At 37.4% G+C, this 144,179-nt stretch overlaps 8 protein-coding genes, 1 long non-coding RNA gene and 1 pseudogene across 27 annotated transcripts in view; 5 read left to right on the top strand and 5 right to left on the bottom strand.

Moving 5' to 3' along the window:
• The window catches only part of LOC147538713 (uncharacterized), a 7,770-nt gene extending 5,202 nt beyond the window's left edge, over positions 1-2,568 (top strand). For 4 of the 12 annotated variants that reach the window (XM_086640692.1, XM_086640689.1, XM_086640691.1 and 1 more), the window contains 6 exons: positions 4-109; positions 667-855; positions 1,226-1,364; positions 1,456-1,733; positions 2,058-2,138; positions 2,230-2,568. In XM_086640692.1, the coding sequence (XP_086496818.1) occupies positions 4-109; positions 667-855; positions 1,226-1,364; positions 1,456-1,733; positions 2,058-2,138; positions 2,230-2,297 (861 nt within the window). In that variant the 3' untranslated portion in view covers positions 2,298-2,568. Of the gene's footprint in view, positions 1-3; positions 110-666; positions 856-1,198; positions 1,365-1,455; positions 1,734-2,048; positions 2,139-2,229 lie in introns of all 12 variants that reach the window. The other 8 variants (XM_086640685.1, XM_086640681.1, XM_086640683.1 and 5 more) reach the window with 4 other exon arrangements.
• A 7,484-nt stretch (positions 2,569-10,052) lies between these two features.
• LOC147538712 (uncharacterized) lies at positions 10,053-12,229 on the bottom strand. The gene is made up of 3 exons (XR_015226420.1): positions 12,098-12,229; positions 11,389-11,455; positions 10,053-10,322 (listed from the first exon to the last, which is right to left on the bottom strand). It is a non-coding gene; the product is annotated as an uncharacterized LOC147538712 (long non-coding RNA).
• Positions 12,230-40,027: 27,798 nt separating this feature from the next.
• Positions 40,028-41,468, top strand: LOC147538711 (protein FD-like). Of its 2 annotated transcripts, XM_086640403.1 has the most exons (3): positions 40,028-40,895; positions 40,988-41,065; positions 41,166-41,468. In XM_086640403.1, the coding sequence occupies exons 1-3, from the start codon at positions 40,248-40,250 to the stop codon at positions 41,238-41,240; spliced, it is 801 nt and encodes a 266-aa protein (XP_086496529.1). In that variant the 5' UTR covers positions 40,028-40,247; the 3' UTR covers positions 41,241-41,468. The 2 variants fall into 2 exon arrangements, with proteins under 2 accessions (XP_086496529.1, XP_086496528.1); XM_086640402.1 differs by having other exon boundaries at positions 40,181-40,895; positions 40,988-41,468.
• LOC147538710 (uncharacterized) lies at positions 41,462-58,716 on the bottom strand. Of its 5 annotated transcripts, none has more exons than XM_086640400.1 (14): positions 57,674-58,168; positions 57,027-57,164; positions 56,772-56,853; positions 56,183-56,259; positions 55,389-55,486; positions 54,976-55,096; positions 48,197-48,313; positions 48,034-48,113; positions 47,398-47,464; positions 47,187-47,265; positions 46,991-47,082; positions 46,053-46,196; positions 45,381-45,439; positions 41,462-41,815 (listed from the first exon to the last, which is right to left on the bottom strand). In XM_086640400.1, the coding sequence occupies exons 1-13, from the start codon at positions 57,812-57,814 to the stop codon at positions 45,404-45,406; spliced, it is 1,272 nt and encodes a 423-aa protein (XP_086496526.1). In that variant the 5' UTR covers positions 57,815-58,168; the 3' UTR covers positions 41,462-41,815; positions 45,381-45,403. The 5 variants fall into 5 exon arrangements, with proteins under 5 accessions (XP_086496526.1, XP_086496527.1, XP_086496525.1 ...); XM_086640401.1 differs by having other exon boundaries at positions 41,462-41,811; XM_086640399.1 differs by lacking the exon at positions 41,462-41,815 and adding an exon at positions 43,477-43,698.
• Positions 58,717-62,480: 3,764 nt separating this feature from the next.
• LOC147538709 (uncharacterized) lies at positions 62,481-67,714 on the bottom strand. The gene is made up of 2 exons (XM_086643536.1): positions 66,973-67,714; positions 62,481-63,110 (listed from the first exon to the last, which is right to left on the bottom strand). Exon 2 carries the CDS (start codon positions 63,068-63,070, stop codon positions 62,687-62,689), a length of 384 nt encoding a protein of 127 aa, XP_086499662.1. The 5' UTR covers positions 63,071-63,110; positions 66,973-67,714; the 3' UTR covers positions 62,481-62,686.
• A 10,014-nt stretch (positions 67,715-77,728) lies between these two features.
• On the top strand, positions 77,729-133,795 carry LOC147538704 (uncharacterized). The gene is made up of 2 exons (XM_086640025.1): positions 77,729-77,790; positions 130,898-133,795. Exon 2 carries the CDS (start codon positions 131,840-131,842, stop codon positions 132,980-132,982), a length of 1,143 nt encoding a protein of 380 aa, XP_086496151.1. The 5' UTR covers positions 77,729-77,790; positions 130,898-131,839; the 3' UTR covers positions 132,983-133,795.
• Positions 79,141-83,185, top strand: LOC147538708 (mechanosensitive ion channel protein 6-like). Of its 2 annotated transcripts, none has more exons than XM_086644034.1 (5): positions 79,141-81,155; positions 81,435-81,558; positions 81,718-82,011; positions 82,114-82,316; positions 82,572-83,185. In XM_086644034.1, the coding sequence occupies exons 1-5, from the start codon at positions 79,474-79,476 to the stop codon at positions 82,861-82,863; spliced, it is 2,595 nt and encodes an 864-aa protein (XP_086500160.1). In that variant the 5' UTR covers positions 79,141-79,473; the 3' UTR covers positions 82,864-83,185. The 2 variants fall into 2 exon arrangements, with proteins under 2 accessions (XP_086500160.1, XP_086500161.1); XM_086644035.1 differs by having other exon boundaries at positions 79,364-81,155; positions 82,114-82,481.
• Positions 84,076-87,343, bottom strand: LOC147538707 (SKP1-like protein 1A). Of its 2 annotated transcripts, none has more exons than XM_086640028.1 (3): positions 86,325-87,343; positions 85,743-86,237; positions 84,076-84,430 (listed from the first exon to the last, which is right to left on the bottom strand). In XM_086640028.1, the coding sequence occupies exons 2-3, from the start codon at positions 86,079-86,081 to the stop codon at positions 84,260-84,262; spliced, it is 510 nt and encodes a 169-aa protein (XP_086496154.1). In that variant the 5' UTR covers positions 86,082-86,237; positions 86,325-87,343; the 3' UTR covers positions 84,076-84,259. The 2 variants fall into 2 exon arrangements, with proteins under 2 accessions (XP_086496154.1, XP_086496153.1); XM_086640027.1 differs by having other exon boundaries at positions 85,743-86,434; positions 86,992-87,343.
• LOC147538706 (F-box protein At1g55000 pseudogene) lies at positions 96,879-97,480 on the bottom strand (annotated as a pseudogene).
• On the top strand, positions 117,126-117,800 carry LOC147538705 (uncharacterized). The gene has a single exon (XM_086642993.1). The coding sequence runs from the start codon at positions 117,126-117,128 to the stop codon at positions 117,798-117,800; it is 675 nt and encodes a 224-aa protein (XP_086499119.1).
• Positions 133,796-144,179: the final 10,384 nt, after the last annotated feature.

Below are 144,179 nucleotides of genomic sequence, written 5' to 3'. Positions count from 1 at the left end.
TAGGTCCGTACACTGGTAGAACGTTGTCTAAAGTTATATATGAACATGGATGAAGCGGTAAAGACACTACATAATCGTAGTGAAATAGATCCTGAAATTACTTTTATAGGTATGCGAACTCTGTTTCTGATGAGTTATGACACCTTTGCGTTGCCTTTATTATTTCGCTAGTTTATTTTTGGGCAAAGAGCAAAAATTGGAAACTTTTCTTTTTAGAGATTTCACTCGTAATCGGTAAGCTATTTTTACCATTGTGTAGGTACCCGTAGTCTTTATTTGTATATGATATCTTTTTGTAACTTCCTTCAATCAATATTTTTGTCTTTCTCCAAAAAAAGAAAGTGTGTGTGTCCGTCTGTATTTAGTTGTATACTTCAGTTCAGGTCCTCTGGATGTATGTAATCGTTGAAGCTCTTCGAATGAATTCAAGAACCTAAGTCTGTAGCTTGCGTATGAAGTTTCATTGTTGATTACTTACAATTGGAAGTCTCCATCTATTTATGACTAATAAATTGCGGATTTGGTAACAGTGAAATTCCGATCGAATAGTTGATAGTTTAACCAATTGAGAGATAAGGATAATGCTCAATTCTACTCTTTATAAAGAACATTTAAAGTGCCAATATCGTTGTCTGACAATCCTCTTTTTGTCTTTGTTTGAGTAAGTGTGGAAGGGAATGGAACAGGATAATGCTGAGTTTTTCAGGGCGTATTACGCAAGGCTAAACCTTAAGAAACAGATCCTCTTGTTCAATAGTGTGCTTGAGCGTCAACACCGACTCATGATGTATCCAGAGCCAGAACTACCTAACTTTCCATTACCTTCATTGCAGAATGGGATTCAACCTATGCATGGTGATCTCTCTCTTCCAAAATTTTACTGTTTTTAAATTTTTATTTGAGAAAAAGCACATAATCGAGCCATTGTTAGGCTACAATAGTTAGAATACGACCAAATTCCCTCAATTCTTCCAAAAAGTTCCATATCTGGGAATCAATTTTTTTCCTTTAGCTTGCAGTTTTCATTGAATTAGAGCTATGCCCCATAGAAGCTATGCTGAACCCAAAGTTTCTTGTCTCTTTTATAATCAAAAGCCAGGTGTTGTTTCGTCATTTGGTGTAGTTCAGGTTTTATACATGTAAAGCTATTTCTGTTCTTATTATCCTATATCAGCTCTACCACTCTTATTCAATGCAGTTAACAACTTACCTATGGTGTTCCCAGTACTGCAGCCGGCTTCATTCCCGCCAAGCAGAAATTGCCATTTTGATTACATGAATGACATGCCTTCAAGCTATCATATGGTCAATGGAATCCCTACACCTGACAATTTCTATCCAGATAGGATGAATTCTTGGAGCAAGTAAGAATGCTGTTATCTCTTAAGCCCTCACCTTTTTCGCACTAGGGGAATGGAAATTTCTCAACTACAACTTCTTTTGTGTCCTTCACAGTATGGAAATGGACAGTATGTCAGAGATGGTCATGGGTCCTCCTGCATCAGTAGCACCCAACGGACAGCTTCCGATCACTCGATCAGATACATCAGAAATGAATATGGGTGTATCGGTATTTGACACAGCATTTACATCCAATGTAACAAATCCCGTAGAGATGCAGTTGGGATCAGATTATGGGGGCATAAATGGTAGTGATTCCTTTCGACATTTTGCCCATAACCCTTTGAATTTCCGTACCCCAGTTCTACCAGCAGATTTATCAAACTTTCCAGGTAAATTTCTCTTACTTTGTGTTTTGAACTGGCACCAATTGAAGTTTAGTTTCTTGATCCTCGACATTCTTTCAGCTAATGACTTCACGAGAATGTTTACTTCTTTCAATGATCATGTTCTCATTTCTTCAGTAACCAAATTGGTAAACCCTTAGAACGGGCTCTCTTCTTATTAACTCTAGTTTCCATAGGAAGTTAGCAGTAATAAGGCATACCTAAGAATAAAAAATGATACTGCTTATACTTCATACATTAACATTGATTGGAAAATTAAGGGGTACTTTTGTTTATAATTCTAACTATGGCTGATTTCATATGTCCCAGAAGCATTGGGCAATTATCCTCCTCCCTATTTCCCTTTCACTTCAGATTTTATGTTGGATTCTCTATCGCTTGAGGATATAGGTAAACTGAATTGTTCCTCTGTTTTTTTATTTGTGTTTTATTGTCGTACGATATGGCCGCGTTAACAATGGCTTCATCTTTCATCTATCAGGTACGGAAAACTATCTTGATGTTGTCCCCGAGCGGGGCTCTCGACCCGTTGCGGAGAATGGGAGATGACAGTGAAAGGCAAATTCCAAAAGCGAAGATCTTAAAGAAGCAAACAAAAGAAACAACAGTATAGAAGTTTAGTTGCCTGGTTTTCTGCAACTTCAGTTTTGCTAGTCCTCTCTCTGTTTCATGGTAATGGTGATGATGATATGTTCACTGAAGTTTTTTAAGAACTCTGTTTTGAAGTAGGTTTATGTTGCAGATAAAAACTGAAAGTAGTGGAAATTTTGAAGGTGGCGTGATTTTTTTTTTAATTCAAAACCTAAATTTAGTTTTTAAATTGTTTCTACGTAGATTATTGAACATATAATATAGTTGTTTGTTTACTTTTGGGAGCTTGAGAGTTTATTTCTTGATGTTAGGGCAACTCCAATGTGGGGGCTCGGGCTTCCAATTTTGGGAGCCCCTGAATTTTGGGAGCCTCGGGACTTTGCTCAATTCCAACGTTGGGTTCCCAGCAGGGGCTCCCGAATCAAAATAATATACGTGTAAAGTACGTGTGCGAAATTTTGATTTTAAATTTCGAATATGAATTATTAGATTTCGACTATGAATTAAAATGTGATATTATTTCAAGAAAGATAATTTCAAAAAGATAAACACAAAAAAAACAAAAAAATTAAAAATTAGAGAAAAATACTTAAAAATGAATTATTTAAAATAATAAGAAGATTAAAAAAAAATTATTTCATGTCACTGATTCGTCACAATAGATAAACTCCGAGTCTTAAACATGGTAGAAGAAAAATTTATGCCTCTCACAAGTCATTTTTTATGCTTTATCATTCATGTGCAGCTTATTTCAATTTTCTATGGATTAATTGGGCACCCCTAAAGTAAATATCAAAAGATCATTTTTTTTGTTTTAATTTAAGATTAGAAGAAGATGATAACTCAAAAAAAAAGAGCCAGCTTGGCCATTAATTTCATTAAAATTATATCATCAAGATCAAATTATCTGTTTTCCCAAATTATATATTTGTTAACTCCCACAATATGTGGTAATATATGAAAACGATGAAATCTTACTACATGATATGAGGAAGGGAAAAGATCACACGATCCCCCCACTAAGTTGTGCCTTACTTTACCATGCTTGTGTCCTTTATAAGTCTATCAACTTGACCTAATCTTTTTTTTTTGTTAAACGAGACCTAATTTTCTTTTGATCCTATGAGTTTGAATTGAATTTTAAAGTAGATATTGTCGAGAACCCGAGAACCCTATGCACGTGCCCTTACATATGATTATATGAGGGGATATATATACGCATTGGTAAAAAAAAATCTTAAACTTTTTAAAACAATATGAAAACAAAAAATGTGGTCATGCTTGTTACTTGCAAATGTGACATTGACAATCTCACTCTTAACGCGGATGTATGTTACTCGTCGACCGAGTAAGATCGAATAAATATATTTTTCGTGTTATTCTACATCTTTATAACTATTTTCTAATCTCATACCTTTAAATTTTTTAAACCGAATTACGACTCTATTTCAAACATTATCAAGATAGTAAAACAACATTTGATGATGTTTGTCCTCATCAGAAATGTTGTTGACCCGCTGAATAGTAGTTCAAGACACACTTACAAACTTTTAACTACTTTGAGCACACAAACATTTTCTCCTAACGGGAGGTTATGTCAACTACTATTAAGAGGAGATCCTACTATTAAGAGGAGATCCATTTATAGATGGCAAAAATATATTATGTTTTTTTTATATATAATTTTCTTACATATCTGATAACGTTATTTACGCATATAAAGTGCACTAATCTCCCTTCTAAAATAACAATTCTATTTTTCTTGATCTTTTTCTTCTCCAGAAATTGACTATGATCTACCGTAGTCATTACAATGACGTTAATACACTAAAGATGTGATAAACACAATAACTGTCAAATTTAAACTCTTACAAGAACGGGTATAAGAATCTAATTAGATTGTGGCCTAAAACTAAACTATGTTATTTATATCGTTAACCCAAATTCAATAAACCATGAAATCACTTCTTCTAAAAATCAATTCTGAGACCTCCGGAATTTTAGAATTTATGTCAAAATTATCGATCAATTAGGCCACAATAGTTGACCAAATAACATACATTTATACTGAAGTATTGATATAACAAATTTTAGAGTATTTTAACAAAAAAAAAAAAAAATTTCACATATAATTTAAGTATAAAATAAATTCCACTACTCATTTTCAAAGCTTTTGGTGGCCAATACGTGGACAACTGTTTTTTATATGGACAACTATTTTCAGGCCCGTTACGAGTCAATTATGCTTGACTTAGTTGACTTTGATTTAATAAGGGTACAACTCCATAAAGTCTTAAATACTAACAGTCACTAACTTGTGGACCATTAACAAAACAATAGTTCAAAATTGAAACCCTAAGTTGTCTTCTTCTTCATCATCTTCTTCTTCTTCCTTCTTCTTATTCTTGTACTGCTACTAAAAGTAAACTATAGTTATTACCACTTCTTTTTGTTTTTTATCAAACCCTTGATGAATGAAGAAGATAAAACTCATCAATCTCCACTTCCCTTATTTTTTAGTAAACTATAGTTTCTATCACTTCTCTTTGTTTTCAAGTGAACTATAGTTTCTACTACTTCCCTTTGTTATTTTATCAAATCCTAGATAGATTTTAATCAAACCCTGCATTGATGAGATAAAACTCTAACTTTTTTAATTTTATTTTATATTTTCGCTTGGGTAGCTTGAAAGAATAGTAAACGATTTCAAGGCAAAAAAGCTAAGTGAAGAAGAAATTCCCAGAATTTCGTGGGAAATCTACGAAAATATGCTAGATTTTCGTGGCAAGTTTCCTTCTGTCTTGCCAAATTTTCGTAGGAAATCTACGAATAAATTGGCAAGTCAGAATTTTTTTTTTTTTTTTACGAAGCACGAGCAACTCTACTTGTTTGTAAAAAAATCTGGGGTTTTGAAATTTTTGATTTATAAGTTTTAAAAGTTAAACGGTTTTTAGGGTTTTTAGATCTGATCTTTCTGGTTAGGAATATCCTTCAACAATTCCCTTCCCTTTGTTTGATGTCATAATCTTCTCCAAAAAATTCTCTCTCTAGAATTTTGGGTTGATGATGAAGATGAAGTAGTAGAAGACCAAACTTACTTAGGGTTTATTAGAAAAGAAGGAGGTGTTAAAATAATACATCTAATTCTAAGAGGACTTGAGTGAAAATAATACAGAGTTGTCCCCTTAGAAACTGGTGTCCATATAAAAAAATTAATTATTTTGGTTGTCCACATAAGATAGTTGTCCATATAAGAAAAACGGTTGTCCACGGGTTACCTTACTCTTTACCGTTCTTTCAATCAATTGAGCTAAAGTAGCCTTCCTGTGAGGCTCCTTGGCCCTGGCGGTCGGAAGCAAGCCTTTGCGCGCTTGCCCACAGGGCCGACCCTGGGCTTGGAGACTAAAAGGTGAAATAGTGGTTCTTAAGGTGTAATACGTGAGGCTTACATAGGTGAGTGGGGGTCAAATTAATGGGTATTTGATAGGTTAGTGGTGGTCAAATGGGCCTTCGATTTAAGTTGGGTTAGAAAGACTTGGATTAAAAAAGACATCGTATGGAATGTTTTCTTTGGGCATGTGGTGCCCTTGGGTAGATCCCCCTGCCTCTACCTACTTCATGTCCACCACTTGAGAGAAAAAAAAAATTTAAGATTAAATTTAAGATTATTGCAAAATAGATTTAAACTATTAGGATTAATTTTACAAAAGATATTCAGATTAAGAGTTTTTACCATACTAATTAGGATTAATTCATCTTAGCAGCTCTCCAAAATTATAAAAAGGAGTCGCAGTGAATCCTACACCTTGTGGATCATAATGTAAACTTTCATGACACTAAAAAAATAGACCAGTTTTTGCTACAGCCGCGAACCATAACAAATGTGTAAAAACCCGTAGTTGAAAGTCTCGTAACAAATAGTATTTGTGACGAATTATTTGCTACGCCTCTGGATTCCATAACTAATGACAAACTTTTTGTTACACCTACCCCATAACAAAAGATGAAATTATTTTGAAACAATATGACCATTGGTACTTTTTACTTACAACAAGTCGTAGCAAAATGACCTAAGCTAATATTTTTTGTTACATCATTTTTATATGAAAATACCCATATCAATTTTCTCTTTATTACAGTTCAGGTGTAACAAAAATTCTATATCGATTTCAATCGCAGAGCGGGCGTAGCAAGAAGTCTATATCAATTGTTTTTGAACTACAATATAGACGAAGCAACATCTCGGAATAAATTTGTTCCTTATTACAAATATTACTGAACAGTAATCAGTAGCCTAAAATTCATTAAATATTTGAATTGTACATTGAGACTAATAAATAAAAATATTCATCATACTGGTCATTTTTAATACTTCACCGTAATCCTTCCATAGTAAAAGTCACTATACACGAAATAACAAAACATCGTATGGAAATTAAACAGGCCCCAAAGTTGTAAAGTTGTTGAGACGCTCTTTGTTTTTCCTGCTCCATTTAGCCAACGAATCCGCCATCTTGTTATTTTGTCTCGGTGTGTAAGAGAAGATAATGTTGGAGAAGTTGTCTTTGAGTTTAAGGATTTCTTCAATCTGCTTGTTTGATTGCTAATGGATCGATCCCCATTGGTTATGATTAGAAAAAGCTTTACCAATCTTTTTTTTGAATTGTCAGCGTGTGCCTTGAACCCCCGACCTCACAAATTTACCAATCTTTCCTCGAACTGGTAAGCTATTTGTGCAACATTTTCATAGAAAAAGCTTTATTCTAAGAGTCGTGTTCATATTCCAGATGAAATTCCAGTTGAGCCTATGGTTATGATTAGTATTTCCTGTAATTCGGAGGTTATGCTACATAGAACTTATCGTGTGTTTACCTGATTTCGTTAATGGTCATCTGACTGTATCATCTTTTTTTCCCTGCAGGTGAATGCTAAGAGTGGCATTAGCAATATCGTTAGTAAAACACTGATTAATTAAATTTATGTTGCACGTATTATTATTGATTATGAATGGGAGGGGGATGATCAGGAATCCAATAACCATGCCAGATACCAATGTGCGTGCCTTGATTAACATCCCAGAAGATTAATCCTTACACCTGATTATAGTGTTTGTAGATAGATTTCCAGATCTAGGAGTGATGATCTTTGGGGGGTGCGGGTTTAGGTTCTTTCAGGAAGTATTTAGCTTTAAGAATTTTCACCCAAAGAGCCTGAGGCTAATTATGAGCCAAACCAACTTTCCCAGAAAAGCTTGGTTATCGAGATGACGTAGTCATGCAGATACCTAATCCTCCCGATTTGTGCGGAATACAAATGGAGGACCAGTTAATAGTATGGATGGTTTTCGATTTTCCCCATTAGAAGGACCTTTGGAGGGACTCAATGCTGTTGCTGAGGCCTTTAAGAAGGGCGAAACATTGCATTTGGTATCGGGGAACGGTTGTTGCAATAGTGGAGATAATGATGCACCCGGAAAGGTTGCACACCCAAGCGGAGGTATCAAGTAGTAACCGGTAAAACCGGAGTCGATCCAAGGATAGGAAGGTAGTTTGGATATCGAAGGGTCTTATCCCTCGGTCTAGATATTAAAGGCTTACTTAGACAAAAGCGAAAATAAAAGAAGGTAATATGAGGTTTATAATCGAATAAGCAATAAGAAGAGAATAAAGTAAGTAAAACAAACTAAAATATCAATGTAAGAGGGCGAGAGAGATTTGAGAGAAGAGTTCGGAGGAACAAGAGTCGGGGAACAACAAGTAAGAGAGGTGTCGAAGTCCGAGAATCCGATGTGGTGGACTAACAACTATGTACGGTCCAATCGAATGGATTGATGTAAATCTAGTCTCGATTCCTAAGGTGGACGTTCATAAGCACTACGTATGTCCGGAGATAATACTTAGTCAAACAAACTTCCTAAACGATTAAAACCGAATCATCGAAAATGTCGTCTAGTCGCCTAACTATGTGAAGTGCATGACAAGACACATGAAATTTGAATCTAGACTACGGTCGATATCGATCACCTTGCCTAATCAATTAACTATGCGAAATACTTGATAAGACACATGAAAAACGATTGAAACAAGTAATCAAAATAAGAGAACATCAATTTATTATCAAAACATTAAATCATCACATAGATAATCACAAATTCATCACATTTCATCTCATCAACGACACACGAGAGTTAGCTAAAATGTTGAATAAATAACAAATGAAAAGAAGATGAAGAGAAAATCCCCCTTTTTTCGATGTGGTTCGAGGCTAGGTTCGTCGGAAAATTTGAGTAGTTGAGGTTCAGCCGATCTCCCCTTAGCAAATTCTGGGTTCCCCATAGCGACCATCATCATCTTCTCCATTTAGAACTTAACCTCCATTAAAGCTAAACCCTAGCTTTCTCTCTCTACAATTTCTAGCCCAAAACCAAATCAAACACAAGAGAAACAAGGCAAATGACATGGGGAGTAGAAACCCTAACTTTTCCAACCAAGACGGCTTGAAGAATCCGGCCAAATGAAAGAGTTAGGTCCGGCCAACTCAAACAAACATGGAAATCCGGGTAAACACTAGTCCTCTCGGCCTTAATGCTGCTGTTCCGAGCATGTTCCAAGCCGTCCCGAGCTATGAAGGTAAGAACCCGAGCTGCTTTTGCGATTTGAGACCATCCCGTGAAGAGTATCAGCAAATCCCGAGCTGCTGTTGTTCGGGTTGCTTCCACGCTTGTCCCTTGTGCTCTATGCTGTTGCTGCCGTACGCGCGTCCCTTGCCGTGAATCCCGAGCTGCTGCTGGCCGGAACCTTGCTAGCAGCTCCCGTGCTTGCTCCTGCCTCGATTTTTGCCCCACCCGAGCTGCTCCAATGCCGGCCAAGCTTGGCCGGATCTCCCCTCTCTAGCTTCTCTAAACCAAACCTAGCTTTTGATGATGAACACCAAAACCCTAGCCCTTCTCTCTAAAACTTGTGTAATGAAGAAGATGAATAGTGATGACCCCCTCCTTTTTGACTCAAACCCTGGGTCAAGACTTGACTTTGACTCAAACCTGAGTCCATAAAGAGAGGGTGCTCATATAATATTTCCTTGCCATTCTTCTTTGGGCTCTTGGGCTTGGTTGTGGGCTTCTCAACTAGAAATCCAAGGAGTGCCTTTATGGAATCCTTGTTTTAAAACCGAACCTTGACTTCTTTCTTTCACAACTTCCCCGTCCGAACTCGGAATTGACTTCCGTTTTCACCGTTGGACTCGTCTTTGACTCCTCTTCTCATTTGATTTGCTTGAAGTCTTTTTCTCTCGTTTTGGGCACATGAAATGATATTGATAATTCGCTCCCTTTATTCCGAATTAAGTTCTTTATTCCAAATATGGTACCTAAACAAGAAAAACACATAAAAAGTTATTGATAACACTCGAAAAGGACTAATTAGTCTAAGTTAGGCTCCTTAAATGTGACATTTTCGTGTCACATCAGATAACTCCCGAGCGACCAGCTTGGGATAAGAGATTAGTTTGCCATTTAGAAAGCTTATTCTGGATCTGAGACAAAAGGGAGGAGAAAGCTTGTGACGCCCCGTGCCCCAAAATAGACACGACCACGCCCCGACAATTCACAGACGAGACAGAAATCCGACAGAATCTCCTCTGTAAATCGAACCGGTCGCACCTGTAAAACCTGTTATGCAAACCATACATTCGCATACACAAAGAAATAAACTATCGAGCGGAAGCTAAACAAACTCAACTCAGTTTCGGGTCGAAACCCGAACCACAAACATACAAACGCCTCATACAACACCGATACAACTTATGAACAACTCTAAGTTTTACGTATATACATATTAGAGTTTGGTTTCTGCGTTAAATACATAACTTGAAAATAACGAAAAATCATATAAAACGACATAACCCTGCTAGCCTCGTCAGACAAGATCACCGGCTGGAATACACACTCCGCCTCGAGGCTACAATCAAGAACCTGCACACTGACAACTGGTAGGGGGTCAGAATACTCACTGACACGAGTTATTCTGGTAGAAGACCAATCCAAAACCCATCACGTTTTCAAAAGTTCCTTTAATAAGTTGTAAACATCATGACAAAACGAGTTATCAAACCAGTTACAGTATATACTACATACAAAACCATTTTCCTTAATCTAGCAAGCAATAGCAGTGATTAGCTGCCCACCCATGGTGCGCTCCCAATAAGAGGAGAGTACCTCAGGAGAACCTAGAGTGCGCTAGATAGTACCAGCCCATTTATGGCACTAGCTAATGCACTACGTCTCCTCGAGAAAGAGACTTACCCCTAGCCGGTAAGTCCCTCTCCCACTAAGGGACTCCGCAATCATTGAAGAGTTTACCTCATGATACATATATAGCTTAAGTATCTAAATACGTTTTTCTGATCACCGAGTTCGAATAAGAGAGCCGTCCACCAATTACAATGGAAGGGCCTGAACCTCATTCTCTTCGGTACCCTGTCATGCATCTAATGCGATCTTTTAAAATCAGTTTCATTCGTATATCAAAACCACATTCTCATTCGATTCATTATCTTATCAAACACGGAAGTGGAACAACCAAGAGTCATATCGCCACAAAGCAGAGGGATTCCCAATCAATGTCACCTCCCAGACGAGCGGTCAGGAGTACGTCCCTGAGCCTCGAACTGGAGGCACGAGCACCAATGGCCAGCAAGTGAAGCACTCTACTCCCACAGGTCTCATGATTAGTGTCGCCCACCTCACCGGTCTCACACGGGTCACAACCGTGTCCACATGTCATCCTACCCTCAATGGCTACGTGCCCGTAGGTTGACATAATCCGCAGTCGGGTACATACAAGAAAATCCCCAGTAGTTCACAATCATCGTAAAATCAGTTCGAAAACATTTCTCATATCGCATCAAAACATTTCAAGCATATTTCAGTTCATCACATAAATCGAGTTTCATGCTACCTGAACTCTAGTTATAATGGCGCATATATAACTATGGAATCTAGCATATTCATTATCTATAAAACCATGCTGGATAAAGGATTCAGAACCCCTACCTCAGTCCTTGCATCACCAAAGACCTCCCACCTACCAGACGACCTTAATCCTCCTCATTCACATACTCTGGGATAAGGAAGAATAACCAAAACCGAAAAGAAACATTAGGTTCTTATACTAAGAACCTTCGTAAATAAAAAGAATCATTAAAACAAAACCATGAAAACTTAAAAGCAAATTCGCTAAATTCGGAAGACTTCAAGTATCTGTCGAATCGATCTCTAACTTTCATAACCAAGTCCATTGAATACTTGAAATGCATAGAAACCAACTAACCAATTTTCCAAAAACTCTATTTTTCATTTTAGAGTCTTCATAAGCTGACAAATCATATAATGAATTTTATAATATAAATCTATAACCGAAATTGTCCATTTATATGAATACGACAAAATTCTGGTAATCATCTCTATTCCAATTCATTCCAAAAACTAGTCCAAATATGAAATTCGAGCCGTAAAATAATTCGGGAGCACCCCGTCTATATATGGTCACCCCAAAATAGTCCATAACATTCTAAACATGATCCTGAACATAAACCATTAGAAGAAGTCGAATAATAATCGTCTAAATAGCTCCAAATTTCGATCCCAAATGAAATTAGTACAACGATACAGTATACGAAATAGCTATCACAAAACCACCAAATTCGGACGAAATTCAAAATTCTGAACGGATAAATATGTAGAACAAGTCGAATGGAATTACCTGGAACAAGTTTCGTTGAATTCCGACGAACCACCGCGAAAGAATCGACCAAAGAAGTCAGAACCACTAAATTCTCTAAACACCTCACGGCCAATTTATTTTAGTCTCATCCTTCTCTGGTTTTGGTGGGTTAAAAAAGGGGCAAAGGAATGCTTTCAAGTGGGGTTTAAAATGGGGATAAGGAAAGGCTTTTCAAAGTGGGGTCAGGTGCTAGGGACGTGGGGGTGTAAATGGGTTTGGTGAACATGTGTCAAAATTTTAAGTGGCCATGTGACACAATTTACGTTTCAGTCCCTGACTTGTATATAGATCATAAGAAAGGCCCCCCATAACTATACCTTAATAATTCAACCTTCATCAATTACCATTTAACTCCCAATTTGACCTTTTCTAATTGCCAAATAGCCCCTCTTCTAACCGTAGTCATTTATTTGTTTTTCCGAAAACACGGGATGTTACAAAGCTTGCTTTTTGTTGGCACCAATTAAGATATTGATGCCTAGATACTTGTCAAGAGAGGAGGATTGTCTGACTTTGAGATTACGAATGATCATTCTTTTGAATTTTGGGTGGGAGTTCTTGGAGAAGAAGATTGTTGATTTAGCATAGTCAATCATTTGGCCAAAAGCCTCACTAAAGGTTTGTAGGATCTTTTTGAAATTATGAATGGTATCCAGTGTGTTCTGACCAAAGATGATGCAGTCATCTGCAAAGAGAATGTGTTTGATGGTGATATTGGAGTTGGGAATGGGAAAACCTACGAACTAATCGGAGGGTTCATTATTCTCTAGGAGTCTGCTCAGACCTTCCATGGCTAACGTGAATAAGAAAGGGGAAAGGGGACCTCCTTGTCTTATGCCTCTGCTAACATTGAAAGTGAGACCCAGACGACCATTAATCAGGATCGCCATCGATGAGGAAGATAGGCAAGAGTGAATGAGTCTGAGCCAATAATTAAAGAAGCCCGTCTTGATGGACCTACATTGTATCACTCCAAATATATTTACCACCTTATTACAAAATTACGAATCTGAATTTAACACGCGACCATATAAATAACTTAAACACTAAAACCCAAAAGAAAACAATGGAAAATATAAAAGATTTGATCAAACAAGAATTAAGATAACATACCCGAATTTCGAACTTCCTAAATATCTATAAAATTTACAAAGTTAAAGTTCTTCGATATTCTCTAAAGGAATCAGACTAGTGCCAACTAAAATGCACAGTCGGAGCACCATGAAATGCTAAAACTGAATGTCCATGTTAGATATCTAAGTATTAAGAAACTGTAGAGCTATTTGGGAACATGATACTACAACCTAATTTCAGCAAATGAGACTTCGAATAACATGTTCTCAACCAAAAAGAACCAGGATACTACAGCCTAATTCACCTAGGTATGATATTTATACTATGTACTTACATCTTTATATCTAATGTCTTATATGTAATCAAACACAATAAATTTTAAATCATTGGGTTTTTTCTCCAACTGTACATTGAACGAGAACTTCAAAATAGTTCATCAATTTAGTAAAAGAAAGAAATTTACTAGATAAGTAGTGTTTACGTTTATGTTATTTCATCAACAGGTATATATAGCACATTCAAATGCGTCTAAACATGTAATGCACAACTTTGTTTCTTTTCTAGGACCCAGTGTACTTTTTAGTAGCAATATCATTAATAAGAATGTGAAACGTGACAAACGTACAATGTTTTTCGAGTATCTTAGTATATAGCCAGACTATGTTCGACTTCACGGAAAGAGCCATACAAAAAAAAATCCATATTCTATAACAAAAATTTATAGGATTGTATTGCTTACCAGATTCAGCTGTAACTAATATTGTTTCACTTCTTCAAATAACTAAAACGGCACACAAGACTGCAACAATAACGAGGTGTGTTAGCTTGTAAAAGGGTTCACAATGATAACAATGTAGTGCCCGAATATAAAAAGACTAAATAGGGACTGGAAAACAGTCAAATTTAATGTAACCAACAGTAGAAACCTTAGTGGCTGTTGCGTACCTGACCACATCAGGTTTGATTCCAACATAACGCATAGATTTTACATTAGCCCCTCTGAAATAAAAAGAAATTTCAGGTTGTATAAATATCTTACCATGTTGTCAACCAAAAGGAAACATGATCCAACTAAAGAAAACCTATAATACAGTGCAAGGAATGACTTATAGATGGCCGAAATATTTGGCTAATTTACTGACTAACATTGACCCATTGTGGATGACAATGTGGCACCAAAGTACCATAAAGTTTTTAAGTATTCAGCAGAAGCTATAATGTGTCTCGAGATAAACAATACTATTTTTTCTTAGTCTCTTAAGGATATTTGAAAGCTAACCCGACAAATGAAAAGAGCGTTCGAGTTTAAATATATTTAGGAACATAAAATTCAAACGTACTCACACCAGTGCATCTTAAGTTAGGGATTACTGCAGTAGGCTTGAGACTAAATTGACAGCTTCTTGTGGCATGCGATTATGGAATATCTAAAACAAACATTGATGTTATACATTGATTCGAGAAGTTTGTTAGGAGAGAAAAAGAAAAAAAAAAGCATACCAAATTGATCCCCATTTTTTAGTACTTTGTGCCATGGGTGAGCTTTAATCTACGGGAACTTGAACTCTGTGTAGTTGGCATGCATGAACTTGATTTCCTCTCTAGGCGTACCCAAAATCTGTTAGGAAAAAATAACCTAATTAACTTGTTCAGGAATATGAAGATAAACGATGCGAAAGTAAAAAATAACCTAATTAACTTGTTCAGGAATATGGATTTTCTCGATCTTCAACACTTTGTCTTCAAGAACATCTTGGATCCATTGGTATCTCACATTTATGTGCTTGGACTTTGAATGGAAACTAGAATTCTTACTGAGGTGGATGGCACTTTGACTGTCACAATGAATAACATAATTATCCTGTTTCATACCAAGTTCTTCTAACAGCCTCTTCATCCATAACATCTCCTTGCAACATTCTGTAATGGCAATATATTCTGCCTCTATAGTAGATAAAGCTACACACTTTTGTAATTTAGATTGCCATGACTCTGCTCCCCCTGAAAATGTAAATAGGTAGCCTGATGTAGACCTTTTGGAGTCTACATCTCCTGCCATGTCTGCATCTGTGTAACCGACTAATACTGGCTTATCATTACCAAAACATATACGAGCTTTAGACGTACCTCTAAGATACTTCAGAATCCACTTCACTGCTAACCAATGCTCTTTGCCTGAATTGGCAAGAAATCTGCTTACTACTCCAACTGCAAATGCAATGTCCGGTCTCGTACACACCATTGCATACATCAAGCTTCCTACAGCTGAAGCATAAGGAATTTTTTCCATTTCTTATTTCTCACTTCTAGTTGATGGACACTGATCACGAGTCAACTTGAAGTGACTGGCTAATGGACAACTCACTGGTTTTGTCTTGTCCATATTGAACCTTTCTAGAACCTTCTCAATGTATCTTTCTTGTGATAGCCAAAGTTTTCCAGCTTTCCTATCACGAGAGATATGCATGCCAAGAATTTGTTTTGCTGGACCCAAGTCTTTCATATCGAAAGAACTACTTCAGAAATCTCTCTTTCTCTGACTTCTCTTTGTTCTGGAAGTTGTTGTGTATAATCTCTTCCCTTTCATTCCCTTTTATAATGATAAAAATGGAGGTTTACCAATAGAAATAGGAATTCCTTTTTAGGCTTGAAAAAATAGAAACTTCTATTTTTTCCCCAAACAAGTCCAACTAGGAGTCCTTTTATTATAAGGAGGGACCCCAACAAAACCTTCAAATCCCGAGTATCAAATATTACGTAAAAACTGTGGAAGACCGCTTCCATTAGAACAGGAGATAGAAGGCGGTAAGAAACTTCAAAATCATCATAATAAGGGCCACTATGACAAAATGAGATTTAGGAAAATGTTCACCTTGATGAGTTCAACTAGCTGAGCCACGCCGTGTTTGCTAGGAAATAAATGTTGAAAGGAAAAATACGTACATATTAAGCATATTGTAAAGTAGGAGGTGGAGGTCATATAAATTTATTCATATTTTCATTGACAGTTCCTGTACGAAAAGGAATACCTGTCCAAGTAGTAGCTCTGCACGAACACAACCAGCAGACCAGATGTCAATGGCTGTTGTATACTCGGCGCCGCTCGAGTGCTCTATAATACCTTGAACAATTAATATGTCTGTGAAAGTGAAAGATACAAATAAATTACTTCAAGGATTAAAGAACAATTCATCATGAAAATGACCACAGGTAAACAGGGACGGATCCAGAATTTTCACTTAGGGGGTGCAGCTTTATATACTACAATATTTTTTTTTTTGCAAACACGATAATTAACAAAATGTTTATATTCATTAATTATATTAATACAAACAAACGCAATTGACCTCTACGAGAGTTCATTTCTGAAATGTTCGCATAATCGACTCATTATCGATTTCGCAAAGAACTTATTTTCAATAAAGACAATAAACTATCATTCGACCTCGGATCGCTCATCTTGTGTCTTAAACGTGTTTTAACTAGCTTCATAGCTAAAAAACTCTTTTAACGGAGGCAGTTGCAACCGACAAAGTTAGTGCTAAAGTGATAAACAAATAACCTAAATGATATATTTTATCTCTGTAAGTTTCCATCAATGTTTTAGCAAGAGATCCAATCTCATCTAAATTTGAGAAATCATCATTCTGTCTCATATCAGATTCATAACTTGAAATTGGTATTTTAAGTCCCGGATCAATTGGCAAAGATGATATATTAAATCCGGGAGGACTTACTAATGTCGGGAGTCGGTTCCGGTATTGGAATGGAAAATAACGTTTGAGTCGAGTATTTCTTCTTGTGTTTAACTTGATCAACACGAAAAAGATTTCTTCTAAAATGTATTACCCTTGTTGCGAGTTGAGCTTGAATACTTGATTAGATGAAGAAGAAGAAAAAGAAGAAGAAGAAGAAGTAGTAGTACTAGTAAAGGAGACGTGATTTTGGTATAGTTTGAGATGAAGAAGTAGAGGAAGAGAATTGAGTTGAGTTATAGTAGAGGAATTGAAGTTTATAGGAATTCAAGATAGCTGAAATATTAAAAGTTACAAATTCTTCAAATTGCTTATTATAGTGGGACTCAAACCCACTACCTCGCCCTCCCACTCACCTAAAAACAACACCTTAACCATTGGGTCAAATTCTACTTGTTGTCATTTGTACACACGATTCGGTATATATAGATTTAGATACGTAAATGTAAAATAAATAATGAAAATGCTTCTAGACTGACTCGATCTCATGTTCTCGAAACCCCCCTCCAACACTCCAACTGACAATCTAAACACTCGGCTAAAGGCTTCTGTGTGTTATCTCATTATATCAGAAAATATATATTTAGATATACCCATGTATATATTAAAATGAAAAATTACCACTACTATATATATTTTTCGGGTGGATTCAGGGGGTGCGCCCGCACCCCCTCGCACCCCCATGGATCCGCCCCTGCAGGTAAACCTTCTTGCCACCCCCCAGCACTTCTTTCCCACTTAATAATAGACTCTTCTTCACTAAGATTAGTCTTTAAATTTTTATATATTAACGATTCCATTTGGGTTTTTGTTTATTTTCAAGGGTTTTTTTGTTTTTGTGATTTACAGGCTTCTCTGATCAAGTAAATATGGTGGCTTTTCAAAATTATGATGTTGGTTCTGATAATGAGAAGTTGAGAATATCAAATAATGATAAGTTCAATCTATAAATTTCCAAGTGAGATGATGATGGTTATGGATTTGGTTATGGCTCAATCTGTTATTTCTGATTCAAATTTTAAGGTTTCAGTTTCTGAATCAGCCAATTTACCCTAGAAGATGATTTTGTCCTGCAAATTCTACGATTATAAGAAACAACCTCACTAATGAAATCAAACCAAACACTAGAAAGAAAAAACCCTAGAAAAATTCTGAATAAAACCTAATAATCTTTAACCCAATTTTAGGTCAGATTACCCTACAAGAACACTGGATTTATCCAGCAAATTCTAGGGTTACAAGGAGCTTCAATAATGAAATCAAACAAGAAACGAAACAAGAAACCCAACAGACACTAGTAATCCAATTAAAGATTTGATTCCCATACATTTATTAGAGAGAAACAAGAGTTCAGAGAGAGCAAGAGACCTGCAAGTATGGTCGTTCTTATTGGAGCTTTAGATTATAGAACTCTAGTTCTAATCAAAACCTTTTATTGAGCGCAAGTATGGTGTTGGTTCGGATTATTTGAAAAAGACGGGCAAGTGAAATAATGAACACCTAAGTAGTTTGAAGAAGAGGCAGTGATGGGAAGAAGAAGAAAAAATCGAGTGACCTAATTTTGTGTAGATGAAGAAGAAGACTACTCTATTTGCACGAAGATGTCGGCGGGAAGAAGAAGAAATTGAGTAGTTGAAGAAGTTTCCCATACCTAATTTTGAGTTATTAAGGAAAAGATACAGGTTAGAGCAAAAAAATAATTTAGCGCCTCAAATTAATATATTGCGCCAAAATTTGGACGTAATATTTTTGAATTTGGGACTATTTTTGGCCTTTTTGGTATGATAGTGCAAAAGGGTTACGGCTAGATGGTAGCAAATATTGGGCAGTCGTTATGACCAACAAGTTGTAATAAAAACATGACTCGTGATTAAGAAAAAACAACAACGTGAAAAACAAATACTACGGATACGTGTAACAAATTTGCGAAAATCCGTAATTACTAGTAGGCATTTGCTACAACATGCCTAGTCCATAGCAAAAAATGTGTAACAAAAGCATGTTTGTTTTGTAGTGTGAGTGACATTGAATTCTACATCTTGCGGATCATAATGATGACTTTCTTGAGTGGCATGGAGTCCTACATCTTGTAAATCTTTCTTAAAATAGAATAAGCCTTTAATTAATATACTACATGTTAAAAATACATAACTAAAAATCAATTATGCACAATAACAAACCTTATATTTCCTCTTGCACATAGTTATTTGATTTGGTGTAAAGTGTAGACTCTAACCGTTTTGTATGAGGTAGTCCCTTACGCCTGACACATTGGGATTAAGCAAAGTTGCTTCCTTAACATTAGCACTTGAATTACTACCTACATTACCTCTTGACATTGAAGCCGGATTAACACTCCCTTTCAACAGAAGTATAGTTTTTTTCTCATTATCAACCCACTCAATGTATTGTTCGCAGCGTCGATCATCGGCAAATTTAGTAAATGCACGACATAATCGGTCATAAACGAAAATTTTCACTTAAACCCCAATCATCATATCCAATTGACACCTTTTTATGTGTTCTTGTAACGTCATTTCTCCACCTACGAGGAGTGTATTGTCCTAGAATAAAGTTAACACCAAGATCCTGCAACACCAATATAGAATGCCTACACAGTATATTTGAACACTCAAACATAAAACAAGTACAGTGTATACCGCCACTTATCTAATTGCAATACCTTCTCAGCGATTCTTTTCTTTTTACCTTCTCTAATGACCATATCTGAAGGTATGTCATGTAAGGTAAAATGTCATCTCGATAACTATCTATTTCTTTGCAATATTCAATCAACTCATTCAAAAATACTTTGAAATTTTCAGTAGTGTTCACATGTTTGGCTTGTTTCTCAATATTAAATCTAGCCGCACATGGTATATTGTGTGCATATGACCTCAAGTTTGGATTTGCTTCCTTTGGAGCTTTATCTATAAATGCACGACCATATTGTTCAACAAATTGTGATACAGTTGTTTTAGCATGAACATAACCATCAAAAAAGATATTTATACTTTCATTTCATTGTGTGGTTGACATGTCTGCCCAAAAATAATTTTAAGATAAATTGGAACCTAAAGGTGTCTTTCTCCGTATAATTTATTCAACCATTTATGTTGATGTAAACCTACTTGTCAATCATTTTTATCCACCCTTCTTCAGATTCTCTAGGTCTTGTGAATGATCCACCAAACACTACAGTGTTGAATTAATTTGATCTTTTTATTTATTGATACCAAATTTTATAGACAACTTCTTCAAAATATGCCACAAACAATATCTATGTCTAATGTTGGGAAAGACTTTCACAGTGGCATTTTGCATTGCCTTGCATTGGTCTGTAATTGTTCCTTGAGAGTTACAACCATCCATGCAAGCGAGTCATGTCTGAAACAACCAAGCAAAGGTGTTTGTGTCTTCATTTGAATTGGGACTACGTCCTAATAAGATTGTATGCCCTTGATGATTTACCTCGACAAATGGAGCAAAGAGCACTTCATACTTGTTAGTCAGGTAAGTCGTGTCAAATGCGACCACATATCTAAATTCTTGATAAGTTTTTATACTCTTTCCATCTGCACAAACACAGTTTTCAACCTAACTTGTTCATCATAATCCATACAATAGAAGGAGTCTGCATTTGGTGCTTGAATTTTCAAGAAATAACATTGACCTGCAACTACATCTCCTATACCAAGTAGTCGTCTAACTTTAGTTAGGTAATTTTGACAATTTTTCCTCATTGCTGTTAAGTTGTCATAGCCACGGGCCTCTTCAACTATCGTGTTAAAGTTCTTACATGGTTGAATACCCGCTCTATCTCCTAATCTTACAGCTCTTTATACGGATGGTTTGATGTTTTTATTGCATTTATAAAATCAAGATTTACTAAGACTGAGAGGGTGGTTGTGGTCAAGAAAGACGACGTTATTTTCCATTTCTCATCTCCTTTAAGCATTATTCTAATCTTGACTTTACAACCTGTCTTGGATGAGGGTTATGATTTTACGCAATTGGAAGAAATACTTCTAGGTATTCCTTCTCCATGAAAAGTAACCCATCAAAGAACACCATTACAATTGGCATACTTCTTCGCTTCCACAATCATCTTCTTCAAAATCATTCCCAGAATCAATATCCTTTGTAAATCTAAGTTATAGTTTATAGGTATTCCCTCCATATAGTCCTTGAGCAAAACAATAAAAAAAATTAAAATATAGACTAACCTTTAAAGATAGACACAAGTATGTATTTTCCTAAGAGCTTGGTTGAGCAACAAATCAATTTGTTTAATGAGTTTTTCTTGAAGGGAGCAACAACAAGAATTGTAGAATTTTTCTCACTAAGGTCTCATCTTGGTTAGTGATAGGCCCAAGAAGGGTATACCCGCAAGTGCAGGAGCATCAAGTAATAAACCCGGTAAGACCGGGTCGATCCACGGAGATAGAAAGGTAATTCGGATATCGAGAGGGTCTAGTCCACCAGTCTAGATATTACTAACTATCTTAGACTAAAACGAAAAGATAACAATACGGATTTTTATTTGGACTTATAATAAATAAAGAAACAAATAAAATTAAACTAAACTATCTAAATAAGAGGTGAGAGAGATTCGAGAGAAGAGTTGCAAGAAGAGTCGGACGATATCGAGTAAGAGGGCTACTCTGACCACAAGATTGATATAGTTAAATACCAATTATCTATTAGCATGAAAGGTTAGTTTACTTCACCCACAAACATTGACAATCCTAAGTATAATGTGTCAAAATAAGTATAATCGATAAAAAATTACTAAGCATCGATTATCAAACTAAGTACCCACTATTAAATGATGTGTCAATAAACGAATAAAATCAAGGCTTCTAATTCGTAAAATTAGACGAAGTTAATTGAACTAACATTCAACAATTAATAACTAATTCATCATGTGTAACACCCTGATTTTAGAGTGCTACTAGTAATAGTGGTGGGCCCATATAGCAAACCTATTAGTAATACCCCTAAACCTACCTCATCCTTTTCTTTTCTTTTCCTTCCTTTACCTGCAGCCGTGAATTGAAGAAGGGAACGTGACCTAGAGAGAGAGAGTGATTTCTAGAGAGAAGAAGTGTTGGAAACAAAAGGAGCTTCAAAGGGTTACTAAAGGGTTTGGATTTCTTCTTCTTTGTGCTCCATATCAGGTAGGTTTCTTCTTCCCAAGGGTTTACATAGCCTTCTTTAATTTCAAACCTAGATTTGAATGGTTAAGACTATAATAACTGTAAACCATGGATTTTTGCTAGGTAATCATCAACTTGGTACCAATTAGTAATACAATACACATATACTATGATTACAGACTAATTACAACAACAGTATAGTAACCCTACACCATTATAGTTATATAAATATAGTATAAATAGACCTGGACAACAACCTAGGCTATTAAGGTTATATATATATATATATATATATATATATATATATAGTATAAATAGACCCCGACATCAGCCTAGATGTTAAGAATTATTTGCATTTATGTTATTGCTATTGATAATTGATTGTATGAGACGATATGTATGATATTGGAGCATAAGTGTTATCAATAGTTGTGTGTGATATATTGCTATAGATTGTTAACCTAGAAAGCATAGGCTAGTCGGAACCAAGAACGGTTGGCTCGACATGTGGGTCGATTGCAAACACTAGTTACCGATGTGATATTAGATAACTTGGTGGACCATGATCTTGAGTCCCGTTAATGGATTGAACTAAGACTGGTTGGCTCGACATGTTGGTCGATTGCAAACACGGGTTTGTCAATGTGATACTGGACAACCCTGTGGACCAGGGGCTTGAGTTCTAATATGGATTGACGGTTGTAATTCATAAGTAATCGGTGGTTGGCTCGACAGGATGATCGATGCAAACACAAATTCATTCTTGTGGACCACATACTTCTAGTTTGAGAAGTAATTTACCAACCAGAGGTTGGCTCGCCTCCTGCTCATATGTGAAGTGCTCGTGTTGCACGGATCCCCTTTGTGTGTGGTATCCCTTGTCTATTGAGAGCAGGTTTAAGTCGATGCAAACACGGATGACAAGTGAAGCTATCTTGTGGACCTCAAAATTGGTTGTACCCCTTCAAAAGGGAAGTTGTATTGTTTGAATCTCTTCAACTGTGTAACAGGTTAACTTTAGTGGTGTTGACACGAAAGGTGTGACACAATAGACTATGTTATTTTTTTTCTTCTGTTCGATACTTGGTTTTATTGTTGAATTGGTCTATTTAGACCTTAGGTAATTGAAAATCTACTAGCTGGGTTCTGACCCAACCTACTATTTTTCAAGTGACAAGGACAGGGATTTCCACCGGCTTGATCTCAGTTCGTCAGCTCAGAGTTCCTTTCTTAGTTTTCACATTCGAGATTAGGTAGTTATTTGGAATGTTGCCTCCTAGATAATTATTTTTTTCGTTCGTTCTTATCCGACCTACGTGTCGATGATTTGGAAACATTATTTGAGTTTTGAAAGTTTAATGCATTTCTTTTAGATGATTTATTGATTCTTATGAGCTTCACAGTTGATATTATTTGTCTATTTTGATGGACATATCGACTATGTTTACTGTTCTGCGGAGAAATGCTTTGAGTTTAGGTTTTCATGGCGGCCGACGTGGAAATCTAGATTTGGGGCGTTACATCATATATCAAATCATGCTTCCGAAGTAACCTAATACAAGAGTTAGCTAGACATTACGAAATAAGTAATAAACGACAAGAAGAGAAAGAAAGACACGAGTTAAGGTGGAAATCCCTTTTTCCCAATGTGGCGTGAGGCGAGGATCGTCATAGAACATAAGTGTTTAAGTACAACCGAACTCTCCTTAGAGAAACTCCGATTTCCCCTTACTAGTGCAAAATAGGCGCCCCCGAGCAGAAATAATGATTCCTCGTAGCAATTAACATCATCTTCTCCAGTTCAACAAAATCCACCATTAAAGCTTGGCCTAAGCTTTCTCTCTCCAAAATTTGACACCAAAACACTATCAAACAGTAAGTGAAGCAAGGCAAGGATATATCAAGTGAAAGTCCTAAGGTTTCTGGTCAAGAAATGACTAGAAAATTCTTGAGAAGTCTGATTAGAAGGAGGTGAAGATCTCAGCCAAAACAAGAAGTCTGGTCGAGTATGTCATTGTTGCAAATTGCTGATAGGTTTTCCTTGTGCGTCCCGTGCCATTGCCTAGATATGTCGAGTGGTCTCGAGCTTCCCGAGCGGCGTCAGGCACTTCACGAGCTGAACTCCAAAAATCCCGAGTTGTCTCATGCTTGATGCTTTAGCTCGTGCTGTGCCGACCAAAGCTCTGGCCGGTCTAGTGTGTTGGTCAGCTTCTTCATCTTCCTCTCTTTCTTTCTCTCACTTGCTCCCACTTCAAACCTTAGAAAACCCCTCAGTGTAGATCTCTCTCTTCAGACCTTTCTCCTATTTCTCCTTCTCATATTTTGCCTACTAAAGATTAAAACCCTAGGTCAACCTTGACTTTGTCCACTTAGTTAGACTATTTTGACTTAGACCCCTAATAGGGTGCTTACAAAATTTCTTTTTGTTCTTCTTCTTCAGACTCTTGGGCTTTAGGTTTGGGCTCTGATTTAGAAATCAAGGGGGTGTCTTTATCTTTGTCTCTACATCTTTAATTTTCCAAATGGACCAAAATGCTCCTCGACTGCTTTCTTTCATAACTTCCCCTTCCGAACTCCTATTTGACTTTGCCTTCGGGTTCATCATTGACTCCACTTGTCATTTGACTACTGATTCTTTACCAAAATGACCAAAATACTCCTGGTGTTGTTTTCTTTCGGCCTGAGCCACATGAGATGAAAATGTGATAATTTGCTCATTTTATACCGAATCAAACGTCTAACTCCAAATAAGCTACCTAACAAGAAAAACTGATAAATTATTAGAAACAAAATCTGAAACGAATTAACTAATCGAAGTTAAGTGATCTAAATGTGGCATTTTAATACCACATCAATTACAACGATAAATAAAGTAAAAGGAAGTTGGGTGAGATTGGTGAGGTAGATAAGTAAAAAAAATCTTTTAGGGCTTTCAATCTAAGCCACTGAAAAAGTAAGTGGTTGAGATTGAGCATCCAGTTGCCGTTAATTCTAAACCTAACAGTGTCATTTCTCTTTTACCCTTGATCCACATGGGAAGAATTTTCTCTCTCCTATTGTCTTACAGCAAGTGAATAGAATTAATTAGACTACTTTGTCATTTTGTCCACATACTCGAGACGGTTTACATGGTGGGGCTAGACTTATTTTTTGTACTTTGTCTTTAAGTTTTTTTTTTTAACTTTGTTAATATAAGTTAATAACTAGATGAGTGATTAAGAGATGGTATGTGATGTTAATTATCAAGATTGTATGTAGGATAATGTGATAGTATCAACAACCAAACTCACTGCTCTATTTATTCTCCCAAAAGTTAACTATTAAAGTATTACACAAGGGGGTATATATATACCCTTGGTAAAAGCATGGAAACCTTCCACGTTGGTTTTTGCATGCAATAGGTGTACTTCTCTTAGAAAGAGATTAGTACTACTTTCCACCTCATCCAACCTTAGCTTGGGTATTAAGTAACTAATATGATATGACTAACGTGGTGGGCAGCCAGCCATACAAGGTTATTGTCCATCTCATAATATAATGCTCCCCCTTGGATGCCCAACGCTCGAAATAGTAGTGGCGCTGGATACGTAAAAGCTGCCTCATTAAAACCTTGCCAGAAAAACTCATTGGGACAAAAACTGGTCAAAGGAAAAAAGAGTACAGAGCGTTAGTATCCAGTATTAGTGAGGCGAAATCTTCACATGATAATGTTCTCCCCTGTTGAATATCATATCGTGGACCGGGGTAGTTTTACATCAGCAGATTGTTCAAGCTTCTCATTCTGATGCCTTGTACTAGTTTTCTGAACGTTGTTGTAGGCAAAGACTTGATGAACAAGTCAGCATAATTCTCACATGATTGTATCTTCTGAATATCGATTTCTCCATTCTTCTGTAGATGATGTGAGAAAAATAACTTAAACGAAATGTGTTTCGTTCTGTCGCCTTTAATATATCCTTCCTTGATTTGAGCAATGCAAGCCGCATTGTCTTCATAAATAACGGTAGGTGACTTTGTAATTCCAAGAAGATTACATGAAGTTCTAATATGAACGATAATAGACCTTAACCATACACATTCTCTGGTAGCTTCATGAAGAGCAATAATCTCTGAGTGGTTAGAAGATGTAGCTGGCATACTTTGCTTACTTGATCTCCATGAAAAAGCCATACCACCACTAGTGAAAACATAACCTGTTTCTGAAACTCCTTTATGTGGGTCAGAGAGATATCCCGCGTCAGTGTATCCTATTACTTGTGAATCATTTGATGAACGCTTTGAATAAAATAATCTCATACCAGTAGTTCCTCGAAGATATCGAAGAATTTATTTCACACCCATCCAATGTCTTTTTGTTGGTGCCGAGCTGAACCTAGCTAATAGGTTTACAGCAAAAGCAATGTCAGGCCTAGTAAATTGAGCCAAATATAACAAAGCACCAATAGCACTTAAATATGGTACTTCGGGACCAAGTAGTGCTTAATTATCTTCTTTAGGACGATAAGGATCTTTTATAGTATCTAAAGATCTCACAACCATTGGAGTACTAAGAGGGTATGCAGTGTCCATACGAAATCTTCTCAAAACTTTTTCAGTATATAGATTTTGAAGGACAAGTATGCCACTTGTACTTCTCTCAATTTGTAAGCCAATGCAGAATTTTGCTTTTCCAAGGTCTTTCATCTCAAATTCCTTTTTCAAATGTCCTACAGCTTTTGAGACATCTTCAACTGTCCCAATTAGATTTATATCATCAACGTATATTGCAACGATAGCAAATCCAATATTTGATTTCTTGATGAACACACATGGACAAATAGGATCATTTACATATCCTTCCTTAGCCAAGTATTCACTTAGACGATTGTACCACATTCGCCCTGATTGTTTTAAACTGTATAAAGCTTTATTAAGTTTAAGTGAATACATTGCCCGTGGTTTTTCCTCAGGTAATTTGGATCTTTCAGGGACTTTCATATAAATATCAGTATCTAGATTGCCATATAAATACGCAGTAACGACATCTAGTAGATGCATATCGAGTTTTTCTTGAGCTGCCAGACTGATTAAATATCTAAATGTAATGGCATCCATAATAGGAGAATATGTTTCCTCATAATCTATCCCAGGTTTTTGTAGAAAACCCTTTGCCACAAGTCGTGCTTTGTAGCGAACGATTTCATTATTTTCATTGTGTTTTCTCACATCTTTAGGTGTGAGGACCACTGGTCCAAAAACACTACGCTAATTGAGTGAATCTAGTTCTGCCTTAATTGCGTCTTTCTATTTCGACCAATCAGGCCTTTTTCGACATTCCTCAATAGAGCGTGGTTCATAATCATTATTTTCTTTCTGAATTGAGGTTGCCACCGCAAAAGAGAATACCTCGTCAATAATTGTTTCATTTCGGTCCCACACTTCTTTCGAACTTTCACAATTTATAGAGATTTCCTCATTGTTTGGTATCTCTGTCTCATCAAGGGCTTTACCCTCTTCAAGAGGTATTTGTTCAGAAAGTGTGGGTGTATCATTAATAGTCTCTTCTAGAGAACTATTATATTGTGATTGGTTCCTCCTCTTTATAGGGATAGTATCGTTAGAACCAATTGGTCGTTCACGTTTCTGACGTGCCTTAGACGATTCATTTGCTATAGCAGTTTCTCCTGGTCCTTCAGGAATATTAATTCATGCACGAGCATTAGCAGCAGGGATATATGATTCTGTTACCCTTGCTGCATCATTAAATGCATCTGGTAGTTTATTTGCAATACCTTGCAAATGTATTATCATTTCTACTTCTAGCTCAGATTGATTTTTATAAGGATCAAGATGAGATAAACTTTGTGTACTCCAACACAATTCAATTTGTTTGTTATTCGCAGACGAATTTTCTTTCCCTAATGGCGGGAAAATTGTCTCGTCAAAATGACAATCTGCAAATCTTGCAGTGAAAGTATTACCTGTCGTAGGTTCTAGATACCTGATAATAGATGGTGAATTAAAACCAACATATATCCCCAGACGCCGCTGAGGTCCGAATTTTATCCGTTTAGGAGGTGTAATTGGCACAGGCACTGCACATCCAAAAATACGCAAATGCGCTATATTTGGTTGATGACCCAAAACAAGTTGCAAAGGAGAATATTGACCATTCGCTGTAGGTCGTAGGCTGATCAAAGCAGCAGCATGTAAGACTGCAGATCCCCATGCAGAAACTGGCAACTTGGTTTTCATCAACGTTGGGCGTGCAATCAGTTGTATATGTTTTATAAATGACTCTGCTAGACCATTCTGTGTATGAACATAAGCTACAGGATGTTCAACATCAATACCAACTGGCATATAGTACGCATCAAAAGCCTTTGATGTAAATTCGCCTGCTCCATTAAAGCGTATGGATTTAATCGGAAAATCGGGAAAATGAGCTCGTAATCTAATAATTTGGGCAAGCGACCTTGCAAATGCATTATTACGAGTAGACATGAGATTAACATGCGACCATCTAGCAGAGGCGTCAATTAATATCATAAAATATCGAAATGGTCCACATGGTGGGTGAATAGGACCACATATATCTCCTAGGATTCTTTCTAGAAATTTAGGAGATTTGATATGGACTTTTGTGTGAGACGGTCTTACAATTAATTTCTCCAATGAGCAAGGTGTACAAGCAAAATCCTTGCTTATTAAAATCTTTTGATTCTGTAGTGGGTATCCCTGAGTGTACAAGCAAGGTGTACAAGCATAATTCTACTCATCATGGTAGATCCCCGGGTGTCCCAAACGGTCATGCCAAAGTGTAGTCACACTTGGATCATAAAACTTCTGGTTTATGACAACATAGGAATCAACCGTTTTTATCCTTGTAATATACAATCCTGAAGAGAGAGTTGCCAATTTCTCGAGATCATGTTTCTGGCCCGAAGCAGTTGAAGTAATATACAAATACTCTTCATTATTTTCATCTCTAGTCTCAAGGTGATAACCATTTCGACGTATGTCTTTAAAACTTAACTGATTCTTCAAAGATCTGTTCGAATACAATGCATCGTCAATGGTTAACTTCGTACCACCTGGTAATATTATAATTGCTCTGCCAGAGCCGTCAATGGGACTAGATGAACCAGCGATAGTAATCGCATTAGCCTTAAATAATTTCAGAGTCAAGAAATACTTTTTTACTTCGAAAGATGGAATTCGTAGTTCCACTGTCTGCCAGACAAATATCTTCATCATCTTTCTAAAATGTACTTCTAGAATTCATACCTTAATGAACATAAAAAAAAAATTAAACATAAGATATCGATAGAAAACATGTAAATTTTATATATTACATCGCTATACAGTAGTCAAAAAGTAAAACATTACAACAGCTGGAAATATTATAAAAACACTACTAAGGAGAGTTACGAATTTGATTAATCATTTCGTCAAACTCATCATCGAGTACTTGATCGAACTCATTACTAGTAAGATTTTCATATCCACTGCCATAGATATCATTTTCCTCGATGGGGTACTGCAACAACGATGCGTCTCTACTCAGATTAATCCCATAATCTGTTATTGTTGACTCGGTCCTGACTTCAGTAAGATGTATTTCAACATCGTCAGTTAAATAGTCAGATACATCCAATCTTGTGTTACATGAAGAATCATTGATTTCCATATAATTTGTTTCCACATTTGCAGTATGTCTTTTCAAGGATAATTGATAAAGATCTATTAGATGTTTAGCAGTCCTACATGTTCTGTGCCAATGCCCTGTCATACCACATTTAAAACAGGGTTGATTCTTCATTTCAGAAGGTTCATTTACTACCTTCTTCCCTTTATTTTGCCGATTGTACAGCTTGTATCTATTACTCGAGTTATTTGCCCATCGGCCTCGGCCGTTGCCACGACCGCGCCCCCCAGAACGGTAACCACCACTTCTGGTATCTTTATTTTGATCGTCACCACGACCATGTTCCTCCTGATTTTTATTGTGGTAGTTGCCACGACCACGACCCTTATGATTTTGTTCCCGTCTTTCAGTAGAGACGGATGTAGAATAGGTTTCTGAAAAGTTAGTATAACCTGTTGGACATGTTTCTTGATTTTTTATAATTACTTCCCTATTTTGTTCTGCTACAAGAAGACATGAAGTTAACTCCGAATGACATTTAAAATTCATATTTCTATACTGCTCTTGCAGATTCATGTTGGATATATGAAACGTGGAAAACGTTTTTTCTAGCATTTGTTCTTCAGAAACTGGGTAACCACAGTGACCCAATTTTGTAGTTATTTTAACTAAGACAGAGTTATATTCAGAAACTGTTTTGGAATCCTGCAGCCGCAGGTTTATCCAGTCATTCTGGGCCTTCGGTAAAATAACCTTTTTTAAATGACCATATCGGTTCTCTAAACATTTTCATAATACAAGTGGGTCTTTTTGATATAAACACTCTGATTTGAGTTCTTCACATAAATGATGGCGGATTACAATGAGGGTTGCTGAGCGTCTGTAAAGAGGTTCATTATTTCCCTCGCAAATTGTCTTCTCTAGTTGTTTGCCTTCTTGATGGGCTTCGATTTCAAGCTTCCAAGTAATATAGTTTTTTTTCCGATAAGTCGAGGGTTGTAAAATCAACACTTGTTAGAGTCGACATATTGAACTTGAAAATTTACGAATTACCTGTAAAGTTTTGATAATCCCTTTGAGTTGACTGAAATCTTTTCTACGACTAGAGCGTTGTGTTGATAAAGTAATATAAGTACATAACTAGATGAGTGATTAAGAGATGGTATGTGATGTTAATTATCAAGATTGTATGTAGGATAATGTGATAGTATCAACAACCAAACTCACTACTCTATTTGGTCTCCAAAAGTTAACTACTAAAGTATTACACAAGGGAGTACATATATACCCTTGGTAAAAGCATGGAAACCTTCCACGTTGGTTTTTCCATGCAATAGGTGTACTTCTCTTAGAAAGAGATTAGTACTACTTTCCACCTCATCCAAACTTAGCTTGGGTATTAAGTAACTAATATGATATAACTAACGTGGTGGGCAGCCTACAAGGTTATTGTCCATCTCATAATATAACATTTGTCAGTTTTTTGTTCTTGTTTTTTTACGAATCTTCTTCAGACTTCTTAAATTCCTATGACTTTCTAACTATCTAAATTGAGTATACTTAGTACATTTTAGGTTTATCCTCAATAATAGTGCACTGATGTGCATTTGAGTGCTTATATTTATCAATCACTTTTTAATTTATGTGTTCGTTTGGTTGGTTAATTTAAAAGAAATTCAAAGTTAAGTGAGTTTTTAATGGAAGTAGCTAAAAAAATCTGAAAAAATAATATTTTTCAGAATGGATGTCATAATTTTCCACCTTTGCGAATTTAGTATCAAAATCGTGTAAAATTTACTTTAATGTAACAATATATTTTTAAGTAATGAAGTTAGAATTAACAGTCTTAAAACTTAACTGGTCAATATTAGTCCACACTCCCTTTACAAAATAATAAAAAATTATGTCCCTTCCACAAAACCTTTTATTTATGTACGACCATCTCACAAAATAACCTTATTTTTATTATCCTATTTATCAATATGTATACAGATATCTTTCTTATTTTGTAAGGAAGACACTCTTTCGCCAAGAGCTTCCGAGCTTTTTTTTTTTGTTGAGAGTTAGAGCTTCTGAGTTGACACTAAAACATCAACTAACGATAATAAATATGTTAGGGGACATTTAAAATGTCCAGCACCAATAACAAAATTTTTGAAAATATCTAAAATGTCCAAACTAAGAGAAATATCAAATTTCAACAAAAAAAAAAAAAGAGAGAAATACCAAATTTCAACAAAAAAAAAAAAAGAGAAATATCATATTTCAACAAAAAAAAAAAAAAAAAAAAAGAGAAAGTTCAAATATATTTCCAAATGGGAGACAGGTGTTGCTCTGACAGGAATGTGAAAGAGAAAACGAGAGAGAGAGAGACAATCGGACATAATATATTGTAGTCTTGTGTGAGTCAGTGGTAGATGAATGAAAGGAAGCAGAAGGAATAGAAATGCAGTGGACAGCTGACATCTGGTGTCCCAGTAGAAAATCATGTTCCTCAGTCACTTCCTCTCTCTCTCTCTCTCTTCTAAAATTTCTTATCTTTCTCTCTCCAAACATACCTAATCAAATCAATGGTTATCATGTTCAGCCATTCTCATCCGCAGAGTTCATTTGCCACCATACTGATTTGAAATCATTCTGAATCTAAAAGCTCTCCTCCCCTCTCAGAGAGAGAGAGAGAGAGAGAGAGAAAGAGAGGGTAAAGGACGATTTTGGGGTGGGTGGGGAAATCCCATCCATATCTTGCTTTCACTCTTACTGCCTCTCTCTCTCTATCTCTATTTGTACATGTGATTGGATCACTCAAAAAGGATGGTGATGACAATGATGATGAAGAGCAACAAAATTGTCTTCGTACAACAAGGTGTTATCTTCTTATAAGTTTCAAAATTCTATTGATGCCATTAAGGCCAACCTTTCTTTTTCGGAAAAGAAGGACAAATAAACTAATTATACGTATACAAATACACAAAGGCACCAAGAATAAACAAAAAAAAAAACAAATGGGTCACACCAAAATACGCCCAAAAATGTTTAGAAATAGTACAAACACAAATTGTTTTTTAGTTTTTTACTCCAAAATAATAACCTAAAAGGGTTTAGGGTCTTATCTTATAAAAAAAAATAAGTTTTTTTTTGTCATTGAAGTGTTTTGCCCGTAATAACGTCATTTTTGTTTAGTAAATCCTTTTCTATCCTTCTATAATACTCCACAACTTTTTAAAAACCTTTAGATTTATTCTTATTTATTCTAACTCATCTTCCCACTCCAATAGAAAACTACATTTTTCTTTCTCCAACCGAAATCATAGTTTATCTTTTTCATTCATTTCTTCTTCAACAATGTTTATTTTGGATTTCAAGATTCTCATTTTGGTTGTTTTCTCCCATGAAAGCAATCGCGTTCATCTTCAAACTAAAACAACAAAATCATTTTCAACAATGATTTCAGTCTTCCCATATTTGAATATGAAACAACCAGATTTAAAGATAAACATGGATGTCTTGGTTTTTCATCATTGTCTCGATGGTTTTGGTCATTTTCAATTGATTTTGGTCATGTTTGGTTTTGGATTCTAATATATCTAGTTTTTGTAGCTTCAAATATGTTTTTTGCACCTTCAAATATGTTTTTCTTATCTTTTGATCTGATTTTTAGTGGATTATCAAAGTTTTTCCAGAAAAAAAAAACCTGTAAGTTTGATCCATTTTTCTCGTTTTCTCATTCATCAAATATTGTATTTTCAGCAATTATCATTTTTTTGAAAACTAAATTTTATCCTGGCAAGAGCAATATGTATTTTGCTTGTTCTAAAAGATATGTTGCTTTCAGCAAAATGTTATTTGCTTTTGTGACAAATACAATTCCAAATTTCAAATTTTTAAATTTTCAAATTTCGAAGTTTCAAAATTCAAAAACTGGCACAGTATCTCTATCACACATTTGATTTGAACTTTGGAGCAAAATACATCTTATAACGCCAACTAGATGTTATGGCCCGTCATAAGCTGGTTTTGTTCATTGTAAAATACATTTTTTTTTTTAATACAATTTAAAAAATTGGCTTCACGTCTATGTCACACGCTTTATTTGAACTTTGGATCAAAATAATGTTTTACGTTGTAAAAGATTTTTTTTTTCAAGATACAAAAGTATCAATACAAAGTGAAGGATGAAGGGGGCAAAACATACTCCCTCCGTCCCAAATTAAGAGTCCCATATTGGGAATCTAACTTATTTTCACATTTTCTCTTCTTCCATGTTTACCCTTATTTATTTGATAATTTTTCTTGAACTAATTCAAAGATTACAATTTTTATTCTAGAGATACATGTAACCATATTAATTTCTCACTTGGTTAATCTAAAAAGAATGCATTTGTTCATTGGAAAACAAATTTTTGTATTGGAAATAATCAAATGTCTTAATTAGCTTAATTAATGCACCACATATTGGAAACATATAAGAAAGGGTATTTATGGAAAAGTAATGGATTTTATGTGATAAAAAAGGAATGAGACTCTTAATTTGGGACATCCAAAAAAGGAATAGTGGACTCTTAATTTGGGACAGAGGGAGTATATCGTATGTTAGGCAAGCCGTATTTTGTGGTTGTTGGATTTGGTTCCTCAAGTGCCACATATAAAATGAAATATGACGGAGACAACTCCTACGAGACGCAACCCAAGGTAAACGAAGAGCTCTGTGAAGGAACCCACTCCGAAAAACAAGTACAAGGGTACAACTGTATATAGTGATAAAATAGGTTACTTTAAACTGATAATTTATTTTTTGGGGAGCAAAATACATTTTGTAACAGCTATTCACTGTTTTTTATCGTCACAAGTTGATTTTTTTTCGTGGCCATATGTGATTTATTTGCAATACATGTAATTTTGTAAGCCATTTCAACAACAAAAAAAAATGTAATTTTGTAAGCGCCCTAAGCTCGAAAAATTGTAAACGGAGACTAGTCGGACAATTGGGGACTAGCTACCAGACGTCTGATGTCAACGGAACTAGTCGGATTTCATCGGTTTATATATATATATATATATATATATATATATATATTATATTTATATATATATATATATATTATATTTATATAAATATATATTACATACATTTATTTATATATATATATATATATATATATATATATATATATATATATATATATATTATAGATTCATATATACCTTTTCTTGAAGGGTCTAAAAACAGTTTTATTACTTTTCAAGAAAAGAACAATTTTATTACTGATAAAAGCAAAAAATGGTTTTTTGTGCCACCAGAAGCAGGAGAGAGAAATGAGAGGGAAACAAGCATGAGTAAGTTGTGACATACATAGAGAGAGAAAATCGGACATGGGAGAGAAAGAGAGACAAAGAAATCAGTTCGATTTGGAGCAAACTGAAATCGAAACAGATCGAGACTATATAATCGAAAAGAGACATCCAAAAACTGCCTAGGTAATACTATGAACAGACAAAAGAACTCGTCAGACGGAAAATGGAATTGATTTTGATACATGCAACAATTAATATTCTAGAAAGAAAATTTACAAATGAAGCTTAATCGGGTGATGAAACACTCCATTTCTTTTTAGTTTTGATCTTTCTCTTACAAGACATGGAATTATTGATAGAACTGTGATAAACTCTTATCTTTAATAAATAATCGAGGCATTGAAAGCTTGTGACACTAAAATGGAAGAAGACAGATTTAATTTGATACATTAGTCCGAATTTATCTTCTGATCATCACGTATTATGAACAATTACATTATATATGTTGTGCTTGTTCGTAACGTAATATTTTTGTTCATAACACATTATGACGAAGAACAAAGATGATTTGGGAAGAAAATTGATTTTGTATTCGAATTGAAGAACAAAATAAGATTTTTGTGTAATGCATTATGATCATTCACAATATATTATGAACAATAATAAAGCATATTCAAATAAATTTACGGGATTCACAAGCAATGGAGTATTTTGGTCAGAAGAAAAAACAACTTTGCATCTCACGTCGATCATGATTTTATTTTCCCTATAAATTTGCCTAAAACTAATTGGATCATTTCGTGACACAAATCGAATGGATTTTAGAACCATTTTTCAATTTTTTATATGTTGTATAGTTTTTCGTGAGTATAGGTTGTACTTAACATCCTTATTACGTATAAAGGCATATATTTACTTTCTTTGTTGTTGAATAAACCCATTCAAACCGTGTTACTTTTCTTAGTGCATTGACAAGATTTTTGTGTCAAACGGAACTTGCTAAAAGGTCCGCCACCTTGGGTTATTTAACGAGGATTTTCAATTGAGTAATGCTAGAAAAGACTACAAGTTAAAGTAGACCTAAACGAAATAAACGTTTTTCATTTCCAGGTCAACTCTTTTTCTTTCTCTCTCTCTGTTGATGGACATTTTATTCTTTTGATGAATGGTTGATTAGGTCTATAATAGGTCTAGTTTTGTTGCAACGGCATGTATCCAAAAATAGACACAAGCACGCCCCGACAATTCACAGACAAGACTCAATTGCGACTCTTATGATTAAGTTACCCTTTGTTCGTTATCTTAAATGTCTGGATACCAAACTTTTCTCCAGCACTGGTAACTATCTTTGAATTTACACTAAATTTATCATTCACACAAATCGTAGCTGCCCTAAACACATCTTAAACTTAAGGAAAGAAATAACCCTCATAAACCATCCACTGGGTCTTCCTTTTGCGAGTAAAACAAGATAAGTAACGAAAATGTCAAGAAGAAAATCTGAAAACATATATACATATATATATAACGTCTTTTACTCTTGGCAGCTTTTAATCTTTAAGCTTTTAGACACATAGTCTTCGCCATTTTTATCTTGAAAAATGATCGAGAACAAGAAAATCCAGACATACTCTAGACATACATCCTATGTGGTTTGTTGTGATTCGTGTTTTTGATGATTCTAATTCACTAGACAACGAATCACCGCAATCCACGTAGGATGTATGTCTAGAGTATGTCTGGATTTTCTTGTTCTCTATCAGTTCTCTTTAATCTGTACCTAAAAGTCTAGAGCAATCAATGTTTTACACTGCGCACGACTTATCGGTCACCAGAAAATACTGCTTTGGTACCTCTATAACATCTCGTGTCCCAAAATCGACACAAGCACGTCCTGACGGTTCACAAACGAGGCTCAATTCTACCAGAGTGTCCTCTGTAAATCAAACCGGTCAAAACCTGCATAACTTGTAATGCAAACCATACATTCGCATAAACACATAAAAATTACGAAGCAGAAGCTAAAACAAACTTAACTACAAGATTAACAACTCTAGTTCCAAGTTAAACCACCAAAACTCTGTTAACTTATCCGACACAAATATCCATATACAACCTATGTGATACATATATACATTGGTTATATGATTCTCAGTGTATAAAAATATAACTTTGAAGCTAAAGCGAAACTTAAGTAAAAAAAGAAATAACACCAAAGTAGCATTGTTCCACAACCTCCATCCATCTGCTAATCCTGCTACAACAGACAATTACTACCTATCTGCTAATCCTGCTACAACAGACAATTACTACCTATTGATATGCATACCAACTTACTAAGAACAGGTAGAAGATCGGTAACTCACTGACACGAGTTAAACTGGTAGAGGAGTCCCTAAAATAACTTCTTTATTCCATTCTCTCTTTGAAAATGAGGGATGTTACATTTGTAATCTCTTATATCATTTTTGTTTTCAAACAATTTTATCAATAGACAATTTAATATCCTAAAAAGGTGAACAATTTAGTATATACTGACATTCTACTTTTGGATCCCCGAGGAAAGATAGGTGTTTGCAAAAAGAAACAAAAAAAGGAAGGGATATTTAGTGTTAGGGTCAAAGAAAAGAAATGACATTAGTATTTAGGTCAAGAGTTTGTCCGTTATAGGATCTGGGTCACATACTAACCGTTGACCCAGTTGACTAGAGACGGTCGTTAACAACCGTTAGTTTGTGACCCAAATGCTAATGTCGGTACTTTTTCATTGACCCTAACGCTAACTTTACCTTTTAATCACTGGAACATGAGCGTCACAAGGGAAATTGGTGAAAGATGTCTGGATTTTGGGGGTGTACACATTTCGATGGAGAACTTGTCAGACGTAAAGCGGAGCCTAGTCTTAAGCTAGCTCTTCCACCATCGTTACGCTGTAAAAGATACAAACCCTGACCGACGAACCCACCAGTAGAGAGCCGTGGACACCGACGACCTACCATTGATAGAAAGAAAAGTTCTGATAGCATAGGTCACTCCAATGGATCTACTGCTTAGCATAGGCCCCTTTAATGTATCAAGGAAATAGTCGTAAGAACTTGTTCGATGAGATTTCCAGAGGGTAATTTTATCAAACGCTCGCGAAGAAAATTAAGTTCATGTGATATTTGTGAATAGTATTTTAGAAAGTATAGAGAATTCCACGTTAAGAAAGACGAGTGTCATGAGAACAGAGAGAAAGTGATCTGGAGATTTATAGGGAAAAAATCTCATATTTCGAGGCACTGGTATAACAATTTTCGCATTAGAAAGACGCAACGGTTTGAGAATGCGCATTAAACATATTGAATTCGATGAACATTTGTGTTTTTGAATTACATTGTAGTTTTGTTGGATTGGTCAATATGCTTTTATTTTGATATTACAATTTACTTATGAGATATTTACTGTTACAGTCAACGTAAAGTACTGGCATTAGCATTTGGGTCACAGACTAACAGTTGTTAACGACCGTCTCTAGTCGATTGAGTCAACGGTTAGTTTGTGACCCAGACCCTATAACAGACAAATTCTTGACTCAAATGCTAATGTCGGTACTTTTCTTTAACTCTAACACTAAATGTCCCAAAAAGGAAAGATAGGCATGTTTAAATAGATACCACATAATTGCAATAGAATTATCATAGTTCAGCCGATTCAGTTTTAAATTTATATTGAATGAACCTTTTAACATACAAATCTCCATAGGTGTTTTGCACATAGTCATGTAAAAGGAAAATTAAATTGATAACATATTTGTGAGTTGTATTTACCACAAAATGTTCACTCCATCTACATAAAGCTTCACTAAAACTTACGTATGATGCAAGACCGGTCCAAATATTTTGGAGGCCCCAACCCAACTAAAACTGGAGGCCTACATAATGGGTGTTGAAAAATCCATGACTTTTTTTCTTGTTTGTTTTTTTTGGGAAGATGACTACGATCTACGTACGTCGTGATATTTGAAATTTAATACATCATAGATGTGATAAGCTCGATAATTGCCCACTCAAACATTAACAAGACCGGGCCTATAGCCCAACAAAGACAATGGCCTGAAGCCCAACAACATTATTTAAACCTACATAATCCCAATTCAAATAACCAAGGTTCCACGTTCTCTGGGATTCGAACCTGGGACCTTCAGGGATTTCTCGAGTTTATGTCAACACCTTCGAACCACTTGGGCTGCCAACTGTTGACAATAACAGTTATAAATTTGTTTAGAGTATAACTATTATTGTTTCGAAAATAGCATATAAAACTCAAAATATGACACGCTTAATTACGTTGGAGTCCAAAGCGACGCTTTAGCTATTTTGGGTCCAAACCGATTGTGATATGACAATACGAAAGACTAAGAATAAATGTTACTAATAAGATTTTTATAGACTGTAAAAATTGATACAAATACAAGATTCCATTTTTATTTTGTATAAAGAAAGACAGGACTACATCAATAGACCATAAGACAGAGAACAAAAATAGAAATCTATTACTGGATGGTTTGGGAGTCTAAAAGGAGTCACACAAAGCAATACAAAAATAATGGAAACCTTGTAATAAAAATGGAATAAGGACAATAATTCATTTGTAGTGCAAATGAAGAAAGGGGGAAAGAATAGTTTTTTTTTTTTTTTTTTTTTTGTTAAAGTAGGGGGAAAGAATAGTTGGATTTTTTTAAAAGATTTTATTCTTTTACATAAAAATGTACCACTATTCTCTTTACATGTATCCTTTGGTGGATTAGGTGCTACCTAGATTCTTCTATGTCTCAGTAACCCCAGGCCAGGGTGACAACTCCTCTCTCTCTCTCATGGTTGGAGAAATGATAGAAGTGCCACAAATGGAGGCCCATTTCGGATTGAAAATCGACCCAAGAAAATCCAGGCCGTCCAAAATGAAGATCTGTATGAAACCACCTTTGACTTTATTTAATCACTGTTATCATTTTTGCTCATCTAAATTTTTCTGTTCTTGATCATTGATCATACTATTTGAAAAGAAAAAGAAAACCCATTTTTCTTGAAGTTTCCTTTATGTCTCAATCAATTCATAATACTCTCTCTCAATCTTTATAAGTATACCATCACCTTTCTTCCATTCCCTTGTAGTCTCTCTATTTCTCTAATTTACATACTTCCTTTCTCTCTCTATTTGAGCTTACAAACTACTATGTGAGTATGTGGTCATCAGGTGGTGATGACAACAGAGTGAATAGAATCTCATCTTCATCTTTCATAGTTTCAAACCCTAGAAGGAATAAGACCTTAGAAGATGTTTGGAAAGACATCAATCTTACTTCTCTCCATGATAAGTCCACCACTAGAGATGAAAATGGTGTTGAAGAACTAGGAGCACTTCTCCCTCCTCCCACCACCACCACCACCACCACCTCTACTACAACCACAACCTTTCTAGGTATGAAACTTCAAGACTTCCTAGCTCCACCACCTTTTAGCAAAGAAACTACTCCACCACCACCAACTACCACCACCAAGGCTCCTCCTCCTCTACCTCCACAAAGAAGAAACCTGTGTTTGAATTCAGAACCTGATTTTGCTTATTGCTTTGACAATATGAACAATGATGTCGACAATCCACTTCCATCTTACCCAAGATTAAATAACCACCACAGTGATGATCTTGGGGCTTCCTTTGTTACAAATTCTCCATTTGATCCATTTGGGTTATGTACTTCTTCTTCTTCCTTGTCTTCTTTAGGAAATAAGAAAAGGGTTTCTGATAATGACGATAGCTCTGGTGATCGACGACACAAGAGGATGATCAAGAACAGAGAATCGGCTGCTCGTTCTAGAGCTCGAAAACAGGCCGGCACTTCCTCTATACCTCTCTCTCTATATACCTATCTCTCTTTCTCTTATTAGAGTTTAATTGTGTTTTACTTGATGATATAATACAGGCTTATACAAATGAATTGGAGCTTGAAGTAGCTAATTTGATGGAAGAGAATGCCAAGCTAATGAAACAAAACAAACAGGTAAAAATTAAACAAACCCTAATTGTAAGTTCACCTAATTTTGAGTTTAAATTTCTTCTCCATAATTGGTTTTATCGACTTCGATTAATTATTGGAACAGTTAAGATTAGCAGCTACTGCTCAGAGACTTCCTAAAAAGATGAATCTCCAAAGAACTTCAACTGCTCCATTTTGAGAGTACTACTACTACTGCCTCAAGTTATACCCTCCTTTCTGTCTTTCTTATTTCTTCCCCACCTTGTATAGACATCAATAGTTAGATGGAGAAAGATAGTTAGAGAGAGTGAGGTAGACTTCTTGTATGTATTATTTTGTATGTTAAAACAGGCCTTGGTGAAGGTAGGAGAAAAACTTGGCAAGTATATTTTGCTAACCAGTAAATTATAGGAAATGTTGCAGTAAAGTTTGACCAAGACTCTGATCACTGAAATGATAATGAGAATCCATCAAAGTCCATAGACTCTTCAATGTCAATGAAAATGTACACAGACACGAAGTCTATGTATGTCAACCAAAGTTTTGATTGACTACACCCATTAAAGAAACAAACCGTTATACAACCACCCAAAGGCGAGACAAAATTTCGACAGAAAATAATGCCAATGGCCAGAATATTTTCGAGATATCATATACAAATCTTGATAGAGTTGACCCTCAAATCCTAGCCCTTGATTTTGTTTTCGGCCACGAATTTGTTTTGACAATGTGTGGCCCGATAATGTCATTTTCCTTAAAAGAAATGATCTCTATCTAAGCCATTGAGAAAAAAAAATAAAGTTAGTAAAAATATATGGAAGGAGAAAACATTTTCATAGGTTATGAGAATAATAAATTTTGTTTCTCCTGCAAAACAATGAATGGCAGGGGAGAGAAGCAGTGGCTAAGGTAGTTGACTTTTTTATTTTTTATCATAAACATCATCATCATCTTCTTCTGTCTGTCCCTCCACTAGTATAATGGGCCTACTTTAGGCATTGATTGGACATGGAGTAAGCCCAGGCCCGTTCTAACGATAAAATGTTCCCATGTTCGACATACCCAAGCTAAATCCTCATCCGAGTACAAGTCCAACCACAAATTAAGAAAAATATTTTACTTTCTCTAATATTTGTCCAGACAGATCACGCCCAGAATGTATCATAAGCACAACATCACGCTTGTAGATGAAATGGCGAGCCAGTAGAAAAGCTCTTCACTCACCGACTCTTGTGTTATATATTCGTGGACATAAGCCTTGGCCCTTGGCCGCTTCATTATAAAATAAGCAAAACTATGAAATATAAAATTAGGAAATTGAAATTTCCATCTACTTCATAACAAACAAGTTGGTTCCCTTTCAACAAAAAAAAAAAAAAAAAACAAACAAGTTGGTACATATAAGACCAAAAAAGAAAAAAATTTCTTAATACCCCACTTGAGGGAACGGATAATGTTGAAAAGTCACATCCTTTTCTTTTAATGATTTCAGCTGTTTTGGTTTCAATATAGGAACTGTGGGTAGTTATTAGTTTACTACTATCCTATCTTCAACTAATATTTAGTGTCATTTTCCACATACATTCTTAATAGTATGTTTAGGACTTATGAGTAATTTAATCATGTATCTAATATCCACGTGTCAACAAATCAATGAAAATGTGAGTGCCCAATTAATTTAGGCCAGCGCTTTGGGGAAAGCTAAATAGTTTCCGAGGTGTGAAGACTTGGTCAAAAATTAGTCAATTTTGTTTGACAATTTTATTTTGGGGGAAAGCAAAATACTTCTCCACCTCAGTCTCTCTCTTTCCACCTCACCTCAATCTATCTCCACCTCACCTCACTCTCTCTCCACCTCACCTCTTTGTCTTCTCTGATTAGGTCGCCGGCCGGAAAATTTTTCGGCCGGCGACCATTAAAAAAAATTAAAATTAAAATTTTTCACTCTCTCTAGAAACTCCGGCGAAGGGGTTTCCCTTCGCCGGAGTTCCGGTCTGTTGAAGAACAGATCGGAACTGGTCTGTTCTTCAACAGACCAGATCGGGTCTGTTGAAGAACAGACCAGATCGGTTTGTTCTTCAACAGGCCAGATCGGTCTGTTGAAGAACAGACCAGTTCCGGCGAAGGGAAACCCCTTCGCCGGAGTTTCTAGAGAGAGAGAGAGTGAAAAATTTTAATTTTAATTTTTTTTAATGGTCGCCGGCCGAAAATTTTTCCGGTCGGCGACCTAATCAGAGAAGACAAAGAGGTGAGGTGGAGAGAGAGTGAGGTGAGGTGGAGATAGATTGAGGTGAGGTGGAGTGTTTTTTTTCTAATTTTCCCTTAAAATTTATTTCCCCGAAAAATCTCTAAAATTCTACATATTACCTTTAAAATTTCACACCCCAGAAATTATTTAGCTTTCCCCAAAGCGCTGGCCTTAATTTAATGGCAACTTTTTTTTTTTTGTTGAAACTATTTAATTAAGAATAATAAATTTCAGGTTGTCTGAATTTTTATCAGATTTTAGATAAAGTTGATTTGCCATTTATGTTTGAGCTACAGGCTAAAGCTTAATAGACATCTGACCATTAGGAAAACAAACCCAACCCCACATAAAAATACCAATGTGATTGATTGGTCCTTGAATGGTGGTGGTCTCTGCTACCAAAGCTACCCTACAATGACGGACAGACATTCGCTAATAAATTTACGAAAGAAAATAATACGAACGTCGAAATAAATAAAAGTGTGGTAAAAAACAAAGTTGTTGATCTTGTGTGGGAAACGAGTAAGAGACCAAAATTTTTTGCATGAAAATTCATCGAACTATCGGATTTCACACTAATTTCTCTCTATTGATGAGAAGCATGAAACCCGACTGTCAATCAGGTTTATCCCCAAAATATTCAGGGTATCACTATTATTTTCATGCTATATCAATAACTTCGATTTTGACAATTTTATCTTCATTCTTTATGTTTGGCAGCATTAATTTATCAGCCAACCCCCTAAACCATACAAAAAAAGGACCGATCGCGTTAAGGTGTCTCCTAACAAAAGTTGATCTTGGGCTAACAAGATTTATTTATCATAATGTCAACAAAAAAAAAAGATTTATTTATCATAAGAAAACAAATATAAAGTAAAGATGATGGAAATTGGTGTAACAAGACAAGTACAAAATACAGAAATTTCCTCTAAGATTATGAAGGGAACAGACAGAAATACAGCTGAGTCATATCCATCACTAGAAGACATGGGACTCAACTGAGTAGCTCCTACTAATCTTTTGCAGGTACTAGTAGTGTTTGATAGTGGCTTAACCTCAACTTCCTAATTAGGTATATTTGGAGTTTAACTTGAAAATATTGCACTACTATATGCCTCATATATTCTTCTAATTCTCTGTTGATTCTTTGAAACCCTAGGCCCCTATAACAACAATTCTATTTCGCCCGATACCCTGACATAGGCAAAAACATTATGTAACTAACAATCAGACTTTCAACAAAAAAAAAAAAAAAAAAAACTAACAATCAGACCGTTCATTTTTTCATCTTTTCCGTGTGTATGTCAAGAAGGTAGCAAATGGGGAGAAGAACATTTGGATCAATACCCAGACTGAGGTCGGGCATAGATTCGAACAGTATATACTTTTTCATAACTTCTCTTTAGATCATTAGAAATAGTTTTCATGAACAGTTTTATGTGCCCTACTTGATCATTAGTGTCCTATGTTAATATGAAAAAGAACCATGTAATAATTCTATCACAATCTTCTACTAAAGCTGTCACTAATTCTATCTAAAATAGTTTGCTGATAAAACATGTCTAGTATAATATATTGGTCAATGTTTAACTTATTTTGGATGGATATCTTTTCTAGATTTACTTTCTTTTCCTTTTACTTTATCGTACATATTAAGATACTCTTCCTAAACATATGAAGCTTATATTGTTCTTCACAAAAAAATCGTAATATCTGAAATACAGTCTCCGTTATAATTCACATTTTGCAGTTAAATTAGCAACTAAGTTTTCCTGTAGGTCGACTCTTAAACATAAATATTTTATTCGATTCAGAGGAAGTATCTCGACATTAAGTACCAGGGTCGGGTACATTAGGTCGGTTGGTGCCTAAGTTTGGTCAGGCTTGAGCAGAAGTTAGGGATAAAGCGACTACTGACTCGTATCGTGAATGTTATATTTCATGTAATTTATCTCAGTATTATGTAATACAAGCAAGGACTGGGATTACATATTTTAAGAGTACGTACAATATACACTAAAAGCTGGTAATGGTATAATAGCTTAACCAAGCAGGAGACATAGCTAGCAGATGTATGTAAAGTGTTACCTCTGATTGAAGTAATATATGAATCATTTCTGAACAATGCGTGTAACAATCCAATGAATCTGTCAACACAAGAAAGGTAATTGTGAAATCCTAAATCAGAGAGGCACAAAATTATGATTTGTACTAAGGTATTTTTTTTATGTGTATTACAAGTATTTATATTAGGTATATAAGAGGTGCCGTTAGACAAGGGCACCACAGAAGCCGTACCAAGAGAGGGTCACCCCTTTGTCCAGATCCAACGACCCTAAATGCTCAACATAGATGGCTATTATAGGATGTAACTAGGTTCAGGGTTTTATAACTTTAACGCTAGTAATTTTTGAAGAATCAAGATATGTTTTTAATCTTTTGTTTACAGACAGTAAAAGCACTGACCACCTCATGGTTCGAGAAGAATCACAAATAGGACAAAATCAGAATGGAATTTAGGGAACAAAAACAAATAGCTCCAACACGAAATATTTTTCCGACATTAAAATAACTTATGATGGGCATATAATTGATCTAATCCATTGGGCACCAACACCGCATAGGCTCATATATCTGTTTTTTTTCTATTGGGGAGATTCATTATGACTTTGTAGGAAATTTGTTTCGAATAAATAGTTTTTCTATTGGGGAGATTCATTATGACTTTGTAGGAAATTTGTTTCGAATAAATAGGCTTACAATGTTATTTTTAGGAAGATTCCAGTAAAACCCTTGTATTGCAATGACAGCCAAGTTCGAAGATATAAGGATATAAGCACTCAAAGCATGTACCCCCAACCACTCCAGAAAATAAGTTAAACACCTGTAACCATAAAAATCCACCTGCAATAGAAAATGGATCGATAAGCACATGTAGTATTACTTGCCATATTAAATATTAACATCAGAGTTTAACTGAATCAATGTTAAAGAAGTATAATAACGAAAGACTGATGCATCTAAACTGAATCTCATGGTCAACTAGATATTGTCTATGGCCTCTCCTCGCATGCCGATTAGTTCTGAATTGGATATCCACAAACTTAATATGGTAAGAAAACTAGGTTCTTCCGTTTCACCTACATAAGCGAAAGGTTAGGCTCAAAAAACGCCACATGTGATGGGCGTGAGAATAGTCTAATGGAAAGTCTCATGGCCAACTAAATAAGACCTAGGGTCGTTTCACTCATTTTCAATTGGTTTTGAGTTGGATGTTCACTAACTTATAACAATATCAGAGCTACGACCAACGGCCACATGTATTCCTCGCTACGCACAAACACGATAGTGTTATGTTCAAGGAACGTTAGACATGAGTGTGAAAATAGTCCCACATGAACAAAGGGAAGTCTCATGACCAAATAAACAATAACTAGGACCACTCTGCTCATTGTTGAACGGTTTTGAGTTGGATGTCCACAAACTTAGAAATTTGCACTTTGAATGATGCATGAATTTTCCTTGTACTCCAAATATTTGTCACCCGATGATGCTTGAGAGTAGAGTTGTTAACGGATGGTCAATAAGTAATTCAATGACATCAGTGAGCTATGAACTGTAAATACTCCATTTGAAGTTGTAGAAGATGATTACTGTATATATGTAAATGTCACATAAAGGAAGTATTTCAAGCTCACCAATACATATAGACCACAGAAAGTGATTCCTGCTGATGATGAAGTAAGCAACATGTAACTGATTGTGTACAAAGCTTTGTTAAGAGGGATAGCTGAGAAGTGATAGAAAATACATGTTATACTCTTGATTCTTGAAAGTTCATTAGAATTTTTTTTAAATGGGGCAATAGGAATTCTTGCTTATTTGTGTACATACCTACGAAAGTAAGGAACAACCCAAGGCAAAAAATTGATGCTGAAAGCCATGCCCAATGAAAAATCCGATCTTTATGGTCCTGAAATATGTGACACCAGACTATTTGGGTTAAAACAAAATAACATTCAAATTGAAGAGTAAACCAAAGAGAGAATAAATCAAACTAAACAGAACAAATACAAATAAAATCTATTCGAAGTGAACTTCTCACCTCTAATTGTACAAGAACATGACCAAACTGAAGTCCTATGATACAAGTTATGGCAGCTGCGAAGGAGCTGTGAAACAAGAAGAACTAGTAAAATAACAATAACAGAATGTGTTTTTGCATAAGATACCAAAATATGATTATTATTTTGACAAACAGGTGAATGATTAAAACTATATGTAACCAAATAAGGATCGAAAGACCTCTCCAAGTTCTCTTTATATACGGGACAGGTGAACTTCATCCAACAAACTGCGTGGATGCTACCAACAACAGTAGAAACAAGCCTGAGGCCCGGGTTATCATTATACAGAAAAAAATGTTCAACAGATATTTCAAGAACCAAAGACCCAAATAGAACAGACAGGAGCAAAAAAGGAAGCATAGTCAAGCTTAATGTGCTTGTATCGTTATTGATAAGTAATTCTAATTGATAATTTATTATTTAATTGACTCGATTCATGTTTAATATGCAAAAATTCTTGCTTGCCTTTAAAGTTTAGAACATCGATAGCATAGTAACAAAAATATGGACCTAATAAACTGATATAGAAGAAAGAAGAACAGTCAGAGATAAAATGGATCCTCAGCCTGGAGAAACAAATACGCGAAGAAACATGAACAAGCTGAGAAACTAACCTTAGAATACCTTCTGGGTCAAATGGAGCATGGCACCACGAAGGTGAGTGCTCAGAAATTTGCCCGTTGCTACTGCATTCCTACGAGATATATATATTTTTCTTAGGCATCAGTACATATGCCTGATGTTACCAGCCATTTGTGCTCTTCAAATTAGATATACCTTCAGATTTCTGTAAGCTGGCTTTTTATAGAGATGATTAACACCAAGAACATAACGATCAATCATTCCAACTGAATTACAAGCTGGTCCAAGATCACCTCTGGTTGAGCAGTTGACCTGCATATGTGATGTAGGACAGAAATGGGAAGTTGGAAATAAGGAAGAAAATAGCTTGATTATATTATAGATATAAGAAATAACGCACTAGTATCACACCAGTACAAACTAGGAATCACTCCTAGAGCCCTTAGGCATCACACCTTTGGGGTATTTGCATCACACAAACACATAAAGCTTAACTAGCTGCTGGAATACTCTCTGTCTGTCTCAAACAGCAGAATTACATGCCTTATATAGGCCTAAAACCCACCTTTGCCATCTTTACTTGTAGACTATTGAACTTCTAAACTCCTAGAGCACTAAAAGACATTATAAAGGACATTTAAGACATTAAAGAGACACTATAAGACATTAAAGACATTAAAGAGACACTAAAAGGCATTAAACATTGAACAAGGTGGAACCATTTTGGATTAGGCCCACATTATTCAAGATTCCAGGTGGGCCCTTCATCTAAGACATGCCAAATCAGAATTTGGGCCTTAGAATCTTTCTTTTGACGCCTCCGATACACCTTTTGTGGTTGTTGCTGCCATTCATCTCTATCAACTCTCCCTGGCTTGAGAAAACTCGACCCCGGCGAGTTAATTGCATGAAACTTCTCATAAAGGTCTTGGTCGAGTCTTTGAAACTCATCATCTCTAATCCAAGTACAATCCGAAAGTGGGCGTCCCCTCCATTTAATCAAATACTTTTGATAACCACCTGCCCTAGTAGAAACAATTTGATGATCCACAACGTCTTCAATTTCTTCTTTTGAATGTGGGGCTGGTGGTAGGCGAATGACAGGATCCTTGTCAACTACATAGCTGTCGTGTTCATGGTACAAAGTAAGATCCTCAATGTTGAACACATTACTTATGCCCATATCTTTGGGTAAGTCGAGAACATATGCATTAGAGCTGATCTTCTTAAGAACCATATATGGACCAGCACTTCTAGAGTGAAGTTTCTTAAAAGTACCTTTTGGGTACCTTTCGGGTCTGATTCGTACCATAACCATGTCTCCCTCGTTAAACTCGATAAACTTCCTCCTCAAATCAGCATGTGCTTTATAATTTTGATTGCTGATTGCAATCTTTCGCCTTACCTCATCATGTATGTCCCGAATGTGCTTACTAAAAGCATCTGCTTCAGCACTAGGGCGTGCTTCAATTGGTAAAGGAACCAAATCAATAGGCTTCTTTGGCAGTATACCAGTTACTATTTCAAAGGGGCTGCGACCAGTAGATCTGTTCACTGAACTATTGTAAGCAAATTCAGCCATAGGGATGACCAGATCCCAGCTAGGAGCATGGTCACCGACTAGGCAGCGAAGTAAATCACCCAAACTTCGATTAACAACTTCTGTTTGACCATCCGTCTGTGGGTGAAAAGAAGAAGAAAACTTCAGCTTTGTATTCAGCATTTTCCATAGAGTACGCCAAAAATAACTCATAAATTTCACATCACGATCCGAGACAATGGTTGTAGGCAACCCGTGAAGTCGAACCACTTCTTTAAAGAAGAGCTTAGCAACAGAGACAACATCAGCAGTCTTTGTACACGGAATAAAATGTGCCATTTTCGAAAATCGGTCCACAACCACATATATGGAATCATGGCCTCTTAGGGTTTTTGGTAACCCAAGGATAAAGTCCATGCTTAGGTCTTGCCATGGTTCATGAGGGACAGGTAATGGCATATATAAGCCGGTATTTTTCCGCCTTCCTTTTGCTGTTTGACAAGTTCGACAACGAGAAACGACTTTGGCAACATCTCTTTTCAAGCCTGGCCAATAAAATCGATCTTCAACCATCACAATAGTCTTATCTCTTCCAAAGTGACCTGCTCCTCCTCCTGCATGTAATTCCCATATTACTTGCTCTCTAAGAGACGTGTCGGGTAAACAAAGTTGAGTCCCCTTGAACAGGTAGCCATCGTGTATAGAAAATTCAGTATGTACTCCTTGCTGTCCAGCCAACAAATCAGCATAGATGATGCTGAAATCTTTACAAGAGGGGTAGTCCTTTTTTAGTAAATCAAAACCGACAACTTGGACTTGCATGGAAGAGAGGATATGAACTACTCGACTTAAAGCATCAGCAACCTTGTTTTCAGTACCTGCCTTGTGCTTGATAACAAAAGCATATTCTTGTAAGAAAGAAACCCACTTACCATGACGACGATTTAAATTCTTTTGAGAGTTTATGTATTTGAGAGCCTCATGGTCAGAGAATAGCACAAACTCTTGAAAAATAAGATAAGTCCGCCAATAACGAAGGGCTTGAACAACAGCATAAAATTCCTTGTCATACGTGGAATACTTTTGCTTTGCCTCATTCAGTTTTTCGCTGAAAAATGCGACTGGATGTCCTTCTTGACTTAAAACACCTCCAATTCCCACATGTGATGCATCACATGTCATTTCAAACACCTTTGAGAAGTCAGGAAGGTGCAAAACAGGAGCTTCCGTCATCCTTTTCTTTATCTCGTCAAAAGCTATTGATGCTGCCTTCGTCCATACAAATTGCCCGTTCTTCAAGCAATTAGTTATAGGTGCCATGACAGTACTAAAATTCTTGATAAAACGCCTATAGAATGTTGCCAAACCATGAAAGCTTCGTACATCATGTACCGTACTCGGAGTTGGCCAATTTGTGATAGCTTTTACCTTATCCGGATCGACCTGTACACCTTTCGCTGAAACAACAAAGCCTAGGAAAACAACATGTGTGCTCATGAAGGAACACTTCTTCAGGTTAACATAGAGCTTCTCTTGGCGTAAAAGCCTCATAACTCGTTGCAAATGGACAAGGTGCTCCTCTTTTGTTTTGCTGTATATAAGGATATCGTCAAAGTAAACAACCAAAAATTGACCAATAAAGGGTTGTAATACCTGAGTCATGAAGCGCATGAATGTGCTAGGGGCGTTAGACAAGCCAAAAGGCATGACTAGCCATTCATATAGACCATCCCTCGTCTTAAATGCAGTCTTCCATTCATCCCCGGGCCTGATGCGTATTTGATGGTAGCCACTTTTGAGATCTATCTTGGAAAATATTAGAGAACCAGCCATCATGTCTAATAGATCATCAAGTCTAGGTATTGGGAAACGATACTTGATGGTAATCTTATTGATAGCACGACTATCAACACACATACGCCAAGTACCGTCTTTCTTTGGTGTGAGCAACGCGGGGACAGCACAAGGGCTTAAACTTTCACGAATAAAACCCTTGGTTAACAACTCTTTAACCTGCCGTTGTAACTCAGTATGCTCACTTGGATTCATGCGATAAGCTGGAAGATTAGGTAGTTGTGATCCCGGAACCAGGTCTATTGCATGTTGAATAGTACGCATAGGAGGCAATTCATCAGGTAGTTCTTCAGGTGCCACATCAGAAAAATCAGCCAATAACTTCGACACTTCCGAGGGAATCGAAGGGGCATGGACAGCAGCAGTTTTATCAACTTCTTTCTGCACTACAATATACACAAATCCCGATTCTTTGCTGTCTAATTCAAATTCCTTCCTGGTAATCATGTGAAGGGACTTTTTATTGCTTGCAACAACAGTTTTGGGCTTCTTTTCTTTGTATTTTTCAATTTCAGCTGTACTCATAGGCTTCAAAACAACGTTTTTGTTGTTGAATGTGAAGCTGTATGTGTTCTCCTTCCCGTGATGGTGCACATCACGATCATAAAGCCATGGGCGCCCAAGAATTATGTGGGCAACTTTCATAGGAATCACATCACACCAAATCGAATCACTATAAGTACCACAAGAAAGTGAAACGAGGCAGCGATGACTTACCGGTATTGAGGTATTGTCTATCCATGCCACTTTATAAGGATGTGGGTGCGGTTGGGCAGCAAGCTTAAGGTGTTCAACTGTGGTTGCTGAAACAACATTCATGCAGCTCCCACCATCGATAATTAGCTTTTTAGCTTGGTCACCACAACGAACCAACATTTGGAAGATTGAAGTACGTCGCCAATCTTCTTTCTCAACTTTTGGAGATGCTAGGATGCGCCTAACAACAGATAAATGAGACGTATCTTCTTCATCTTCTTCTAAGTCATCGGGGTTATATGTCCCGTAATCAAACAAATTTTGATTCTCCTCATCTCCTTGTATACCGGCCTCCGTTTCGTCTTCTATACCAATATGTAAGTTCTTCTTAGGGCATTGGTATGCCAAATGACCAGTCTCCCCACATTTGAAGCACTTATTTGCTGAAAAGGGTTTGCCGTTGGCGTTATCTCTTGCAAAAGAACCCCTAAAAACTTGAGATTTGTTGGCATGTTGATTTGTTGCTGTCCGAACTCCATAATTAGCATCATTAGACCTCCGATTTGCTGTTTCCATGGTTTGACTCCCAAACTTCTTTGTTATAGGGTAGCTTAGGTACTCATCCATGTCCAACGCAAGTTGGAAAGCATGTTCCAGATTGTAGATTGGATGTCGAAGTAATTCCCTTCTTATATCAGCTCTCAGGCCTGCTTTAAATCGAGCAAGGGCTTGTCGAGGATCTTCCACCACTTCACTCTTAGTTTTAAGCTCATCAAATTTCTGCATGTATTGTATCACTGACATGCTGCCTTGCTTTAAGTTAATAAGTTGATCACACAATTTGTCATGATAGTTTGCTGGCATGTATTTCTCTCGTAGTTTAATCTTCATTTCTTGCCATGTGTCAATTGATGGCAGTCCCTTTCGTCTGATGTCTCCTTCAACACCATTCCACCACACTTTTGCTAAGCCCACCAGTTTCATCTTAGCAAATCTAACTCGTCGCTCGTCAGTCATATCAAACCAATCAAAGTACTCTTCGATTGATGTAAGCCAATCTGAAAATAGAGTTGGATCAACCTTACCTTCAAAATCTGGTACTTCAATCCTTACTTTCTTTGTAATATCACCAGCTGCATCATGTTCTGGTACCCTCATGTTTCTTAGTGGTTCAAAAACACGAGTCCTACGTCTTGGGGGACTGTTTTGGGGCTGATCGTCTTGATTTTCCTCCTCATCGTTACCAACTTGGTCACCTTGTCCCGCAGTTTCAGAATTATTACCTGGATGGCGTGTTCGAATTTCCATCTCTCCTAGTCTGATTTCAATATCATTGAGAGTATCTACAATTCTGAAAAGGATCTCGTCACGCTGGTCATCAGTTATTCTTCCTCGCAAATTTCTTCCAGATCTATTTGCCATACGTAACCTCGCTCTGGTACCAAAATGATGTAGGACAGAAATGGGAAGTTGGAAATAAGGAAGAAAATAGCTTGATTATATTATAGATATAAGAAATAACGCACTAGTATCACACCAGTACAAACTAGGAATCACTCCTAGAGCCCTTAGGCATCACACCTTTGGGGTATTTGCATCACACAAACACATAAAGCTTAACTAGCTGCTGGAATACTCTCTGTCTGTCTCAAACAGCAGAATTACATGCCTTATATAGGCCTAAAACCCACCTTTGCCATCTTTACTTGTAGACTATTGAACTTCTAAACTCCTAGAGCACTAAAAGACATTATAAAGGACATTTAAGACATTAAAGAGACACTATAAGACATTAAAGACATTAAAGAGACACTAAAAGGCAGTAAACATTGAACAAGGTGGAACCATTTTGGATTAGGCCCACATTATTCAAGATTCCAGGTGGGCCCTTCATCTAAGACATGCCAAATCAGAATTTGGGCCTTAGAATCTTTCTTTTGACGCCTCCGATACACCTTTTGTGGTTGTTGCTGCCATTCATCTCTATCAATATGATTAACCTCAATATATAGTTAACGTTTGCACCAAAAAATCACGAAAAAAGTATGTCACAACGCTACATAATAATGATAAGAGTTTTGTATTAGAAACATAATCTGTTTCTAACTTGTGCGATATTATACACCTCATACAAGAGCTATGGAGGGACTAACTGTGTATGGTGGGGGTCAAATGTGAGTTAATGTTTGGATAAAAGTCTAAAAGGCTACTGCCACCCTACTTTAAGGGAGCTTCCTGGTCTTAAGGAAGAAAATGCAGCTTGGCATTAAATGGATGGAAGAAAATTGGGCAACCAATTTATTTCTCTCTTTCTCATCCGGATGATGTAGTGCTATAAATAGCCTCCCTCATTCATCAAATCATCGTACCATTCGCAAGTCTCTTCTGTAAACTAAAGTGAAATAGTAAGAGAGAGTGTTGATCAAGAGAGTTGTATAAGTGTGAGGGTAAGAGAGTTGTAGTAAGATTTTGTAACCGGGGAGTGCACTAGACTTTGTGTACGGTAACTCGGGTAAATTGTAACTTCATATTCATAGGGGATTAGTTGGTACGGCTAAAAGAGGACCTAGCACTTGCTCCGAACCTCTATAAATCTTGCGTGTCATTATTCTTTATTTGCTTCGTGGTTGGTTATATTGTATTTATTCACCATTGCATCCAAGATCCTGGTTTTCTGCATTAGAGAAAAACTCTAAGTAGACTGGTCACCTATAAGGAGTGGCTTATTTTCTCAACACTAACATGTTATTTTTCTTCATCCTTAAATATGTGAAAAGAATGACCAATGGAACCAAAAAAGAAACTGACGATAAGCAATAGCTGCACACAACTTTAACTATATCATAAGTGTTCAAGTCATAAGGATTAAGGTAAAAGATCTCACCGTGTAAATGGTGTAGCTCTCGTCAGAAGAGGTTGAGTTTGGAACTCTGAATTGCCAGTCAGGAACATATAAGCCATATAACAGCGCAGAATAAATTATTAATATGGCAACTGCGACACACCTGAGGGAAAGGAATTAACACAAGGAAAAACAAAGTAAAACATTTAACTTTCCTTTTCATAAATGATCAACTTAGTTGACCTAAGAAAAGAAAACATCTCCAATTACACCTTGACAGCATGAACACCAATTCAGCGATAAAAAACCCACGAAATACCAATTGGGTAAGGTCTAACTAAATTATCATTGTAACAATGTAACCAATGCCAAATTTCGGAAATTAGATTATAGAAGCTTGGAAGTAATGTGTAAGAGCAGTCCTAGCTGCAAAAATATTAAAAGTAAACCATTACCAATGCAAATAATAGGTCTTGAAAACTGTTATTTTGTGTTTCCTACTTGTAAACCAAATCTCACATAGAGCTGCAACAACGTATCCAATGGCTATCCTCTGCATGCAATGGAAAAATAGGATGTAAGTTTCTCCTAAACTACTTTTCTGAAGCATGTGCACAAAATTAAGAGAAATGCCCCAAATGCGACAAAAATATTTGAAGACTTAACGATAGTGTGATAACATTATCCAAAAGCATAACCAAGACGGAAACAAACCACATAATCAGATATAGTAGCCCAAGATGTTAGTTCTTCAGGTATTCATAATGAAACTTGACGTAATTGTGATTAGTTCTTTAGCTCAGTCATACATTGTAGAAAACAATGAGTGCTTCAGATTGAATGATCTTCTCTAGAAAAATGATGCCAAGCTATGCTATTTCATCTTTCAATCTAATAACGTACTTGATTTCTTGGATGCCTTGAGATCATAGAGTTGGAGATAAAGTAAACAGAAGAAAAGAATTAAGCTATACTTAATAAAGTTAAATGAAATGCCTTCAGAGTATGATTTGGTTCAGGTTCTGGGTTAATCCAAGATTATGTACCCAACAAATGAACAAAAATAAAGAGGTATACTCGTATAACTTAACCCATCTAATTATTTGGGTTTGTTATGTTAGTCAATTGAGTCACACCAAGGAGGCAGGGAAGTTGTGAGAAAATTGAACTTTGAAGTATAAAATCGAATAATTAACTTCAGAATGCCAATAAAATCTTAAGTTGCCAGATAGAATGTATCAATTGATACCTGGAGAATGCCAAGAATACGTATACGTTCAATGTCAACACCAAAAGTCAAGGACTTTATTCCGTGGAAATAACCACCTGGAATGAAGAGAATATGTATACGGTTAGATATACTCAATATATCTAGTGTGCCAAATAAAGACTGAACTAAACGGGGAAAATAAGGCTCGCAACATCTTCTTGGCCAAATTGGCGAACACATACAGAAAAGTTCAAGAGAGGCCAATATCACTGAGAACTTTCATGCAAGCATAACCTGCATGCTGGATATAGATGCAATCAGCGATTATTAGACTTTTGAAGCAAGTCAGAATAAATTATGCATTATCTTATTCTCTTTAAAGCAATTATTCTTCCGAAATGGTGAAAGTCTATCAGACCTCAAACATACAAATAGTATCCGGATTATATAGTTCTGTGAGAATAGTCCCAAATGGGAAAAGGGGTATCTAGCAACCAATAATATAATGTCTAGGTCATCTCCACTCATTGCCAATTGGTTTTGAGTTGGATGACCACAAACTTAACAAGTTCTTTACATTGATTACAAAATTAAATACGACGGAAGCTGCAAGATTTCATTATACTACCTTGGAGAAAAACACCAAGAAGAAATAGTTGTGCTGCCTTTACAATTGCCTTTCGTGTAGCCAGTCCTTTATTTTCTACTCTCTACAATTAACAACATTTTAGAGCTCAATAGCTTGCTAATACAAATGTACAATAGATCAAACAATTAACCGGTTATCAAGTGAAACTCATGAAGAACAATCTTCGATTTGCAAAGACAAGAAGCTCATTTTTCTTCCAAAGAAATCGAAACCCAAGCAAGTTACTTTAGATACCTTGTAGACAAGTGCGACCGAAACACCAACAATGAAGAGAAAGAAAGGCATCACGAAATCCGCCAACCGCAAACCATTCCAAGGAGAATGACCCACAAATGGAATAAGCGAACCAGCATAATCAACAAATATCATGAGCTATAGATGTAAAAAAGAAAGGTATATTAGTAATACATAGCAAAAACATAAAATTGATACGAAAAGGCTTGTTAGTTTACTTAAAATCAAGTAAGATCAAGTTAAGACCTTCAATTTACAAAATGTTCCTATTGTAAAATCGCTTTATACATAAATTTACAGAAACTCTAGTTAGGCATTACTAGTTACTAGAACTATTAAGATCAGGTCCACTAAGATAAGATGATCTGATTAATTAGTTAATCCTTAATCAACTAAATCATAGATCAACTTGAAATCATAATATAAGATGACATTGTGTTTTACAAATCATCAATTCAAATTTCTGTATAATTGCAAACTTGAAATCAGATCTATCTCTTCTATTCATCTTCCTCCTAAATCAAGCCTAAATCACCAAGTAATTACCAAAAATGGAAACTGAACTAGATTTGATTTTTGATTTCCACACAAAAAATCCGATCAACAAAGAAACCGATGAGAGAGAGAGAGAGAGAAAGAGAGATTACAAAAACAGCAAGACCGCGAAAAACGTCAAGAGATGCAACACGAGTGTTTCGTCTCTTTAACTTCAAATCCTTTTCTTCTTCTTCTTCATCTTCTAGTTTGGTTTCTTCCTCAGTCTTTAGTAAAACAACATAATCGCTCATTTTCCGGCCGGTTCGATTCCGGAATACTAGTTTCCCCAGTGTTTACGATACCGGCGAAAAAGGTGTACGATTTTGTTGCTTAAATTTAGCGATAAACACAAATATATAGAAGAGAGAGAGAGAGAGAGAGATGATGATTAGTGAGGCATTGAAACGGAACACAGGTGTGTTTCTGGTGGTCATTTGCTTAAAAAGATGAAGAAAGAATATATATATATATATATAGCTCCCGCCACTTGCGTCTTTACTTGCCAGATTTGTTCTTTAAACTACCTAATCAGTCCCATTTTAATTTACTGTTGTTTACTTTCTTATTCAAAAACACAAAAAAGTGGTGTTTCTTGCCTGGGCCTCACCGTTTTAAAAGCCCTCACGGAAAGGGTGTTTAACCTCTTAAGAGGCATACCACACTCCATTTCACAACCACCGATGTCGGATTGATTTACAAAACACCCTCTTAACACCACATCACAATAGAGTGAATCGTGCTGATAACGTGTTATAAGATGGTGCGTGACCAACCTTCTGGACTGTTAGTGATATTGTTACTGTCCGCTTTTGACACACCCTTTACCTATAAAGTGGAAGACTAAATTTCTTACAATTCCAACTAAGGGTTGTTAGTTGTCGTTAGTATTCGCTTCATTTATTGTCCAGTTTAAGTTAAATGACTATAAGCTTAACCATTGTCTAGTTCAAATATATTCAAAATAATTTTTTTTTTTGAAATATTTGATAATATATTTAAAATATTGATTCACATATTCAAATTTCAGTTTTATATCTAATTTAGAAATGGACAAATAGTATGTGAGCCTTAGTTTGATAATGAATATCACAAGAAAAATATTTGTAAAGAAAATTACTATAACTAATAAAAAAGAAACTTTATTTATGTGGATACATTGTTTTTAAGATTATTATTATATCTACACAACAAATATCTTTGTCGATACTATTCTTTCCCTCTTTGTTTCTCTTTTCTCCTCGTGTTTCATGACTAGGGGCGAGATTACTTGGTTTTTTTTGTTTAAAAATATACCGATTTGAAATCAATATTTAGAATCGACCCTAAAATTTAATGAAATTATTTCAAAGGCGTGTAAGTGAACAAGAAATTGAGAGTACAAGTCTAAAATGACTTCAATAAAATTCATTTAGGCAACATTCAGACAAATATAACTTGTATATTTTAAGATTAGATAACATAAATAGAAACATGGTTTTTTTTTTCAACTTCTCTCAACTTTGGATACAAATTCATCTCATTAGTTAGCGTGAAATCAAATAAAAATAATATTCAACTTAAAATATTTATCTTTAATGGGTCTATGAGAACCAAAGAAAATAGAAAATGGATGGTCATTTTCCTTCAGGCTTCGAGTGAACAACAAAAGCTTATCTACAAAGAAGCATATTCTCTTCTTTATACTTCATGCAGGGCATAACAAATTTGTCATTGATTAAATGACCAATGATATGTCTATATACATAAAAAAATATAAATTTAGAGAATCTAAACCTTTTTTTTATCAAGAAAGAAAATAAAATTTAGACCAGATGAAATGTAAACTGACCAGAAGGTTGGAAAGTAAGGTATTTTTCCTATGAGTATCTCCTAGGGTGTTCATCCCCTGCATGGGCAAGTATGACCGACTGTTTTGCCAATATATATATATATATCCTTGTGGGGCATTGGTTCTTGGTTTGAGTGGCTCTAAGTTTCTAAATAAAAATTCTTTTGTTAGTTTGATATGCGAGAGGACTGAAGTTTTTCTTGACGGTTCATCACTCGAAGTTAGACGAAGATATTTTGTAATTTTGATGTTGTCTTATACAATGTTAGTTGGTAACTTAACAAGCCATTAATTGTTTATTTCTGTTCTACTACAATGCTCTGGACGCTCGAGGTAGTTAAAATAAGTCGTACATGTATTATCCTTGGTATACTAAAAAAGAGAGAAAAGTGGGATAATTATGTTAAACTCTGCTCTTTCACTCACTTTTTTTTTCGAAATGTAAAAATGTATTCGTGTCTCGAACCTAAACAGCATGTTGTTGTACTCTATTTTTATGTTTTTAATTTTTTACCTCCATCTTGTTTAAACTTTCTTTTATTAAAATAAAAGATGACATACATCAATGAGTTCATAGAGTTAGCTAAGAAAAGAATATACCTGGAAGGGACAAAGTAATGTTAGGTAAAAAGTTGATTAGCTCCAAATTGGCCCTGACTTCTAACAAATTAGATATAACGCCTTTCATATTTGTTCAGTCTTCCAAAATACCCCCAAAAACTGTATTTCTGTTAGTCAATAGGCTACACAACCCACCTCTAGGGATTCCCACTTGAACCGCATGTGAGAAAAACAACATGTTTAGTCACGTACTCACGTGGAGAGAGGAACAATGATTTCTCTCACATGCGGTTCAAGTGGGAGTCCTTGGAGGCGGGCTGAGTATACTTTTTTGTATTTTTTAATTTCTTGTCACAGAGTAGTTGTTGGACCTTAAATAAAAATCCCTTTCCCCACCTCTCCTTTTCCACCACCAGCACCTTTACCACAATCCACAACCACAACCATTTCCAATTCTCTCTCGCTTAATTCTTATTGAGATTTCTCCGAGAATTCCCTAAGGCCAAGTAGAAACAAATCCTGGATAAGTGACTAGTTCAAGTAGAACGAAGAAAAAGAGATGTGTTTTGAGTTAATAATTTTGAGATGGTCATATAAATTTTTTGGCTACAAAAATGGACGCAATTCTTCCAATCTGCTGCAGTAATAAGATATCTAGCAGTTGCACTCTCCCTCCTTGGCAATCCAAGTTTCTGTTGCTTAATATAAAGAAGTTGCTGGTGCAGTTTGCTAAATACAAGGTTATTCATGTGTTCATCCCAACGTATTAGTTGATTTGTTGGCAGCTACAAGACCTGTTAGTGGTGAGGAGGAGCTCGGGCCTGGAGATTTGGGTACTGAATTTCAAAGAAACTTACATGAAGAACAACAAAGAGTAGTTCGGCAAAGGGTCAAATAGAGATTATGTCTTTAGTTTTGCTATTTTAGTTGTTTTGGTATTTTTGTTGTTTTTATCTTGGGTTGTTAGGCTTTCCTAACGACTTGTTGATGTTAGGGCTAACTATGTTCTTGGTCTTGTTGTTTTTGGGTTCGGGTTCCCTTAAGCCCGCTGATTTATGCAAAAAAAAAATATCTATGTGACCATGCCATGTGATGTTCATGGAGTCCATGTGAAAAAAAATCGAATTAAAATGGTTTAGTTTGTACTACATTCTTGCCAGGCAAACATACTTGATTTCAAGTTACTTATAGTTGTACTAATTTTAAGTCTCAATCGAAAGAACATGAATTCTAGATTTAGATTTTAACAAGGACTCCTAGAATAATTATATCATTAAATAACATTAGTACATCACGTGAATACCATTAGTTGAGTTTTAGGTTAATTTCCAAATGATTAGCAATTCTTATTTGTTCTATAGGCCAATCTAACCCCCAAATTTTGTTCGAATTTTTTTCCCAACCCTAATTAAACATAACAAACATTGAACTGTTAACTCTACCTACATTCTATGCCCGATTTGTATCCCCAAGTCAGGCGGAACTCTAATGATAGCTATCACTTGGACAATTCATTTTCTTGCACATCTCAAGATAGTAACTCAACACATAGGTCGCGCACAAGATACTTTTCCTTATTTTAATTCTCTTTTCCTTTCTTGTGTCTTAGTCATTAACAAGACATGAAACATTACCTAACGAGTGAGATCGACGTGACAAACCCAACAAAAAGTAGAAGCAAGGATCAAGCAAAACGTTTTCATTTCTTCACCAAATGGTGTCTTTGCTTACCATCTAATCAACTGATACCATTTACCGTCTTGCCAGTCAGATCTGAGTCGGTCCCCAGTCTTCACTTGAACCTTCAAAGTGGGCAAAGTTTTATGAAACAAATCTGATCAGTTGCCTATTCCATATAACTCAGTGAAACTCATGGAACACAAGGAAGTCTTCTTGCGTTACATCATCTTCTTTTGTTGATTTTGAAAACGCCAGACATCAGAATTCTTCACCACCACCAGTCACCGGGCGGAACTCTTCACCACCACCGTCGCTGCTAACTACCAACACCACCCCGACCATCCCCAATCACCAATACAGCCCACATCCACTGCCGGCCACTGTCATCAGCTCCACCATCACCAGCACTACACTACATAACCAGTTCCCCAATCATCCCAAGACGAGCACAGAGAACCATTTTACACTTATTAACACCACTTTCGGTCTTTTCCTCCTTGTCCATGGAGGAACAGCTCGATGAACCATTTACACTTAATGGCACCAATCCTCCTTAGACAGAATAAACGGAAGACAATGTTCATCGAGCTAATCATCAGTTCATCACTGTACAGTGTTTTAAGAAATAAACTCTTTAATCTGATGGTAGCCAGATATGAGGACTTTCCATGACCCCATCGCTTAATCTTTTCAATTCCAATTTCATTCTCATTTACCTAAATGATTCATGCTTTCCACATTAGCAGACCAAGAAATATCTGACACACTGAAACATAACTTGATGATCAAACTAGCCAACCATATCAATAAGAGAAAGAAAGAAAAAATTAAGTAATCCAAGACGGAGATGCAAAACTACGAAGAAAATTAATCTAGAGATAGAAAGAGGGACTTGCCCTCGTACATAACAAAATCCTTTCTATGAAAAGTATGCCTTATTTCAGTATTACTTCTACAATAATGTTAAGAAAAGTGTCATACCTTCAAGTTTCAAAACAGAGATGAGTGACTAAGAAGGCAAACAAGGAAACAACCAAAGTTGAAGTACCCTTATTTATTTCTTTGCATCTTCCTCTTTCATCTTCTTCTCCCATCTGCGTTTCTTGTAGTCGAGCAGCATGTCTGGCATCTTCTTCATCAATTCAGCAGTATTTGCTCGTTTTTCAGCAGATATTCTATCACATTTATGACCCTTCCTTTTGCTTCTCATCTCTTTCCTAGCTGGATCATAAGGCCAATCTTGACCTGCAAGGAGAACTTCCTTCCGGAGACGAGCCCGATGACGAGCACTGATGCCTAGATTCTTCCAAGCTCCTAACTCCCAGTAACCCCATACACCTTTTGAGAGCTCATCCTTGTATTTCACCAGCTTTTCTTTCCACGGATACTGGTACTCCCCGATCGCTTTCACGACAGTTTGTGCTGCTTTCCCTGCCATTATCTGGTTTTCAAGATATATAGGCTACTTCATGCAAGTCCTGCAAATGTGTTAAGTGTGGAGACCAATTGATTACGGAGGCGATAGTCAAATTGTCAGCTAAAATTGATGTGCGAGCAACTTAGGTGTGATTTGGCAACAAAAATTAGTACAAGTGCTTCTCCTTTTCAAAAGAAAGTAAAACAAAGTTCGTCTGGAAAAACACTTACAAATCAAAGAGGAAAAAGTAGTTTCTTAGTCCTATTTGTAATTTTATCTTTTCTTTCTTCAAGGCACTTGATTTTTCTTATCCTTCTCAACTCCACATGGAAATGGGCTATGTTATTCCAAAGAAAGTACCACTCCCATCTTAAACTACGTCCGCACTTCTGAAAATTTTCAATTTCATCGTAATTCTTGTTTCAAAAAATTTTCAAATTTTAGGATTGGGTAAGAAATATTTCTATCTGATTCAATAGAAAAGTATAAAACACGCTCTGCAAATATGTTCATTACCAAGAAATATTTCTATCCGATTCAATAGAAAGAGAGACTGAGAGATTACCTGCTGTAGAACAAAAATGGAGGCTAGAGAGAGAGCGAGCAAAAACCCTAGGCACGAAACTCGTTCTCTCTCTTCTGTTCTAATTTGAAGTTAAAAATCTAAAGGCACCAACTATTTTGACTCGTACACCTTGAGGCATTACGACCCAATTCGTACGAGTTGGTGTATAAAGGCGCACGTCTCAAAAGTCATGCACAAAGCGTACGCCTTGACTCGAAGCGTGTCCCCATGGCGAAGCGCGCCTTGATGCGCACGCATCACTCGCTTTCTAAAACACTCATTCCATGTATAAATTCAAAATTTCGAAGTACAACCTTAGATGATTAATGTTAAACCAAAAATCTGTTATGATTCTCACATTTAGGAGAACGAATCAAAGAGTTTCAATTCATCCTAACCTAGACACACAAGAACAAACTCACAAAATCAAAGATTCTCTCCAGAGAAACTATAGACGTTACAACTGTTGTCTAATAAAATAAGTTGTCAACATATATATCAAAGAGAAACACTAGAGAAGACTCTAGAGAGAGAAAGGAACTCCACCAGGATGACAAGCGAGAAGAGAATCAAACACTTAGGAATCAATGCCATCTTCTTGAAATTTAAATTGTTGCTACCAATTGGGATTTATTTGAACTCGATGTTACCTGGCAAACGTATTGTTTGGTACGTGTTGCGGGTACCGCTACGCGGTACGCTACCATGTGAGTATCGAGTGCGCTTGGGGTATACCCCTAACCCCTTCCATATGCTATTTTCTGTTGTCGTAAGTTTTAAACTATTTTTCGAACAAAAAAATTCACTCTTTCTGATGCATATGTAGTATATACACCAAATTTAAGACATTCGATCTACATAAAACTTAAAATCTTATCTAGCTAGATAAAAAAAATCTTGTAGTTAACTGCTCAACTACTCGAGCTTATTTATTTTGACAAAGAAATTGGGTTACTTAAGATAGAGAATTCCGGTAAGTCAAAATTTAGAGAACTGATACGAGAACCCACTAGAAAATTACGGGAAATTGGGTACATGGTACGTGAAGGGGGTAAATTATCTGGTAACATTTCGTTTTTTCTAGTACAACTAATTGATTGTTGTTTGAAATTGATATAAGATCGAGTGTTTTCACGTTAAGGTCAAGATTTTATATCTTATCATCTTATACTATGAATCCACAAGTAACCATTTGAAACCTAAAAACAAGAAAGTTAGGGCAATAGCTTGTGTGGTTGTCGTATAAAGAGGAAGAAAAATGTATATGAATCAAGTTTCGTGGAGGAGATTTCGCACAAAAACTGGGAAGAGGAATAAACTATTTGTAGAGAAGAAAACCATAAAACATTACTTAGATTCTCCGCAAAAACGTGACGACTTTCCTCCACAATAAATCTCTACAGTTATGGTCCTACTTTTTCTTTTTGTCTGAAACTTACTTAGTTGATGGATACGAATGGTGAAAAAAAAATCTACATGAAGCTATAACAACAGGGAATTAAATTTTAGATCCAAATTGCTGTTTCACTAACTTGATTGTGCATTGAGTTAGTAACTTCTACTTGTTCCTTCTCTTAGTACTTCGTTATCATTATAACGAACAAAAGTCAATTTCTATTATTTAGACATTGTAACAACTCTAATATAAAAATTAACCAGCTGAAATTTTGTTGAGAAATGAGTAGTTAGGCATCAGGCTGTAAGACTCTCGGCAGAGTATATGGTTTTTTGTTTTTGAAAATTTGAATGGAAGTATAATGTTAGATAGAGCCATCTATTGTAGGTCAAAAGATTGATCGACCTATCACATCAGCATCCATAAATGTTGACAGTTGTATCACGAAGACTTAAACACAGAGACAAAGTATCAGTTATTCTTCTCAAGGCATAGGACAACAGTTTCAAAACCAAACTGACGCTATGCTTTGAAAAGCAGCGCCTAGGCCCCGATCACATGGTAGTCGGCATGTGGCCACTCGACTAAGGTCAGAAATAATAGGCGTTTGTTTTGGAGAACCGAGTAACTCGGCGCCTAGAGCCGACTAGGCTAGACCCCGAGTTACTCGTTCACGAGTCAGGTAGGTTTTTTTTTTAAAAAAATGAGATTTTCCTAGATCTAGGTTTTGAGGGTTTACCAAAAGGGGCAGCCGAACCCTTCACTCCTTCAACAATAGCTAGTCCAATCCTCAATCGCAAGCAAGTTTCTCTCTCTATTAGTATTATATTTTTTTTCTTCTCTTTCTTTCTCTAACTCTCTAAGTAAGTTCTACCTTGTTTATTATCTCTCTCTCTATACTCTTATGGTTTCTACATCTTGTTTTTATTTCTTTCTCTAAGTAAGTTCTAACTTCTAACTTGATATAATTAGTTGATTTTCTATATAGTTTTGTATTTCTAATGTATAAACCATGTTTGTAATTGATGTAACATGAGTTTATGGACTGATTTTGCTCTTTAACTTGTATATTTAGTTGATTTTCTTTATAGTTTTGTATTTCTAATGTATCAACCATGTTTATAATTGATATAACATGAGTTTATGGACTGAATTTGCTCTTTAACTTCTACAATTAGTTGATTTTCTTTATAGTTTTGTATTTCTAATGTATAAATCATGTTTGTAATTGATATAATATAGGTTTATGGACTGATTTTGCTCTTTTTGTTCTATAATAATATATGTAATTATATAGGTATGTATATATATATATATATATATATATTTTTTAAGCTTAACCGATGAAATCCGACTGGTCCCGTTGTCATCCCGCCAGGTAGCTAGGCCCGGGTCGACCGACTAGTCCTGATTTCACTTTTCGAGCATAGAACTGATGTAAAATCTGTAGCAAACTGGTCAGGCTTAAGGCGAAAAATTGTGTCACCAATCAAGAAGTAGGGTTTAAAATGAAGTTAGTACATATAGCTCCATGAACATTGTAATGTTCAGAGAGTATTAAAAAAAAACAAGAACTCGCCCTCTCAAATTGATTAGCCTCCTCAGTCGTCACTCAATATGTGTTCTATTCAATAAAAACCCTAATTAAATACTAACAATGTTAGCAAAACCCTAATATCATTCATCCTTAAAACTTCCAAATGGAAAAAACAAAACCTAATTGCTTTTAAGAAAGAGAACGGTTTCACATATCAATAGGGTTCTTAGAGGATGCAGAGTAAACAATGACAACTGATTGCAGTTGCTTCTATTTGAAAAAAATCCCCAATTGATACAAAAAATATGAACTTCAACATCAGAAATACTAACAAAATAAGATAAGAGCAATGCAAGCATATTTGGAGTCTAGAGAGAGAGAGAGAGAGAGAGAGAGAGAGAGAGAGAGAGAGAGAGAGAGAGTACCTGGTCGGATGCTGCTTACCAGCCGGTTGCTCGACAGTAGTTGTATTGTGATGGTAGTGGAGAAACTGGAGATAGAAACGAACCGGACTTGTGAGAAAACGAGATCTATAGATTTTCTTGTAATGTACGAGAACGCCTCAAACATCTAGGTGCCAAATGTTTAGACCCAGCCTTTGGGGCGTCTAGAAATGTCTCACGGGAAGGGGGTGGTCCGTCTCAAACCCGCCCCATTGGCATCCCTATACGAGACAAAGGAGACATGGAGGAGGATTTCGGCAAAACCCTTCTCGAGTGTTGCAAACTTTCATGGACGACCGAACACAAAACCCTCTATCTTGAGATACAGAACCCTCGAGGATGGTTTCGCTTGAAACCCTCCTCAACGTCTCTTTCGGCTTTGACGGAGGGGGCTCCAGCTGCCCATTATCTCTCCTCTCACCGTTCTAGCCAAATGAAGTATTCTCTTTCGTTGGAACCCCCTTGGTCTGAGACAAAGGGACCTCGAAGCGGATTTCCAACGAAAGCTTCCTAGAGGGTTCAGGCTTCCCTGGTGTTCCAGCCAGAAAATGTTCGAGGAGGGTTTTGTGAAAAATCCTCTTCGAAGTCTGCTTCGTCTCAAACGAAGCGGGCTCTGGCAGAAGTAACCATCCCTTTGCCAGAATACTAGGATAAAGATAGAACGAGCAAGAGAAATATAGGTAGATAGAGAGAGACATAATGAGCAGAAAAGATAGAGATATAGGGTGAAAGGGAGAGAAAGATGAGAGAACATGCGCATGAGATAGAGAGGAGAAGAGAGAAAGACATAAGGAGATAGAGGGAGAGAAATAGATGGAAATGGTGGTCGTATGCGGTGTTAGTCGGAGGTGATAGATGGTGGTCGAGGTGGAAAATGAAGATTAGGTGACAAAAAACGAAAAAAGATCAATTTTTGAACGCGAAAGGGAGTTTTCCTTATCAGATATAATTGACTTAAGTATTTGTCTTCTTTCTTGGTGTGTGCTTATCCAAAAAGGACAATGTATAATCCATATAAAAATAAGCCCTTTCCTCTCTCATCCTCTTGTCCTATAATATAACATTTTCATGAATTTTGACTATGTCTATTAGAGAAAGTGAAAAATGGGTCTAAGTGTGAGTGTGAATGGCCGTGAGTGTGAGCAGATATTGGTCAAAATCCTGACACTTGGCATGCACTTAGATGTTTAAGGCGTTCTAGCACTAAAAAGGGTAAAAATGGGTCTAAATGAACTATCGGGTCGGGTGAATTCGATAATAGACGTCTGTTGGCATTCCAGCCTTCCTTACCCTTTCGGAGCCTACCCTAAAGAGAATCCAGTACCTCTTGGTCGTGAATATCTGAATAGGACGAACCGGTGTCGTAGATATCTTTGCTTTAGAACAAAAAAGTTCGAATTAGGCTCGGTCCACTGGAATGTGTATTAGCCATATAGGAGATCTTCCATGTTGGGGTAAGGCATCGACAAGATGAAAGAATTTTGCTTCTCTTTTTCGATTTCTTCTCTCTCATTCTCAAATTCAGCTTTTTAATTTTCATCACTCGCTCTTCTCATGAGCAACATTTGGGAGAATTTGCTAGATATTATGTCGGTAAGATGAACCCAGTGTTATGGTTAAATTGTTGGAACGATGAAACTGATGTGTAACATAAGACATCGACAGGATCCTACAGACAGATAACAAAGAGCAACATTTGAAGAGAATTTTGATAAGTTTCTCGTCGGTAAGATGAAACCTATGTTGTACTCAAACTGTCGGAAGATGAAATCGATGTGTAGCATAAGACATTGGTAGCTTTCTGTCGACTTATAATGTAATCTGTCGGACTGGTACCTTTGATAGGTTACCTTTATGAAGTTTTCTATTTTTCAAGAATAACACCGCTTTCACTGAAAGAAAAATTGAAAACGAAGATTCATGTAATATTTCTATATCTTTTTAGAGTGAGTGATTCTTCCATCCTTATAGTTTTATTTGGATCAAAATAAGAATGTGAAGTTTCTCTATTTCTCATGACTTTCACCATTAAAACGCCAACAAAAAGCTTTAATAATTTGAATGTGATCTTAGAGGAAGATAATTGTTTAATTTCAAGATGTTTTCACCGACAAAACATGTTAAGTGGTCGGGTAGTGAATATGGTTAATGGAAGAACTCCTAAGTTTTGGCAGCAGTGAAAGATTTTAGGTATTTTTTTAATCTGATAGGCCAATACTGTGTGAGTGAAATTTGACTCGATCAAGGCAAATTGACTAGGTCTATTCGAATGTGAGTGTGGAAAAAATTGTGAATGTATATAATATTTTCCAAAACCAAATATCCTTTTGTAAAAGTGCTTCTTAAGGGAGAACGTTTATAGGCGCCTCTCCCTTTTTCTTTTAACTTGAGGCTAACTTTTTCTCTTCGCAGCCACGAGAATTGCCAAGAATGGAGATGGGCCTGAGTATAAAAAAAAAAAAAAGAGGTGCCTTTAGAGGCACTCTTCTTAAGGTTGCAGTAAAACAATATCTCGTCTCATTCTTGGTGTGGTGCCTTATTTTTTAGGTAAAGAAGAAAAAGTAATCCAAAATAAGAAGGTTTTTTTAGGAGTGAGAAGCTTTGAGGTGACGTCACCATAGTCCCAAATTGCTTCTTTCCCTTTCCACCTAAACCCTAATTTTTTGCATCCATATTCAGTGACAATCTTTGTAAATCCAGCCACAACCATCCTCTAAGTTTATCTAGCTACAAATCCGTACCTCATAACAGTAATAATTCTTCCTTTCACCTATTCCTTTACAAATTTTCAATATCTATTCAACCCTAATTTCAACCCATAGATACACAGTATCATTATAAATCTTCTAATCCATTCCTTAACCAGATCCATAACAACAAGATAAATCTTTAAGTACTAATTTCAATTAATATTTTACTGGAGATTTAATTTTCGTTTTGAGAGTTCTTCAATCTTAAAGGTCAAAGTTAAGGATTTCAAATGCAAATATTTAGAGGGGAGAACTACCCAATCACTCTCAAGCTTCATCTTCATTACAAATCTGCACACCACTGGCAAAATACATAAAACACTACATCAACATCTCAGATCTATGGAAGTCCACAAGATCTAACTAAGCAGTCAAGAATTTATTGTCTTCACCGAGGGATTTTACCACATCACTGAAGTAAAATAAAATCTGCATAATCTCTTACACTCCGCAACTAGACTCCAACTCTTGGATCGGAGTAGTGAAGCTCAATCACAACAAAATAACCCCTTCATCAGAATCAGGGAAGGTTTTCAAACCTCATCTCCTTTCTACTTTTTTTACTTAATACTATAATCTCTTAATATTTCTCTCTATACTCTCTCATAGGATTAGAATCAAGCTCAATGTAGACCACCCGTTGTATGTCCTATTTACTGTTGTTTTCATTTTTTTGCACCCCGAGTCTCGAATTTTAAGATGATATCTATCAGTGATCGAGCTTTGGATCACCAGATGGAGGTCTCTCTCCTCCGACTCATACCCTGCTATGAACAAACCCTTATTTTAACTTTTCTTTGCAATCTTGTTGCGTGGAACCTTTATGCCTGCAACAATCATACATCCTTTCCTAGTTACACAAAGTTTCCATGTTGTCGATCTAATTACGATCATTTTGATCGGCTATCTATTCTAGTTTCACCGATTTTGCATCGAATTCAGTTTAGACACATTAATCGTACATATGCTGGACACTTATATATTTCTATCAGATTAGTAATAAAAAGCACTCATCTGAACTTTCCCTTCGACCCCGGTCGGCACTCTACGTCGTATATGAATCTCCATTTTCGATGTGCAGTTTATGTTACTTATCTTCCATCTCACTTTTTGTTGATTATATTTGCTTTTGGCGGTATTATAGATTTAACTCCTATTCCAAGTTCTGTAACATGTTCACTTCCACCCCTTTACGCAATTGAATTGCGGTCTTTTGTCGGATTAGCAGGGTATTTATACTCGGGCTATGACGGCGATCCCATTTACCAGGTGTCTGGACTGCTTCTACATTGTAGAATTCGATCGGATATGGTCTCTGTATATGGAGAATACTGGCGGGATACCCCGGAATCATCCTTTGATTCCATCTTGCAGACACCCTCGTCTCTTCCGGAGATTTTGGGTGTATGTTTAATCCATCTCAAGTGTTACAAGAAGTTAGATACGAGGTTCATCTTTATAGCTACCAGAAGGACTCTTAAGATTAATTATGGTATATTTCTCATGAAGAGCTGCAAGCCTTGCAAGCGACACAATGAAGACTGGTCTGCAAACCGAAGTAATACTATGCACTCCTTCAGTTGTGATATTTTGTTGTACTTCTTTACTTTTTGTATTTATATTTTTCGCCTTAACTTATTGTAATAGACTCTTTATATTAATGTATTCCCTTTCAACAAAAAAAAAAAAAAGAATTTGAATGGAAAATCGCATTTCTTTTTAGTTAAAAGAGGAGAATCGCATTTTACTCTCAGACAAGTTGTCTGGACAAATGAGTTTTTTTTATTATTAATTTTAATATTTTTTATATGAACTCGAGAGCCATTACGTCATTACTTAGCATAGATACGTCATGAAATGAATTAGCTCAATTGCTACAAAGACATCTTATTAATTTTATTCATGTTATCTTAACTTTTTAATGAGGTCCGATTTGGGTATCCATTCAAAACCCCAACACTAATATCCATCAATTAATCAAATATGGAACTGAAGCAGACCTGGCTTTGATTCCAGCTTTCCCAACTCTAACATTCCCTAACCATTGCTATTATTACTGGTCTTTACCCAAATTATCATGGCATAATCAATAATCATTTTCAAGATGGGGGTATTGGTGAAAATTTCAGTACGGGTAGTAGTCATGATCCTAAATTGTGGTTAGGAGAACCAATTTGGAAAACTTTGGTTAACCATGGATTCAAAGCTAACACTTTTTTCTGGCCTGTTTCTGAGGTAAAAATGAAAAGAGGATTCTTGGACATGATTTTCAAACTTCTGTAAACATTTTAATAGTTCAATTCAATTTGAAGAAAAGGTTGATTCGATTTTAATTTATTTTGATCTTGATGAAACCCTAGATGAACTTGTATTTTGATGGCCCAGATCTTCTAGGTCATAAATTTGGACAAGATGATCCTGAAATCACAAAAGCAATGTCTAGAATTAATAAAATGATTGGTGGATTTTATAATGGATTAGAAAAGATAGAGTTTTGAAGACGTTAGAGATACTCAAGTTAGCCACATGGAAAAAAGAATCTCAATTGAGACTCAACACATAAGCGAAATAAATTTTTTTTTTTAAGTTTTGCATTGGAGATGCTCTCAGATTGAATTAGAAAGGGACCACTATTCTTTCAACCGAAAAATGAAGGAATAGTCCTAATCCCGCCCCACTTACAATCTTAGGGGGGGGTAGTGGAGCAAGACTTTCGCGGACTCTTGAGAGTCCGCGAAAGTCTGAGGCATTCAAATCCAGACATTTGAGAGTCCACGAAAGTCTGAGGCATTCAAATCCAGACATTTGAGAGTCTACGAAAGTCTGAGGCATTCAAATCCAGACATTTGAGAGTCTATGAAAGTCCGAGGCATTCGATTGTAGACAAAATATGTCCCAGACTTTGGTGGACTTCATAGTTTGATGAATTTGTGAAGGATTTGGGACAAATTTGGAAGCCAAAATGTCTTTCAAAAAACAAGAGACATTTGAAGTCCATCATGTGATAAAAAAACAATAATAATATTAAAATAATAAATGTCTACCAAATGTGATTAAACAATAATAATAATATTAAAATAATAAATGTCTACCAAATGTCCATCAATGTCCACAAATATTCACAGATGTTTACGAAAGTCGAAAAATATATTTTTGAAATGTTAGTATAAACATATTATTTCATGTGATTAAACAATAATAATAATATTAAAATAGTAAATGTCTACCAAATGTCCATCAATGTCCACAATATTTACAGATGTCTATGAAAGTCGAAAAATATATTTTTGAAATGTTAGTATAAATATATTATTTCATGTAATTAAAAAATAATAATAATATTAAAATAATAAATATCTACCAAATGTCCATCAATGTCCACAAATATTCACAGATGTTTACGAAAGTCGAAAAATATATTTTTGAAATGTTAGTATTAATATATTATTTCATGTGATTAAATAATAATAATAATATTAAAATAATAAATATCTACCAAATGTCCATCAATGTCCACAAATATTCACAGATGTTTACGAAAGTCGAAAAATATATTTTTGAAATGTTAGTATTAATATATTATTTCATGTGATTAAATAATAATAATAATATTAAAATAATAAATGTCTACCAAATGTCCATCAATGTCCACAAATATTCACAGATGTCTACAAAAGTCGAAAAATATATTTTTGATTAGCACAAATATAATATGCATTACACATTTTGTCAATGGACTCAAGATCTTAAAATGTCCCCAGAACATTTTGTCTATGGATCAAATGTCTTAAAATGTCTATAAAGACATTTTGTCTACAAACTCTCAATGTCTTGAAAATGTCTATGAACACATGTTGTCTATAATAACTCATCCGAAATGTCTTGAAATGTCTACGGGACATTTTGTCTATGAAAGTCTGTGAAAGTCCCGCTCCACTACCCCCCTTACATCTCTCTGTCATGGTTGGAGAAAGAATTAGCCCCCCACTTACATCCCTCTATCGTGATTGGGGAGAAAATGCATCCAGATGACCACTAACAACATTACCCATTCCGGGTAACAAAAATGAACTTTCAACAGAAAAAAAAATAACAAAAATGGAAGGAGAGCGGCGGCCATCTAGCACGCCATTAATGCTTGTATGGTATTTTTTTAGGTTTAGTCCGCCTTTTTGGATTTCTTTCCTTTTGCCCCTCCCTACTATATCAACTGGAACCATTGATCAAAGGTCTAGATGTTAATCTCCCAAAATTAATACATAAGCCCAACCTTTGTTGGATGTTTTTTTTGGAAAGTGACTATGAAAGTCATTCGAATGACATTTGATAGATCAAAGATGTAATAAACCCGATAATCGTCGAATGAAACCTTGAAATAAAAGGGCCTAAAGCTCAACTAAACTACTGGCCTAAAGCCCAAAGAAATAAATGACCTAAAGCCCATCCGACTACACTATTTATACATTTAATATCCCAAGTTCAATAAACCATGGATTCCACCTCCATTAGGAATCGAACCTGAGACTGATGAGACATGAAAATGTCCCATATGAATCTCTTAACTGGAGCGAGTTAGTCCATTTCGAGCAGTTACTCTGATGAATTACTTATTTTTCTTTTTCAGGTGTCTTTGCATGGCTTAATGTGAAAAACAAACGAAATGGAGAGAAATAGATGTTAGGGGCATTTTGGTCATTTTAATGACAAGGGTATTTTAGTCGATATTAGTGCTCGGTTGAAAAGTACAGTCCAAGACGAATCCGTGGGTGAAGACAGAAGTCAAATCGAAGTCAGGATGCGAAAACTAGGACGGGTCAAAGTTTGGTTCAAAACCCGTTCACCAAGTCAACTGGAGGACACGTGGCGCACAAGAAGGACTGAATTACACGGCTTCCAAAGCTACACGGGATATATTCGGTCATTTAGGCGGGCTCTCGGGATTTCTGAAGTCTTTGATTTTGTGTGACATGACACAATATAATACCGTCAGTTCGAGTGCATCTAACGGTTGGAATTACTTATGCTCACGTGGGTTGATATGGACTTGTGGTACAACATATTATACTACTTCTTGATGCACCAAATAATTCTCACATAAACTACCCACAAAATAGCACGGATTGGCCACGAATTAGGGAGGTAGTTGTCACCCTTCCTCTTTCTCTCACATATTTCTTTTTACATTAACAACATAAATAGGAAAGTTCAAACATTTTGCACATTAGAGAGAAAGAGAACAGCTGGAAATTTTTGGAGATTGAGTTAGACGAAATTGATATCAGAGATTAAGAGCAAGATATGGAAAGACTTCTTCTATCCGTATCAAAAGAAATCGAAGAGGATTTGGTAGAAGATTTAGAAAGAGAGAATGTTTATCTAAATGGAAGGAAGAGCTGGAAAAAGATGAATTCGGTTCTGATTTCTGTAGAGAACAAGTGATCTGAGGACTGATTTGAGAGAGATTTCTTACTGATAAATGGGTTGGAGAGATTTTTACTAGTGAAGGATTCGGTTCTGATCAAATATTTAGAGAGGGAGAAGGGCATATATGGAGATTTAACAGAAATCTTCTCTCTCTACTTTCTCTCACATCTTTCTAAATGTACTGTTTATAGTAGAAAGAGAGAGGAGAAGATTTTGATACAGAGTTATTTAGAATTTTCAGATGGATTCAGAGCTCGGATGGGAGATAAACAGTATAGAAGAAAGAAATATTTGTCAGAAGGAAAGAAAGAGATTTAGCTGCTTTCAACAAAAAAAAAAAAAAAAAGAAAGAGATTTAGGTGCTTTATTTTTTTTTTAATGTCTGAATCTGAATTTGCTGAATCTGAATTCGCTGAAATGAATTTGCTGAATCTGAATTTACTAAATTATTTTAAAATTTTGATGTTTGTTTTTTATGTCTGAATTAATAAGTCTGAATTATTCTTTTGACATTTATACCCTTATTACATGTATTTAAAATTCATAACCTAAACCCTAATTTCTCTAGCCCATGCCTTCTTTATAAAAAGAAACAGAAAACCCTAAAGTCATTTCTCTCTCTTTCTCATCTCTCTGCCGCCTCCTCCCTCTTTCTCATCTTTCTGCCATCTCCCTCTCTCTCATCTCTGGCCGCCTCTCTATCTAACGAGCCGCCCCTCTCTCTAAAAAGCTGCCTCTCTCGAATGGAATACATACACAGCAACGGATTACGTCTGATCTTTGGCGAAGTTGAAGATTCATCCCTATCTTTCTCTGTCAGATCCGAGACGCTGGTGTTTTGGGGTTCGAAGACAAGACTGATGAAACATGCATCAAAAATCACTCACTGATAACCTAATCTTCCATGGCCGATCCCGGAAAGAACAATTACTTTCTATTTATCTCTTCTGATTTGTTTTCTTGGCGAATTCTAAGTATTTGAATCTATCTTTTAATCATGCAAAGTTATGATTTGTTGTTGGTTTCAGTGGGTGGTGGACAACTCGATGGTGGTGGTGGGCTCGGTGGTGGTGGTGGGCTCGGTGGTGGTGGTGGGTTCTCGGTGGTGGTGGTGGTGGGCTCTCGGTGGTGGTGGTGGGTGGGTGGGGGTGTGCTAAATAAAATTATGTTTGAGAATTTTCCGGAGGTATAAGTGACATTTCACATTTCAGATATGGACTTTTGGTTTCAGACTTGTTTTGAAGTCTGAAAAATATGGACTACTTTTCAGTCAATTCAGACATTGACCTAATTCAGAAAATATTTCAGATTTTCTTAAATAAAAAAAAAAAAACATCTGAAATCTGAATTTGTCCCAATTCAGATTTCAGATTTGAAAAGTTAAAAAAACAAACAGCACCTTAGAGGGGGACTGCAACTGTTTGCTTATTCTTCTCTATATATGTATCACAGAGAGCAGCCATTTATCTCATCTTTTAGAGGGTCGGGAGTGAGACTGAAACACAAATTGGTTATGTTCTTCTTCTTCTTCTTTGGGCTTCAATAAAAATCTATAGAGACAGAGAGAAGAAGAAGAAGATTAGTAATAGAATCTGTCCCTGGTTTGAGAGAGAAAGCATTCTTGGAAGAGGAGATTTGGGAGTTATCTTGTCTTAGTTTTTATTTTTCTACTTGTTAAAGTTACAGAGAGATAAAGAGGGTTTGTGAGAGACCATATTCTTTGTAGTTTTGCTTGTATAACTATTAAACAAAGATGAGAGAAAGGTTTTATAAAAGAAGAAGTTTTGGTTAATTTTGTTTTGATTAATGTCTTTGTGAGAAGAGACATTTGCAGAAGTCTCAACTTCATCTTATCAACAACTTCCCATCACCTCCACCATCATAGGAGAGCAATTTGGAGAAACACCAAGAAGTCTATTCTTTGGTGATCTTCTTTGTCACTTTTATCTTTGATTTTGTATTAAGAATACTTTTTATAATTGTGATGATGTTTTTTTTTCCTTTGGTTACCATGAGTAGCTAATTCTCCATCAAGAGTGGAGGAGGAAACCCATAGGAAATCTTTTGGTACATGTTTCTCAATCGGTTAAACTCTTGTATTTGCGATTCAAGGAACATTTTGTTATTTTTCATCTATAGTTCTATTTGATTTATTTTCATTGTTTATGCTTTTGGTTTGATATATCATGCTTGAGTGAAATCTTTTTGATGATATATGCTTATTGATTGATAAGCAATAGTTAAGAAATCTATAGTTCTAAAGAGAAAGTGATTATGATTTTTATGTAATGGTGGTAACATGCTTAATCGAACAATTTTCCGGAATTCGGGTAGTTCATTGTCTTGAATTCTGAGTTAATAAAAGAGAGATTCCGTCGGTTAATTACGTGTATTTAAAAGTGATTTTATGTGGTCGATTCCTAAACTCTAGACTTCCCCCCATCTTAATTTAGTTAGATTTAATTTATGTTTATTTATAATTATCGTTCTCATCAATTAAAAAACCAAAATCATATTTAGATTAGAATAGGTTTGACTAGTCTTTTTGGATTGACCCGGTCTTACCGGAATTATTACTTGACGCCCGTATACTTGCGGGTGGAGACCTATTTAGGAAACTTTCTAGGTCCATCAGAGACCTCGAGAGGTTTTGGAGTTAATGTCAACACTTTCAACCACTTGGACAACCAAGTGTTGACGCCTTTTGGATGTTAGATTTCTTTTGTTGATTTCTGACCCTGATAATTCAATACCCTTGATAGATCATACTCCATTATCTAGTTTTATGAATCATACTCCATTATTAAATGTTCAACAAAAAAAAAAAAACTCCATTATTAAATAAACATATTTTGTTTAATTTTGTTGAATATTTACAATATCATTAAGGGTTTGGTTTCTGGTAAAGCATATAATATCTCTCTATTATTGGGTTCTTTGGGTTTTGAGGTGCATTTTTTTTCATGGATCTTACTAGTTTGTATTGTGAACTTATCATTTTTGTTTGATTTCGCAAGTTTTCCAGTGAGATCTTAAAATTCGTCTTTCTTTTTAGGTAAAGATGTTGAAGTTTGTTGCTTCTGAATATTGATTTACTATTAATTACTGCTCCAAATGATGAATCTGATAATCTTGATAGGTGAAAAATGGTAGGTCTTGCTAGACTAACTGTCATGGGACAAAATCTTGCCCTAAACATTGTTGAGAAAGGGTTTCAAACCTTTGTCTACAGTAAAACAACATTCAAGGCCGACGAAACTATTGAACAAGGCAAACGAGAAGGAAACATCTAGCAAAGGCTTTTGTCTTTTAATTTTGGTAGATGTTCAAAATTATAAAGAAAGAAAACTTGGTTTTTTTCAAAGAAACCTCGGTCGAAGTCAAGAGGAAAAAGAAAGAGAAAAAAAATCTTTCTCTCTCTTCTTCTTCTTCCACTCTTTTCTCCTCTCATATTCTCTCTCTCTATTCTGGTCGGCGACCCAGACCAACGAGATCTGGGAAAAACCCAGAAACCCAAATCTGGGAAAACCAGACCGACGACCGGCGAAGGGCTCCCCCCTTCGCCGGCCAGAATAGAAAGAGAGTGAGAAGAGAGAGAAAAAGAGAGAAGGAACGAGAAAATGAGAGGAGGAGAGAGAAGAAGAGACACAAATGTTTTTTTTAAGTATGAAGGTCGTAGGCCGACGACCTTATCGGAGAAGATGATGAGGCGGCGAGAGGGATGATGTGACAGAGAGAGATGTGATAAGATGGAGGAGAGAGAGAGAGGACAACGCAGAAGGGTAGTTTTGAGAGAGGGAAAAAGAATTTAACGGACATGTGACGGTAACGAAAAAAATAGGATCATCTGAGTATTTTTGATAAAGTAAGGGGCTACGCGGGAAGCTTGTCATAAAATAGAGGGTCATTTGGGTAATAACCCCTTTTTGTTTTTCATTTTTCTCTCTATCTCGCTTTCTTTGGTACGTTGGCATGCAATAGAAAATAGAGTTTAAATGATGTTGAAGCTTACCAGATTTCATTTGGTTTTTCATAATCTCCCTACACGTTCTTATTCTTCAACTAATCTCACTTTATTTTACTCCTAAATTAGAATTATTGAGGACACGCCTCCATTTCAAAAGTCAAATTATTTCAATAATAAAACACTCCCAATCACTTACTTATAGTTTCCACTTTCTCTATCTAGAAATCAATTTTAAAAGCTCTGCAACACCTGAACTCTGTTTCTCTCAATTAATGGTTGATTTCTAAGACAACCCATAAAGCCTCTCCAATCATAAAGCAACCTATACTACCTAATCAAGAAATGTCAAAAAGCCATGGTGACTCTGTATCAAAAGATGGTATTATTACTATCAATGACAATGAAAAGCATGAGATTATTCCTAAACATGGAGATGGAGATGAAAATGGAAGAGAAGTAGAAGTGGGTTTAGGGTTTAATAGACCTCCTGTTTGGAGAGAATCAAGTAATGGGGAAGCAAATAATGAGTTTAAGTTTGAAGCAGAGACTCATCATAAAGTTGTTGATGATCCACCAACTATACTTATTAGTAAGTTTTTACATAAACAACAAGCTTCAGGTGAAATTTCATTAGATATGGATTTGGAAATGGATGAATTAGTTCAAGGTCAAACGACGAATTTTGTTAATGAAAAACCAAAGGGTAGTCACCCTAAAGTTGCTTTCCAAGAATCTTCTCCATTGAATGAACCAGTTAGAAGAAGAAAATCGAACGAAGAAGATCATCAAGGACACAAACGCCAAACCCAAAATCAAACCCGTGACGATGAAGTTGTAAGATGTACTTCAAATTCATCTATGAAAAGGAATTCAAGCTTGTTAAAGACTAAAAGTACTAAATCAAGGTTAATGGATCCACCATCAGAGAAATTGGATAAAAAATCAGGAAGAGTACAAAAATCAGGACAATTAAGATCTGGGTATTTAGGAAGACTAAATGATGATGAAGAAGAAGACCCATTTGCAGAAGAAGATCTACCAGATGAATACAAGAAAGCTAAGTTCAATACCTTAACTGTTCTTCAATGGGTAAGTCTTATTTTACTCTTAGGTGCCCTAGTTTGCAATCTTACAATTCGTAAACTGTCGAAAAAACGAGTATGGGGTCTTCCTCTATGGAAATGGGAGCTGTCAGTTCTAGTTTTGATTTGTGGGAGATTGGTTTCAGGTTGGGGAATTAAACTTGTAGTATTCTTCATTGAGAGGAATTTCATTTGGCGAAAACGGGTTTTATATTTCGTTTATGGATTAAGAAAAGCAGTTCAGAATTGTTTATGGCTAGGTTTAGTTTTGATTGCATGGCACTTTTTGTTTGATCAAAGAGTAGCGCATGCAGTAGAAGATAAAAAAATACCATTAGTAATAACTAAGATTTTGATCAGTCTATTAGTAGCTACATTGTTATGGCTTGTGAAAACACTTCTAGTTAAGGTTTTAGCTTCTTCATTTCATGTTAGTACTTACTTCGATCGAATTCAAGATTCTTTGTTCAATCAATACATTATTGAGACATTATCGGGTCGGCCAATGATGGAAATTCAGAAGAACCAGGAAGAAGAGGATGAAGTATTGGCTGAAGTTCAGAAACTTCAAAATGCAGGAGCTAAAATGCCAGCTGATCTTAGGGCTAAAACTTTGCCTTCAAAGAAGAGTGGAAGGATATTAGGAAATGGGGGACTTCAGAAAAGCCCTAAAGGTAATGCTAGGTCTTCTGGAGCAATGGCAAAGGCGGAAGATAAGGGAATCACGATCGATCAACTTCATAGATTGAATCAGAAAAATGTGTCTGCTTGGAAAATGAAGAGACTGATGAGCATTATTCGTCGTGGGGTGTTGTCTACGCTTGATGAGCATATATATGATTCAAGCCATGACGACGAATCAACAGCTAAAATAAGAACTGAATTTGAGGCGAAATGTGCTGCTAGGAAGATTTTCAACAATGTGGCTACGCCCGGGTCTAGGTAAGTCGTACTAGTTTTTCGACATACTCTATTTCCGTCAAGGTAAGCTATCCTGTTAAAATTTATTTATACCTAGATTTGTTAGGTCGCCTTGGGCCTCTCTTGCCCCTCAGCGGCATTGGGCCTCTCTCTGCCCCAAGTGGCCTTGGGCCTCTCTTCCTCGGTAACGGAACTAGTATCATGATATGGTCGTCGTCTTATTTATGCCTATAAATTGGAATGCTAGTTTTCAGTTAGGAAGGTAGTAACTGCTTATTTTTCGATATCTTGTTTTAAAAGGTACATCTACATGGAGGATATAATGCGTTTCATGAGCGAAGATGAAGCCGAGAAAACCATGAGCCTATTTGAAGGAGAAACCGAAAGCAAGAAAGTTAGCAAGAAATCACTGAAGAACTGGGTGGTAACTATCTTACTCCGTCGCTCTTCGTTACAAACTAATCTAACAATTCACATTAGGCTTATCAGAAAGGAAATTGGAAATCCATGGACGGGTATGGAAAAAAGACGTACCATATCAACTTTCTAAGTGATTCTTTTATCTAACCGGCCTTACTTTCAGGTTAACGCTTTCAGAGAGAGAAGAGCCCTTGCATTGACGTTAGACGATACAAAAACAGCAGTAAACCAACTACATCGAATGGTAGACGTTGTCATTGGCATCCTAATAGTGATTATCACGCTTATCATACTCGGAGTTGCAACCACTAAGCTTCTTGTCTTTATAAGTTCTCAACTTCTCCTAGTAGCTTTCATGTTTGGAAATACCTGCAAAATGGTATTTGAAGCTATCATTTTCTTATTTGTCATGCACCCCTTTGATGTAGGCGATCGATGTGAAATAGACGGTATTCAGGTAAATCCATATAATTTTCAATTTCGGGTACTAAGTCAGATTATATGAATTGCAATTTGGGATACTTTGTTGAGTTCTGACCCACCCAATACGAATTTTCAGATGGTAGTTGAAGAGATGAACATCCTTACAACAGTGTTCCTCAAATTCGATAACCACAAGATCATATATCCTAACAGTGTGCTCTCTACTAAGCCCATTAGCAATTATTATCGGAGCCCTGATATGGCGGATATTATCGACTACTGTATCCATGTCTCAACTCCTGCAGAAAAGATCGCTACCATGAAACAAAGATTAACAGCGTATGTGTTGAAAATACTCATATACTCCTTGTATAAATCTAGTTCCCCATGGGTTACAGGTTCCGGGCGGGCTGTTAGTGGCAGCTTGGCAGGGCAGCTTCCTAAATGGGGTCGGTTTGGGCCCACATAGCCCATAAACAGGCTGTTTCTAGGCCCGCACGACTCGTAAGGAAACTCTACGACTGATGACTAACATTGGATTGCAAAACCTTCTCACAACCCACTAACGGAGTTCTATTTGTATTTTTGTAACAGGTACATAGAGAAGAAGCACGATCATTGGTATCCTTCGCCATTAGTGGTTGTGCGGGATGTGATTGATCTAAACAAGCTAACGATCTCAGTACGGGTGACTCACCGAATGAATCATCATAACATGGCAGAAAGGTGGACAAGACGGGGACAGTTAGTTGAGGAGTTGATTAAGATCTTAAGAGAACTAGATATCGAATATAGAATGCTTCCTTTTGATGTCAATCTTAGAAACTTGCCCGGTTTGTCATCAAATCGCCTGCCTTCAACTTGGACTGCTTCAACTAGTTTATAATGCAGAAATCAACTCATGATTCAGCAGCAGGAGCTGCATATGTTCTGGCAACATGAGTTACAATGAGCCGTTTTGAAACTTCAGCCCATTTCTAAACGGGCATTAGCAGTCCACGGGGCTGAGACGCTAGCCTGACTAGGCCCGTTGTGAAACACTACCCGTGAGTTATAAATTTTATATATTTCTATATTGTATTTATGCGTTGATTTCTACTCCGACGTATACAGGTTGTCAAATACTGTAAGAGTGAGATGTAATTAAGGTGTAAGGAAAGGTGTGAAGCTATATTGTTTCTTTTAAGTATTTCATGGTCTTGGATTAATGATCCACTCTTGATAGGTACAATAGTCATGCTTTATGTAGGTACCCGCATAAGTTAGAACATAGAATAGAAATCGAAATATCGATGGTTTTCAGGCAATAGAGTATTTTGTCACAACAACCACATCATTTATCAGAAACCTTATATATCATTTGAATTCCCCGAATTTCCAGAAAGGAACTTTTCGGCCGTTATTTTTGGGTTATTTCTGGGGCATCAATTGAGTGATAGAAGCAATAGGATACAGCATGTCATGGACATTTTCAAGTCTGAGCAAGGTAAAACCTGAATTACCTAAAAATGAATATCGAAGTTCACGGGGTAGGAGACCATTACTATAGGAACATTGTCTCTACAAACTACTGTAAAAGAACCAAGGCAAAAGTTTCCTTACATTCGAGAATCTGTAAATATATTCAAGTACAAACAAACTCCTATTAGTAGCTATCTTTATTGGTCAGATCAGGTTGGTTCACATCCCATTGTACAGTAGGGCAACCGGTGTAGGCTCAGGCTGGGTGCTTGAGAAATTCATCCACCCAAAGCCTGCACGAATTTCACATCAACGACTAATAACTGGTACGTTAGCTATTAGATATCCACCAACTACAGTAAGGTTGGTAATAGCCAAATCCAACATGTGTTTACTATTCGGCAGTGGTCAGGTGTACCCGACGAGTATAAGGTGTCACATGCACATGAGCACCAGGATCTCGTGCGGTCGGACCGTGTTCCAGAGCATTGGGCTTTCTTCTAAACCTACCTTCAATAAAATAGTGTCGGATTTCACATCAAATGAACCCGTTCTAAAAACCAGACACCTAAAGGTAGAGATCTAGATATCCGAAAAACCCGTAAACTATAGACAAACACGAAATAAAAACATGTGAAAAACAGGGGATATGAATAAGCCACGTCAAGTTTCCCATAATGTAAAAGCATAGAGCAACAAGTTGTTAAGTTTGATCAGAAATTTTGTTCATAGAAAGGGTAGAGATCATTCTTTCTCCTCTCTCACCATCTTTCCTGTTTTCCACTAGGACTTAGAGAAAGGGCTCTCCGCTCCCCAATGTCTCAGAGGGCCCACTGGTTCTCCGCCCTCACTCTCTCTTCCTCCTCAGGGGTGAAGTCATTTTCTATGTCTAATATCTCCCTGATCTCCTCTGGTGTTTTTCCCTTGATCGAATCGGCCACAGTTTGACATCCGAGGTCGAGCAAGCCCGCAATTTTCAGAAAATCTGCTGCCTGAAACACCATATTGCAGAAACAGAAAATGTCATATAAAATACCAGGAGCAACCAAATAGAAAGTGAAACTAAACCGAGATGGGGCACTGGCCAATTCTGCCACGGATATAACATAAATAAGGCGCCTGCCTCTGCCAACTATCTGCAATTGTATGTCTCGAATCGTGATCCCTTGATGCAATATTATATTGTTGAGTAGTCAAGTAAAATCAAGTCAGAGTGAAGTAAGTCACGCTGTAGAAAAACATGTACATCAAAGTTTCATAAGGCAAGAGATCAACTTATATGCCTTATAAACATGCTTCGCTAATTCAAGAACGTAACTAACTCGATCATATTCCACTAATTTGAATGTTCAGATACTAGGAACAATTACGACTCAAATGCACACAAAATTATAAAGTACTTGTTGGATATTGAAACTTACAAGTAAAAGAACATTGCCCAATATCACCAACCAACCTAAGCAGTCAAGGCAGGTATCGACTCAGGACCAGGCAAGGGACAATCCCCGATCCTCGACGATCCAAGCCGAGTAACTCGACAAAAACTTGGCTGAAGGTTTCACATTTCTTATGTAGATCTCTATATTCATGTATATACTCATACGTATGTATATGAAATGATAATATCATTTTATAAATCGCAAAATTTAATCTAACTATTCAAATTAAACTCCAACAATTCAAAATTTCACAAGCAAAAATTGACTCAGTGGTTTGACACGGGTTCGACTCGGGCTACCCCTAATATGATCGAATCCATGAGTATTGGATGGATTGGCTGATCCTAACTGCATAGCAACCAACTACTCTATACATGCTCTCATTAATGAACAAAGCACAAAGTAACCCCTTCGGGGAACAAGTAGTTTCAAATCTGCAATCTAAAGAGATAATAGATATACCAATTCAAGGAAAAAAATGCAAATGCCTACACATATGGAATATGAAGACCAAAGATTACTATGTGAACAACCACAAGGAAAAAACTTTGGTTAAGGATGTACAACATTTCGTTATAAATTCCCGATTTGGATGAAAATTTTCCAATTAAAAGCAGATAGACAATCTGTTCTATCAACAGGTATTGAACGCCACATCACATGGATCTGTATAAGAAGAAAAACCAACTGGACGTAGCGAGAAAGGCCTTCACCCCTATTTAGACATCCACGAAATAAAACCATGACCAAAATCATTAACAAGGATAGTATGGATGATATGATCATAACAATCAGAAAAACAAAAGTGAACTATCAGATCAAGAAATCACAACAAGATCTAGGAGCATAAAGAAGAAACCCTCACAAGTATGAGAGAAAAAGTCGTCTGCTGATCCACCTTCATGAACTCAGAATCCCAAGTCTTTAGTTCTTCAATGGCGGCCGTGTCATATGCCTTTGGACACTGAACATGTTTTTTGCAGTAGTCAATAACCTTTGCCAAGATCTTGCCCTTTATGTCGGACAACAATATCTCGTTACCTACAGACCCCTCAATCATATGCTTCAGTGTCACAGACTTAAGGGCGACAACCTCCTCAACAACGAAAGTTTCTCCATTGGAACTCTTCAAAGTAATTGTGTTCGACATGATTAGAAACCCTAATCCTAGCTTCTGTGGTTGAAAATGAAAATAACAACTCATAAACCCCAATTAGGAGTCTATTTATAACCTTTCTTCTCAACCCTAGCCCCTAGGATATGTTTCCAAGTATAACATTCTCGGGAGAAGATCTCTCGTTAAAAATTATGAGGACTCGTGCGTTACACGTCTCTTCTTTCTCTTTAGGCAAGTTCTCTTCTATGCACGCACATTGATTTAGTAAAATCTACGGCTGAAGTTCTCAAATTTCTAAGCTACAATCACTACATACAAACTTGTTCTTACCTCTCGTAACCCGGTTGGCGATCAGTGCTAGCGCACAGTCCTCATGAGTCACGAGCGCAGCATGGGAAGATCAGTTGGCATCCAAGAAAAAAAGACTATGATTTCAGCAACTGAATTTCATCAAGGGATGAGTACATCAAAAGATGAACCTAATGCCGGATAGCTTAAAAAGAGCACACAGTCTGTGGCGTTCATCTTCAGGCATGCTATTATGTTTTAAATATAGATAGAATATATAGAAGTAAAATCAGTAACCTAACAAGCTCCCAACATACTAATTTATAACGGCTAAAAAGGCATGGGTGAAGGGTGATAAACAATTAAGCTTCACAATCAAGTTCCTCGTATAGCTTCATAATGATTCGTTCATTAAGTAGCATATACAAGTGACATTAAAGGATTTTTACATTTGGAGAAATACACATACGGTGACCACATTACGAGTGCCCTAGAAACGAAAATACACGAATTGTTAATCGAACCCCTAATTGGGATACCTATAGTATTGTCAACACAGACCAAGAAACCTAATTTCACTCATCCAATAATCTTACCAAATGAAATAATCATAAATATCTTGTAGATTACAACCACTGGACAAAATCCAATCCCAAAAAGCAAACTAAACCTAAGAAATTTGTGAACTTTGAAGTCACAATACGATTACCTAAAGTACTCAGTTATTTCCAAGCCTTCTATATGCATAGAACAATTAAAAAGAATATCATACATGCCAAAGGAATTCCTAGCACCATCAAATTTTCAAGAAATCAAAGACTGGGAACTGTGCATATTGGGGGAACTCCTACACATTGAGCAGATTGATTACTTATAACAGTGCTAAATTCAAAACAGAGAGAGAGAGAGAGAGAGCATAGTTATCCTTAGGCAGTGACCGAGGTAGAGAAGGAGCTTGGGGAGTGATGATTCATGTTCTCTATTTTCAGCTTGAGAGAGAGAAGAGAGTACGCGGTATCTTAGTGATGGTTCTAGTGACCTACTGACCAACGGTATCTTATGCCTCGGGTTTTTCAGGTGTTGTATTAGGTTTATGTTCTCGCTTTCCACGAAGAGGGTCCAGATCGACTCTGGTCTGATTTCCGTCATGGGGACGGAGCATTCAGTCACGAAGTCCGCCAGTGTTTGACCTTTGATTGTGCTTCGTGGTATATACTTAATATCGTACTCGCTGAGCTCCACTGTCCATTTCGTTAACCGTCCATATAGATCTATATTCTACAACACGTTCTTGAGAGGTGGGTCTGTCTGCACTATCATGGCATGTGCTTGGAAATATGGTCGTAGTTTTCAAGCCGTCAAGACATGTGCATAGGTTAGTTTTTCCACCGTTGGGTAGTTCAGCTCTGGCCTGCTTAGTACTTTGCTGATGAAATACACTAGGTGCATTATGCCATCGATTATTTTTATTACCACCGCGGAGACCACTTCTTTTGATGCTGCCAAATAGACGGTTAACTTGTCCCCCGGATTCGGACTGACTAATAGGGGCAGGCTCATCAAGTGTATCTTTAGGTTTTGAAAGGCTCGTTCGGCTTCAGGCGCCCACTCAAACTCCGGTATGCTTTTGAGTGTTTTGGAGAATGGGAGGGCTTTATCTCCCATTTTACTTAAGAACCTTGAGAGGATGCTAACCTTGTTAGTCTTTGGACCTCTTTCCGTGTCTCCGGAGTGGGCATATCCACCAGGGTTGTGATTTTAGCCGGAGTAGCCTCTATTCCTTTGTGACTCACCATAAATCCGAGGAATTTTCCCGAGGTTATCCCGAATGCACACTTCTCAGGATTCATCATCATGTTGTAAGCTTGCAGCATGTCTAAGGCCATTTTGAGGTTAGGTATGAGGCTTTTGCGAGTTTTATGATGGGCCTAGAAAGTTTCCTTAAAAAGTCTATACCGCAAGTGCACGGTGGTCAAGTAATAAAATCCCGATAAGACCGGGGTCGATCCGCAGGGACTAATCAAACCCGTTTTAAAACTTAGAAGTAACACGATTTTCTTTTAAAATTTGGTTTTGGTTTTGGTGATGAACTGATAAAATAATAAACAATTGAAAGAAAACAAGTGCTATGATACAAGGGACTCAATGGAGGAGATAACCTAGGATCTTAGAATCCATTTTAACACATAATAATGACACATAATCATGCATATCTCTCGTATTACTCAAGTATTGGTAACCTATCATACCAATCCTCGGAAAATAATCAAATTAAAGCCGAATCACTAAAGTCTAAACTCAAAGCTTCGAAATGTCAAAGTCGCAATGATTAACTATCAATTTGTAAGTAAAACTCATTAAAGACACTTAGTCTAAACATGAATCATCAAACTATAAAGCATAGCTAATGAAGAGATCTTCGTATATCGACACCTAGAGTTCAGTTTTACTACGGTTAAAATATTTCAAGATATTAAAGCATGAAAAGAGTCTCACTATTGATATGTTAAGACTTCCTCGTAAACCTTAGTCGGATAGAGACTTAGCTACACAAGATCATCATCATGGCAATTGTAAACAAATGAGCTTATTACAAATTCAAATATAAAGGTGAAGAAGATCACCAAATAAAAATCTCCAAGTTGCTCCTTAATGAGGATGATGATGGTAAAATGTTGATGAGAGATGATAATAGAGGTGACAGAGTGCGATGATTTTTGATCGAATCCCTCTCACAAAGACACAAAGAAAAACTCAAAGCAACACTCTTTTTAATCTCTCTCTCACAAAAAGATTTAAGAACTCTTGTACTCTCTCTTTATTTCTCTTTTCACCAAAACTAAGTTCTGTTAAAGAAGAAGAAGATAATTTATAAAATTCTGCCTCTCTCTACAATTCTCTCTTTAAAAGAAGAAAATGAAAACACTGTTTACAGTTCTCCCTATCTCCAACTCTCTACTTTATTTTCTTCTATAGAACTCAGCAAAGAAAAAATAAAGAAGAAGGGAAGAAGCCTCTCTACTGTTCTTCTTCTCTCTCTAGGTATTCATGAAGCTCAGAGAAGAAGAAGAACTCAGAGACAATTGTTTGATCAAGTCCTAGTTGTTGTCCCCCTCCTTCAGCCCCCTTTCTCTGTCTAAAAATTGATCTTCATGACTTTCTCCTCTACTGTATTATGGAAGAAATCTCCTTCTTCTCTCTAAATATCATATTAGATTTCTGAAATATTCTCAGAAATCTGCTTCTCTAATTTATCCATCGAACCCAATCTTCTCCCTCAATCCATTTCACAAATCCCTCTTTCCATTTGAATCTCTGTTATTTCTTTGTTAGTTTTCTTTTTAAGAAAACTTCCTGTTAAAAGAGGATTAGATGATAAGAGAGAAGGAGAGAAATATCAACTAATCGGTTAAAGTGAGCTGGCATTAAGGGGAGATTCAGTGAGTCGCGGGCTGCTGAAAAGAGACGAAACACATACTAGATGACGCCACGTGTTGACATAGTGAAACCGGCCGATAGATCGTTGCGAGCTACTTAGTTATCTTGCTCCGCGTTGCATGAAGTTAATAACTTAGAAAAATGCCAGAGACGTCCCACTTCTTCACAACAGTGTACCGAAATATCATTCCCACCGTCGGATTGCTACACGTCCTCCTGCTAGATCTGTGCCACGTGTTACAGAAAGATTCAATTTTGACCCAAACTTTAACTAGCTATAATTCTCTCATCCGAACTCCGATTTGACCTCTGTCTTCGTTGTTGGACTCGTCCTCGACTCTACTTTTCATTCGAGCACCAAAGTTGACCAAATAGCCAGAATACCCTTACCACCAAAGTGACCAAAATGCCCCTCTTTTATCAGTTTTTCAAACTCAATTCCATAGAAGACACCTGGAAAAGAGAAACACGTAATTTATCAGAGTAACTTCCCAAAATGGACTAACGAACCCGAGTTAAGAGATTCAGATGGGACATTTTCATGTCTCATCATTTTACTCTTTACGATTATATAGTCCACGTAATACTCGATCATTTCTCCAAGTTGGTCTTCGAATATCTTATTGACTAGTCGCTGGTAGGTTGCTTCGACGTTCCTGAGACCGAACGACATCTGCTGATAACAATATAATCCTCGATCTGTCAAGAATGTCGTGTGCTCCTGATCAGCCCAGTGCAAGGCTATTTGGTGATAACCAACGAAGACGTCCATGAAACTGAGCAGTTCGTGCCCCTGAAGTGGAGTCTACTAGCTGATCAATGAACGGCAGGGGGAAACTGTCTTTTAGACATGCCTTGTTCAGGTTGGTGAAATCTATGCACATCCTTCACATATCGTTTTTCTTACGTACGAGCACCACATTGGCCAACCAATCGGGATACCGTGCCTCTCGTATTACTCCTGCCGCCAGCTGTTTGTCGACCTGCTTTGCGATCTCTGATTGTTTCTCCGATGCGAAATTCCTCTTCTTTTGTTTGACGGGCCTGCTTCATTCCTTAATGTTCAATCTGTGAGTGATAACAGTGGGATCTATGAAGGATATATATATCCTTAAGGTCTGAAGGTATATCCTTCCGAAGGAATGTCCTTCGACCAAGATGGCAATGCGTACGATTTGGCTCTTAGGATAATGATGACTTTATTTGAAAGATCAATCAATCCAGTTTAATTAGGAGTTGTAATGCTTAGCTAGAAGCCGCTTACGATTACGTATCAATTTGGTTATCCGCGGCCAACATAGACCGGATCCTACAATGGGTTACACATAAGAATGGTAACTTGAACAGTGAGAATAGACCGATGGGAATTAGCATATAGATGGATATGATCCAGTCTAATAGTGCTTAAAAGATAGAAAAGAACCTGGCTCGAAAGGGAAGCCCGAAAAGGAGCAACACCCACTTTGGGCCAACAAGGAAACTCCCTTAGAGGGAGATCCCTGGCCGGCCACATCTGGGATGTGGGCCGGGCAGACTAAGCCCATTAAGGGCTATTCTGGCCGGCCATATCAAGGAATAACCCTAATTAGGATTTTGTCCCTAATTAGGAATCCCAGTTAGATTAAACTCTAACTAAAGATTATCTTTTCTGAGGGACTTTTAGGATTCCTTATTTGAGTAGGACTCTACTAAGGTAATGCCTATATAAGGACCAATTATGAGTTCAGAAAAGGTGTGAAATTTTCTCAGAAAGGAAATCACTCTCTTCACACAACTATTGGGAGTCCGAGATTTTCGATTCTCGGACATCCCAGATGCGTCTGGGTAGTCCCAGTTCGAGACGTACGCGTCTCAGACGTCCCAGACGCGTATGGGGATTCCTAGTTGGTCTCGGTCTAGGACCGAGACCAAGGACGCAAGTCCAGGCACATCTAGATGCGCCTGGAGCGTCTAAGGGCATCTTAAACTTATAGTCCGGACCATTGACTAGCCTTGACCGAGACTAGTCAAAGGACTTTGACCAAGTTTGACTTGTGTCTTTTTGAGTTTGACATGGGCCTATTGGGCCTTGACTCGAGTAGGAGATTCTCAACCTTTTCTTCCGGTTCCAAAACATAATTTTTCCGACATTGACCCGGGCCATCCGAAAGCCCAAAACGGAGTTTTCCCTAAAGTTGCTTTTGGAAATCACTAAGGAAGAAACCGAATGGGCTATTAGTCCTAATTTTACGAAAATAGTCTTAGAAACCCATTAGACATATAAATGTTACAATATCCCACAAATAGCTATACGGAACATAGCAAAACCTAGAAACGAATCTAGGATACATACTTTTCTTATGAATGTCATATATTTTGTATGTATATATATGTGAATGCGTAGAGTAGTATTGTCTTTAGATAAGTTCTCGATTCTTGTTTCTAAACACAAACGAGTATGTACCGGAATAATACTTAGAGTATAGGGTCTATAGAAACCATTGATGAATCGAATGATGAGATCATGATTCGAGTGGGAGTAATCAATGGTGGTTGAAGGATGAAAATCTAAATGAACCATTAGGCAAACAAGAATTAAACTAATATCTTTTAGGAGACTATACTAGGGATTTTAGATAAAACCTTTCGAGAATTCACATAAAAGCTTACGTATAAGTCATGAATGGTTACGATAGAGTTCACAGTAACGCAAACTTGATAAAATACGTAATAATTCCAAAAAGAATTTTGAGTATAAGCCTATCTTGAATAAGACGCCTGTTGAGCCCTTGTTCATCGATGGTGGGTCTGCCTCCGCAGGGTGCCATCTTTTACCTCAGGATAATACGGGTAGATCTGTGAAGAGGTCTACGCATCTAAAGTGGTTTTACTGAACGAGTCAGCAAAAAGGTTTTGGACTTCGTGGCAACGGATTAATTTGACACTTAAGTGTGAAACTGATTAACCAAGAATCATAAGAGTATGATCAGTAAAGATGTTACTCACCCAGGAGGACGGGGTTAAGGGAAGTGCCCTAGTACGCTTAACTTCGAAGAAATGGGATCTTGGAATCGTATTATTCAAATAGGGAAAAGATTCTTGAATAATATGGCAAAACTAGGATTTCCAAGGATAACAAGTTGAAATCACTTTGCATTCTTTACATGTAGTTTAATTATGACAAACAAAGAAACTCTCAACATCCGTTGGCTCATTGAGAAGGAGAAGCTGAATGAAGATAACTTTGAAGTATGGGAACGGAATTTGAGGCTCGTCCTTAGATCCGAAAACAATACAGCTGTCTTAGACACTTCTATTCCGATAATCACTGAAAAATCGACTAATGAGGAGGAGTAAGAAAAGAGGCTTCGGAGGAAATACAAACCCGTAACGTGCTTAATGTTGGCAACCATGAAACCTAATCTTCAGGATAAGTTCATACACATGGATGCTTACACCATGATAGGAAAACTTAGGGAATTGTTCCAAAAGATAATAAGTTTCTTATACGTTTTGAAACGACAAGTGAATTAGGGCTTGCACTTGAGAGCTCACCGTGGACTATTGTCGAGGAATTGGTAGTTCTTAAGGAATGTGATGTCGAACTTGCATCGGAAGAACACGCGTTTGACTCAGCAAGTTTCTGGGTTCAGATGCATGGAATTCCCATGGGTCTTTTAAGTAGTGTAACAGTTAAAAGATTGGCGGATCACTTGGAAATTACTTTGTGACTACACCTGCCGATGCCACTCGATGGAGTGTGTATGGCAGAGTCAAAATAGAATTTCTTCTGAGTAAACCCTACTGAAAAGAGACAATCTAACTCTCTCAAAAACGAAATTGCTCTCTATCGAACTTCGCTTCGAAAGTTTACCTCGTTTTTGTTTCTCATGTGGACGAATTAGCCACTCAATTAAATTCAGTTCGGTCATTCTCAAATTTACTGATTTACTTAAATGAGAATTATAGGAAATGGAATCTTACAATGCTATGTTCAATCAGCAATAAGGAATGAACGAGAACATCAATTGTAACATTCTTCGAGACCAAGAAGAAAGTGCTACAGTCAGCCCACTCAAAGATTCATTCGGCGAATTACTCAATCATCTAACCCAAGCCAAAAATTCTAAGACAATGTTACCAGATGGACAGATAAAGGGAGTCACATCGAACTCTCCGATGGACACCATAGATTTTCAGCAGAATAATAGGGCAGGATCGACAAGCACATGAGTGCAAGTAGAAGACAGGCAAAGGAAAAATTATAAACGGTCATCCAGAATAAGTATTACTGATTTTTAACAAGAAAGGGATCATGCACCCTCAATGCCGACAGATTCATGAGTTGCCTAGCCTAGAATTGTCGGGGTTTGGGGAACGCTCCGACAAAGGCTACTTTATATCAATTCCTTAGGTCCACCAAGCCCATCTTGGTGTTCTTATCTGAAACTCGTTTATCTACTAGTAGTATTTTACCTAATTTTAGTCAATTCGGTCTTACTAATTGTTTTCCGGTTCCTTTTATAGGTAGAAGTGGCGGATTGTTGTTTCTTTAGTCTCCTGATGTTAATGTTTCGATCCACTTTTCCCTTCCTAATATTATTCATGTTACTATTACTGTTTTGGAAGATACACCGAACTGGGACCTCGTTTGCATTTATGGACCTCCTCGGGTCCACGACCGACCTCAGTTTTGGACTGACCTTCTCAACCGTATACAAAGAACATCGAACCTTGTCTGTTGTATAGGCGATTTCAATAATATCACCTCTAATCATGAAAAATGAGGTGGTACAGACCATAATCCTTTTGCGCATCAATTTAAATCCTTTATTGAACAATCGGGACTTACAGACTTGGGCTTTAACGACCCGACCTTCACTTGGACCAATAACCGTTCTATTCACCACTTGACCAAAGAACGGTTGGATAGGGCTCTTAGTAATTATACTTGGTTGTTGGAATTTCCTAATGCAGGGTTATTTCATCTGCCTAGGTATAATAGTGATCATGCCCCTATTCTTCTTAAGTTTAAGGTCTCGGGTCAAGTTCTTCAGACCATATCAAGATATGAAGTCTTTTGGTCCAAGCATGCCAACTTTAGTGATACCATCCGAAAAGGATGGGAGGATAGTACTGGTCCTTTTCATGATAGAGTGTGCCAAGTTAAACAAACCTTCCTAACTTGGAGTAAATCGGCCTTCGGAGTCTTAACCAATAGGATGCGAATTCTTCGCAAAAGACTCCTTGATATTCAGACTCAGGCACCCACAACCTCTTCTCTTCTTATTGAAAGTGACATCCAAGAACAACTTCTCTTCTTAGAAGAGGTTTACTGGACCAAACTTGAACAACGATCTAAACTGAAGTGGGTTCACAATGGGGACCGAAACACTAAGGCATTTCATATGGCCATGACCCAACACCGACGAAAAAACAAAATTCAACAGCTAACTCTACAAACAGGAACAACCACTACAGACGACAAAGTTATTACTAATGAACTTGTATTGTTTTTCAGAATTTATTTCAGGCAGAGTCAATTGACCTGACCCCAATTGAGATCATGAATGCATACAAAGTGATATCGGACACAGAAATGGGCTACATCTCTAGGGCATCAACTGAGGATGAGATAAAAGCGGTGGTAATGGGCATGGGATCTATCAAGAGTCCTGGACTAGACGGTCTTCCCTGCCATTTCTATCAACAAAACTGGGACATTCTAGGTTCGGATCTCATTTTTATATTCAAAATGTTTTTTCGACTGGCAAGATAGACCTAGCCATTTACAAAACCACTTTGGCTCTCATTCCCAAAGTTAGAAACCCGAGTATGGCCTCAGATTTCAGGCCAATATCATTATTCAACTAAATTTATAAATTCATCACGAAAATTGTGGCTCATCGTATTCGACCATATTTACCAATGCATAATGTGGACTTAGAATGTCTTCGTACCCTCTCGACAAATCATGGATAATATCATAATTGCACAAGAAATAATTCACTCTATGAACAGGTCTAAATCTAAGAAGGGACAATTTTCCCTAAAAATCGACATGCCCAAGGCTTACGATATGGTGAATTGAGACTTTCTTATTAAAGTCCTGAGAGCCACTGGGTTTACGGGTCTCTTTTTAGACCTCATATTATCGTGCATTACTACCTCTAATTTTAGCATACAAATCAATGGTCAACTCTACGAGAACATAGTGGCTACTGGAGGTCTTAGGCAAGGGTGTCCTCTTTCCCCCTACCTTTTTCTTCTTCTCTCTCAGTCCATCTCTCACCTCATTAACCATTATGAATCAAATCGTCTGTACAGTGGTTACAAAATCACTCCCTCTAGCCCTAGTATCTCCCACCTCTTATTTGCGGATGACCTAATCCTATTTGGGAGTGCCACCATTACAAACCTCACATGCGCCTTTACAAATAGAGTTAATTCCTATATGGCCCCCTACTTTGTGACCAGCTTCCTTTATGGCCCCCTTTTTTTCGTAAATTCAAATATGGCCCCCTATTTTCAGACAAATGTCATCACTACCCCTCTGATTAATGTATTTTCAAAATAAAATAAAAAACAAAACTTAAATTCCACCTCACTTCCTTCTCCACCACTCATCTCTCTCCACGTCACCTCTCTCTCCAACTCACCTCTCTCTCTCTCCAACTCATCTCTCTCTCTAACTCACCTCTCTCTCTCTCTCCAAGTCACTCCTTCTTCTCCGACGAAGGTCGCCGGCCGGAAAATTTTCCGGCCGGCGACCTTAAAAAAAATTTTACCCTCATCTCTCTCTCTCTAGAAACTCCGGCGAAGGGGTTTCTCCTTCGCCGGAGAACAGACCCTGAAGGGGAAACTCCGGAGAGGGCACCTACAATTTTGATCTCAAGACTTCCATCCACACACAACTATCTTCTAAAGCTTCATAAACCATCGGATCTCAAGACTTCCATCCACACACAACTATCTTCTAAAGCTTCATAAACCATCTAATACAGACATCGGAGCAATGAATAACACCGCCTCCGTCCATTTCAATCCAGTAACAAAAACCATCAATATGATGTCAGAACTCCAGAATACTAAACAAAAATTTGGTATCTCTCATGTTAGGCATGATGAAAAATTGCTAAAAGTGACTATTGTGAAAACTGAATTGGTAGTGATTAGTTTTTATATTACATCTGAATCTTTTCCGTAGTATACTACGAATTCATTCAAAGGACATAGTTTCCCATATTTAACCAGAGCCTATATTAAAAGAAACATCACAGTAGAATCAACCACAACCATTATACCTCAACAAATCAATCAGATTTTTAGAGAAAGTTTCCAACTTTTGGTCTAATTGGAAATGGGGTATTCAAATTATCCAAATTCAAGCCAAAAAACACAAAGGGTAGATTAAAATTTCATCTCAAATCTCATTATCATTCGTGGTAAACAAAATGGGTAAGTGGGAAAGTCATAAATTATACCTGAACGGAGTATTTGACAGCAAGACTGGCGACAGAATCACCACGAACAATCCGATGAGAGATAGCGAATTTCCCAAGGCTATTATCACGCCAGAAGCTTCCAGAACCAGGATTCCCAATTACATGCTTCAATTTCCATGGGGCTTTGAAGGATGTGGTCTGAATCTCTCTATCGGAAGCAACTGAGTTCCAGATTCGGCAGACACACGCAGATCGAGCGAGATCAGATGCCGGTAAAAGCTCAAATATGCTTCGGAGAATGTCCTTGCAGATTAGGGCATAGAAATTTGAGTTCATGGGGTTTACCCTTCGCCGGAGTTTCTAGAGAGAGAGAGAAGAGGTAAATTTTATTTATTATTTTTTTTTTTAAGGTCGTCGGCCGGAAAATTTTTCGGCCGGCGACCTTCGTCGGAGAAGAAGGAGTGACTTGGAGAGAGAGAGAGGTGAGTTAGAGAGAGAGAGATGAGTTGGAGAGAGAGAAAGAGGTGAGTTGGAGAGAGAGGTGAGATGGAGAGAGAGAGATGATGTGGAGAGATATGTGTGGGGGAGTAGGAAGTGAGGTGGAATTCAAGTTTTTTTTTTTTATATGTTGAAAAAATACTAATAAGAAGGGTAATCAGGACATTTACCTCAAAAAAGGGGGCCATATTTGAATTTACGAAAAAAAGGGGGCCATAAAGGAAGCTGGTCACAAAGTAGGAGGCCATATAGGAATTAACTCTTACAAATATTATTACAAATTATTCTAACTTTTCTGGGCAACTTGTTAATTTTGACAAATCATCTATATACTTTGGGAAAAGAGTGCCCCTGGAGATTCGTACTCAATATATCAATACTCTTCAGGCTCCAAGCATGTCCAACCAGGCTAAGTATCTGGGATCTTTTCTACTCAAGCCAGGTAATAGAATTGATAGTTTTTCATGGTTAACAAATAAATTTCAGAAAACATTATCAGGTTGGAAGAATAAACTTATTTCTCAAACCGGTAGAACAGTTCTAATCAAATCAATTCTAGGAGCCTACTGCACATATACATTTAGCTACCTACAAATTCTGAAGCAAGTTATATGATGAGACATGGAAATGTCCCATCTGAGTCTCTTAATTTAGACGAGTTAATCTCTCTAGAGAAGTTACTCTCACGAATTACTCTCTTTTATGTTCAGGTACCTTTTTACAGAGTTACGCGTGCAAAACGGATAAAGTTGGAAAGAATACAGGCTAGGGGCATTTTGGTCATTTTGGTCATTTGTTGATTCTGACTTCTTGGTCAAGGTTAGTGTTCGGATGGAAAGTAGAGTCCATGACGAGTCCGTGGGCGAAAACGGAAGTCGAATCGGTGTCCAGATGAGTGAGATATAATAGGTCCAAGTTCTGGTCAAAGTCAACCAATCAAAGACCAAGATGGACACGTGTCGCTGGCCGGAGATGCGAGATATTTGTACCTGGTACTCTTACGGACATTGGTGGGATAAGGATGGTACGAATGGGACTAGTTCGGGATCTCTTAGCATTTGATTTCGTGTATTCCGCTGCAACCCGTTTTGGTGGTCCCGGAAGGATCAGCGGCTGTCGATTCACAGATAACACGTGGCTGTATCTCGAGCTCGTTTGCAACTTACTCAGTAACCCGCGTCACACCATAGTTTCCTCTAAACATGGATGACGCCAGTAGCTGTGATGTCAATCCTTGCCCAATTAGCAACATCCACCTCGGCCAGCTCAGACGTCCTCCTCCTATTTTCTCAAATCTCTTATCAAATTCAAACCGAAAGAGAGAAAATTTAAAGAGAGAAACCGAGAGAGATATTGAGGAGATTTAAACAGATTGAAGAGATAGAGCAAGAGAGATTTGGTTCGATTCGATTATTGGGGAGAACAGTCACGGTTAAGAACCGGAACAAGATGAAAGAGAGAGACCCGAGCAGAGGGAGATAGAGCTGGAAATCGGGAAGCCGAGATTGGAGGAGATTATTGGTTAAGATCCCTAATGGTTTCCTATATAATAGAAGGAGAAGAAAGAGTTGAGCATGATCGGTTTTATAGAACAGAAAAACAGAGAAGGAAGAGTTTTAAAAAGAGAACAGGAGAGAGAGAGAGACATAACCGGAGCTTAAGAATTTTTGATTTTTCTCAACTTTTGATTTTTGTTTTTTTTCTTTGTTAAGCTCTACTTCTTAGTGAGAAAGAGAGAGAGATTAAAGAGGAAGAGAGAGAATTAGAGAGAGAGACAGAGAGAGTTATTGTAGAGAGAGAGAGAAACAGAAACTCGGTTTTAAGAAATTATTTTGATTTTTCTTGATTTTTGATTTCTCTTGTTATTTTCTACTTCTTAGTGAGAGAGAGGGAGATTACAGAGAAAGAGAGAGAGAGATTACAGAAAGAGTGAGAAAGAAACAGAAAGTTTAGAGAGAGAAAGAAGGTTGAAGAAGATGAGAAAATAAATTTCCCAGAGGGAAACCATTTCCGGGAAGACGAGAAAATCGTTTTCCCAGAGGGTGCGTTTGGCAGATTTTCAGGAAAAACAGACGGAAATCAACTCCTTAAGGCTCTATTTGGTGGGAAAATCACAGAAAAGTAAGTTTCTTTCTTCTTTTTCTTATACTAAATCAAATGTTTATCGTTTCTAGCATGAGTAGCTAAATCTTTTATATCTAGGGTTTTAGATGAAGTCATAATAATTATTTTCTCGATAATTTTTTTAAAGTTTTTACCATTTTAAACGATAAAATCTTCCGGGTTTTTAGACCGTTCATGGACTAAAACCTGAGTTACATAAAGAACTCTCTAATTAGATCAAAATTAAATTGTCGTTAGAATTATTAGGAAGACGGATTCGAAAACCCTAGGTTCCCATTTTCTGAATACCGACTTATTTCTTTATTTATTTTTGAGTTTTATATTTTATTTTTATTTTACCACCATTAAACCATTTTTAAATATCAATAGTTTTAAGGTTAGAATTTAGTTTAACTTAGTCTCTGAGGAACGAACCGGTCTTACCGGAACTATTACTTGACGCCCGTATACTTGCGGGTGGAGACCTTTTAGGGTAACCTTTTAGGCCCATCATTATACACAAGTTAGAACAAACAGAAAGATGCTTTTGGTGGGGACATATAATTGCAGAGAAAAGATTCACTTCATAAATTGGAACACTATATGTTCCTCAAAAAAGCAAGGAGGCCTGGGCATAAGAGCATTATCTGAAGTCAATAGTGCTGATGTCGAAAATTGGCTCCCGGTTAAATCAACATGAAAAAGGGAGTTGATGCATGACAACCTCTGTTATGATGGTATATTCTGTTTGGAGATGAGAGATTCCTCTGCTCAACTCTGCTTCTCTGCTCTGCTCCTTTGCTTCAGCTCCTTGCTTCTTTGCTCCTTGCTCCTTTGCTCCAGCTCCTTTGCTCCTTGCTCCTTTGCTCCAGCTCCTTGCTCCTTGTTCCTGTTCGTTTGTTCCCGAGGGGGGAAAACCTGCAAATGGTTCGAAAACCGCTCTGACGCTGAAGACAATCAGGGTGCTCTTTGCAGTAAAAGAATAAATATTGATCGATCCTTTTGGAGGGCGAGTTGTGAGCACTCTAGTATGGGGTGATCTTTCTGGAGTGAAGAGATCGTGTCCTGTGAAGGACGAAGTGGGGAGCCTTTTATAGGCGAAGTTAAACCGACTGTGATTAGTGGCGGTGGTGAGGCGGTGGCCGTCAAACCATTAGGGAAGTTACCTCTTTCGCGTATCTAAGGTTTCTCTTCGAGTCTATCCCGGATCTTTGATAAGTGAAAGTTCCTAAGTTCAAGGATACTTTGTATATATCTTGCCGGAGTGATAGACTTTAAAGGAGAAGTTTCCTCTTCTAGATACGTGGAGTCCAATCGAGCTTAAACACTTCAAGATGTGAGGCCGACTGAGATCTTTCTGGAAAGTCCGGGATTAAGTCATTAGGTCGCGCAACGCTGATATCTCCCCAGTTCTGGGCGTAAGATATGGGCCGAACCTGTGGAGACCTCCCTTATTCCTTTTAAGATCCCAGGGCTGATCTATCCATGCCAAGGGCGTTTAGTGCAGAGCTGATTTCTTCCAGCCGACCTCCCAGTTAGGGGAACGTATGGTGGACCGTCAGGTGTTCCGTTGTCCTGCTGCCTTAAGCTGAATCGTCCCAAGAGACTTCAGGTCTGATCTTGACTCTTCATACGCTAGTGTACGTCTAGACATTTTATGCATCATCATGAGTCCCGCCACTCCTTAGTTGAAAGTAAAGAGACTAAGGAGTAGAAGTAACTCGTGTGTTTTTTACTTTATTTGAAGGCCTGAAGTCGAGAGTAATACCTGTCCCAGAGCTGTCTCGTGAAACTCTTTGGGTCTTAGCTGGACCTGGGTTGTTTCGTACCGCTCGGCCTCTTTGCTGATATATCAGAGCTGATTGATATCTGTTAAGTGGAGATCCTCTCTCATGGAGTGCTGTTTTTGCCAGAGCCATCCCAGCTACGTTTTGTCTTGACATGTGGTTCGTTCTCCCGAGACACGTCTCGTCTTCTGCTGAAGTAACCAATTCTTTCCATGTGTGATTTCGTGACGTCATAGATTTGATCCCCTGATCATGTGGTTTCAGTGTTGATCTTCTGAGTTATTGCATACGACAGTTCGTTCCCTTACGCAAAGACGCGTGGAGTCTTGCTATTGGGGGGATAGAATGCGTTACCTTGAAATCTGCTGTCATTCTATCAGACCTGATTGATCTCGAGCCGTGTGTATCCCTTGGTCATCATTCCTTTGCGTGTTCCCGAGGTATGTTTGGTCTTTGTCTTCACTGACCCTTGTTTGGTTTCAAGAAGTCCCTTGGTCATCTTCTTTCCCTATAAATAACTTCCTTTGGTTCTCTAATTCCTTATTATCGAAAGTTCGAAAGGGAATTTAAGAGAGCACCTCTTCTGAGGTTGTCTTCTGATTATTCTGTCTCTGCCAAAGATCCGAGATGCGGCTTCTATTCGAGTTTATACAAGATCACCTGCTTGAGAGTGTTTCTTCATAGTGACCGTGGTAAAAGATGGGTTTCTTCATAATGGCCGTGGTAATCCCATGAGCTATTTTGGAGGATCCCTCAAGGTTGTTGATATGCCAGTGCTGCCTCCAATTGGGATGCTCAGGACATGGTGATGATGACAAAGGGGGTTATTTTTCCCTTGGCTGTCTTCTTGTCTTGGCAATTCTCTTGAAGGTGGCTCTCGGTAATTTCTCCATTTTTCTCCAACAGTATCGCGGGCTGCTCTGTTGGGTTTTACACCCTTCTACTAGTGTTTATAGCGGAAATAAGACATCTAATGTCTACACTAGTATTCCCAGGATCACATGCATAAGCCCATAATAATACTAAGTAAAACTAGAAAGATAAATACCTTATTCGCTAGTTTTCCCTCGAACCTTTCCAATTCCTTATGAGAAGACCAAGAGCTTCAAGCGTAGCTCCTCTACTTGGGACACGAGCAATCAACTTGATCTCCCACCTTGTTGTTTAGCTAGCACACCAATGGTGGTTGGAAGAAGAACTCTTTTCTTCTTGACTAGATAGATAGTTAATTGGAATTAGCTCACTTTCTCCTCTTTACTTGATATCGTAGAGTAAGAAAGCTTAGAGAGAATTTCCACACCTTATTCTCTGCCCTAAGAGTGTTTATATAGAACCCTAATAATAATCCACCTCCTTTTAGGTTTCCTAAAACACCCTTTACAATAAGACTTAAGGAAATTGTCGAAAATAGCAACTATTGATATTTTCTCAATTCCCTAAGGAGATGACGTCCAAACCCAGCCAAAATTGGCAGATTTAATGTTCATAACATAAGGAAACGTCCCTCCATAAATCAGCCCGAGCCCTAAAAGTGCCCGAATCGGCTGAGGCCCAAAAACCCTCCTTTTGGCCTTTTTGTACTATCTTTGCCTAATTCCTTTTTAGGCCTATGAGATATGTTTATGGGACATTCCCATTGTTATATCTCACTCCCACTAGTAATATCCTAGATCAATTTGACACTCTTATGTGTAACCCGTTGTAGGATCCGATCGAAGTTAGCCGCGAATTACTTCGTAATTCGACGATCGTAGTTGGTCTCTAGCTACAACTCCACGATCCCTAAATCAATCAGACTTGATGATCTTCTACATCAATTGTCCTATCCGACAAATTGTTCGCATTGTCACCTTGGTCGAAGGACATCTCCTTCAACACCTTTAGACTCCCACTTGGACTTAGAACAAGTACAATGCTCGATTCCCATGTCACTTAGTATCCCATCTGATACGTCACGTCATTCAGACTTTCTTGATCTCGAGTACAACTGTCAAAACAAATGATTAACTTTTAATCCATTTGAGCTCGGCCATGCATTTTCAGTTGTTGCTCGTCAAGTGGCCCGAGGACACTGTATCCTAACATAGTTAGGAGGACATAATACATTCTTGCGCTCCCACTCAACTTCTTGTCTATCCCGTCCTTCCCAGTAACCGTTTTTATAACCTCCTTTTACGGCGCGACGTTTAACGGAACCAAAATCGGACATTCCTTACATTAAATGAGCTGAGCACTCATGTTTTGAGGAATCTCTCCAATCTTGTCTTTTGAGAAGTATTTGACGTTCATCAAGAGTGATGCACTTCTCATTAGAGGGTTATCCAGTGTGTAAACCTTTTACACACCCACATAGTCGAATCGAATACACTATTCCTATAGCCCATGAAACTGCGCTATCCCATCGACTCTCATGCTAGTCTTCGTGAGTCATTGTTGTCCATGCAATGACCTGGACTAGGGATTTGACAATAAATATTCCAAGTTCACTTAATAGGGTTTCATTCATCAGATCACGTATCTGACAAACCTATTCGGAATGTTTCATTGTCTATGGACTGTCGTTTAAATACTAAACCAAATTTAGACGGTTTGCGAAATAACTCTTTTATTTCCGATAACGAGAGTTGTAAATCTGAGCTTCTTCCGTAAAACTCTTTACCCACTTAGTTTTACTTGTCGAGGTTTATTCCAAATTTACCTCATGCCTTAGTCTGTGTATGAATCTCATACTATGTCTTAGGTGACAGTTTAGTTTGACTACCGTGGTAGTCGGTTTTAAACTTTGCTAATTATCAATTAATTTGAAGATTGCTATCTTCAATCTTGATAATTTCTAGTAATCTTTACTAGATTTAAGGCTTTTAATTTCTTATGTAGAATTTGCAACAGCTACGGCTTAAACACTTTTAGCCTACTTTCCTTCCATGTCTGGAAGTTCGCTATGATGACTTGTTTCAGCTCTTGTACTACTTTATCCTTTAGCCTTCTAGGATGTATAAAGTAGTGTTTCGGGTTTCCAATCCGAATTTGGATGTCTAAATGTTAATCACGTTCAACATGACTTGTCTTTATGTTTTCGAACATAAATGTCTCTCTCATGCGTGCTTGCTAATCGGTTTCTCTTAGATTCCGAATTTTGCAACGCTCTTTGTCATGAGTTTTTGGGTCGAAATTCTTTTAGACTTTTCCGAGTCTTAGATTTTCGGTTTCGGATCTAAAGCGTCTCAGCGTACTGAGTCTCTCTAATCTTATTATCCTTTTGATCAATGCTTATAGATCTTTAGGTGCCCAAAATGACATTTTTATCCTTGTGTGTGGTCCTTTTATTGAGTCAGTTTGTTACTGTTATACTCAATCTTTTGTCGTACTCAATCTTTTGTATGTACTTTGCATACGGACCTGGAAGGTTTGCCGCTCCCACTTACCTTCTTAAAATTCGTGATTCAAGAATTTCTTCATTCCTCAAGAATCAAAACCATTTTGATTGCCTTTATGAATCGAAGATTCTGACTCTTGCGTGCTTTTATCTGTCGATGGATTCTTTAAGCATGCGCCATGCGTATGGAAATAACTGGACTGGGGAAATCCAATTCCTTTTGTCTAGTTTCGGGAAACTCGAATGTTTCCATCCTTCTTAGTTTTCTATTCTAGAAAACTAATTTAGGTCTTCAGTTGACTTAAATTATCAGGCTACATGTCTTGATGAGATATGGATTCCATGATGATTTTTGGCTTCTAAGCCAAAATCTAGAGTCAGTTTCCGTCTCTGCGCAGGTCTTTTATCTCTTCAGAAATAACCTTATCTTCTGAATCTTTGAGATTTTACTTTTGACCTTTTAGGGCTTTTGAACAATAATTTGGAATATTCTCAACTATTTTGAGATTTTTCCTTTAGAGACACTTTCAACTACTTTGAGAGTTCTCCTACGAATTACATTCGCTTTTGTGCGGTAGGGTTTAAGATCCAATCTCTACCTTTTCTTTTTCCCGAGGAACCGCGGTTTTACTGTCTTTCAACAGTTTTGTTGCTCTTGGTCGAACTTAATCGGCCAGTACATTTTTCATGATTTTTCTTCATGACTCTTCATGATTTTTCTCATGATCGAATTAATTCGACTTGTACTTTTCTCCCACTTATTCTTGTAATAATTAGTACTTTTCTCCTAGATTACTAGGTATGCTAATTACTATAAGAATACTATCATGTGAAGGGTTATATGGGTATCTAATATACCTAATTGTCTAGTGTTTTTAGCGGAATCTCAAACATCTCTATGTTTAACACTAGTTTCCAAGATCTATACATGAACATATCAATGAACTAGAATGGAAAGAAGATTACCTCTTAATCGCTTTCCCACGAACTAAACCCCGACCAGTATTCGGAAGATAAGAGCTCCAAGTGTAGCTCCTCTACTTGAGACACCGAGTATATGACTTGAACTCCCTCCTTTCAGTCAGCTAGGACCTTCTTGAAGGTTGAGATGAAGAACTCCTTCTTCTTGACTAGATACTTGAGAAAACTCCTTTTCTCTCTCTCTCTCTGAGATGTATATTCTGAAACTCTTTCAGTTGACAGTTTCTCCTCTCGAGAATTGTCTCTCTGAGAAAATTCTATCTCTTTCTTTAGGTTGTCTAATTAGGTATATATAGAAATCCCTAGAAAAGGTATTAGACCCAAACTAGGATTCCTAAACCTAATTATAAGGTAACTTCCAAAATTACCCTCTTTAGGGTTCCCTTGAGTGGCCGACCAACATATCCCTTTACGGATTTCCTTGCCGGCCCACTATGGGCCTAACCGGCCATGTAATGGCCGGCCCCTTGCCTTGGTCAGCCATCACATGGCCGGCCCACCTAAAGCCTTTTCGGGCCTCCTTTTCGGGCCCAGACATGTTTATCTCTCTTCGGACTTCTCCGAACTAATTGGACTTACCAATAATGGATCAAATCCACTTATTTGCCATTCTCTTTCTAGTCAATTATCTCCCTTCAAATCATTACTCTTATGTGTAACCCTTGTAGGATCCGGTCTATGTTAGCCGCGGATTACCGAAGTTATCCGACGATCGTAGTTGGCTTCTAGCTAAGCATTCTGACCCCTAATTCGACCAGACTAATGATCATCCGAGTAAGGTCATTAAGATCCTATTCGCCAAATCGTACGCATTGCAACCTTGGTCGAAGGACACTCCTACGGAAGGATACCATTTCTTCAGACCGAGGCAATATATCCTTCAGTCTCCCACTTGTACTTCGAACAAGTGAAATGCTCGATTCCCATGTTTTTCGTATCTCATCTGATGTGTCATATATATCAGACTCTCTTGATCCGGAGAACAACTTCTAATTCAAACGATTAACTCTTAATCCGTTCGAGCACGACCATGCATTTTTCAGTTGTTTCTCATCAAGTGGCCCGGAGATACTTTGTCCTGATTTTACTCAGGAAAACATATTCCATTCTTGTACTCCCACTCAATTTCATGTCTATCCTGTCTCCCCTAGTAATCCGCCTTTATAACCACTTTTTACGGCTGGCGTTTAACGGTACTAAAGTTCGACATTCCTTCCATAAACTGAGTGAGTACTCATGTTTTGAGGAATCTATCCAATTTTCTTAAATGAGAGTTATGACAGCTCACAACTTCAACTCTTGAAGTACTCTCATTTGGTGGGTTTCCAGTGTATCATCTATAGACCCATGAAGTTGACCCTTGAATACTGCTATTCCCATAGCCCAAGAAACAGCGCTATCTTGTCAATCACTCATGCTAGTCATCTTAAGTCATTATTGTCCAATTAATGACCTGGACTAGGGATAGTATGATGGTGTGCTTCCATGTTCACTTAGTAGGGTTTCTTTCATTAGATCACTTATCTAATAAACCTACTTGGAACACTCCATCATTTTGGACTGTCGTCTAAATTCTAAACCATAATTTAGATGACGAAATAAACTAAGTTTATTTCGGATAACAAGAGTCTGTAAAATTTGAGCACCCGCGTGAACCCCTTCACGTTCTCAATTTTATAAGTCTTTTTAGGATACTTATACCTTGATCCTAATCCCTTAGATTCATGCATCTCCATGATCGTTCTAAGGTGACAATTTAGTTTCATTTTCACTTCGCTTTGTCATTATCTTGCTTTCGAACGCCTTCGTAAGCTTTTATGATAATATCAGTTTCTCCCACTGAAATCAGTACTTCCCAAGTTCTAATTTTATTCTCTTATCTAGTAGAGTTAGTAACGACTCCCAGCATGAAAAACTCTTTTCCATCTGTTTGCCCTTCCTGAAAGATTCCTAGCTTTATTTTTGGAAGATTACTTTTATGACTTTCTTCAATCTTCTGACTTGTATGGGTGACGACATCTTTTGTACTCCAAGTATTTCTCAGATGTTCGGGTAAACAACAATCATCCCATGATCGTTCTTATGTTTTCAAACATAAGTGTCTCTCTCGTGTTTGTTTTCGCTTATCAGAATTTCCAAGTTCCAAATTTGCTTGACAGTTTATCACGGGAGATGGGTAGAATCTCTCTCTAAGAGATCTTCTATTCAGATCTCTTCAAAACTCCTTTTCAACGAGTCTTTATCATCTTTTGATCTATCGCCATAGACTTCGATGCCCATAATTAATTTACCCTCGTCTATTGTCCTTCCGAGCATGTCTCCTACATACAGGACTTGAAACTAGCTTGTTTCACTCCCACTTACCTTCTTGTCGAACAAGACTTAACCATTCTTACTCTTATCTCTTTGGATTTCTGGTCTAATTTTAGAGTGGTTCCACTATAGTCTGTTTGAATCTTCCCAAGACTCATTGGGGTTTTTGAGAAAATTTGACAAACTTGCTTAACTCCTTAAGAAGTTTCTAGGCGATTCGTCCCTTATTCCCAAGGCGACATCCCTAGTAAGGCGAGTAACTCCTTACTCCCTTTTGTTGCTCTTATCGAATTCTATTCGAATATTTTCCTCCCACTTGTCTTAATTGAAGGACCCTTCCTTTCATTTAAGACACCATCGAGAGCAACAATATCATTGTGTTTCAGTGATTTGTGAGAAAACCCCGTTCTTCCTTTTGAAGAACTTTTGTCTATCATGCTGTAGACATTTGAATAAGTGACTACTTTTTAGAACTCCTAAAAAATCCATATCCGTATGGACTCAATTATTCACTATAGTTTATTTTAGGTTTTAGCGGGTTGGCAGATTCGTATTAGACTTTTATGCTTTTTGAAGATTGATGACTTTCGAACTTATGATCTCATCATATTCTTTAGTCACTTTGACCCATTTCTTGATTTTGGATTTGTTTCCAAAACTTTTCCAAAATCTAGTTCTTAGTTCATTCTAGTCACATTAATCGTAGGTTTTTATGTCTAACCTGAGTTTCTAAGATTAACTGACCTCTGTTTTTTCATAAGAAATATTGTCATATTTATTTGTCCAAAACATGATTAACTATTGTTGAGAGATACGTTACCAAACAACTTTAGTTTCATTCATATTCTTTCAAGTTTATTTGACTTGATTAGAATGACTAAGTCGAATCGCTTGGTGTAATTCTTTAAAAGTTAAATAGGCTCTTTTAAGAACATCGTAAAATACCAAATATTTTATTCACTCTCATAATCTCATTACAGAGTCAATGTTCTAAAAGAAAAGGAATACTAAAACTGATTTAAAGTAATGCCTATTGAGTCTATGATCCTTCTTGAGCTTTTCCAGCAACTCTTGCCTTCTTAGCTTTTGACAGGTTGACCTCCTCTTCAATAAATACTCAGCTCCCACTTGCTCCTGTCATTCATAATGATAAGAGTCTTTTAGGTATCACATACCTTGAGGAAATAGTATTTAATTGAATCAACTTTTAATAATTATTACCTTGTCCGGAACTTTCAGTTCTGTTGTTTAATTCTTCCAAGTATCGCGGGCAATCTCTTATCCGGATATGAGATGTACTACCGCATACTAGACATCTTTTGTTAGGAAGGATGGTTCTGGGTTTTGGAACTTTCTTGCCCATTCCTTTGCCAGATCGTCTCCTTCTTCTAACGTCCTCCGTTCCCGTATTTACAGTCTCCTGAACACTTAGAATTTCTTCTGTAGTTTCAGGTACGCTGATCTTTCTTTCAGCTACTTCCAGAATTGTGAGCAGGCTTTCAAAGGAAACTTGGTCAAACTTATCTTCAAAGTCTGTTACTACATCCTGATAACTTTCGTCTAGTGAATTCAGGATGAGGTCAACCGCCATTACGACTGGCATAGGAGATCCCATCCATTCCATGTCGTTGAAGTGATCAATCATCTCCAAAACATGGTGACGAACAAATTTCCCTTTCTCCATTCGTTTTCCCAGTGCCACCATTGTGATTCTAAATCTCTCAATTCGACATTGTGTTCCAAACAAATCTCTGAGTCGTCGAATGATGGTGTATGCTTCCATGTCAACGAACATATCTTGATATTTCCTTTCCATGGACATTAGCATTAAACCGGTTATTGGCGCTGACTCCCTTCGAATATCGTCTACTTGCTTACGCTCTTCATCAGAAGAGGTTTCTGAAAGCACGGGGATTGGAGTGTCCAATACTTCTGCTCTTGCTCCAAGAACCTTTCTCAGATTTCTTTCCCATTGAACAAAGTTGGTATCGTTCAACTTCTCCAGTACGGTATAAAGGTTGAAGATGTTGTTGTTTGTCATAATTAAACTACATGTAAGAAATGCGAAAGTGATTAAACTTGTTATCCTGGCAATTTTCTTAATTTGCCTATATTATTCTATATTTGTTGTCCCCTAAGAATAATATAATTCCAAGATCCCATTCCATCGAAATTAAGCGTACTTTGGCACTGCCCTTAATTCGTCGTCCTGGGTGAGTAACTTCTTACTGATCATACTCCTATAATTCTTGGTAAACTAATTTAACATTTAAATGTTAAATCGTCCTTTAGCCCCGAAATCCAAAACCCTTTTGCTGACTCGTTGAGAATAACCATTTAGACATGTAGACCTCTTCATAGATCTACCCGTACTGTCCCGAGGTAAAAGATGGCTCCCTGCTTTGGCATGACCCACCATTGATGAACAAGGGCTCAACAGGTGTCTTAATCTGGGTAGGCTTTACTCAAAATTCTTTTTGGGACTTATTACGTAATTTATCAAGTTGCGTTACTGTGAACTCTAACATAACCATTCATGATTTATTACGTAAAAGGTTATGTGGGTTTGCGTAATGATTCGTTAAATCTTAGTATTACCTCTTAAAAGATCTCATCTTTTAAGTTTATTTCGTGTTCGCCTATGGTTCGTTTGGATTCATATCCTTGAACCTCTATTGACTACTCCCACTTGAACCATGATCTCATCGTTCGGTTCGTCAATAGATTCTAAGACCCTATACTCTAAGTATTATTCGGGCACAACCACTTGTGCTTAGAAACAAGAAACGATAATCTTTCTAAAGATATACTATTTTACGCAATCACACACATCCATACATACAATAATATGACATTCATAATAAACAAAGTATGTATCCTAGGTTCGTTTCTAGGTTTGCTATGTCTCGTATAGCTAATTGTGGGAATATGTGACATTTCTATGTCTAATGGGCTTTAAAGTTTGTTTTCACAAAACTCAAACTAGAAGCACCTTATGTTTCTTCCTTAATTGTTTCCTAAATCAATATAAGGAAAAACTCCGTTCGGGCTCTCTTATAACCCGGGTCAATGTCGGAAAAATATGCTTGGAACCGGGAGAAAAAGTCTGAAAAACATCCACTAAGGTCAAGGCCCAAAAAGCCCTTGAGTCATACTCAAAAAGACCTAAGTCAACCCTGGTCAAAGTCCTTTGACTGGTCTCGGGCCAACCCTTGACTTAGCCTAGTCAAGGTCCGGACCATGAGACAACACGTTCCTGTCGTGCTCAGTCTCTTGGGCAGATGCGTCCTAGCCTAGCTAGACGCTTCTGTCCTAGGAAATACCATAGGCATCTCGGGTGAGATGTCTAGGATGTGTCCTGGACGCGGCCTAGACGCGTCCAGATCATCGGGTCAAGTATATCTCCTCTCGGATGCTCAGTCTGAGAGGTGTTGGAACATCCAGACGCGTCCCATACGTGTCTCGGGCTGGGACAGCACATAGGCCATCTTGGGTGCTCGGTCCGAGATGCATTTGTGCATCACAGTTGCGTCCCAGACGCTTCTGTGCACGGACAACACGGGTATCCTGCACGGGATGCCTTCTGGACGCGTCCAGATGCATCCTAGACGCTTCTGGATATTCCAGTTGCATCCCAGGCACGTCTGGAAGTTCCAGTCGCATCCTAGACGCGTCCGGTCGCTCCAGACGCATTCTGGATGTGTCCGGACCTCTGTCCAGTATCACGGTCCTGGACCGAGACTTAATAGGTTTCCCTCGAGCGCGTCCTAGACGCGTCTGTCTCGGACTCCTATTCTGTCTTGGACTGGGATATCCCAGACGCGTCTCACGCGCTGGGACGTCCGAGACCCGAGAGTCTCGGATTCCTAGTCCGCGTTGGACTGGGATATCTCAGACGCGTCGTAGACGCTCTGGGATGTCCGAGACCTGAGAGTCTCGGACTCCTAGTCCAGCTCGGACTAGGATTCCCGGTCCTTCACGGACTGGGATTTCCAGTCCGTGTCCCACCCGGTTTCGGACCAGCAGTCCGAGACGTCCTGGCCGGTTCGGCCAGTTGGGTTTCCAAAATTTTTGGAAACCCTAGTGTTCCAACTGATTTCTTTTCTGTTTTTCATTGTTCCAGCTGCTGTTAGGTACTGTTTTTGATAAATCCATCAACCAATCTTCATGGTTTTGATGATTTTTATCAAAAACCTTAAAACCTAAAGCTTGTTTATGAAAACCCTTTCCATAAAACTATGTTTTTAGTGTTTTAGGTCATTGAATCACATTCAAATCCCTAATTGATCTAATCAAAATATGCTTGAATCTCCATTCACACACCATTAACACTATTATCTAGTTGTTCAAGTTTGAATCTAATTCGTCTAGTCAAAGATAGTTCATGCAAACGGCTCGTGATGCCACTGAAGGGTTATAGGGGTATCTAATACACCTAATTGTCTAGTGTTGTTAGCGGAATCTCAAACATCTCTATGTTTAACACTAGTTTCCAGGATCTATACATGAACATATCAATGAACTAGAATGGAAAGAAGATTACCTCTTAATCGCTTTCCCACGAACTAAATCCCGACCAGTATTCGGAAGATAAGATCTCCAAGTGTAGCTCCTCTACTTGAGACACCGAGTATATGACTTGAACTCCCTCCTTTCAGTCAGCTAGGACCTTCTTGAAGGTTGAGATGAAGAACTCCTTCTTCTTGACTAGATACTTGAGAAAACTCCTTTTCTCTCTCTCTCTTTCTCTGAGATGTATATTCTGAAACTCTTTCAGTTGACAGTTTCTCCTCTTGAGAATTGTCTCTCTGAGAAAATTCTATCTCTTTCTTTAGGTTGTCTAATTAGGTATATATAGAAATCCCTAGAAAAGGTATTAGACCCAAACTAGGATTCCTAAACCTAATTATAAGGTAACTTCCAAAATTACCCTCTTTAAGGTTCCCTTGAGTGGCCGGCCAACATAGCCCTTTATGGGCTTCCTTGGCCGGCCCACTATGGGCCTAACCGGCTATGTAATGGCCGGCCCCTTGCCTTGGTCGGCCATCACATGACCGGCGCACCTAACGCCTTTCCGGGCCTCCCTTTCGGGCCTTGACATGTTTATCACATGGTCATTAAGATCCTATTCACCAAATCGTACGCATTGCAACCTTGGTCGAAGGACACTCCTTCGGAAGGATACCATTCCTTTAGACCGAGGCAATATATCCGTCATCATGAGCAACAAACACTTTGTTCTCTTGATTGTTTGTGGAGGAAGCCCAAATTTCTTCCAAAGAAATTGCGTCAGACTTTAGCTAGTTTTTGTATCCTCGTAAAACACTTTTGCACAAGATTTAGCTTTTAGACGGATTTTGGTAAGTGTGAAAGTAATCGTTTCTAGAATATATCCCAACGTATTCGGAAGACTTGACTTAAACCCATCATTAATCGAATCATGCATAGCAGTGTTCGATTACTCCCACTGAATCCACCATCCGTCAGATGTGTTCCATGGAGCAGAGTTGGAAAATTGTTTCTCAACTCCTTTGATGGTTATCAAGTGTTTGACTCAAGTTTTCACCACTCCAATCGGATGGCTTAAACTCTCTTGTCAAAGTGATTCTTTACTTCGGTTTGTACTTTGTTTGAACCTTCCAAACATTCCGACTCCTACTTTATGATTTGTACGTTCCCATACTTCATGAAGTTTGTCGGAGCACATATTGAAGTATGTCTCCTTAGCTTCTACAAGTAAACTCATAGGTCTGCATAACACCGTATGAGTCGTAATAGATTACTACTCTCTATGCCCTTTTAAAAGGGGTGACTTTGTCAATTAGTCCTTAAGACTTAATCGACAATGCTGAAGTTAATGAGTTTGAATCTCTTGATATTCGTCATTATCAATGTTAACCTTTAGTTAATTTACCACTGGTTTAAAACATCAGATGTTTCTAGAAGAACAAAATAATCGCTATTAAGTTCTAAGCTAGATCAGTGTTTAAAGGAAGACTTTGATCCCTTTCTGCATCCCTAGCATTACTGCTTCTGCTCACTCTTGGATCTTTACTCCTTTTAGTCAAGTATGTAATTTCCTTAAGCTCCCACTGAGCCGCTCATCTGGTCTTAAATACCTGATGAAGTGGTACTTGTTTAACTTTGTTAACAAGGGTACGGAATCGGAATTTCATGATACATTCCTTTTGTCCTCCAGGTGCTAAAGGTAGTTTCCCTTTTGAATGGCCTAACCATTATTTGGAAGCATTTACAGTAATGAGGAATACTCTTGATCATGTACTCGGCAACTGCTTTTCTTTGATCAAATGTTTGTCTCACTTGACTGACCTTTTTCCCTTTTAAATCTCAAGAAACACTTTCTTAGATTCCTTTTATCAAATCTCAAGAACCTTTCTTAGATTTGATATTCCCGTGTGTTCTGCTCAGTTGTTAGTAACAAACTGAGTGACTCATCTAAGGTCTTATCTATCTTTGTTCAATCGATATTGAATTGGGTGATAGATTAATTATGTTGCCTTCCTTTAGGATGACTTTCAGATTACCTTGGAGGTCTCGTACCTCTCCATTTATGACTTCTGTAGGAACCTCTTCCTCTGTTTGTCTTAATGGTTAAGCTAGCATCTATTACTCTTTCAAAGAGAATGTTATACGATTGCTTGCAAAAAGGCTTTTGACCTTCTCCGGTACGAGGCAACACTGGGATTGGGTATTCTAGTAAGCTTTCCTTTTGAATCTGAGAACTATTCTCAGATTCATTCTTCCATTCCAGGAAGTTGATCAACACTTCCCTTAGGCGTGATTCAAGGCTGAACCTGTTTCCTTGTGTCATCTTAACTCTACATAAAGAAATGGAAAAGTTTTAAAACTCGTTATCGTTTTTGAAAAACATTAGTTTTCCCACATTATTCAATATAAAATCGTCCCCGATTGAATAAGTGATTCCAAGATCCCAGTTCTTCGAAGTAAAGTGGACGAAGGCCCTACCCTTTGACTCCGTCGTTCCGGGTGAGCGAACTACTTCACTGATCATACCTTATGACGCTTTGTTGGTAGATTTCATTGATGAATGACTAATCTATCCTTTTGGCTCGAGTATCCAAGACTCTCTTGCTGATCTCGTTGAGTAGAACCATTTAGACATGTAGGCCTCTTCTATAGACCTACCCGTATTGTCCCAAGGTAGAGGAGGTACTCTGCGAAGGCCGACCCACCTTCCTCGAACAAGGGTGCAACGAGTGTCTTAATCTGGATAGGCGATTACTCAAGATTACTTTTGGGGACTTTTACGCTAGTCTGGCGTTTGTTATAGTGAACTATTTAGCCTACCTATCATTCACGACATAAAGCGTATATAAGTAAGTAAATGCGCGCGAGAAAGTAAATCAAGCAGACATGGATCCTAGTATGGCCCCTAACCTAGAAGATCTAATCTCCTTTGATTTTTTTTCTTGTTTCGCCTTTTGGTCCGTCTTAGATCGTCATCTTTGAACCTCCATTGAATTCTCCCACTCGCCTTCGGATTTCATCCTTGAGCTTTTCAATGGACTCATAGACCCTAAACTCTAATTACAAGACTCTAACGATTCGCAGATCGTATAAACTTAAAATTAAAATTAATTACAAAGCATGCAACCATCCGTACTTAAAACAAGAATAAAGAAATAAATCTATGACCATACTAGTTTCCCGCATTCACATCACATGCAATCATATAATATATCAAGGCTAAGAATTATACATGTATGTTAATCCAGGAGATACTTTTGTCGACATCCCATGTCACATTACGGACCTTAAGTCTAAATTCGAAGAATTCGACTAATGGTGCGTTCTCGTGTTATCTCTTATGATTTCTAAAATCAACTTTAAGAAAAACTCCGTTTTGGGCTCGAGAAAGCCCCGGTCAATTTCGGAAAAAACTTGGTTCGATTCTTAATGATTTCATAAATCAATTTAAAGAGAAATCTGTTTTGGCCTTCCGGATGGCCCGGATTAACTTTGGAATTATTTGGTTGGAATCGGAAGAAAATTTGGCAAAAACTCTCACTCGAATGATGGTCCCTTTTCGTGGTCCGAAAAGCCTCGAAAAAGCCCGGGACAAGTCCCCGCCCAAGCCCAATCCCACAAAAGGGCTCAGTCAAGGTCCGGACATGGCACGGCCCATAGGGCCGGCATGTCCTGGCCGAGGCCTACCAAGGAGAATAGTGTAGAAGAAACTTGAAGAAGAAGAAATAGATCTAGTATGAATCTTGTGTTTAAGGTAAGAACTAACTTCAATATCTAGTTTATTATTGTGAGAAAACTTTGTATGTTTTGCTTATGAGATTGTGTAGATCTAAAGAAACTTTATTATATGAAAGTATGTTGATGAGAATCTTTTGAGTTTATTTGATTGTATTGATGTATCTACACCTATAATCTCCAACATACATGAGCTAACGTGATGGTAGAATTGGTTGTGATCATAGACTTGTTAATTATAAATCTACTATAGAACTCATCATCATTAGAAGAATACAGATGGGGGAATTGGTGGTGATCATACATTTGTTAATTTATTTCTAGTGACTAATATTAGGAAGTCCACTGATCAACTCCACTCGGCCAAACCGAGTGGACTCTGTTTCTCTAGGAGTTGTATTACAATTAGGGGTTGTATTACAATTAGGATTGTTGTATTACTTAGATAAGTATGGTTGAGATATTATCTCCTAACCCTAATGCCTATGTATTCCTATAAATAGGAATCCATGTACCTTGTATTAAACAACAACAGAGAGAATTAATATAATACTTGTATTTCAAATACGTTCACTCGATTTTTCTCCCTCTCGGTTTCACTCGATCTCTCTCGATCTATCTCTTGATCATATAAAGAGGTTTATACCTCTTCACATGGGATAAGAGCCATTTTTTTACAATGACTTTTACTGATGCTTCTTGTGAAACTAATACCACTACTTCTATTAATTCTAGAGGTCCTTTTGATGTTCACCATTCAGATTCTCCCACTAGTATCTTAATCACGCCTCTTCTAATAGGTGACAATTACTCCTCATGGTCTCGAGGAATGATCAAAGCTCTTCGAGCTAAAGATAAGCTAGGATTTGTGGATGGGTCAATATCGAAACCCACCAATCCTAATAAGTTACGTCTATGGGGACGATGTAATAATTTGGTTTCAAGTTTGCTAATCAACTATGTCGATCCGTCATTACGATCCTCCATACTATATGACGATAATGCTTCCGATATATGGAAGAATCTCTATGATCGTTTTCATCAAACGAATGCTCCTAAAGTTTTCCAACTAAAGAGAGTTATTTCATGTCTTAAACAGGACGATTCTGATGTTTCAACCTATTTTACTAATCACAAAGCTCTTCAAGATGAATTAAACTCCTTGATGACTACCGAACCATGTATTTGTGGGCATGGTCTTTCATTGATTGATCGAACTAATCAAGATAGAGCAATGAAATTTCTTCAAGGTCTTCATGACCAATTTTCGGCTATTCGAAGTCAAATTTTGTTAATGGATTTGTTTCCTAACATTCTCCATATTCACTCTCTTGTTAAGCAAGAAGAGGTTTAACAAAGTCTTCTAACCCCATTGTTATCACCACCGACGCTGCTGACCTTGCTGTTGGCTCCAATGATAATGGTTTAAATCGGTTTGATCGTTCCGAGAGGCCACGATCAAAACGTCCCCGATCCTTTTGCGACAATTGTAAAACCCATGGTCACCACATTATAACTTTTTACCAACTCCATGGGTATCCATCTCAATACGGTCAATGCAACCGGAGCCGCTCTCGTCCAAACCGGTTGCAGCCTCGGTCCTTGATCAAACCACCACGGGAGTGCCTGTAGCAACATCCCTCACGACCGAACAGTACTAGTCGATCTTGGCACTTTTGGAGCAAACCAAGCAACCCACTCCAACGACTTCTCTCGGTAACAATAGAGATCCTCACATCAACCTAACAGGTAAGTTTTCATCTTCTTTTCATCCTCCTTGGGTCATTGATTCGGGAGTTGCCAAACATATTTGTTTGCCCCTTTCCTAATTCTCTAATTACTCGATTGCACCACCTAATTTCTTCGTTCGCTTACCCAATAGCTTTTATTTACAAGATGTCCTTCACATACCATTTTATTTGACCTTGACTTATGTCTTTTTCAGGATCGAGTGATGAGGAAGAAGATTGGGCATGGTAGTCTTCATGATGACCTTTATTTACTTCGCACGGAGCGTCCTATTATTTTGGTTACAAGTTTAGTTCGAGATAGTTCTAGTAATGATTCTTATGTTATATGGCATTGGCGTTTAGGCCACCCATCCTTTTCCTGTTTTCAGTATTTAAATTCTAAGCTTCCTCGTATGAATTTTAAATTTTTATCGAATAAAGTACCATGCGATATTTGTCCTCTTTCCAAACAATGTCGTTTACCTGTTCCTCTTCCCACATATTTGAATTAATTCAAGCGAACCTATGGGGACCTTTTCCCGTCCCCTCCAACTCGGGTTGTCGTTACTTTCTCACACTTGTCGACGATTTTTCTCGTTGCTCATGGTTGTTTCGTATGAGTTTGAAATTGAACTCGAACAAGTTAATCAAGAAATTTTTTAATTACATCTCCACCCAATTTAACAATAGAATCAAAATTCTCTGTTCGATCATTAGATCCGAGTTCATGAATAATTCCTTACAATTATGGTTGCTCGATAAAGGGATTATCCACCAACGTAGTTGTACTTATACACCTTAACAAAAATGGGGTGGTTGAGCGAAAGCATCGCCAAATTCTTGAAGTGGCCCGTTCGTTACGTTTACAAGCGAATCTCCCACTTTGTTTTTGGGGAAAATGTGTCTTGACCGCCGTTTATTTGATAAATAAACTGCCTACACCTATCCTTAAAGGCTTATCTCCTCATGAAATTTTGTCAGGATCACCTTCGAATCTCTCTCACCTACGTGTGTTTGGGCGTCTTTGTTATGCTCGCATACCTTTGTTTAAAACAAAGATGGACCCTATGCCTCCGCCGGTATTTTTTCTTGGTTATCCAAGTGGTCAAAAGGGTTATCACGTCCACGATATTCAAACTCGTCGTATTTTCACTTCCCGTGACGTTATTTTTTCATGAAACCCGTTTTCCGATGGCTTCATCACACCCGGCTACGCCATCTTTGTCTAAGTCCCCGACCCTATTTCTCTCTATCTCAGATAATGGGACTTTCTAATTTCCGACCGTTCGTCAACAACAAGCCTTAGTGCCTTTGGCCGAACTGACCGACACATCACCCTCGGTCAGTTCTGACCTTTCGATACACGACCAGGCAGAGAGGGTGCCTTCAACTCCCTCTGACGGTCCCTCGCAGGCCCATGTACATTAGGCCCAACTCTAAAGGTGCCCTCAGAGTCACTCCATTCATTTCTATCCCGGGTGAGCCTTTAGAATCCGCTGATTCCCTTTCCAATGATGCAACCCTATCTTCTCACCATTCCACTGGAAACCGGCCGGTTTAGGACTCGTCGCCCTCCGGTCCATTTACAGGACTATGTTTGTTCAAATACAAGACTAATCAAATATCCACTTGAAAACTATTTTTCCATCAATTCGTTTTCCACATCTCATCAAAAGTTTCTCTCTTCGGTTTGAACAACTACTGAACCCACTTCTTTCACTCAAGCAATGAAGTCCTCTCATTGGAGAGATGCAATGTCCAAGGAGATTTCTGCCTTGGAATCAAACAAAACATGGTTCATTGCTACATTGCCCCCCGACAAACGTCCGATCGGATGCAAATGGATTTCCAAAATCAAGTTCAAATCTGATGGCTCAATTGAACAATACAAAGCCCATCTAGTGGCAAAAGGATACACTCAAATTGAAGGATTAGACTATAATGACACTTTCCTCCGGTTGCTAAATTAGTTACCGTTCGTGTTGTAGGGTTACGGATGTTTCTAACACACCTTTTCTAGTGTTTATTGCGGAATCTCAAACATCTAATGTTAACACTATACTCCCAGGATCTAATTATACATGAACTAATCAATGAACTAGATATGGAAAGATGATTACCTTTAATCGCTTTCCCACGAACAAAATTCCGACAAGATTCGGAAGATCAAGAACTCCAATTGTAGTTCCTCTACTCGAGACACTGAGTGTATCGCTTGATCTCCCTCCTTCGAGTTAGCTAGAACTCTCTTGAAGGTTGAGATGAAGAACACCTTCTTCTAGACTAGATAATCGAGAAAACTCCTTTTCTCTCTTTTGGCTTTTCTCTCTAAAAGCTCTCTTGAATTGTCTCTTTATTTTCGTACATAATTATGTCTTAAGGAGGTCTATTTATAGGGACCAAAGAGAAGGTATTTGACCCAAACTAGGATTCCTAAAATATCTCCTTCAAGACATATCTTTTTGTGTCCCATATAAAACCCTAAAAGGGTTTATGTGTGGCCGGCCAATATAAGCCTCTATATGCTTTATGGCCGGCCCACACAAGGGGTCTAATCGGCCATGTGCTAGCCGACCCCTTTATGGGCACCCTCAGGCTCCCTTTTTAGCCCGGGATCATGTACACTTGTCCGGACTCTTCCGAATTCCTTTTGGCCTCAAATAATGGATCTAATCCACTTATTAGCCACTTTATATCTAGTCAATTTCTCTCCCTTCAAACCATCACTCTTATGTGTAACCCTTGTAGGATCCGGTCTATTTAAGTCGCGGATTACCGAAGTTATCCGACGATCGTAGTTGGCTTCTAGCTAAGCATTACGACCCTAATTCGACCGGACTAATGATCTTCCAAATAAGGTCATTATGATCCTATTCGCCAAATCGTACGCTTTGTCATCTTGATCGAAGGACATCCCCTTCAGACCGAGGGAATATACCCTTCAGTCTCCCACTTGTACTTAAAACAAGTGCAATGCTCATCTGATATGTCATACTTATCAGACTTTCTTGATCCCGAGAACAAACTGTCAAATCAAATGATTAACTCTTAATCCATTTGAGCATGGCCATGCATTTTCCAGTTGTTTCTCATCAAGTGGCCCGAAGATATTTTATCCTGATTTTACTCAGGAAGACATATTCCATTCTTGTACCCCCACTCCATTTCATGTCTATCTTGTCTCCCCCAGCAATTCGCCTTTATAACCTCCTTTTACGACGCGGCGTTTAACGGTGCCAAAGTTCGACATTCCTTACACAAACTGAGTGAGTACTCATGTTTTGAGGAATCTCTCCAATTTGCTAAATGAGAGTTATGACATCTCATGACTTATTCTCTCGAAATACTCTCACTTGGCGGGTTTCCAGTGTATCAACTTATACACCCATGAAGTTGACTTTGAATACTTCTATTCCCATAGCCCAAGAAACAGCGCTATCTCGTCAATCACTCATGCTAGTCTTCTTAAGTCATTGTTGTCCAATCAATGACCTGGACTAGGGATTCTTACAATGGTGTGCTTCCATCTTCACTTAGTAGGGTTTCTTTCATTAGATCACGTATCTAATAAACCTACCTGGAACACTCCATTATTTTGGACTGTCATCTAAATTCTAAACCATGATTTAGACGAAGAAATAAACTGAGTTTATTTCGGATAACAAGAGTTTGTAAATATTGAGCACCGCGTAAACTCTTTTATGTTTCTCAATTTTACAAGTCTTTTTAGGATTTTCTTCCTTAATCCTAATGTCTTAGATCCGTGCATCTTATATGTCCGTTCTAAGGTGACAGTTTAGTTTATGTTTTTCACTTTGCTTATTATTATCATGCTTCAGAACTCTTTCGTAAGCTATTATGATAATGTCAGTTTCTTGAACTGAAATCAGCACTTCCCAAGTTCTAATTCTGGTTTCTTATCAAGTAGAGTTAGCAACGACTCCCAGCATGAAAACTCTTTTTCATCTGTTCGCCCTTCTTAAAAGATTCTTATCTTTATTTTCGGAAGATTGTTTTTATGACTTTCTTCAACTTCTGTTTTCAGAGACATAATTTTGAATGCTCTCAGCACTCTCGGTCCTTTCTTTGACTTTCATAGGTGACAACATCTTTTGTACTCTAAGTACATTTTAGATGTGCGGGTAAACATCAATCATCTCCATGATCGATCTTATGTTTTCCTGCCATAAGTATTTCTCTCATGTTCTGCTTTCACTTGTCAGGATTTCCAAATTCTGAGTTTCGCTAGGCAGGTCTCATGTGAGATGGGTGGAAACTCTTCTCCAAGAGTTCCTGATCTCTTTCAAAACTTCTTTTGAAATGAGTCTCTTTCATCACTTTAATCTATTGACATAGATTGTGATGCCCTAATAAATTTACCCTCGTCTATTGTCCTATTGAGTCAGTTCACTAACTGTTTTTCTCAATCCTAGTATGTATCCACATACAGGACTTTGAAACGATCTTGGTTCACTCCCACTTACCTTCTTGTTGAACAAGACTATTCATTCTAAGAAATTGAATCTGATCAAATTTCTTTGCGAATGTTAGAGCCCCACTCCTTTTAGATCTCATCTCTTTAGACTCTCAGTCTAAACTCGGAGTAGTTTTGCTATAGTTTCTGTGAATCTTCTCTAAGACTCACTCGGGGTTTTGAGCAATTATCGAGATACCTTCTTAGTTTCTTTAAGAGATTTCATCGTGAGTAATTCCTTACTCTCGTTATGGCAAGTAACTCCTTACTTCCATTATAGCGAGTAACTCTTTACTCCTATTTGTTGTTCTTTTTATTCGAACTTCTTTCGAATGTTTTATTTCCTCCCACTTGTCCGATTATCAAAGAACGCTTTCTTTTTAATAGGACATCGAGAGCAATAATTTAATTGTGTTTCGATGATTTGTGGAACAACCCCGTTATTCTTCGCTTGAAGAATCTATGTCTAAAGGTCTTTGGAATAAAAGATCATTTTAGAACTCTTCTAAAATCCATATTCGTATGGAATCTTTTTATTCACTGTAGCTTTCTAGGTCTTAGTGGTATGGCTTTTGTGCATTTAGACTTTTGCTTTCGGAAGACTTTATGACTTTTAGACTTATGATCTTATCATAATCTTTTAGTCAGATTTGATCCTTACATGATTCAGGTTTAGTCTCCAAGACTTCCTTAAATCTAGTATTTAGTATATTCCAGTCACATTAATCACTTTCTTATGTCTAACATAAGCTTTTAGTGAGTAATTGACTCTTGAGATCTTGTCAAGTACATTTGTTTGAACCATAATTAACGATCGTTGAGGGATACGAGATCACTCAACTTTTAGCTTCATCCATGTTCTTTCAAATTTGTTTGACTAGATTAGAATAACTAAATTGGATTTTTTGGTATAATTCTTTAAAAGTTGAGTAGGCATCTTTTAAGAACATCATAAAATACTGAATAGTTTATTTATCTCTATAATCTCATTACAGAGTCAATGTTCGAAAAAGAAAAAGGAAAACTAAAACTAATTTAGAGTTATCCCTATGGAGTCTATGATCCTTCTCTAGCTTTATGCAGCAACTATTACTCCTTTCAGCTTTTGACACGTTCATCTCCTTACTCATTAAATACTCAGCTTCCACTTGTTCCTGTCATTCATAATGAAAAGAACAATTCAGGTATCCAATACCTTTTGCGGAATTGTATTGAATTGAATCAACTTTTAATATATTTTACCTTGACCGGAAACCACCTTTCCGTTCTTTTTTATCTTCCAGGAATTTGGGACAGTTTCTCTTCCAATGGCCTATGCCATTGCAGCAGAAACAGTTAGAATCAGATTGGGCACTTCTGTTTTTGGCAACTTGTTTGCCTTTCCATTTGCCCATCTTCTTCTTCTTGAATCTCTGCTTTCCTTCCTTTTTAAATCCCTTTTCCTTTTGAACCATCAGAATTTCTTTCTTAGGTTCTACCACTACGATATTCTCTTCGGCTGTCTGTAGCATAGCGTGTAGTTCTTCCAGAGATTTATCCCATCCATTCATGTTGTAGTGCATTCTAAACTGACTGAACCCATCATGAAGTGAATGCAGGATAATATCTGTGGCAAAATCTCGGCCATGGTCGACTCCAAGTCGAGCTAGTTTCTCAAAATGACTAATCATTTTGAAAACATGTGGCCCTACAGGCTTTCCCTTCTCAACGCGCATATCCAATATTGCCTTTGAAGTCTCATACCTTTCCATCCGCGTTTGGAACAAATTCCTAAGTTGTCGAATAATGGTGTAAGCATCCATGTGAATGAACTTATCCTGAAGATTAGGTTCCGTGGTTGCTAACATAAAGGCATGTTACGGGTTCAGCTTTCTTTCGGAGACTTCTTTCCGAATCTATCTCCTCATCAGTCGAATCTTCAGTGATTATCGGAAGTGGTGTGTCTAGAATGCTTGCCTTGTTTTCCGATCTGAGAACGAGTTCCAGATTCCTTTCCCATACAATGAAGTTATCTCCGTTCAGTTTTTCTTTCTCTAGTAGCCAACGGATGTTGAAGGAATTTTGGTTGTCATAATTAAACTACATGTAAGAAACGCGAAGTGATTTAAACTTGTTATCCTGGCATAATTCCTGTATGCCTATATTATTCTATATTTCTTGTCCCCTAAGAATAATATAATTTCAAGATCCCATTCCTCCTGAATTAAGCGTACTAAGGCACTGCCCTTAATCCATCGTCCTGTGTGAGTAACTCCTTAGTGATCATACTACTATGATTCTTAGTTGAGAAATTTCACACTTGTGTGTCAAATTGTCCTTTTGCCTCGAAATCCAAAACCCTTTTGCTGACTCATTGAGAATAACCATTTAGACATGTAGATCTCTGCTATAGATCTACCCGTATTGTCCCGAGGTAAAAGATGGCACTCTGCGAAGGCCGACCCACCATCGATGAACAAGGGACAACAGGTGTCTTAATCTGGGTAGGCATTTACTCAAAATTCTTTTTGGGACTTTTTACGTAATTTATCAAGCTGCGTTACTGTGAACTCTGGCATAACCAATTATGATTTACTACGTAAAGTTTATGTGGGTTTGCGTAAAGATCTCTTACATCTTTTAGTATTACCCCTAAAAGATCTCATCTTTTAGCTTATTTCTTGTTCGCCTACGGTTCGTACGGATTCTTATCCTTGAACCACCATTGAGTACTCCCACTCGAATCATGATCTCATCATTCGATTCGTCAATGGCTACTTAAGACCCTATACTCTAAGTATTATTCGGGCACTTTCACTTGTGGTTAGGAACAAGAAACGTTTACCCAACTAAAGGTATACTAAGCTACGCAATCACATAAAATATACATACATCCAGAAATATGACAATCATATAAGATAAAGTATGTATCGTAGATTTGTTTCTAGGTTCGCTATGTCTCGTATAGCTAATTGTGGGAAATTGTGACATTCCTATATCAAACGTGAGTTCTAAGTCTATTTTCGTAAAATACGGACTTATAACATGTTATGTTTCTTCCTTAATGATTTCCAAAATCGATTCTAAGAAAAACTCTGTTTGGCTCATCCGATGGCCCGGCTCAATTTCGGAAAAGTAAGTTTGAAATTCGGAGAAAAAGTTTGAAAAACTGCCACTCGAGTCAAGATCCAAAATCTTCAAGTCAAACTCAAAAATGGACCCAAGTCAACTTTGGTAAAACCCTGGACAGACCCTGGTTAAATCCTTGGTCAAGTCCTGGTCAAACCCTTAGTCAAACCCTAGTCAAACTCGGTCAAGGGACCTTTGACCAGTCAAGGGACCTTTGACCAGTCAAGGATGAACCAAGGTCGGTCAAAGTCAAGGTCCGTACCCGGCTCGGCACGTTCCGAGCCGTGTCCCTCGGGTGGACGCGTCCTGACCCTATGCCAGACGCGTCCCATGGACCACAGACGCGTCTGGACTAATCCGAGACGCGTCCGAAGATATCGCAGGTCGCGTCTGGAAGATGCGACCTTTTCGAGATATACTCGGATATCCCAATCCGTGTCGGACTGGGATGCGTCCAAGACAATCTCGGAGTCCCAGTCCGAGACGGACTGGGACGCGCCAGGCCAGTCCTGCCCGGGACAGACTTCATCTTCCTCCTATTTTCTTGACGTCCCTTGATTTTTCTGTTGTTCCTTCATGGTTGAGCTGCTGTTTTTCACTGTTTTTGATGATTTTCATCATCAACACAGTGGGTTTTGACCCTTTTTTTGCTAAATTTCAAAACCCTAAAACTAGTTTTCGAAAACCTTTTTCAAAAAACTAAAGTTTTAGTGTATTAGGGTATTGAATCTACATCAAAAACCCTGATTTTCATGTTCAAATCTTTATTTAAACAATGGTGTTTTCTAGTCATTCAAGCTCGAATCTTATTCGTGTAGTCAAAGATAGTTTCATGTAACCGGCTCGTGATGCCACTGTAGGGTTACGGATGTGTCTAACACATCTTTTCTAGTGTTTATTTCGGAATCTCAAACATCTAATGTTAACACTAGACTCCCAGGATCTAATTATACATGAACTAATCAATGAACTAGATATGGAAAGATGATTACCTTTAATCGCTTTCCCACGAACAAAATTCCGACAGGATCTAATTACACTAGACTCGAGACACAGAGTGTATGACTTGATCTCCCTCCTTCGAGTTAGCTAGAACTCTCTTGAAGGTTGAGATGAAGAACACCTTCTTCTAGACTAGATAATCGAAAAAACTCATTTTCTCTCTTTTGACTTTTCTCTCTAAAAGTTCTCTTGAATTGTCTCTTTATTTCCGTACATAATTATGTCTTAAGGAGGTCTATTTATAAGGACCATAGACAAGGTATTTGACCCAAACTAGGATTCCTAAAATATCTCCTTCAAGACATATCTTTTTGTGTCCCATATGAAACCCTAAAAGGGTTTATGTGTGGCCGGCCAATATAAGCCTCTATGGACTTTATGGTCGGCCCACACAAGGGGTCTAACCGGCCATGTGCTGGCTGGCCCCTTCCTAAGGTCGGCCATCACATGGCGGACCCCTTTATGGGCACCCCCGGGCTCCCTTTTTAGCCTGGGGTTATGTACACTTGTTCGGACTCTTCCGAACTCCTTTTGGCCTCAAATAATGGATCTAATCCACTTATTGTCACTTTATACCTAGTCAATTTCTCTCCCTTCAAACCATCACTCTTATGTGTAACCCTTGTAGGATCCGATCTATGTTAGCCGCGGATTATCGAAGTTATTCGACGATCGTAGTTGACTTCTAGCTAACCATTACGACCCCTAATTCGACCGGACTAATGATCTTCCAAATAAGGTCATTATGATCATATTCGCTAAATCGTACGCATTGTCATCTTGATCGAAGGACATCCCTTAGGAGGATACCATTCCTTCGGACCGAGGGAATATATCCTTCACGTGTCCTCCTCTCTATCGCCGCAATCAAAAGATGACCACTCCGCCAATTAGATGTTAACAACAAATTTCGTCAAGGTGATCTTCATGAAGAAGTATACATGAAACTCCCACCCGGATTTTCATCTCAGGAGGAGTCTAAAGTCTGTCGTCTTCAAAAATTGGTATATGGCCTAAAACAGGCTTCCTGCCAATGGTTTTCAAAATTTTCCTCTGTCCTTCTTGGAAGAGGATTCTCTCAATCTAAGAGTGATTATTCTCTTTTTTACATTCCGCTCACACTCCATTCAAATTTTCGTTCTCGTCTATGTTGACGATATCGTCATTACAGGAAATAGTGAAGATGTTATTTCCAAATTAAAATTGTTCCTTGACAGTACTTTCTCCTTAAAAGATTTGGGTCGTTTACATTATTTCTTGGTATAGAAGTTTCCCGATCATCTCAAGGCATCTTTTTTTGCCAACGCAAGTATGCACTTGACATTCCCAAAGACTCTGGGCTTATTGCCTCACACCGTTCCGATTTTCCCATGGAACAAAAGCTCTGTCTAAGTCCGTCCGATGGTAATCCCTTATAGTATCCATCGATATATCGTCGCCTCATCGGTCGTCTACTCTACTTAACTATGACACGACCAGACATAACCTTTGCCGTCAATAATCTCAGCCAATTTATGCAAACTCCTAGTCAACTTGACTTAGACGCTTCTCATCACGTCCTTCATTACTTAGAAGGTTCCCTCCGTAAAGGATTTTTTTATCTGCAGACAGCTCTCTCCACATCACAGGTTACTGTGACTCTGACTAGGTTGGCTGCCCCTCTAGTCGCCGTTCCACTACTGGATATTTTACAATGCTCGGTTCCAGTCCTCAATCTTGGAAATAAAAAAAGCAACCTACTATTGCCAAATCTTCTGCATAGAATATCGTGCATTCACCATTCTCACGTGTGAGCTACAATGGCTCAAGTAGCTACTACTTGACTTCATAATCGATCATTTTAACACGGTGACAGTCTACTGTGATAATCGGGCAACTCTTCACATCGCCGACAACCCCGTCTACCACGAACGTACAAAACACATTGAGATAGTTGCCACATTGTTCGTGAGAAGATCAAAGACAACGTCATTGTCACGCACTTTACAACTTCCGACAACATGTTAGCTGACATCTTTACAAAGCCCCTTGGAGCAGAGCCTTTCAAGATAATTATTGGCAAGTTAGGCGTTACTTCCATCCCCGCTCTAACTTGAGGCACCGGTCCATGATGAGTCATGAAAATGCCTCATCTGAATATCTTAATTTAGACTAGTTAGTCTAATTCGAGCTGTTACTCTGATGTTTTGCTTGTGTTTCCTTACTCAGGTACCTTTTTCAGAGTTATGTGTGCAAAGACGGATAAAACTGGGAGAAAGGCATACAAAGGGCATTTTGGTAATTGGGAGATTATTGTAGTCTGGTGATTAGGCCAATTTTGATGCTCGGATGAAAGTAGAGTCCAAGACGAATCCATCGGCGAAAGCGGAAGTGGAATCGGAGTCCGGATGCGAAAATTATAGCTAGTCAAGCGTGGGTCTTAATCTGTTGACCAAAGGTCAACCCGAATCCCTCTCGAGACACGTGGCGCAAGAGATGGAATCAGATCTAATGGTTCCAATAAGTCTCGGGATACTCTCGGGCGTAAAGAGTGTGTCTCGGGCTCTTTTCAGACGCACTAGACAGATCGACGGTTGTAGCTATTCCCGAACACGTGGATCCATCTTAAGTGTTGTTGCAGCTTACTTAAAGTACTGCCCGAAGCACTGAATCATCCGTATTTCCAGCAGAGACACGCTGACTTGGCCGTTTCATATACCCTTCCTTTCTTCTCAATCTCAACAGTAGAGATGGAGAACGTGAAGGTAAGGATTCTTTCCAAATAAAAAAGGAAACCGAGAAGGGAAAGGAGCTGAACATGGACCCGATTGAGAGCTTATGGAAAGAGGATTTTGCTGAATCAAGAAAGTGGGAAATCAATGGAAAGAGAGAGATATGTATTTCTCTTTAAAACAGAAAGATAGAATGAAGATTTGATGGAGATATTCTCTCGGCTGGAATTTGAGAGAGAGAGAGAGAATCGGCCATAGATGTATAAAAAGAACAGAGCTTCATCAGGAATCTCATCTCGGTTTGGGGGGTAAAAGGATCCTCTCTTAAGCTCAATCAAACTAGAAAAATCAGAGAAAAAGAGAGAAGGAAAAACAGAGGAAACTCTTACCATCATCATCATCATCTATTATCATCTTCTTCATTATCTCTTTTAGTGAGAGAAAGAGATTAAATCAGATAGGAAGAGATTAACAGAGATTATCATCATCTCTTTTCGGAACAGAAACAGTAACACCATCATCATCATCTTTATTATTTTGTTTCTAAGTTTGTCTCTTTTAGTGAGAGAGAGAGAAGAACAGAAAGAGAGAAATTGTAGAGAGAGAGAGAGAGAGAGATATTTTTGAATTAATAAAACCAATTGAAATCTCTCCAATTCTTTACTGTTTTGGTTAGAAAGAGAGAGGGAGAGTTATATTAATGTTTTAGAGAGAGAAAGAGAAAGGTTAGAGTGAGAAAGAAGGAGAAAACAGTAAAGAGAGAGAAAAACCAGGTGAGGTAAATAATTTTCCCACAGAGAAGTATTTTCCGGGAAGACGAGAAAATCGTTTTCCCTAAGGGTCTGTTTGGCAGAACTTTGGGAAAACAGAAGGAAAATCTTTCCCTAAGGCCCTGTTTGGTTCTGAAATAGCGAAAAAGTTAAGTTTTCTTCTCCCTCTCTTTACTTTATTTTCCAATTCTTTTTACATAATGCCTATGAGTAACTAATTTTCCTATCTAGGGTTTTAGATGAAGTCATAGTAATTATATTTTCGATAAATTTATTACAGTTTTTATTATTTTAACGATAATATCTTCCGGGTTTTTAAACCGTCCATGGACTGAAAACCTGAGTTATACAAAGAACTATCGAATTAGACCAAATTAATTTGTCGTTAGAATTGTTAGGAAGACGAATTCAGAAAACCCTAGGCTCTCCCCCATTTGAGTTCCTTGTATCATTTGTAATTATTTTCTTTCTGTAATTTTATTTTAATATTTTATTTATTTTATTACCAAAACCTCATTAAAACCAAAAACCAAGTTACTTCCAAGTCTTAGAATAGGTTTCACTTAGTCTCTGAGGAACGAACCGGTCTTACCGGAATTTTACAACTTAACACCCGTGCACTTGCGGGTGTAGACCTATTTAGGGTAACCTTCTAGGCCCATCAAGTTTTTGGCGCCGCTGCCGGGGACTATGTTTTAAATTTGTTCTAATCTTGGAAAGTTTTTATTTTTGGTAAGTTTTTATTTTTGGCCACTTTGACTTGCTTCTCTATTTTTTTTGTGTAGGGCATTAAGGAGCGAAAGAGAAGGCGCAAACAAGGAGGAGGGGTCGAAAAGAAGAAATTTACATTTATTTTTTTATTTTATTTTATTTTTGGTGAGAGAGAGACTTTAGACTTTCTAGTTTTTATTTTTGGATTAAAGTTTTGACCCTAAATTAGAGGGCTTATAAATTGTAACCGAAAAACCAAAACGAAGCCTCGGGTTCGAACACTCGCGGGGAGAGTGGCCCGGGTCGTCTGCAAAGGTCGTCGCCCGTCTCGAACGGGAGGTAACTTTCTCTAATCACCCACGAATCCCCTGTTAGTGGGTACTTTTTATAAGATCTTCGTAGTGCTTCCTCGGTTTTCGTGTTAAAAAAAAAAAAAAAAAAAAAAAAAAAAGACCAAAAGAAAGGAGTCAAGTTTAGTTACATAAGTGTCAATTCTCATCTTGTGATCGTGCCTGACCATCATGGCACATTTTTCCAATGGTTGGACGTACCCTGTTGATGATGATGACCTTGATCTAAAGGGACCCTTAATCAACCGAACTGATATAACCTTAAGAGAATACCAACAGTTGCGTAAAGACTGGCTTAACCAACGTGGTACGACTCTAAGAGATTGTCAACGACTTAACGAGGGGAATAGGCTAGTTGAGCCTAACCGAACTGGTATGACCCTAGGAGAGTACCAACAGATGTGTAGAGACGAGCCTAACCGACCGGGTATGACATTTCAGGATTATAAACGAATGTCTAGAAACAGTCCGATTAGTGAGTGGAGTAGACCATATGAGCCTGATCAATCTCATATGACATTAGGAGATTAGCAACAAATGTGTAGAGATGGTCCGATTAGCGATGGATATGGTCCGACGCCAAATATATATGAGAGACCTTATTGTCCACACTATTCTGAGACCAATGACTTTAGAGACAGGTATGATCCTAATATGTACGGAGGAAGTTATTATCAAGAGTCTACGTTTAATTACACTAGCGAACCTTATTACGAGGAGACTCTTGAAGATAGATCTCGATCAGAGTCCGAGAGTCGTCTTATTGAGATTATGTCACAATTTGCGACTCAAATGCAGCAGGATACTGAGTCCTTGGCTCAACAGATGAAAATGTTTAAGTCACAGTTATTCGCCGACGAGGAAGGGGGTTCACCACCCCAAACTCAGAAAGGTACTAGGTACGATGACGAGGTTAATACGTCTAACCCTAGTACTAAGTTAAATGTCGATGAATTTACTAATAATACCCTAGAGCCTGAAAGGTCTGATGACCTTGTTGTCTTGCTTCCTCCACCTATGTCATCTCACCATGATAGGACTACACTAGACATTGATATTCAAGATGATGGCTCTATGAGCAAGTTTGGGAATGACACTATTCTGAACTTTCCGACATTTGAGATTTGTAAGGAGTCAGCGTTAGATGAAATTCTAGGAAGGCATGATATTATACCTGACTGCGAGGCTTCAGATGTCTTTGAGGACATTGATAACGTTAGAGACATGTTAGATACTTTGTCAGACTGTGTACCTAAGGAAACCATGGACCTTGACCTGGTCCCCGAGCATATTGCCTTACCCTTAGAGTCTAGTTTGACCTTTCACATGGTCTCAGACTCGGTTGTTGATCCCTTTTGCGACACTTCAGATGTCTCCTCTAGAACATCTATGGAAATAGTGGATATTCTATCCACTAAGCTTGCAGATGACTTTCTGCCTTCGACGGATATATTGGCCCTTCATTGTTATGTCGATCCTTTTGATGACTTTCTAGTCATTGGTCCAAGTATTTATAGTTACTTAGTGGACTGTGCATCCACTAAGTTTGGGGATTGCCCCTCATCTTTAATAGTCTCACATGCACTCTCTGCAATTCACAAAGATGTGAGACTATCGTTCACTGAAAACTTTGTGTTTTGGGTGGACCCACAGATGTATCGAATATTGGTTTACAGTTAATCACATATCTGTAATCCAGTAGGTTAATTCTTTTTATTTTTTCGAATCATCTGTTTCGTCTGGCTGAAGACGTTAAACTTAGCGCTTTCTGGGAGGCAACCCACGCTTAGGACTTCCGAATCAGGTAATATCTTTCCCTTCACCCTGTTATTTTTTTACATAGTCTTCAGAACATTGAGGACAATGTTCGGTTTAAGTTTGGGGATAGGGGATTGAAATTTTTGCTAAGTCCTTATTTCAAAAATTCAGAAGGGTTCAAAATTTTTCAAAATTTTAACTTTTGGATTGAAAATGTGAGTCGAGCTGTTTTTGCTTGTTAATAGTTATAGAGTCTAGTTGGTCGGACTATCCGCTTGCTAAAGGTTTTTCCACGAATTTCGAGTCTTGAGGTTGTCTGTGCACTAGCCATGTGAGTGTTAGATAGGTGAAGAGTTGACTTTTCTGAGAGAACTTAATCGATCATTAGTGGAGACTTAACCTATGTGAGATTCTGAGCCTTTCTTGTTGTTTTGAGTGATCTCTTCTGAGCTAATTCCGAGTAGAGTGAAGAGCTACTCAACCTCGCAATATTGAAACGAACTCATTTGATCTCCTGAGTTCAAATTTTACAACCACTAGGGATGTCATCAGGAAGTAAACCTTTTTCTTGTAGTCTGAGAAACTTGAAAACAGTGTCAACTAGAGGAAGATAGGAACCTCATCATTTAGAACCCTGAGAATGAGGCATGAAGCAAAGTGGAGAGAATTATACCCCAAGGAAAGTGTTAAGAAAGTATATTGTGTATCTTGAGTTTTATTACCAGCAGCGTATTAGAAAAAAAAATAAATAAATAAATAAAAAAAAAAAAAAAAAAAAATCAAAGAAAAAAGAAAGAAAGTGTGTTTTAAGTGTTTATCCCTTGAATTAGTTCTTGAAGATTTGAAGACGTCAAGTTCTCATGAGTTCTAGTCATATCCTCATTAGTGTCTATCGACCTCTAGGGAGCATTGTTAGATAGTAGATCAGGTGAGAAGAGTTAGTTAGCTTCCCCATTCCATATTAGTGGTTGTTTCCTTCTTTGAGATCAGTCGTTTACCAAAAATTTAGTCCGTCTTTTGTAATGTGTTGAGTTTTTCTTCATGCTCATACTCGCACATTGAGTGAAACATTTCTGAGTGACTTTAATTTTTGAGTGTATGACCGCGAGGCAGCAGTCGAGGCGAAATGTATTGAGAAGGTAATCGAGGTCTTGTCTGTTTGGAACCGAAATGATACTCATATTGGCTGGTCACGTGCACTTCGAGTCTTGATTACTAGTGAAGGGATTTTTAGCATTTGTATGGCTTGGTCGACTTAGATTTCATTTTTATTAACTTTCGAAAATCTACCGGATGAACATTTTTGGTCCACATCATATTTAGACCCTTTTGCATTTTTGATCTTTGAATTTTGTGGGTATATTCACTGCAAACCCTCACGAGACAAAACTCGTCCTCTTGGGTAACCTAGAGGTTTAACGGCTTGTTGCACGTGCTAAGTGCAATCGTGATTCCCTACGAAAGTGGTGAAGGTGGGTTTAGTTTTATTTTTTAAATTTTTGCTCGAGGACTAGCAAAATCTAAGTTTGGGGATGTTTGATGAGTCATGAAAATGCCTCATCTGAATATCTTAATTTAGACTAGTTAGTCTAATTCGAGCTGTTACTCTGATGTTTTGCTTGTGTTTCCTTACTCAGGTACCTTTTTCAGAGTTATGTGTGCAAAGACGGATAAAACTGGGAGAAAGGCATACAAAGGGCATTTTGGTAATTGGGAGATTATTGTAGTCTGGTGATTAGGCCAATTTTGATGCTCGGATGAAAGTAGAGTCCAAGACGAATCCATCGGCGAAAGCGGAAGTGGAATCGGAGTCCGGATGCGAAAATTATAGCTAGTCAAGCGTGGGTCTTAATCTGTTGACCAAAGGTCAACCCGAATCCCTCTCGAGACACGTGGCGCAAGAGATGGAATCAGATCTAATGGTGCCAATAAGTCTCGGGATACTCTCGGGCGTAAAGAGTGTGTCTCGGGCTCTTTTCAGACGCACTAGACAGATCGACGGTTGTAGCTATTCCCGAACACGTGGATCCATCTTAAGTGTTGTTGCAGCTTACTTAAAGTACTGCCCGAAGCACTGAATCATCCGTATTTCCAGCAGAGACACGCTGACTTGGCCGTTTCATATACCCTTCCTTTCTTCTCAATCTCAACAGTAGAGATGGAGAACGTGAAGGTAAGGATTCTTTCCAAATAAAAAAGGAAACCGAGAAGGGAAAGGAGCTGAACATGGACCCGATTGAGAGCTTATGGAAAGAGGATTTTGCTGAATCAAGAAAGTGGGAAATCAATGGAAAGAGAGAGATATGTATTTCTCTTTAAAACAGAAAGATAGAATGAAGATTTGATGGAGATATTCTCTCGGCTGGAATTTGAGAGAGAGAGAGAGAATCGGCCATAGATGTATAAAAAGAACAGAGCTTCATCAGGAATCTCATCTCGGTTTGGGGGGTAAAAGGATCCTCTCTTAAGCTCAATCAAACTAGAAAAATCAGAGAAAAAGAGAGAAGGAAAAACAGAGGAAACTCTTACCATCATCATCATCATCTATTATCATCTTCTTCATTATCTCTTTTAGTGAGAGAAAGAGATTAAATCAGATAGGAAGAGATTAACAGAGATTATCATCATCTCTTTTCGGAACAGAAACAGTAACACCATCATCATCATCTTTATTATTTTGTTTCTAAGTTTGTCTCTTTTAGTGAGAGAGAGAGAAGAACAGAAAGAGAGAAATTGTAGAGAGAGAGAGAGAGAGAGATATTTTTGAATTAATAAAACCAATTGAAATCTCTCCAATTCTTTACTGTTTTGGTTAGAAAGAGAGAGGGAGAGTTATATTAATGTTTTAGAGAGAGAAAGAGAAAGGTTAGAGTGAGAAAGAAGGAGAAAACAGTAAAGAGAGAGAAAAACCAGGTGAGGTAAATAATTTTCCCACAGAGAAGTATTTTCCGGGAAGACGAGAAAATCGTTTTCCCTAAGGGTCTGTTTGGCAGAACTTTGGGAAAACAGAAGGAAAATCTTTCCCTAAGGCCCTGTTTGGTTCTGAAATAGCGAAAAAGTTAAGTTTTCTTCTCCCTCTCTTTACTTTATTTTCCAATTCTTTTTACATAATGCCTATGAGTAACTAATTTTCCTATCTAGGATTTTAGATGAAGTCATAGTAATTATATTTTCGATAAATTTATTACAGTTTTTATTATTTTAACGATAATATCTTCCGGGTTTTTAAACCGTCCATGGACTGAAAACCTGAGTTATACAAAGAACTATCGAATTAGACCAAATTAATTTGTCGTTAGAATTGTTAGGAAGACGAATTCAGAAAACCCTAGGCTCTCCCCCATTTGAGTTCCTTGTATCATTTGTAATTATTTTCTTTCTGTAATTTTATTTTAATATTTTATTTATTTTATTACCAAAACCTCATTAAAACCAAAAACCAAGTTACTTCCAAGTCTTAGAATAGGTTTCACTTAGTCTCTGAGGAACGAACCGGTCTTACCGGAATTTTACAACTTAACACCCGTGCACTTGCGGGTGTAGACCTATTTAGGGTAACCTTCTAGGCCCATCAAGTTTTTGGCGCCGCTGCCGGGGACTATGTTTTAAATTTGTTCTAATCTTGGAAAGTTTTTATTTTTGGTAAGTTTTTATTTTTGGCCACTTTGACTTGCTTCTCTATTTTTTTTGTGTAGGGCATTAAGGAGCGAAAGAGAAGGCGCAAACAAGGAGGAGGGGTCGAAAAGAAGAAATTTACATTTATTTTTTTATTTTATTTTATTTTTGGTGAGAGAGAGACTTTAGACTTTCTAGTTTTTATTTTTGGATTAAAGTTTTGACCCTAAATTAGAGGGCTTATAAATTGTAACCGAAAAACCAAAACGAAGCCTCGGGTTCGAACACTCGCGGGGAGAGTGGCCCGGGTCGTCTGCAAAGGTCGTCGCCCGTCTCGAACGGGAGGTAACTTTCTCTAATCACCCACGAATCCCCTGTTAGTGGGTACTTTTTATAAGATCTTCGTAGTGCTTCCTCGGTTTTCGTGTTAAAAAAAAAAAAAAAAAAAAAAAAAGACCAAAAGAAAGGAGTCAAGTTTAGTTACATAAGTGTCAATTCTCATCTTGTGATCGTGCCTGACCATCATGGCACATTTTTCCAATGGTTGGACGTACCCTGTTGATGATGATGACCTTGATCTAAAGGGACCCTTAATCAACCGAACTGATATAACCTTAAGAGAATACCAACAGTTGCGTAAAGACTGGCTTAACCAACGTGGTACGACTCTAAGAGATTGTCAACGACTTAACGAGGGGAATAGGCTAGTTGAGCCTAACCGAACTGGTATGACCCTAGGAGAGTACCAACAGATGTGTAGAGACGAGCCTAACCGACCGGGTATGACATTTCAGGATTATAAACGAATGTCTAGAAACAGTCCGATTAGTGAGTGGAGTAGACCATATGAGCCTGATCAATCTCATATGACATTAGGAGATTAGCAACAAATGTGTAGAGATGGTCCGATTAGCGATGGATATGGTCCGACGCCAAATATATATGAGAGACCTTATTGTCCACACTATTCTGAGACCAATGACTTTAGAGACAGGTATGATCCTAATATGTACGGAGGAAGTTATTATCAAGAGTCTACGTTTAATTACACTAGCGAACCTTATTACGAGGAGACTCTTGAAGATAGATCTCGATCAGAGTCCGAGAGTCGTCTTATTGAGATTATGTCACAATTTGCGACTCAAATGCAGCAGGATACTGAGTCCTTGGCTCAACAGATGAAAATGTTTAAGTCACAGTTATTCGCCGACGAGGAAGGGGGTTCACCACCCCAAACTCAGAAAGGTACTAGGTACGATGACGAGGTTAATACGTCTAACCCTAGTACTAAGTTAAATGTCGATGAATTTACTAATAATACCCTAGAGCCTGAAAGGTCTGATGACCTTGTTGTCTTGCTTCCTCCACCTATGTCATCTCACCATGATAGGACTACACTAGACATTGATATTCAAGATGATGGCTCTATGAGCAAGTTTGGGAATGACACTATTCTGAACTTTCCGACATTTGAGATTTGTAAGGAGTCAGCCTTAGATGAAATTCTAGGAAGGCATGATATTATACCTGACTGCGAGGCTTCAGATGTCTTTGAGGACATTGATAACGTTAGAGACATGTTAGATACTTTGTCAGACTGTGTACCTAAGGAAACCATGGACCTTGACCTGGTCCCCGAGCATATTGCCTTACCCTTAGAGTCTAGTTTGACCTTTCACATGGTCTCAGACTCGGTTGTTGATCCCTTTTGCGACACTTCAGATGTCTCCTCTAGAACATCTATGGAAATAGTGGATATTCTATCCACTAAGCTTGCAGATGACTTTCTGCCTTCGACGGATATATTGGCCCTTCATTGTTATGTCGATCCTTTTGATGACTTTCTAGTCATTGGTCCAAGTATTTATAGTTACTTAGTGGACTGTGCATCCACTAAGTTTGGGGATTGCCCCTCATCTTTAATAGTCTCACATGCACTCTCTGCAATTCACAAAGATGTGAGACTATCGTTCACTGAAAACTTTGTGTTTTGGGTGGACCCACAGATGTATCGAATATTGGTTTACAGTTAATCACATATCTGTAATCCAGTAGGTTAATTCTTTTTATTTTTTCGAATCATCTGTTTCGTCTGGCTGAAGACGTTAAACTTAGCGCTTTCTGGGAGGCAACCCACGCTTAGGACTTCCGAATCAGGTAATATCTTTCCCTTCACCCTGTTATTTTTTTACATAGTCTTCAGAACATTGAGGACAATGTTCGGTTTAAGTTTGGGGATAGGGTATTGAAATTTTTGCTAAGTCCTTATTTCAAAAATTCAGAAGGGTTCAAAATTTTTCAAAATTTTAACTTTTGGATTGAAAATGTGAGTCGAGCTGTTTTTGCTTGTTAATAGTTATAGAGTCTAGTTGGTCGGACTATCCGCTTGCTAAAGGTTTTTCCACGAATTTCGAGTCTTGAGGTTGTCTGTGCACTAGCCATGTGAGTGTTAGATAGGTGAAGAGTTGACTTTTCTGAGAGAACTTAATCGATCATTAGTGGAGACTTAACCTATGTGAGATTCTGAGCCTTTCTTGTTGTTTTGAGTGATCTCTTCTGAGCTAATTCCGAGTAGAGTGAAGAGCTACTCAACCTCGCAATATTGAAACGAACTCATTTGATCTCCTGAGTTCAAATTTTACAACCACTAGGGATGTCATCAGGAAGTAAACCTTTTTCTTGTAGTCTGAGAAACTTGAAAACAGTGTCAACTAGAGGAAGATAGGAACCTCATCATTTAGAACCCTGAGAATGAGGCATGAAGCAAAGTGGAGAGAATTATACCCCAAGGAAAGTGTTAAGAAAGTATATTGTGTATCTTGAGTTTTATTACCAGCAGCGTATTAGAAAAAAAAATAAATAAATAAATAAAAAAAAAAAAAAAAAAAGAAAAATCAAAGAAAAAAGAAAGAAAGTGTGTTTTAAGTGTTTATCCCTTGAATTAGTTCTTGAAGATTTGAAGACGTCAAGTTCTCATGAGTTCTAGTCATATCCTCATTAGTGTCTATCGACCTCTAGGGAGCATTGTTAGATAGTAGATCAGGTGAGAAGAGTTAGTTAGCTTCCCCATTCCATATTAGTGGTTGTTTCCTTCTTTGAGATCAGTCGTTTACCAAAAATTTAGTCCGTCTTTTGTAATGTGTTGAGTTTTTCTTCATGCTCATACTCGCACATTGAGTGAAACATTTCTGAGTGACTTTAATTTTTGAGTGTATGACCGCGAGGCAGCAGTCGAGGCGAAATTTATTGAGAAGGTAATCGAGGTCTTGTCTGTTTGGAACCGAAATGATACTCATATTGGCTGGTCACGTGCACTTCGAGTCTTGATTACTAGTGAAGGGATTTTTAGCATTTGTATGGCTTGGTCGACTTAGATTTCATTTTTATTAACTTTCGAAAATCTACCGGATGAACATTTTTGGTCCACATCATATTTAGACCCTTTTGCATTTTTGATCTTTGAATTTTGTGGGTATATTCACTGCAAACCCTCACGAGACAAAACTCGTCCTCTTGGGTAACCTAGAGGTTTAACGGCTTGTTGCACGTGCTAAATGCAATCGTGATTCCCTACGAAAGTGGTGAAGGTGGGTTTAGTTTTATTTTTCTATTTTTGCTCGAGGACTAGCAAAATCTAAGTTTGGGGATGTTTGATGAGTCATGAAAATGCCTCATCTGAATATCTTAATTTAGACTAGTTAGTCTAATTCGAGCTGTTACTCTGATGTTTTGCTTGTGTTTCCTTACTCAGGTACCTTTTTCAGAGTTATGTGTGCAAAGACGGATAAAACTGGGAGAAAGGCATACAAAGGGCATTTTGGTAATTGGGAGATTATTGTAGTCTGGTGATTAGGCCAATTTTGATGCTCGGATGAAAGTAGAGTCCAAGACGAATCCATCGGCGAAAGCGGAAGTGGAATCGGAGTCCGGATGCGAAAATTATAGCTAGTCAAGCGTGGGTCTTAATCTGTTGACCAAAGGTCAACCCGAATCCCTCTCGAGACACGTGGCGCAAGAGATGGAATCAGATCTAATGGTGCCAATAAGTCTCGGGATACTCTCGGGCGTAAAGAGTGTGTCTCGGGCTCTTTTCAGACGCACTAGACAGATCGACGGTTGTAGCTATTCCCGAACACGTGGATCCATCTTAAGTGTTGTTGCAGCTTACTTAAAGTACTGCCCGAAGCACTGAATCATCCGTATTTCCAGCAGAGACACGCTGACTTGGCCGTTTCATATACTCTTCCTTTCTTCTCAATCTCAACAGTAGAGATGGAGAACGTGAAGGTAAGGATTCTTTCCAAATAAAAAAGGAAACCGAGAAGGGAAAGGAGCTGAACATGGACCCGATTGAGAGCTTATGGAAAGAGGATTTTGCTGAATCAAGAAAGTGGGAAATCAATGGAAAGAGAGAGATATGTATTTCTCTTTAAAACAGAAAGATAGAATGAAGATTTGATGGAGATATTCTCTCGGCTGGAATTTGAGAGAGAGAGAGAGAATCGGCCATAGATGTATAAAAAGAACAGAGCTTCATCAGGAATCTCATCTCGGTTTGGGGGGTAAAAGGATCCTCTCTTAAGCTCAATCAAACTAGAAAAATCAGAGAAAAAGAGAGAAGGAAAAACAGAGGAAACTCTTACCATCATCATCATCATCTATTATCATCTTCTTCATTATCTCTTTTAGTGAGAGAAAGAGATTAAATCAGATAGGAAGAGATTAACAGAGATTATCATCATCTCTTTTCGAAACAGAAACAGTAACACCATCATCATCATCTTTATTATTTTGTTTCTAAGTTTGTCTCTTTTAGTGAGAGAGAGAGAAGAACAGAAAGAGAGAAATTGTAGAGAGAGAGAGAGAGAGAGATATTTTTGAATTAATAAAACCAATTGAAATCTCTCCAATTCTTTACTGTTTTGGTTAGAAAGAGAGAGGGAGAGTTATATTAATGTTTTAGAGAGAGAAAGAGAAAGGTTAGAGTGAGAAAGAAGGAGAAAACAGTAAAGAGAGAGAAAAACCAGGTGAGGTAAATAATTTTCCCACAGAGAAGTATTTTCCGGGAAGACGAGAAAATCGTTTTCCCTAAGGGTCTGTTTGGCAGAACTTTGGGAAAACAGAAGGAAAATCTTTCCCTAAGGCCCTGTTTGGTTATGAAATAGCGAAAAAGTTAAGTTTTCTTCTCCCTCTCTTTACTTTATTTTCCAATTCTTTTTACATAATGCCTATGAGTAACTAATTTTCCTATCTAGGGTTTTAGATGAAGTCATAGTAATTATATTTTCGATAAATTTATTACAGTTTTTATTATTTTAACGATAATATCTTCCGGGTTTTTAAACCGTCCATGGACTGAAAACCTGAGTTATACAAAGAACTATCGAATTAGACCAAATTAATTTGTCGTTAGAATTGTTAGGAAGACGAATTCAGAAAACCCTAGGCTCTCCCCCATTTGAGTTCCTTGTATCATTTGTAATTATTTTCTTTCTGTAATTTTATTTTAATATTTTATTTATTTTATTACCAAAACCTCATTAAAACCAAAAACCAAGTTACTTCCAAGTCTTAGAATAGGTTTCACTTAGTCTCTGAGGAACGAACCGGTCTTACCGGAATTTTACAACTTGACACCCGTGCACTTGCGGGTGTAGACCTATTTAGGGTAACCTTCTAGGCCCATCAGTCCACTCCACTCGGCCCAACCAAGTGGACCCGGTCTCTCTAGAAGTTGTATTACAATTAGGATTATTGTATTAATTAGATAAGTATTACTTAGATAAGTATGGTTGAGATATTACCTCCTAATCCTAATGCCTATATATTCCTATAAATAGGAATGTACCTTGTATTAGACAACAACAAAGAGAATTAATATAATAATTGTATTCAAATACTCTCACTCGATCTCTCTCCCTCTAGATCTCACTTGATCTCTTTCTTGGTAATATAAAGAGGTTTATACCTCTTCACAACTAATACTAACTTCAACTTGAGTTATCTCTATATTATTATTATTGTAAGGAGTAACCTTAGGAATTTGGCTTCTGTTAGTGAAGATAAAGATGAAAATTTACTGATAAACCTCAGAAAAATGTTAGGGATTTTGGAAGAACAACTGATACACATTTTCTTTTCTTTCTCCGAAAAGAAAGAAACAGAGAATACTGTCTGATTTAGTTAACAAAATTGCTCTAGAGAGAGAAAACCTAAAGAAGAGAAAGACATAGACTGAGAAAGAGGTTGGTGTCTTGTTAGTTCATGTTTGGTGTTAAAGGATGATGAGAGAGATAAAGGTTTTTTTGGAAAGAGAGAAAGAGATCTGGTGGGACTAAATTAAATTAAGGGTAATTTTTGGAATTCAAATTTTGTCTTTCACGGACATTTGACGTTAACGGAGGAAAGGGGGTCATCTGGGTATTTTGAATAAAGTAGGGGGCTACGTGGGAAGTTGATCATAAAGTAGGGGGCCATTTGAATAATAACCTTAAAAATTCATAACAAAATAAATCATATAATTATAAATCTGTTGTGAAAAATAAAAGAAGTAGGGAAGAAGAAAGATAATGGAAATATATTAACCAAGAGATTGTAGACAAGAAGAACTTGATTTGTATTCTTATGTTTGTAGAGAGAATTCTCTACATTGGTAAATTGATACTTAGATACATTAGTTTGGTACATCTTCTTCATTAGCAAGTAACCTCTTTATATAGGCATTTAGCTAGATGAGTTACACATCCAATAGGCACACAATAATGGAGCTTGAATACAAAGTAATGGTGGAAAACCTATAGTGGTGGGAGTTACAATTGGTGGTGGTCATCCGCCATAAATCTAATATTTATAACACTCCCCCTGGATGTCCACCACATCAGAAATTGTCTCATTAAAACCTTACTAGGAAAACCCAATGGGACAAAACCATAGTGAAGGAAAAAGAGTACAAATTCTTTGTTCATGTACATCTTTTATGTACACATAATCTGCCTCATTAAAACCTTGTTAGGAAAAACCCAGTGGGAAAAAATCTTAACGAAGGAAAAAGAGTACAATATGAAAATATAGTATCCAGTGTCTTCATAAACTTGCTTCCCCTCATGAAGGTTGAGGACATTGTTCAACTTGTTATGGTCAGCTTCCTTTTTGTATATAAACACATAAATATAATAAGTAGCATTTGAAATTTCAAGTTGCATTCATATAATGCTTTAAAGTTTATGCATACTTTAGATTGAAGCTTGTTAAATCCTTCTAGGATTTCAGTGGAACTCACTTTCTAGTGATTTATATTTGTCATATACATCGATAAGATAATTATAATATTTTGTGAAATCAATGTACTAATCACATTTCAATGTGCATTATAAATTTCATGCACAATCCACCGTACACACATTAAACTCATCATTCGATGACTAGTTGTCTCGCCAAAACCTTGTCAGGAAAATCCAACGGGACAAAACCTGAACGAAGGAAAAAAGACTACAACTTTTAAACA

The sequence above is a fragment of the Eschscholzia californica genome, unplaced genomic scaffold, assembly GCF_041429995.1.
Source record: "Eschscholzia californica isolate CP2 unplaced genomic scaffold, dmEscCali1.0.p SCAF_5, whole genome shotgun sequence".
NCBI lineage: Eukaryota > Viridiplantae > Streptophyta > Magnoliopsida > Ranunculales > Papaveraceae > Eschscholzia > Eschscholzia californica.
This window is presented reverse-complemented; position numbering and strand designations above follow the sequence as displayed.

Coding starts and splice junctions, on each gene's coding strand:
- LOC147538707 (XM_086640028.1), bottom strand. CDS start 86,081: ATGAGTTGTTATTTTCATTTTCAACCACAGAAGCTAGGATTAGGGTTT. Junction 84,431..85,742: donor CGACTTTTTCTCTCATACTT/GTGAGGGTTTCT, acceptor ATGGTGTTTCAG/GCAGCAGATTTTCTGAAAAT.
- LOC147538708 (XM_086644034.1), top strand. CDS start 79,474: ATGTCAAAAAGCCATGGTGACTCTGTATCAAAAGATGGTATTATTACT. Junction 81,559..81,717: donor AATCACTGAAGAACTGGGTG/GTAACTATCTTA, acceptor CCTTACTTTCAG/GTTAACGCTTTCAGAGAGAG. Junction 82,012..82,113: donor GTGAAATAGACGGTATTCAG/GTAAATCCATAT, acceptor ACGAATTTTCAG/ATGGTAGTTGAAGAGATGAA.
- LOC147538704 (XM_086640025.1), top strand. CDS start 131,840: ATGTGTAGAGATGGTCCGATTAGCGATGGATATGGTCCGACGCCAAAT.
- LOC147538709 (XM_086643536.1), bottom strand. CDS start 63,070: ATGGCAGGGAAAGCAGCACAAACTGTCGTGAAAGCGATCGGGGAGTAC.
- LOC147538705 (XM_086642993.1), top strand. CDS start 117,126: ATGACTTTTACTGATGCTTCTTGTGAAACTAATACCACTACTTCTATT.
- LOC147538711 (XM_086640402.1), top strand. CDS start 40,248: ATGTGGTCATCAGGTGGTGATGACAACAGAGTGAATAGAATCTCATCT. Junction 40,896..40,987: donor GTTCTAGAGCTCGAAAACAG/GCCGGCACTTCC, acceptor GATATAATACAG/GCTTATACAAATGAATTGGA.
- LOC147538710 (XM_086640397.1), bottom strand. CDS start 57,814: ATGAGCGATTATGTTGTTTTACTAAAGACTGAGGAAGAAACCAAACTA. Junction 57,165..57,673: donor TTCGCGGTCTTGCTGTTTTT/GTAATCTCTCTT, acceptor TTACATCTATAG/CTCATGATATTTGTTGATTA. Junction 45,440..46,052: donor ATCTTCCTAAAAATAACATT/GTAAGCCTATTT, acceptor TTGTGTTGACAG/ATTCATTGGATTGTTACACG.